The sequence below is a fragment of the Anolis sagrei genome, chromosome 5, assembly GCF_037176765.1.
Source record: "Anolis sagrei isolate rAnoSag1 chromosome 5, rAnoSag1.mat, whole genome shotgun sequence".
Lineage (NCBI taxonomy): Eukaryota > Metazoa > Chordata > Lepidosauria > Squamata > Dactyloidae > Anolis > Anolis sagrei.
The window spans coordinates 124,534,102-124,656,417 of NC_090025.1; the positions used below are offsets into that span (position 1 = coordinate 124,534,102).

Consider the following 122,316-nt stretch of genomic DNA (forward strand, 5'->3'; position numbering starts at 1 on the left):
AACAATCTTTTTCCATCCGTACAACTACTCAGTGTAATCTTGGCCCTAAGAGCTAAGAAATAAACTGATGGTTTAGAACAGGCATGGGCAAACTTCAGCCTTGCAAATGTTTTGGACTTCAACTCTCATTGTGCTTTAGAATGATGATTCTTTCAAAACTATTATACTCTTGGGCTACAAATTAGACCATGGAATGGAGATGTTATCAAGCTTAACATCTTTAAACAAAACATATCAAAAGCCTGTTAAATCTTTTTTTAAAAAAACCCGTTCTTCTACTGCCATCTTGTAACTTTGAGTAGATTATGTTTGCTTTACAGTATTGAGGATTTGAAAGGCAAATGCAAATATATGAGCCTTAAACTTGAACGGACTAATGTTAAATGAGGTACAGGAGGCACAATTGTGCTGTATTTCCACATGCCAAAAAAATAAATGAAAGGACAATAATAAAATGGCTACCTGTACGCAGGCATTTCATCTTGGGCAGTGGTCTGTGTGTTGTTTTTCCACCACAAAAAGTATGTGTGATGCATGTTTCTGGGCCACTTTGCATTTCATGAATACACATAATAATGTATTCAGGTTAGGAGTAATTCTCATGCAGCAGCATGGGACATGTTAGCCCCCTAGTTGTTTTGTTGCAGAATCCACACAACACATATACAAAGTAGGTTGTTACACAAAATTATCACCTGCACTGTTGTATTAAAGAAATCCCCAAGGTTTCAACTACTTATTACATCTTTATACAAATGAATGACTAGACAAGATATATTGATCGCTGCCAGTTTTTGTGTCCCAGGCCTATTAGTACTATAGTTTCCTTTTTATGAAGTTCAGCTGAAGTGTGATGTCTCGGCCATCATATGAAGCATCCTCTGCAGATTTCACTGTAAACACTGCACAATGAATGTGTGTAAATGCCTAAAACAGCCACTAGATGTAATGCTGAGAACTCTGTTGCCACATGTTTCAGGACCCCAACACTGAGCTAAAGGGTTGGGACCCACAGTTTACGAAGCAGATAAGCAAGTCTTGCTCTGATTTCAAAGGGAACTCAGCCCCAATTTAATAACCAATTTTAAATATTGTTGTATTTACATGGACTTCCACTCCCAGGATTCCATCTTACTGAGCCATAACATATGGCAATAGCATAGATACAATATCTGTAGGGATACCAAGGTGCTTGTTTATAAAGTGATTGTCCTTCCAACCCTGCTATGCACCTGCAAAATGTCTGTCTACAGACGTCACGCTCAACTCCTGAAACAATTCCATCATTGTTGCTTCCAAAAATTCCTGCAAAGCTCTTGGGAAGACAGGCGGACAAATGTCAGTGTGCTGGAAGAAGTAAAGACCACCAGCATTGAAGCAATGTACCTACACCATCAACTCCGCTAGACTGGCCACGTTGTCCAAATGTCTGATTACAGTCTCCAAATCAGTTTCTCTCAGCTCAAGACCGGAAAACAAAATGTTAGTGAACAGAAAAAGAGATTTAAAGATGGACTTGAAGCTAACATTAAAAATTGTGGCATATACACTGAGAACTGGGAAGCCCTGGTCCTTAAGCGTTCTAACTGGAGGTCTGCTATGACTAGCTGTGGAATTTGAAGAGGCATGAATGGAGGGTCAAACAGAGAAACGTGCCAAGAGAAAGGCACATCAAACCAACCCTAACCGAGACCATCTTCCACCTGAAAACCAATGCCCTCACCATGGAAGAACATGTGGATCAAGAATAGGGCTCCAAAGTCACCTACATATCCACTGCAAAGACACTTGGAAGGCCATCGTACTCAGACAACAAGGGATTGCCCAAGTAAGTAAGTATATACAAGTGTAAGGGACAACCTCATTTATAAGTAGTTGACAGCTTGGGGCCCAAAATTATCGAGTTGGATATGACCTGTTGATAAATCAAAGGTCATTCCATGGAATAACAATGACAAAGTGTTGCAGTACGTTTAGGGGAGGGGGCATAAAAAAGACACCATCTTTCTTCCCTTTCATCCATCTTTCCTTCCTCAGCCCCCCCCCCCCCCCCCCCCCGGGAATCGAAATCCTGGCTACGGGCCTGGGTTGCAGGTTCAAATCCAGGGAGAGCGTGGATGAGCTTCCTCTAACAGCTCCAGCTCATCATGTGGGGACATGAGAGAAGCCTCCCACAATGATGGTAACACATCAAAACATCCGAGCGTTCCCTGGGCAACATCCTTGCAGACAACCAATTATCTCACACCAGAAGCAACTTGCAGTTTCTCAAGTTGCTCCTGACACGACCAAAACAAAAGTAAACAATGTAATGTGTAAACCTAGCCCTGGGCTTTTCCTGGTAAGACGAAAAGCTCAAGATTGCATTGGTCTTCCTCTGAGGCTCAGAAGAAGTGGGTTTCCATCCTGAGCAGGAACTCGAAGCCATGGCTCTAAAGTTATATAGCGCAAATTATAAACCACTTTTTAAATTTATGACATTTATATGCCGCCCTTCTCACCCCGAAGGGGACTCAGAGCGGCTTACAAGTAATATGTAAATACAATATATTATATTATTACTATAACACAATATTAATATTAAATATTACTATATTGTACTATACCATTATACTGTAATATTAGTAATATTACATGTAATTGTTGTTCATTCGTTTCCGACTCTTTGTGACCTCATGGACCAGCCCACGCCCGAGCTCCCTGTTGGCCGTCACCACTCCCAGCTCCTTCAAGGTCAATCCAGTCACTTCAAGGATGCCATCCATCCATTCTGCTCTTGGTCGGCCCCTCCTCCCTTTTTCCTTCCATTTCCCCGGCATAATTGCCTTCTCTAAGCTTTCCTTTCTCCACATGATGTGGCCAAAGTACTTCATCTTGGCCTCTACTATCCTTCCCTCCAATGAGCAGTCAGGCTTTATTTCCTGAAGTATGGACTGGTTGGATCTTCTGGCAGTCCAAGGCACTCTCAGAACTTTCCTCCAGCACCACAGTAATATAATACACAGTAATAGATACATGTAATATAAAATATATAATTATAATATATAATTATTGGTATTATACTGTATTACCAAGCCACCTTGTCTCTCTCCTGAGGAACCTGTACAAGGACCAAGTAGCAACAGTCAGAACTGACCACGGAACAACAGACTGGTTCAAGATTGGGAAAGGCGTACGGCAAGGCTGCATCCTCTCACCCAACCTTTTTAACTTGTATGCAGAACACATCATGCGATGTGCGGGGCTGGATGAATGCAAAGCTGGGGTGAAAATTGCTGGAAGAAACATTAACAACCTCAGATATGCAGATGACACCACTCTGATGGCCGAAAGCGAGGAGGAGCTGAGGAGCCTTCTAATCAAGGTGAAAGAAGAAAGCGCAAAAGCCGGGTTGCAGCTAAACGTCAAAAAAAACCAAGATTATGGCAACAAGAATGATTGACAACTGGAAAATAGAGGGAGAAACCGTGGAGGCCGTGACAGACTTTGTATTTCTAGGTGCAAAGATTACTGCAGATGCAGACTGTGGCCAGGAAATCAGAAGACGCTTACTTCTTGGGAGGAGAGCAATGTCCAGTCTCGATAAAATAGTGAAGAGTAGAGACATCAGACTGGCAACAAAGATCCGCCTAGTCAAAGCCATGGTATTCCCTGTAGTAACCTACGGATGTGAGAGCTGGACCTTAGGGAAGGCTGAGCGAAGGAAGATCGATGCTTTTGAGCTGTGGTGTTGGAGGAAAGTGCTGAGAGTGCCTTGGACTGCGAGAAGATCCAACCAGTCCATCCTCCAGGAAATAAAGCCCGACTGCTCACTGGAGGGAAAGATACTAGAGGCAAAGTTGAAGTACTTTGGCCACATCATGAGAAGACAGGAAAGCCTAGAGAAGACAATTATGCTGGGGAAAGTGGAAGGCAAAAGGAAGAGGGGCCGACCAAGGGCAAGATGGATGGATGGCATCCTTGAAGTGACTGGACTGACCTTGAAGGAGCTGGGGGTGGTGACGGCCGACAGGGAGCTCTGGCGTGGGCTGGTCCATGAGGTCACGAAGAGTCGGAGACGACTGAATGAATGAACAACAACAACTGTATTACATTATAGTGGACTATTATAAATATCATATGTATATACAATATATTATATTATTAGCACAGTGCAGGAGCCAAGGTGGAACTCTCTTCCTGGCCCCAGCTCTTCACTCTGGTCCCAGAGCAGTAGTTGCTGCTGAGGGGAGGAGCTCCCAACTGATGACACTTCACGCTGGTTTCATCCTCTTTTTTGTTTTGGTCTATGGCTATCCCTTCGGCCTGCCATTGGCTAGTTTCCTGTGCTGAGGTGCAATTACAAAGCGAGCTCGCCAGCGCGAGCTCCGGGGCAAGCCAATCTGAAGAGGCGCGTGCGCAAGTGGGCGGGGCCGCGCGCGAGACGGCGCTCGTTGCTCAGCAGCGCCCCCGCCGGTGGCTCGAGGCCAGATGGCGTCAGCAGCGGTGCTGCGTAGTAACCGACGCTCCCTCAGCCGCTGCTTCTTCTCCGCAGCCGCCTCTTCGCCTCCGCGCGCCAAAATGGAGGCCGCTGCCGCGTCGTCGTCGTCGTCCTCTCCTCCGCCTTCCCCCGTCTGGCTGGGCTCGCTCCGCTTCGACAACCGGGCGCTGCGGGCCCTCCCTGTGGACCCCAGCGAGGAGAACGTGCCCCGCCCGGTGCCGGGAGCGTGCTTCTCGCGGGTGCGGCCCACGCCGCTGGCCAACCCGAGCCTGGTGGCGGCCTCCGCGCCGGCGCTGGCGCTGCTGGGCCTGAGGGAGCCGCGGACGGAGGCGGAGAAGGCCGAGGCGGCGCTGTACTTCAGCGGGAACCGGCTCCCGCCCGGCGCCGAGCCCGCCGCCCACTGCTACTGCGGGCACCAGTTCGGGAGCTTCGCCGGGCAGCTCGGGGACGGCGCCGCCATCTACCTGGGCGAGGTGCTGAACGCGGAGGGAGAGCGCTGGGAGGCGCAGCTCAAGGGAGCCGGCCTCACGCCCTTCTCCCGGTGAGAGAGAAAAAGAAAGCCGCGCCCACACTCTCCTACAGCCACGGGCAAGCTGCGGCCTTCCAGCGGGGTTGGACTTCAACTCCCACCATTCCTAACAGCCTACCTCAGGCCCCTCCCTTCAGTAGAATCAAAGCCGTTGATTGCCGTGGCTCAATACTGTGGGATCCTGGGACTTGTGGTTTCACAAAGTCTTCAGCCTCCCCTGCCAAGCAGCCTAACTACAACTCCCAGGATTCTGTAGGAATTAAAAGTGGGGTCAAACTACACTCGAGTCTCAGTTAACCGGCGTCCATGGGGGTTGGTAGATGCCGGATAAAGGTGGTATGTCAGGGGTCCTCAAACTTTTTAAACAGAGGGCCTGGTCACAGTCCCTCAAACTGTTGCAGGGCTGGATTAGAATTTGAAAAAAACATGAATGAATTCCTATGCACACTGCACATATCTTATTTGTAGTGCAAAAACACTTAAAATTAGCATGAAGAACAATTTTAACAAATATAAACTTATTAGTATTTCAGTGGGAAGTTTGGGCCTGCTTTTGGCTGGTGAGATAGGATTGTTGTTGTTGTGTGCTTTCAAGTTGTTTCAGGCTTAGCTTGACCCTGAGCAAGGGCTGGGTAAATGAATTTGGAGGGTCGTATCTGGCCCCCGGGCCTTAGTTTGAGGACCCCTGTTGTATGTGGTTGCTGGAGCGTTCCTAATAAAAATAATCCCAACTAATTCCATAACCACATACTGTGGAGTACCATACAGCCTGTATTGGCATATTAATAATGAAATATAGTACAAGCACTCCCCAAGTTATGAACAAGATAGGTTCTGTAGGCTTGTTCTTAAGTTGAATTTGTATGTAAGTTGGAACTGGGATATTTTAAAGTGTAACTCCAGCCAAATATATATATACTGGCCCCCAGTGGCGTAGTGGGTTAAAGCGCTGAGCTTGTTGACCGAAAAGTGGCAGGTTTGATTCCGGAGAGTGGTGTGAGCTTCCGCTGTCAGCCCTAGCTTCTGTCAACCTAACAGTTCGAAAACATGCAAATGTGAGTAGATCAGTAGGTACCGCTCTGGCAGGAAGGTAACAGTGCTCCATGCAGTCATGCCGGCCACATGACCTTGGAGGTATCTATGGACAATGCCGGCTCTTCGGCTTCGAAAGGGAGATGAGCACCACACCCCAGAGTCAGACATGACTGGACTTAATGTCAGGGGACAACCTTTACCTATATATATATATATACATACACACACACACACAACACACACACTCACTAGCTTGAGTACCAGGCGGTGCCTGGGTTATTTGTAAAAGGCATTGTTTGTTTTGGGGTGTTGGGTAATATTATTTAGTTAATTAGTAACACTATTAGAAAAAAGACACTCACTGATTTCGTTGTTTATGAATGCTCCCATTAGAAAATACAGAAGGATGTGGGTGAACTACATTTCCTAAAACCATAGGTCAATCCTCCCCAAACTGTGCCATTATTTACAGTTGGCTATATTTGGTCAGTGTGCCAAGTTTGGTCCAGATCTGACGTTAGCTGGATTTGGGTGTCCCTTCAGGAGCCCCCGGTGGCACAGTGGGTTAAAGCACTGAGCTGCTGAGCTTGTTGATCGAAAGGTCGCAGGTTCGATTCTGGGGAGCGGTGTGAGCTTCTGCTGTCAGCCCTAGCTTCTGCCAACCTAGCAGTTCGAAAACATGCAAATGTGAGTAGATCAATAGGTACCGCTCCAGTGGGAAGGTAACGACGCTCCATGCAGTCATGCCGGCCACATGACCTTAGAGGTGTCTATGGAGAACGCTGGCTCTTCGGCTTAGAAATGGAGATGAGCACCACACCCCAGAGTCAGACATGACTGGACTTAATGTCAGGGGACTACCTTTACCTTTACCTCAGGAGGAAAAACAGAACATCTAGAATGAAATTGTCCCTGAATGAAAGCCTTCACTTGGGTGGTGAGCAGTATGGTGTTTGGGGAGGAAATTGACAGGGTTTGGGCTACATGTTCATGGGGCCCACTATAACCTGAAAGATCACCAGAAACCCTACCTCATTGGAGGTAGGGTTTCTGGTGACTCTTCAGCACTGCGGATTAAAGCTGTTTATGGAGGCGGGAGCCTGTCTGTATAAGTGAACATGTCCGCCACATACACATATACACATTTTCACTTTAATTATGTGTATAGTTATACATACATATGTATCTATATATGTAATTACCTTTGGATAGCATAAGAAAAGGCTAATGGCCCTGTGGTGTTTGTTTTGCTTTTATGTGCCCATGTTCAGATTTCCTCTCACTTTCTGTCCCAGTGAGTATTGGATTTGGAAAAATGTGCCTAGTTGCTGAAAAAAGGGTTGGTAAGAAAGCTTCAGTGGAGACACATTTTTCCCCATGATAACTCTTTCAGGCATGAATTTCCTTTCGGGGGGGGGGGGGGGGCGGGGTAGATTTCTCTCACTTTCTGTTTCACTCCCAAACTTAATTATGAGTCGTAAGTCAGATGTTTGTAACTCGAGGACTGCCAGAATTGTAATTAAAAGTGAATTAACACAAAGGCGGATCTAATCCAACATGCTTTTACTATTATAAAAATTGATTTTATTTTCAATTTTTATTTCAAGTATTTATTATTGATTTGGTTTTGTTTTGTTTTGTTTTTGTTTTTTTGTCAAGAGTTATGTTTGTTCCAGTTTCCTGAGAATCTGTTGTATGTTAATTCTGCACGGTAGGTCCCGTGCTTGCTTGACACATCATTGCTGTGTGCCTTCAGGTTGTTGTCAACCACAGGGCTTTCTTGTCATTATATGTTCAGAGAGAGTGCTGGAAACAGAAATCAAGTAATGTAATGACATTCAATCATATCTGTGATTTCTGATATCCATGATATCCCCTGGGAGCCTTAATGTATTTAAATGTAACCCATCAGATAGCAGTAAATTGCTAGTACACCTTGATTTATAACAGTCCTTTTTTTGTGTGTCAGGAGTGACTTGAGAAACTGCAAGTTGCTTCTGGTGTGAGAGAATTGGCTGTGTATTAAGACATTGACCAGGGAAAGCCCAGATGTTTTACCATCCCGTGGGAGGCTTCTCTCATGTACACCTTGATTTATAACAGATGGTAATTTTGGCAGTGCCAATTGTGCATGAGAAACTGGAGCTGACAGACAGGAGCTCACTCCCCAGATTCAGACCGCTGACCTTTCGGTCAGCAGTCCTGTCAGCACAAGGGTTTAACCTATTTTACCGCCGGGGGCACCAACAGTCCTAATTATTCAGTGGGATTTACTTTTGAGAAAAATCTGTATAGGACAGCAGTATAATAGGAAAGAATACTGTTGTTTCACATTTGGATTACTTGGAAATTTTCTTCTTTTTGAAAATATGGGATTTCCGACACAACATTTCATTACAGATCTCTCTTTTCTTTATGAATTTCAGACAAGCAGATGGCCGTAAAGTTCTACGATCAAGCATAAGAGAATTCCTTTGCAGTGAAGCAATGTTTCATCTTGGAATACCCACAACCAGAGCTGGGACATGTGTAACTTCTGATTCAGAAGTTATTCGGGATATTTTTTATGATGGAAATCCAAAGAAAGAAAAATGTACAGTTGTCCTGAGAATAGCCCCAACTTTTATTAGGTAAACATGCTGGTTGGATTTAAATCAAGTATTACTTGTAGCTTATGTAGGTTTTAGATTAGTAGCAGATAATTCTTTAAGCACCTGGAATGTTTGTGTGCTATGATTGTAAATACTTAGCTATGGATCTCTTTGGCTTTCATTTATTGTCAGAGAAAACAGGATATTCATTAGTCTGTAACGGCTTTATTTGCACTAGCTAATTTTTTGGGGGTTCTCCTGAATCAAATCTCAAAACTCAGAAATTGCATTTTATCCTGTGTAAACCTAAAAGTTCAAAGATGCCTTCTGAGTAGAACAATAGTTGGATGTTTGATTCTGGAAAGACCATTAAATTACATGTATAACAAGTATATCTCAATTAACAAAATTAATTTGTTCCCAGACATGGCTTGCTTAACAGAAATGTTGGTACCAGACATGAAAATACATGTAAAGACTAGGGATAGATTCCTATGGAGCAAACAAAAACAACACTCAAATATGTTTCAGCAAGTGAGCAAAAACATTTGAAATTTTAGAGAGACCACTTGATATCTTCTTACAAAATTCATCCTAGAATCCTTGCATTCTTTTAAAAGCTTCTACTTTTTATATGATTCTATTCTGATGGCAAAACAGAATTTGCTAAGATATAGCTCCTTTCATCTCAAGATAGCACTTGCTACGCATGATGAGGGCTGTAGGACATGTACAGTAGAGTCTCGCTTATCTAACGTAAACAGGCTGGCAGAAAGTTGGATATGCAAAAATGTCTGATAATAAGGAGGGCTTAAGGCAAAGCTTATTAAATGTCACATTACGTTATGATTTTACAAATTAAGCACCAAAACATCATGTTTTACAACAAATTGACAGAAAAAGCAGTTCAGTACATGGTAACATTATGTAGTAATTACTGTATTTACGAATTTAGCATCAAAACATCTCAATGTATTGAAACAGCTATGGATCCGGGCGGGAGGCAGACTGCAATGGATAATACAGAATGTTGGATGAGCTGGATCAGATTGGTAAACAGATATGGGAGACTGTATTTTAGAGAAAGAAATTTACAAAACGATTCCTAGCCTCAGCAAATTCTAGGAAATGCATTGGGTCATCATAAGTCAACAGGTGACGTAAGGAACATATACACTATAAATAAATACTTTTATTTTAAACAGGTTTGGATCATTTGAAATTTTTAAACCTGCTGATGAATATACAGGACGCAAAGGCCCCAGTGTCAATAGAAATGACATCCGAATACAAATGCTTGATTATGTAATCAGTACTTTCTATCCAGAGATCCTTGAAGCACACCCGGACAATAAAGTTGAGCGGAATGCTGCTTTTTTCCGTGAGGTAAGACACTTCATATCTGATAATTTACATGTTTCATAGGTTTTACCTTCTTTTTACCCACATTCACATTTGTGATTATGGTTTAAAATGAAGACTCCTCCCAAAGCATGCTGTAGCCCTAGTACTTTAGCAGAGATTTCTATCCTCATTATCCACATTCAAACCTGTTGATATAGGTGCCCTTTGTGTCTCAATTCCTAAACTTTTAACAACAATATTTTTTTGTTTTGTTGTATGCACAGTGGCACAAGTTACTGCTCTATAAGGATTTAAGGGGGGTTTTAGGAATTGTTTTTTAAGTAAACACAAATAGGGTTCATGGTGTGTAATTGTATTTAAGGTTCTCCTGGCCCTATTTTATGCTCAGTAAATGCAGGCAGCAATTGTCCTCATGTAGAAAAAACATTCATTTACCACAATAAATGTTTAATTTGCTAAATGACTCCTTTTCACTATATTTCATTTCTACCTCTGGTCAAAAACTAGTGTGATCTGAAATTGTCTAAGTTTAACAATGTACGAATTTGTTATACAGTTCTTCAGTTCTTAAAAATAGGGTCATCATTGTAATTGACAATTTCGATGTTTAGTGACCAAAACAACAGAGTTCAAAATGCAGTTGACAATACCACCCTGTACAAGGATAATTTCACCAAAAAAAGAGAAATGGTCATTAGGTTTTGAAACTGAGGGAACCATAGAAAAGGCTGTGCATTAATCAATGAATTGTTACAGATGCTCAGTATGCATTTCTGTAACTGTTTATAATAAAGTAATACAGCATGAGTGTCAACATATATATTATAGCTTGAACTCCTTTTTTAAAAAATTAAGATAACACGACGGACAGCAAGGATGGTTGCTGAGTGGCAGTGTGTTGGATTTTGCCATGGTGTGCTCAACACTGATAATATGAGCATAGTTGGAGTCACAATCGACTATGGACCATTTGGATTTATGGACAGGTTAGTGTAGTTCCTTAATTAAAATATATGTATGACTATCTAGACTATACAACAGGCAGGAGCAAACTTTTTTGACATGGGCCACATTGCATTTTAAAATATGAGTCTCTTTTTTGGAGACAAAAAGCAAGCTAATAATAAGAATAAAAATAAGAATGGTGAAAGAAATCACTAAAATATCCTACATTTCATTTTTAAAAAAATTAAATATTTTAATTTTTGTCTGTAAATATTTGATTGTATTATTATTTTTGATCTGTAGTTAGTTGCACTTACCAATACAGGGATTCCATTTAAATCTTAAAACAATTAATTTTCAAATAGTTTCTAAAGTATCAATTTATTGATTATAATATGTTTATTCAGTCATGTAAGCTAAAACCTTGGGCTGAATGTTTCTATTTTCTAGGTATGATCCTGAACATATTTGCAATGGTTCTGATAACACAGGACGCTATGCTTATAACAAACAACCAGAAGTTTGTAAGTGGAATCTAGGCAAACTTGCTGAAGCCTTAGTTCCAGAACTTCCATTGGAGATCAGCATACCCATTCTGGAGGAAGAGTACGATGCGGAATTTGGGAAACATTATTTGCAGATTATGAGAAAGAAGCTAGGATTGATCCAGCTTCAGTTAGCTGAAGATGATAAATTGGTTTCTGACTTCTTAGAAACTATGCAAGTCACAGGTTAGTGTGGATCTATATTCAGAAATGTATTATTAATTTGCATATCCACATAAAATATAATAGTAGAAAATAATGGTACATATATTCAGTATATGTTGTAGAAAGTTGAATAACAAATGGTGTGACTGAATGTAAAGTTCTTAATCTGTTTTACAGGTGCAGATTTTACAAACACTTTCCACTTGCTGAGCTCTTTTCCCGTAGAGTCAGATCCTTTAAAACTAGAAGACTTCTTAGACAAGATTTCAAATCAGTGTTCATCTTTAGAAGAACTTAAAGTTGCTTACAGACCTCAGATGGATCCCAGGTATATTGTTCTGTTGCCAGATACAAAGTAAAAATGCTTTGTTTTCAGGATTTATATTTATGTCCGTTTGTGAGTGGGGAAAAGGTGATGAATTGTCAAGGTATGTTTGGACAGTCTTGAGTTGTGAACAGAGCAATAACAGCTCACTAGTTTGTTTTCTATTCTGATAACAGTGTAATGGGGCTGTTCTAGTAAGACTATCTGTTTTCATATTTTATTAGATGTCTTGGGCTACTTCATTTTAGAGGGGAAAGACAGGATATTTTTATATAAATATAAATACAATGAGATTTTATTTATTTATTTATTTCCTATATTTATACCCTGCCTTTCCCTCCCTCCCCCCCCCCCCCCCGAAGGGGTACTCAAAGGGGGACTTTTTAGCTAGTTCAGTCAGTAGAAAGTGGATAGGATTAAAGTGAATCAGCAAAACATTTTAATAAAGTGGATAGTAATGGATTCCAGTTTTAAAACTTATTGTGCCATTTAAGTTATTACTCACAAGTTAGGATTCAAATTGCCTGTCATTTGGAGATCTATTAGAATAACATCAAAGTTAGCTGCTTGTCGTGGTTAAAATATACAAAGTGCCGTATCTGCTTGCTTCTGTTCAAAATACCTATAGAGGTTAAAAACATCAATGCCATAGAAGTACTGTACAGTATTTCACTGTTCAGTTCAATAACTTGTAACTTTTAATTGATAATACTTAATTGCTATCAATATCATTTCCTTTTTTGTTCCTCTTCCTTTTCTAGGCAACTTTCAATGATGCTGATGTTAGCACAGTCTAACCCACAACTGTTTGCCCTAATCGGAACAAAATCCAATATAAATAAAGAATTGGAACGCATAGAACAGTTTTCTAAGCTGCAGCAGTTAACAGCATCTGAATTACTAAGTAGAAATAAAGGACACTGGAAAGACTGGTTACAGAAATACAAGTGAGTATAACTAATGCATTCTATTTTAGTGGGACTCTTTAAAAAAGTATATTAGTATATCATCTATTCATGAATCTGTTTCATGAAATGCAAGTAATATTTTCATATTTCCTTCTACGACTACACATAAAACCTAATGTTTTATACTGCAGCATTTGTTATGGTCAAATCTTTCTCTTACTAGTCTTATTTGATTGGAAGTGTTTCTCCTCAATGTTTTTCCTTGTAAAGTAGTCTATACTATTCAGTAAGGTAAGTTCTCAAGGATGAAATCTTAGTATTATAGTAGAGATATTTATAGTAGGGTGTACTGAAGATTCTTTAAATCAGGTCTTCCTAATTTTTTTCAACTCACAACCCCTGTTTGTCATAGAAATGTATATAAGTCAAACTTTAACTAATAGTAAACCATAAATGTATTTTAAACCTATTTTGGCAACTTCTCTTCTCCTCAGCACAAATAATTCAAAGGGAAATAAACTCCATAACAGTGTCTTCATGGGCAGATATGTCAGTTGAGGCATTAAGGAAGGGAAGAGTGTGAAGCACAAAATAAGAAGGAAAGCCCCCCTCCTCGTCACCCAAGATGGGAAGGAAATAAAAGATCCCATATATTCTCAAGAGGGGGGGAGAAGCTCTCAAGTCGGGAAGGGAAGAAAACGTCCTCAGACTTCCTAAGATGGGAATGAAAGGAAAAAAGCCCCATGCCCAAGATGAAATGGAAAGGAAGCCCCTCCCAACACCACCCCCCTCCCCAAAAACACACTCACAAGCTAGGAAGGGAGGGATAGGCCACAAGACCCGTAGGAAGGGAAGGGAAGGGAAGGCACAGGCTTTTCTACCTCAGAAGCCTCAAGGCCAGGATCCCCACAAAGTCCTCTTTTTCTCCTTGTCCTCCTCTCCTTTCTTTCTCTAAAGCAAGCATCTTTCATCAGATTAGTATCTGAATGTGTAAATTACTCAGCATTTCTTTAAGTGCTAACAGAATCAATGTCTCAGGATTAGCCACAGGTGTCACTGTAACTGGGCTGTAATAGAGTGCTTAGACTGTTGTATATACGTTTGTAGTAACCCAATGAGTTTTTGATGAGAGTTGAAGTTTCTGGATGAAGATAGGAGAAAGACAGATTGTAGATATTGTAAATATTGTGTGTTACTGAAACTTAAGAAATAAAAGCCTTCCAGATATTTGGCTCCCTAACAGAAGTGAAGAGTCCCTTCTGCTATGCAACAGGGAATTTTATGCTGATTTGAACCCCTGGCAATTAGACTGTCATAATTTTGCTTCTGATTTTGTTTTCAGAGCTCGACTTGAAAAAGAAATGGAACATGTTAGCAGTGTTGATACCTGGCATGCTGAACACGTAAAAATTATGAATTCAAACAATCCAAAATATATTTTAAGAAATTACATTGCTCAAAATGCAATAGAGGCAGCTGAAAATGGTGACTTCATGGAGGTAAGTAGTGCTGTTGGGGTTTATAGTATAAATCCAGTAAATTTATTCAAATAAAGATTGAAGGGTCCGGAGGTCAAATATCAATAAGAAAAGAAACCATCAGTAAAATAAATAAAAGTTCAGTGTTTGCTAGAATGTGTTCTACATCTTCCTTCCCAGGTTGAGAAAGTCTTAAAACGCTTAGAAAAGCCCTATGAAGAATGTTACAGTGAAGTCATGGAGGAAACTGAAGAAGTAGAAGAAGATGTCGCTGCTGCTGCGTCTGTGGCTTGCAGTTCAACCACCCGACGGAGAGTGCCATATAGCAGTAAACCTCCCCTCTGGGCTTCTGAACTTTGTGTTACATGATCATCGTAACAGCCTTGTTGGTATTTTCCACAAAGAGGTCAATCTAGTGGAGAGTGCAGCGAGGCACCACAGAAGTGCTATTAGCTCTTAAACAGACAGTTTGGATATATTCACAGTATCACCTGAGCCATGTTCATTTTATGAGATGACAATCAGCTGATCTGGAGACAGACCAAAGTTTTAATCTTCCCATCATGCACAAAGTGCTTTTATATTTTTACGCACAATGCTCTGCGAATGTCCAAGCAAAGTCTGTGTTTTTGAAGACAAAAATAGAAAACCAGCTGCTGGCTATATTTTTGTCTGAAAATGAATTAATAGTACTTCTTACTCACGTTTATAACACTTTTCTTATGCAGGGATATTTTGATTCTCAGTGAGGATGAATTTAAACACACCATTGCTTATTTGAAGCTATGTTTCATTTAATTATGTAGTTCATTTATTGTGAACTTTCACCTTTATATCATGTTTTTAGATAGGTCAATGGGGAAGCAATAGCAATAATGTGTATTACAACTAGAGAATGTTGGCAATTAGTATAAAATGAGTTTCAAGCTAACTGCTTATTTATTATAAACAGCTTATTTTCAGATGAGCATAAAGATGTATAGGGCCCTGAAAACATATCTCCTGTGCTTGTGGTTCAGGGCTGAATCTATATTTTGGCATTTTTGCATGCTATTCCTGTCACTCGATCAGTAATAGTGATAATATCAAGGGATACCCACTGTTTGTGTCACCAGCTACTTGCTGAACATTTAAAATAACTAAATTTTGCTGTCTTTCCTTTGGTCCAAAAAAGAAAAACAGTCTGTTGCAGTCTGGGGGTGATCAGACATCACTATAAGCCAGAAGTGTGGCTCAGTGTGACCAGGGCAGCTTCTTGATTTGTGCAGCCCACTTGGTTCCTGTCTATGTGGGAACGGCCAAGTAATGCTTATTGTCTAAATCTGGTACTCTGTCATGCTTCTTCCCTGACCGGCCAGTTAAATTGGTAGTAAACCAGAGTTTGGCCATCACAGTAAGCAGACCATAAGCGTGTGTGTTCTTGCTTGCCACAGGAGCATTCAAGCTGTGTACTTGCATAGGCTGCTCATAAACAATGAATGAAACTTTATTTGTAGCCCACTCTATCTCCCCGAAGGGACTCAGGGTGGCTTACAACAAAACACACAATGGCCAACATTCAATGCCAAACAATAATATATAAACAAATAAAAAACCACTCAATAAATTGTAAAACAACTTAAGTAAACAAAATGTAAAACAATACACATAATTACAAACGTATTAAATCCTTAAAATCTCATTAAAATTTCTAAAATTAGACTCAAATTTTTGGAGTGAGGTGATAAACAACATATAAATACAATATATCAACATTAAAACTAATAACACATTTAAAAGCAGACATAAAAATTAACAAGAGCAATAAGATCAATACAATATGGCAATAGCCATTGATCAAAATATATATACAATCAATTTATCCTTCATTGGCAGCAATAAAATGAGAGAAGCATTGGGGCAAAGAAAAACATCCAAGCACCCCCCCCCCCAAGCCACATAAGTCAACGGTAGAATATTCAAGTCAGAAAATGAACCATTTTTATTCCCCCCTCATCACCATCACAGGTAATGCAGGATCTTGGCCAGGGCCAGGTTGGGCTCCTAGAGGATGCTCTGCCCAACCAGGAAGGTCAGCTTATGCGTGTATTGGCAGGGCGCCAGCACACAGATCAGGCCCGGCTAGTTGTAATACATATGACATAGGCGCTGCATGTGGTCTGGCTTCAGGGCACTGCTATCATAAATCATGTTATAATGCGTTGGTGCAACAGTCTCACATTTCATTAACTGTTTCGCAATGAAGAAATCATACCATTGTGGCAGCTCCAGCTCATTCATTCATAAACAATAAGCCATTATGTCCAAACCTAGCCAATTATGGAATATAACGGTGCAATTTAAAATTGTATTTCTCCCAACTGGACTGTTCTGTCAAATTGTGCTTAGCATTTAAACAAGGTCTTGCCCATTCGGATTTTGTACATTCTCATACTTGCACCTTCTGCAGCCAACTATTTCCTATGTTTCATTTGCACTACCTCAAGAAATTTTTCTTCATGCTTTTTTTTCATGTCACGAGCAACTTGAGAAACTTCAAGTCGCCTCTGGTGTGAGAGAATTGGCTGTCTGTAAGGACATTGCCCAGGGGATGCCCAGATGTTTTGATGTTTTACCATCTTTGTAGGAGGCTTCTCTCACGTGGGGAGCCGGAGCTGACAGAGGGAGCTCCTCCGTGCTCCCTGAATTCGAACCTGCAAAAAAAAAAATTGATTAGCATTTTGACACTAGAAAATAGCTTGCATGCATGTATCTCAGTCTGAAATATCATAAACATAATTATTTTCTAGATTGGGAAAAGTGGAATCATCTCATATTCTCCCATCACTGTTCCAAAGAAAGAAGGGAAAATTTGTCCCTTGAAGCTGACTTCTGATTGGTCCTAGTTACCTGGCCAGTTTCTTTTCCTTAAGTAGAGCAGAACTACTTGTCTTTGTCCCTCTACTTTGATCTTAGCCACACCTTTGCTATAGTGTTCTTTTGGATTTTATTCCCCATTTAACAGTCGTATCCTTGGTCCGTTGCCTTGGTTTGGGTGCAAGACAACTGACATTCCTGTCAGGTTAGAAGATAGTCAATAACAAAGCCCCTGAATTAGACTCTACAAACTATAGAGAGAGCTTGCCTGTGACTAAGGTGAAGTTCTCAGGAGGACAGAGTTCACTGGTGATTATGGACCTTGTGTCTGCTACAGTGAAAATAATGCAGTAGGCCACCTCTTAGATAACATCGTTCAATTTACTAGACAAGAGCCCCATGTATTTTGGAACATCAAGATCTCAGAAAGTTTGGTCAAACAGGCCAGGGAGCTCAGTGATAACTCCTTGTCAAATCTACTGAGTTTCACCTCTCCTGGTGTATCTCGCTTGTATCACCTGCCATTTTTGCTACATTTTAATAACATTCCTCTATGTGCATTTATCAACAAGGACTGGAGCAGATTCTGTTTTGATTATCAGAACGACAGCACAATTTGACTGCCAGAGTTCCATAACTTTCACAGCCCCAAGACAACTTGATTTTAGTCACAACAGCAGCCATAATTCAACCCTTGACTTTAGAAGATAGACTAGGTCTTCAACTTTCACAGCTCTTTTTCCATAAATTTCTTCTTCTGTAGTACATCAATTTCCACCTCAGTCTTTGTTTTTAACCTTTCCGCCATCAGAACAGCTTTCAAAACATTGGTGTAGTTCTAGACGGATAAAGATTCCACACCTTCCCATTGTGGTTAGTTTTAAGACCTTGTTTATGATTTGAGACTTCTTTCTGGCAGTGTCTGTGCCTTCTCACTGTAGGTTGTTTCTACAACTAGGTTTTGAAAAGTTGAACAAAGATAAGTGAGCCTGATGGTCATTCAGCTTTCAGCTTCAAGACATTATTTCCCTGTACCATTGGGTGTGGTTGGGTGCCACATGCTTGACATGGATTCTTCCTGTCCTTTCTACAAACCCAAAATATAAATTGACACACAGAGAGATAGATAAATAGATATTCAGTGCATAATTCTTTTCAAATATGTAATAAGAGGTCACTATTTTAATGGGTCAATTCATGGGCTGCTATAGTTGCATTCCTAAGCAATGTTTCTTACAGTACTCTGTTAAACTAAGCAGGATATACCTTTGGGATAACTTATGTTCGTTGATCTGGAAAAACTGGATTTGTGGTGTTGCTTTGACCAGATGTGTCTTTTCTGTTTTAATAATGAATATGTAGATTAGTTGTTTGGAAAGTCAGTGTGGTTGATAATACTCCACCGCACTGATTGCCAGTGAGGCAGATGGTAAGGGGTGCACAGAATTCTGAAAATAAAATAAAAGTTATTTTTTCCATCTGCTTTTCATTATTAACAGTTTTATTTTTAGCAGGCCTCCTGGTTTCTTATATAGAGATTTGAATAAATAGTGCTCAGGGCAAGTGACGTGGATGACATGCCTGTTACCTGACAGCGAACTTAGTTTACTTCTTGTTGATTTTTGGCAGTAAATATACACTGCATGAATGTTTTAAATGAAGCTTTAAGTGTTGCACTTTATTCTGGAGGGGTGTTGCAAATTTTCCTTATTCTGGATAGATTGGGAGACATGGAAACCATCACCTTGTTTGTTAAAAAATAAATTCTTACCATGTTCATATTAAAACATGTCTCTTTTTATATTATGAAATTCAAGGAATAAGCATGTGTACTATGTATGTGTATTTTTTTTCTATCCGAACTGGATAACTTTGAAGATCATAGTAACTATTTCAGGATGCAAAAATTGCTGTCTGTTTCACTTCCAGTTTCTCATTATTTTTTAACTCTACCTTTAATTTCTTCAAGGATATTTACATGGGATGAGCACTTTGTAAAACAGTAACAACAATTTGAGTTTGTAAGCTTTGTTGTTGTTCATTTGTTCAGTCGTCTCCGACTCTTCGTGACCTCGTGGACCAGCCCACGCCAGAGCTCCCTGTCACTTCAAGGATGCCATCCATCCATCTTGCCCTTCTTCCTTTTACCTTCCACTTTCCCCAGCATAATTGTCTTCTCTAGGCTTTGCTGTCTCCTCATGATGTGGCCAAAGTACTTCAACTTTGTCTCTAGTATCTTAGGAAGAATATATATGAGTAGTGACAGCTCATTTCTTAAATTTGTTTGCTAAGATTTCTAGACCATTAATCATGCTCTTAGCTTCGCCCCGAAATCATTTTTCATTTTTCATTTATGTCTTCACATGCTCATTTGTATGATTAGGGTTCTCCCCGTCTTAATATTTTAGTTCTTCATTCCCAATTTTTACTTTCCTTTTGCACATATCGATTGACACTGCCAGCAACCTTCAGTTCCTAAGAGGGATCATAACAGCAAATTGATACCACATCTGTACAAATTGGTGGACTCACTTTTTTCCGTATTTAAATTCTCCAAACTAGACTTATACCTGAACTTCAGCAAAAAGGAAGAAATATTTGAATTATACAAAAGGTGATAACTCTGATGCATTTCAATATCAGGCCAACAGGAGAGCCAGCGTGGTGTCGTGGTTTGAACATTGGACTGTGATTCTGAAGAACAGAGTTTGAATCCTTGCCCAGCCATGGAAACCCACTGGGTGACCTTGAGCAAATTTCAGCCTCAAAGCCTCTTTCCAGGAAAATCACATGATAGGGTTGCCATGAATCAGAAACTGTTTCAAAATATATAATAAAGCTACTCACAGAAGAAATTTTCATACTTTTATTATATTAATATTAATGTTTTATGCAAGAAAACATCTTGGAAAAAATGGGCGAGCTGTTGTACCATAGACCTTCATTTTATTATCCACTCTGCCCTCAGAACAACAATATCTCCACCTAAAGACTACTTGTGGACCAGATGTGGCCTTCCAAGATCATTTACCCGGCCCCCGCTCTAAACTTTGGTCTTACGATTGTCCTAAGTCTGAAATGACTAGAAGGATACAAAAACAATTAATTTCCTGTCGTAGTCACTGCGAATGCATACAAGTGGTATTCTCTGCGCTCGTGCAGCAGCATTCGGAACCCTTTAAGAGCAAAAAAACGACCGTTAGCCCCTGGCCACGCCCACTCTCCCCCCGTATATATAGCCCGTGGGCGGGGCCAGCCGGCAGTTCTCTTGATCCGCGCTAAAAAGCAGCTGGAGAACCCTACACTTCTTGCGAGCTATCTGTGGAGTTAGCTTCCTGAATCATCAGGATGGCGACTAGCTCTTTCAAAAAATGTTCAAAGTGTCCTAATGTCTTGCCGGACAACGACGGACATGACCTTTGCCTCGCCTGTTTGGGCGAGGCGCATCTCTACCAATCGTGTGCTATCTGCCAATCCTTTACTCCTCAGACGAGGAAGAACAGGATTTTACGTTTAAAGGCTGCCTTATATGAGAGAGCCCTGCTCCCATCTTCAGATCCGATTAGGATCGATCCACCTGTTGGTGAGGCAGTAGCGGCTAAAAAGAAGCTCAAGAAAGCAAAAGATAAGATGCTCCAAAATGGCCGCACGGCCATGGGCAAGAAAACGGCCGCTTTGGGGTCGACGGTTGGACCGTCAAGTGCCCATCATGCAGCTATGACCCCTTCGAGATCGAAGGAGAGGAGCGAAGGTCTCCCCCTGGTGGCGGAAAAAACCGCTGCAGCCACGCCGGTACAAGAACGGCGCGAGGGGGACTCGAGGTCATCAGGGGTGACCCCGCCTATGCCTCAACTTGTGCCGAATCAGCCACCTCCTATGGAAGGTTTGGGGGTCTCTGAGCGAGGAGCCTCCGCTGTCCCTCCTGTGAAGGCAATGCAAAGCAAGGGCACTGGATTGCAACTTACCAGTTGTCTGGCCTCTCCTTCCACGTTTCCGAACTCCGTCGACATCGGCGAGGCGGCCTCCTGCAGCCGCCAACCCATTTCTCGCCCTGAAGCTTGCGTCGATGTCGAGAGCGCTGAGAGGGAAGAGCGCGCATGCGCAATCCTTCCTATTGGTGACGAGCGGCTTAGGGAGGCGGGGCGCGTTATTCAGACTCCTCCTCCAGGCGTCGACATCGGAGAGGGAGGAGGCGATTCTGCCTTAGCCCCGCCTCCAGGGGGACGGGCTCAACAGAGAGGAACACAGCCCTCGCTGCCTCCCGAAAGCAGTGAAGGCTTTGAAAGTGTTTCACCAAGGCGTGAGATGAGGAGGGGAAGTAAGCGTCCAAGGCGCTCCCGATCCCCCTCCAGGCAAAGCTCCCGTTCCCGTCGACGGCGCTACCGGTCGGCTTCCAGGGGCGGAGCTAGAAGGCGTGTCCCTTCATCGTCTTCGTCGTCTTCCTCTTCTTCGGCCTCACGTTCCCCGACACCGCCTCCCAGGCATTCAAAGCGTTCAAGGAAGCATAAGCATCACTATTACCCAGTTCCACCTTACTGGGGGAGGCCACCAATGGGATTTTATCCCCATCCAAGCTATTATCACGAGGGTCATTTGCCCCATATGTCCAGGCACGCCCCTGAAGCTGCTGATTATAGATGTAATGCTGTGCAACGCCAAGCGATGGGAGACCCTGGCTGTGGGGTTCACCCCGCTGATGTCCGAGGTCCATCTACATCTGCAGCTGCCCAGATTAGACCTCTCAATTCCCGGAATATCCGAGATGGAGCGAGTCCAGCTACAGCACCATCAGCTAACATAGTTGCTGCAGGGCAACCTGCAGACTATCATGGCTCTGAACTAGCCCTTGCAAGATCAACCTTGCCCTTGAATGATGTTGCCAATGATGAGCCCACTTCCCATCGGGCCCAAGGTGATTCAACCCCTCAAGTTGCTGACTGTATTTCTCAAGCTGAGGGGAATGAACAGGTTCAGGGACATTTGGACAGTTCATCAGAGGACTCCGATGTGCCTGATTTCCTTTGCCAGGGGGACACTGAGGGTGCATCTGCAATGCATGCAACAGAAATAAATAAATTTAATGTGCTAGTGGGAAGGATGATCAAGGCGTTAGATCTCCCCGCCCCAAAGGTGCCGGAACATGTAGACGACCCCATGTTCCCTTCTGATGAACAGGTGTCGTCACCAGCCACTACTCTCCCGATACTACCTTACCTGTTAAAGCTGGCACGAGTGGTAGATATGTCCCCGTCATTGGTACCTGCAATCCCAAAACGACTTGATATGCTATACAAAATAGATGTGTCCTCCAATAAGTGGGTGGTAACCCCTCCGAGGCCCAACACAGTGGTAGCTGAAGTGGCTAAAACAAAACGCCCTAAGAACACCCTTACTACTCCTCCTGACAGGGAGGGAAAGAAGGTGGACACCCTGGGTAAGAAGGCCCACATATCCGCGGGCCTGCTCACGCGTATGGCACATTATGCCACATACCTGAGCGGATATCAAAGTTTTTTATGGACAAAAATTTTACCATATATTGACGCACTCCCTGCAGAGCGCCAACGCTTTCCTAAGGCCATACAGGCTGAGGCGATGATACTGTCTAGAATCCAAAAAGATTTTGCAAAACATCTGGCAGAGATGGCTGGGAATTTGTATGCTACAGCTACGTCTATAAGGCGTCATGCATGGTTACGTTCTGCAAACCTGTCAGAGGAGGGTAGAGCATTAGCTGAAGACCTTCCTTTCCATGAGGAGGGTCTTTTTAACCCCGAGACTGACAGTAGAATTAAGGAAAAGCAGGATGTGAGGCAGGCTGCCAATAAGTTTGGATACACCTGGCAACCATACTCCCAGCAGAAACAACGTTGGCACCCGTACAGTTCTAATTTCCGAAGGAACTCAGGGAATTCTTTTACTGGCCAAAATAGAAACCGTAGTTATTCTTTCAATAGAGGACAGGCGGGTAGACGAAATCCCTACTTTTCTAGGCCAAGATCCCAGAACTGGCCCAACAAGGGGAAGCCTCAGGGGAATCAAAAGAAGCGTCTTTGACGTAGTAGGACAGAATTCCTCCATGCTACCTGATGCGTCTAAAGTTAGCCATGAGGACGCAACGGCTATCGTTAATGTTTCTAGTGTTGCACCCAGGAATTCATCTTTAAGTGCACCTATGTTTGGTGATAGGTTATCACCTTTTTATAATGTTTGGGCAGGTATTACCACCGATAGGTGGGTTTTATCTATAATATCCCAGGGTTATTTCATTGAATTCCTAGATTTACCTCGGGTTGGTTATGTTCGCCGTACACCGTTTTCTCAGCCGCTGTGGGAGGAGGTTCAAACTCTTTTGGGAAAAGGGGCCATTTCTCCCATAGCTGATGATGTTTATTTTCAGTGTTTTTTCTCGCGCTACTTTCTTATTAAAAAGCGCGGTGGTGGCTTGCGGCCCATTTTAGATCTCCGTTTGTTGAATAAACACGTTATTCCAAAGAGGTTTCGCATGATTACTCTTACTACTATCATGCCCCTGTTGTATAGAGGTGCGTGGTTTGCAACAATTGACTTAAAGGATGCGTATTTCCATTTATCCATTGCTAAGCGTCACCGCAGGTACCTTACATTTATGGTGGGTGACAACGCTTACAGTTTTAATGTTTTACCTTTTGGTTTGTCCTCTGCCCCACGGGTCTTCACCAAGTGTATGTCCGTGGTGGCTGCTTACCTGCACACTAGGGGAATTTCTGTCTATCCTTATATAGATGATTGGTTGGTTGTGGCTGACTCCCGTACCCATCTTCAGTCACAACTTTCTGTTATTTTGTCTCTTATACAGTCGCTAGGACTCGTCATCAACGTAGAGAAATCGGCATTGACACCATCTCAACGAATCCAATTTATAGGCGCCCTCTTGGACTCCATGACCGAAAGGGCCTACATTCCAGAGGACCGATGTGCCAATCTCCAGGACCTAGTCAGACAGGCTATCCATGCCCCTTGTCTCACTGCCAAGCACATCCAGGTTTTGTTAGGCCATATGGCGGCTGCGACAGCTGTGATTCCTTATGCCAGGCTTCGTATGCGCCCGCTACAATCCTGGTTCATATCGGTCTACAATCCCATTATGGACAGTCAGACTATCCAACTTACGATTCCCGAGGATGTTCGCAGGTCGCTCCTTTGTTGGGTGGACAAATCCTGGCTATGCAAGGGTTTCCCATTCCATGCCCCCAGGCCAACATGCACTGTTACGACGGATTCCTCCCTTTTGGGATGGGGTGCCCATGTTCTGAACCTTACTGCTCACGGGGAATGGACAGAAGAGGAAAGAAGAGCTCACATAAATCTTCTCGAGCTTCTCGCCGTCGAAAGAGCATTGCAGTCGTTCGAAAGGGTAGTGACGGGTCAAACCATACAGATTCTCACAGACAACACGACTGTGATGTTCTATTTGAACAAGCAGGGGGGCACACACTCTCAACCACTCTTGAGACTCACACTCAAGATCTGGGATTGGTGCTTGGAAAGAGGAATTCACCTTGTAGTAACTCACGTGCCGGGAGAGGAAAACACGTTAGCGGACACACTAAGCAGAAATCCGCTTGCGAACCACGAATGGTCCCTACACCAGGGGGAGGTGGACAGACTCTTTCAGGCATGGGGACGTCCAGAAATAGACTTGTTCGCATCCCGGGCAAACACAAAATGCGCCCTGTTTTGCGCTCGGAGACGCCCCTCCCTAGAGGAGGGTTGCATGGGGGATGCGTTCCTACAAGATTGGTCAAGTCATCTACTGTACGCTTTTCCACCATTCCCCCTACTGCTGAGGGTAGTAGCAAAATTAAGGAGGGAGAACGCGCATTGCATTCTAGTGACCCCATGGTGGCCGAGGCAACCTTGGTTTTCCCCTCTCCTACAAATGTCTCAGAGAATCTTCTTCCGTCTTCCCGAAAGACGGGATCTCCTGTCGACCCAGGGAGGTCAGGTCCTGTATCCGGAGGTCCAGAAACTGAGATTGACCGCTTGGAAAGTTCTTCCGAGCCAGTAATTCCCCTTTCAGCCTTATCTAGCAGTGTCCGGGCTATAATAGAGGCTTCCCATAAAGCCTCAACTAAGAAATCATATATCTATAAATGGTCGAAATTCTGTAGATTTGTGAGATCACAGGGGGAGAATCCATCCACTGCCTCGGTCTCTAAGATACTAGATTTTTTGGTTTCCCTCTCTGATGCTGGGCTATCATATTCGTCGCTGAAGTGCTACCTCGCAGCGATCTCATGGTTTCGGCGGAAGGAGGGTCTTCCGTCCTGTTTTTCTCATCCTTTAGTTAAGATGTTTTTGAGGGGGATAGCTAATGCAAATCCTCCAGTAGCACCAATAGCCCCAGCATGGAACCTCGAATTAGTACTCTCCTACTTAACCAAGCCACCTTTTGAGCCATTAGCAACAGCTCATATTGCTTATCTTTCATGGAAAACGGCTTTTTTAACAGCCATCACCTCAGCTAGACGGGCAAGCGAATTGTGCGCACTGCGGGTAGATCCACCATATTTGAGGATGCATAAGGATAAAGTAGTGCTCAGAACGGATGTGGCCTTCTTACCTAAGGTGTCCTCCTTTTTCCATATGTCCCAGGAAATTATACTTCCCTCGTTTTTCCAAAATCCTACTTTGCCCATGGAACGAAGTTTACATCTCCTGGATGTCAGGAGGTCCATAGCATTTTATATAGATAGAACGGCGTCCCTTAGAAAGACCCCAAGGTTATTTATTAAATACCGAAAGGACATGGAGGGCTTGCCCTTGTCTTCCCAGAGATTCTCCTCCTGGATAATTTCAACTATTAAATTGTGCTACCGTTTAGCAGGAAAAGACTTACCTTTGCAGGTCAAGGGCCATTCTACCAGGGCTGTGTCAACCACAACAGCGTTCATGAAGGGAGTGCCATTGGATGTCATCTGCCGAGCAGCTATATGGACGAACCCGCTGTCGTTTGTGTCCCACTACAAGTTGGATATCGCCTCCAAGAGAGATGCGGAATTTGGCAGAGCGGTGTTGTTTTCGGCGGTGGCATGACTCCCTCCGTCCACGGTCAGTAGCTCGCTATTCTACCACTTGTATGCATTCGCAGTGACTACGACAGGAAATTATAAGTTGCTTACCTGTAACTGTAGTTTCCTGAGTAGTCACCTGCGAATGCATACACACCCACCCATCCTCCCCTCATATGTCATGCCGCACCTTCCAGCTGCTTAGCGGCGGAAGAGAACTGCCGGCTGGCCCCGCCCACGGGCTATATATACGGGGGGAGAGTGGGCGTGGCCAGGGGCTAACGGTCGTTTTTTTGCTCTTAAAGGGTTCCGAATGCTGCTGCACGAGCGCAGAGAATACCACTTGTATGCATTCACAGGTGACTACTCAGGAAACTACAGTTACAGGTAAGCAACTTATAATTAAGCTTGACTAACTCATCAGCCAAAGCAGGCCCAGAATAATAATAACAACAACAACAATACACTTGATTTGTAATAATAATAATCTTTATTTATATTTCGCTTTATCTACCCGGAGAGACTCAGAGAGCAGATTCCAAACAGAAAAGGCAAACATTCAATGCTCAAAAACAACAATACACCCATAATAACGAAATTGACAACCCAATATATAAAAACTAATTATGCCTTAACAACTAAAATAAAAGATGCAACCTGTTGTATCAGATATAAGACAAAATATCAAACATCGAACATAAGCATCAATTTCCCAGTTCTTTGGGGGCAAATAGATTGGTCATTGCTCAAAATGTCTATTGAGCTGGTGGGGCAAACAGCACGAATATGGATGGTAGCTATTCATCAGAGGTATAATAGTAGTATTACCATCTACTCCTCTTCCTCATAAGCCAGTGAGCAAAGGTATGTCTTCAGCTGTTTCTTGAAGATGGGAAGGTGGGGGCCATCTTTAACTCCTTAGGAAGGGAGTTCCAGAGGTGGGGGGCAGCCATGGAGAAGACCCTTTCTCTCATTCCCACCAGTCGTGCTTGGGACTATTCCACTTTATCTCCCCGGAGGGACCCAGAACAGATTACAGTACATATAACGCAAACATTCAATGCCTTTTAACATGAACAGCGACATACAATGCACAGATTGATAGAGGATTTCCCCTTTTATCAATTTTTGGTGTCTAGAGGTGATGCTCAACTTCTGGACATGGGGAGGTGCTGTTCCATTTTTCCATGCTGAAGGAGCCTGCTAGCTGTAGCCTTCGATCTTTTGCGAGCTTGTCTGCATGGGGTGCCCTTTTTATCTTCCCGCCAGAGGCAGTATCTATTGATCTACAGTGGTTCCCAACCTGTGGTTTGTGGACAAGCAGTGATCCGCAAGAATTAAAATATGGTCAGCAGCCTCACCTTTACTACACCATTGCCTCGAAACCAGATGGTAACAAGAGTGACTGGTCTTGTGAAACCCTCTTACAGTGCTGAGACAACATGGATGTCAGAAAAGGAGAGACTGACTACCCACAAAAGATTACTACTACCACATCAGCTCTAGATTATTAAATATGGTTTTCTGTGGTTGAGCAGATGGTGACTACTGAATAGCATATGTTTTGTCTTAGAAACTAGAGCCGATGTGGTCTATCCAATGCAATTTTCTGAATCAGCACTTTAAACCATAACCAAACCTAATCTAAAGTTTACCAAGAACAGATTCATAACCCTTTTGGTACTAATGTTGGAGAAGGGCCCTGGTCAAGAAGTCCCTGGTCAAGTGGTCCCTGGTCAAAAAAAGGTTTGGGAATCATTGATCCACTCACATTGCATGCTTTCGAACTGCTAGGTAGGCAGTCGAGAGCTCATCCTGACTTGTGGCTTGAAGTGTTGACCCTCCAGCAGCAGCCTTTCCTGTAGCTAGTGGCTTTAAACCACAGTGCTACTGCGGCCCCATTGAAATACTGGTAAGTTTATGTGGGTTAAAATTGTTCTTCATTTTAAATAGTGAAATGTTTTTTCATATTTTTACTACAAATAAGATATGTGCAGTGTTCATAGGAATTTATTCATGTTTGTTTTCAAACTATAGTCTGCCCAACAGACTGAGGGACCGTGAATTGGCCCTCTGCTTAAAATGTTTGAGGACCCCTGTTCTAGTCCAATATCTGGTGGTCTACATAATTCGTACCCCTACATTGGAGACCATATTAACTGAGAATAAGTTGCTCCATCTAGATCTAATGTAAAGGGCAAACAGAGAAGATATTTTTATGATTGCTTTAAACCTGGATATATTGCTATTTAGATTTTAAAAATTAAGCACATTTGTTTCTTCAGTCAGTATATGTGATACATATTGATCCTATATTAATAGTGGAAAGATGAATAACTGCACCCTACTAATCCTTCTTGACAATGGTGCACATGAATACGTTGACCACATGTATAAGTCAATGGCCACTTTCTAACCCTATACATTCTAATCCTATACATGGGCATATAAGTAAATCCAATTTAAATACATTGAGTTTACATTTCAGTAGATGTTTATTTGATTACATGTGGTAGACATTTGACTGTGATTCCAGCAAAGTGAAGAGACTTCAAATTTCTATGTTTCAGATCCAAGATGATGGATCTTGATGCAATATAAAGAAATTGCTATTCAAAAAAAAGAACGGACTTTCAAATGCAAAGTGTGATAGAAAACCAGAATTTGCCATTTCAAATGAGAGGGAAGACCTTTGAGGCACACCAACAGCCTTGGCTATGTGGCAGATCCAGATTATCTGGATTCTAATACTTAAGAGTGAAAGAAAAAGCACAAAAGAGGAGTGGCAGTGAATCTCACCAAGCCTCAGATTAAGGAAATGCATAAGTTCCTGGATTTGAGATGGCCACGTTGAAGTCTGGAAACGGCCGTGAGATGTCTGGAAACGGCCGTGAGAATCTCTCATTGGACCTAGAGGTCGAGGGACTCTGATGAGAATGTCTTTGAACCATAGAATAATAGAGTTAGAAGAAACGACATGGGCCATCTAGTCCTACCCTCTGCCATGCAGGAAAAGCACAATCAAAGCAACCCTGACAGATGGCCATCCAGCATCCACCACACTCCAAGAGCTTCCACCACACTCCAACGCAGAGAGTTCCACTGCTGAACAGCTCTCACTGTCAGGAAGTTCTTCCTAATGTTCAGGTGGAATCTCCTCCTGTAATTTGAAACCATTGCTCCGAGTCCTAGTGTCCAGGGCAGCAGAAAACAAGCCTATTCCCTATTCCTTATGACAGCCTTTCAAAGGGTTGGAGACTATTCAAAATGGATTTGTCTTACATAACCTAAAGTCCTAGAATTGGGCCATTTGGGCATGGCAGCTTCAGCTCCTCGGAGACGGCACTCTCCTATGTGTTTGCTGTAGATTAGATCTTCAGGATAAAATCTTCAGTAAATATGAAGTACTTTTCGCAAATAATCAGATGACAAGGATCACCAAGATTTGCTTGAGTTTTTTTTTACACAAACCCCTTGTATAACGTGGCAGAGTCTATAGCACAACGTAATAGAATATGGTTGGTTAGTTGAGAAACTTGCTAAGGGAGGGATTTCCTGACAACCGGGAGTAGAGATTTTAAAGAACCTACTAGCTAGGATGCAATACCAAGAACCTAAGCAGAAAAGCCTAGTGAGAAAGACTGCATTTCGGAAGTGCAAGTACAACTGTTAATAACCCCCCAAGGTAAGCTTTCGGTGGGCGTTGAGGTCCAGGCTCCAAACCGTCTTGATTCTCCCTTACTAGGACAAAAGAGTTGACCATTATTTTAATACTGAAGAACCACTGGGACAAGGTATAAATCATGTTTTCTGCACCGTTTGCTTTTTGCTAAAGTGTTGTACCCTAGAATTAGGTCAGTTGTGTAAACTGCATATTTCTTTGGAGTCAAAGGACCTTTGTACTGCAGTCAGCTGAAGCAGAGTTAATGCAAAACAGAATAAACGTGCTGAAGAAGGAATGCCAATAAATAACACCCAAATACTGTCCTATAGAACAAGGCATAGAGAGATAGTTATATCTGAAATATTCTCAATGTGAAAACATCCATCTCTATACAATAGCTTTGTTCCTCAACCATCAGGCTATACAGTGAACTCTCAACACATTCATCAAATGGAAAGTGATGATTCACACAAAAATAGTAACTTAAAATAGGAACTAAAATGAATAATACATCAGGAAGTTTGGAAATAAAGTGATGGACTTATTCTGGACTATAATTTTGAACGTGCATGATCTTAATTGTTGTTTTAACCATTTATGTTTTATTGCTGGTTTTAATTGTTGTTATTATTTTTAATAATAATATTAATATTATTGGAATCTGCTTGTTTGTTTGGCATCAAATTGTTGCCGGTTTTGAGGCCACCTCGAGTCCCTTCGGGGTGTAAAGAGTGGGGTACAAGTATGGGAAATAAATAAATAAATACTTCAGTGTTACCTATTTTTCTGCAAGCAAGCCTTTGGACAAGAATAAGGGGTACATTACAGTGAATCTGGGGGGATTGTGTGTTTTAAAATGAAATTTAATAGTATTTATTATAGTTTAACTCTATTTTTAACCTAATACAAACAGCACCATTTATTTTATTTTTTTTAGTTTTCTATTTGTTTTGTTTTTTTAAATTGACCTAAGTGTGTGGTTGTTAGCCACTTGAGTCCCCTTGGGGGGAAAAGTGAGATATAAATACAGTTGTTGTTGTTGTTGTTGTTGTTGTTGTTGATGTGGCTTGGATAGGAATTTATGGAGATTGCAAAATATTTTTAGTTGGAAATAAATAGTGTTTTAGGTATAAGGTAAGAGATTGATAGCAAAATGTTAAGAGAGGGTGAATTGTCTGGAGAAGAATGAATATAGGTTGGGGACATAACCATTGAGAATCTGGAATTCTTAAGTAATCAAATATGGCATTAGGTTCTGAAGGAAGGAAGCTTAAAGGAATCTAACATATCTACTCATGTTTAAGTCTAGGGTAGGTCTTTGGACCAAAATTATGGATTGTGATATCACCTGTGGATGAGTTAAGAGTTGTTCCGGAGAGACGGAAAAACACAATGATGCCTTGAGGGCCATCTGCCAACACCTCCAGTTCCCCACCCAGGCATTCAAAAAGGCCAAAAGTCATGCAACGAAGAGAGAATAGAGGGTGTTTTCTTTTAGGTTCTCCTGAGATGAACTACACTCTCACCTTTTGCCATTCTACTCAGAGGAGGGTGTGGTCCTTTTTTAAATAAGATATGGTATTTACAATGATAAGTCGAGCCAATTTTTGGGTTGATTTTTTTGACCTATACATGAGTATATTGGATAAATAATATTAGATATTGTTTCTCCTGTCAAAGAGTTTTCACCACTGGGAGGTATGTGTTGCCTGCTTCGGATTCTGCTGCAGTGTCCCATGGCCAATCCATTTCATTATTATTATTATTATTATTATTATTATTATTATTATTAGTCCTAATAACCTACAATAAACTTTGATTAAAATATTCCTGTGAATGATCACACCATCAATGAGATTAAAGTATGCTAAGTAATGCTAAGAAAGATGAAGATAGTAGGAAAATTGAGATAGATTGACCCAACCCCGAGATCTGAACAGAGCTGCTAAAAACAGGATCTCTTGGAGGGTTCTCATTCATAGAATTGCATGAGTTAGAAACTGAATTGGCAGCACATAGCAACAACCATAACTGTGTGACTTAGTTATTATTTTTGTTATTCTGCCAACCTGACACATACCGATTTAATATGATAAAATTGGTAATTAATGATATTAATGACCAATTTTGCATGAGTTTGGTAGTTAAAATGGTTGGACTTGATTAATACTATAATTTCTAGATAGGGTTACAAAAGAATTGCCTGAAATCCTGGTGAAACATTATCTTACCAGTTGAAGTTGATAATCCTGGTCTAAGTGACCCAATGATTAGACTCAGTCTAAGGTAGCTTCATGTGTTCCTGCAACTAAAAATACCGAGGGCTTCTGTATATATATGTAAACACTTGCCAGGCTGTCCAGTTGTGAAGTTCTGTTGTGTTCTAATCAGTGGTCTAACACTGAGTCCTACAGTGCAATTATATTAGCTTAATTGAGTATTTGTTGGATGGTTGTTAAAATCAAATACAAATTGCAAGTCATGAAGTGTAGTAGTTTGGAGAATGTCTATGCTGTACTGTTCTTGACATTTCAGCTATAAGAATGAACCGGTGTTTCCAGTTCAAGATCATTGCGCTGTGTCTGTGTATCCTGGGTATTCAGCAATGCTTAATAAAGGTAACGAACAAATACACTGATCCTTTAGTTGGAGGACAAAGGCACACATTCCTTTACTGACATGTCACTTACTTGGCTGAGCCCATGCTTTCCTTGGCAGCACTAGTTCTGTAACAAAGCAATAAATGTCAGTTGGAAAAACATTCTTCTATCTCTATCCAAACCACAAGAGATTTAAAGTTTGTTTAAGTTTAGGACACTAAGCTGCTCTCAAGTAAGGAAGATAGCTGTCTCACTATCATTGTGGACACAAGGCTTGGCTTCCAAGATCCTTTGGTTTTGTGCCTTTGACAGGAGAGGGCAAACTATATTAATCATTACCTTTGTAGGATCACACCTAAGACCCCATCGGCACTGCTATATAATGCAGTATAACTGCATTGTGCTGCATGATATGGCAGTGCAGACTCATATAATTTGTTTTAATGCAGTTGAACTACATTCTGAAATGGCATTGTGTGGCAGTGCAGATGGGATCTAAGTTATTTAGCAGACTGTTAAGGGCCCATCCAGACAGTATCTTTATTGTGGTATCTACCATAATAATGGAGGGGCTATCCAGACAACATTCTGGACAGTCCTGAATTAATTCTCTACAAACCAGGAAAACCCTGGTTTGTAGCAAATTAATCAGATAGTGGGTTTATTCCGCGCCTTCTTGAAAGGCACAGGATAAACCCACTATTTCCGATTCTGGAGTGCAGAATACTGCAGTCCAGACAGTATTCCCACAGTTTTCCAGGCTAAATTAGCCCGGAAAACTGTGGAAATTTCAACCTCCTCCCCCAAAGCCCCCCTAAACTGAGTGAAAAAAGAAAAAAACTCACCTGGCCTCTCAGGGATGGCTGCCAGAGTTCTTCTGGTGTGCACAAATAACCCTCCCCCTTTCTCATGGCACGTCATTTGTATGCACCAGGAGAACTCTGGCAACCATCCCTGGGAGGCCAGGTGAGTTCTTTTCTTTTTTCACTCAGTTTAGGGGGGCTTCTGGGGAGGGGGTTTAATCCCCCGATGTTATACTGTGAAGTCCCAGTACAACATCTGGACACCCACTCCAGAAAGCACACTTTCTGGGGTGGGTGTAGATAGCCTCCCAGAAACACCCGTGTTTTTTAAAACTCAGATGCTACTGGGATAAAAGGCTGTCTGGATCCACCCTCAGTTTTTTGTGGAAGTAAAGTGAGCTGGGAGCAGGTTACTGTGTATTAATGGTTTTCAGTTGCTCAAGAACTGCTTAGATAAGGATTTGATTAATTGCTGCTGGGCTGTAAATCATCTAAATAAATTAATCAATACAAATTTATTTACAGGCAGAACCACAGGTACCTGATGAAGGTAAATATATATATTATATCTTTCACTCTGAAGCCTTTTCTAATTAGCACTTGGTCACAGGCTTTTGAAAATTACTAAACGAATACGCCACCTTGTTAGTGAAGAAGACAAAACCAACTGTTGTTTTGATCCTATCATGATTTACTAGAAAATAAAATAAAGCTTGGAAAGGTGGAAGGCAGTAGAAAAAAATAGAAGATAATGTTCTTGAATAATAAACTCAATCAAAGGAGCCACAGCCCTGAGTTGGCAATAATAATAATAATAATAATAATCTATACAAATAAAATTTAATGTTCATTTGTGGGATTAACATAACTCAAAAACCACTGGGCAAATTGACACCAAATTTGGACACAATACAACTATCAGGCCAACGAGTGACCATTACTCATAAAAACACTGAAAAACACAGTGGAAGAGACTTAAAAAGCCAGAAAAGAAAACTTTACAATGCATGCACAAAACCGCATATATATACATATGCACAAATATATACATACACATATACACATATATACACACACAAAACATATATGCACAGACTGGGCCACAGCAACATGTGGCAGGGGATGGCTAGTAATTAATAATAATAATAAACTTTATTTGCATTTGTATTCCCTTCAGGAATCCACCCTGAAGGGACTCAGGGTGGATTCCAACATAACAACGACAAATATTCAATGCCTGCATAAAACACACAATATTGACATAAAATCCCAGAAAACCCCCACATATGAAAGTAACATTAAAACCTAACATCAAATTAAAGCCTAACATCGGTAAATTAAACTCAACCTCATTAAATTAAACTACACGTAGTCAGACAAAATTCTGTAATAACATAAAATCTAAACAAAAAATCCACATTAGTTACAACAGCCAGAAAGGGTTCACCAATGGTGGGTTGGTTATGTAGTCAAATGAGGTCATTGGGCTGGCATGGACCAGGAAAGCCCAAATACAAATAGTTCTCGACCAGAAGCTCAGCAGTGATCTCTCAACCATCTAATCCTCCTCCTCTCCATATGCTAGTCACCTCCAAGGTGACTTGGAGATCTCTCAGTCATTTGCAGAATGAGAGTAAAGCTGTACAGGGAGCAAAATGGGTAAGATGCATTCTCTCAAACCCTCAAAGTTGGCTAGCCTCACCATTGCAAGCGGCCATCATGTTGTTTGTCAAAAAGAGTGGGAAAGAGGAAGTTACAACATTGTCAACTCTTTAATTTGGAGCAGAATGTGACAGGACAAGGCAGTCATATTTAAACTCTGGTTCTGATCTGGTTGACACATAACCAATGTCCAGATCATACTCCCCTTGATCTGTTGCCCAGGTAACAGCTGGAACCTGGTTGCATTTTTTCCATTACAAGAAAAGACCCACCTTAGTAAGCCTCAGAGATTGGGCTGGCATGGACCAGGAAAGCCCAGAGTCCACTGGGAAAAGGATAACCTTTCCAAATTCATCTCTCTCTCCTGCTTCCTTTTTATGTACAGGACAAAAAAATCCCCATGCATGTTCTGTAAGTCATTAATATGGGAGAACACTAACCAAAATGATTAAGCTATCTGTTAGCCAGAGCTCTCCAAACTGTGTTGTGACATTTTAGTGTAGCGTTTCTCAGCCTGGAGGTCGGGTCATGAGGGGAGTGTCAGAGGGGTCGCTAAAAACACCATATTTTCTGTTGGTCATGGGGGCTCTGTGTTGGAAGTTTGGCCCAATTCTATCATTAGTGTGGTTCAGAATGCTCTTTGATTAGAGAGGAACTGTAAATCCCAGCAACTACAATTCCCAAATGTCAAGGTCTATTTTCCCTAAACTCCACCAGTGTTTGCATTTGGGCATATTGAGTATTCATGCCAAGTTTGGTTCAAATCCATCATTGTTTGAGTCCACAGTGCTCTCTGGATGTCGGTGAACTTCCACTCCAAAACTCAAGGTCATTGATCACCAAACCCTTCCCATATTTTCTGTGTGCCAAGTTTGGTTCAATCCCATCAATGGTTGAGTTCATAATGCCCTTTGATCGTAGGTGAACTATAAATCCCAGCAACTACAACTCCCAAATGACAAAATCAAACCCTCCCAACCCAACCAGTATTCATATTTGGGTATTTGTGCCAAATTTAGTCCAGTTCATAAAAATACATCCTGCATATCAGATATTTACATTACGATTCATAGCAGTAGCAAAGTTACAGTTATGAAGTAGCAATGAAAATAATTTTATGGTTGGGGGTCACCACAACATGAGGAACTGTATTAAGGGGTCGAGGCATTAGGAAGGTTGAGAAACACTGCTTTAGTATCAGCTGCAGTGTGTAGGTGAGAAAATATAAATGAAAAGTTTTCATGAGGTATGTTGTATTCCCCATAGATTTTGTTACAGTAGAGTCTCGCGTATTCAACCTTCGCTCATCCAACGTTCTGTATTATCCAATGCAGTCTGCCTCCCGCCTGGATCCACAGCTGTTTCAATACATTGTGATGTTTAGGTGCTAAATTCGTAAATACTGTAATTACTACACAACGTTACCATGTATTGAACTGCTTTTTCTGTCAATTTGTTGTAAAACATGATGTTTTGGTGCTTAATTTGTAAAATCATAATATAATTTGATGTTTAATAGGCTTTTCCTTAATCCCTCATTATCCAACATGTTCACTTATCCAACGTTCTGCTGGCCCGTTTATGTTGGGTAAGCGAGACTCTACTGTATTTTAATTTACATATATGCCCATATGGAACGGTTGAAGATTTGAACAAGAAAACATAGTTTTTGTAATTTTTATTATTCATTGCTTTTATGGTTTTTAAATGTATTGTGATGTTTTTGCTTTTTATTGATGTATATATTTTATATATGGCATCTCATTGTTGCTGACTTGTACGCTGCCCTAAGTCTCCTTCGGGCTGATATGGGCGGGATACAAATGTTGTAAATAACAAATAAATAAATAAACACCAATGGTTTCGAAAGCTCTGTTTTACACTGAATTGTATTCTGAAATTATCTTTACCATTTCTCTTTCTCTAAAGGACATGACTGTACAAAAATATTTGCCGAAGGTTCTTACACCAGCAATGGACCTTCCTTGGTCAAACCAATTAAGTCACTTCCTCCTTTCTTGGTAAGGCAGAGTTTCACAATTACACTTGAAGTTCCTCTTTGGGCTTTCTTATGAACAAGAGGGGAAAACTGTCCTTGGTATGACCATGCAGAGATCTCTGGAAGTTATTCTGGGGAGGATGGTTTTGATAAAGAGAGAGGAAAGGTGCTTATCAAGTTTAGTTCTTCCTAAAAGTTTGTGTATAAGTAGTAGGGGTGTACATCCTCTATTCTGTCCTCACTTATAGGACAACTAATTACTGCAATTTTTCCAGACCTCACTTTCTGTATGAGAATTGGAATTTTTTTAATTGGCTTGTTATGGAACAAAGATCAGAGAGAAAGCTTCACTGGAGACACTTTTTCCCATGATAACACATTCAGGAGTGAATTTCCCTTCCGAGGGGAAGATTTCTCGCACTTCCTGTTGTCTCACCTCTGTTCTTAACTATGAGACATTTGTAAGACGGATGTTTTTAACTCGGGGACTGCCTGTACAATATGTTAGCATATTTTTATCCTACTTCTTGGCCATGAAAACCCACTCGGAGCCTTTGTGCGTGTTGCATGCCCTCAGCCTCCAAAATTCTGTGATCGTCAAAAACGATTTAATAACCAAAAGTATATATGATCCGAATCTGTAAGATAAGGGAAATTAACCATTAGGTTGGGCATAGAATGATATAGAAAAACTGAGAAGAACAACAATATGATGGCTTTTATAGGCCTTCTGTGAGAGTCGAGCAGATGGGGGATGGACTGTGATCCAACGACGCAATGGGAGAGGTGCTGATGGCAACCCTGTGAGTTTTTACAGACCATGGCTTGACTACAAAAATGGATTTGGAGATGTTAACTGTAAGTAAATTCTTCTTCTAGCATTATACTAACCAGGGGCGTGCTAGTTTTGCTATCAAATTATGTTTTTTAAAATTTATTATTTTGTATTAACCACCCAGGGTTTGTATCTCATCTGGAGGGGAGGGCAAGAAAGAGAAACATTAATAGCAGTTTAATGTATATGGGCATAGTCAATAGGAGACTCAAACATGAGAAAAGCGTGATTATTCTTAAGGTAATCTGAACAAGCTTCTGGTGCGTCAGTGAATCCACACTGTTGAATTGATGCAATTTGAAACTACTTTAACTGCCATGATTGAACTCTATGGAATTTTGAGAGTGGTAAAGCACTAGCACTATTAGGCATAGAAAACTAAAATCTTTCCAAATGACAATTACCATGATTAAACTCCATTGAGTCATGGCAGATATAGTGGTGTCAAACTGCAACAATTCTTCCGTGTTAATGCATGACATGAACCTTGTGGGTTGGTAAGTAAAAGTAAAGGTTTCCCCTTGACATCAAGTCTAGTTGTGGTCGACTCTGGAGGGTGGTTCTCATCTCCATTTTTAAGCCAAAGAGCCAGCATTGTGCATAGACACCTCCAAAGCCATGTGGCTGGCAGGACTGCATGGAGCACTCTTACCTTCCCGACAGAGCAGGACCTATTGATCTTACTCATATTTTTATGTTTTCAAACTGCTGGGTTGGAAAAAGCTGGTGCTAACAGTGGGAGATCACCCGGCTCCCCAGATTTGAAGCGCTGAGCTTTCAGTTAGCAAATCCCTTGCGGGTTGGTAAAATGATCTTTAAAAAAGATGAACTTTTTTTCTCATACCTGACTGCACAAAACATCCCCCCACATTCTTCATAAACTCTGCAAAATTTGGAAAATAAGACAGAAAATCTGATTAAATTGCAATTGGAAGTGACATGATCTAAATTCTGCTTGTGTCAGATATATCATTTGGAAAACATCCAAAAAAATTGAATTCCAAACTCTTGAAGAAGCAGGCAGGTCATAGTGTACATACAAAAGTATAGGGAGAATGTGTGAATGTCATGTTTAGTCCTAGTTGTTGTTGTTTCCAATCCATGGTGACCCTATCACCATGGATTGGCCCAGGGTCACCCAGTCAGTTTCCATGACTGAGCAAGGATTCGAACCTTAGTCTCCAGAGTTGTTGTTCAACACTAAAACTACTAAACAATGCCAACTATTAGCTAAGGCCATTTTTTATTCTTTGTTGTGCTAGCCTGGTATTGTCTGTTCTGATCCTGCCTGATATATTTTAAATCAGAAATGCCAGGGATCAAACCCCAGAATAGAGCTGGGAAGCCGAAACCCAGTGGCTCTGAAGAGTGCTGCACCATATCATTGTAGTCAAGATCCATGTATCCAAGTGTATAAAAATCACAGGAGTGTTTATTCCCCATGCCCCAGATGAACATTGGTTGGGGCTTGACTACATCTATGCGCTGACCCACCAGGAAGGTAAAACTTGTCAGCTTCGAGTGGACATGGTTGACTGCCAAAACCAGCAGGGTTATGCCCTCTATGACAACTTCAGCATTGACAGTGAGAAGGACCTTTATCGCCTCCATTTGGGAAAGTATGAAGGAAACAGAGGTAAGAGATTCCTCCGCTAGCTATGCAAAATGTCAGCACTCCAGATTGTTGTGGAAAGTGACAAATAACACATCCCTTTCAGCTATGCAAATATTGATTCAAAGACTTAGATGTGTTAGTCTAGATCTGGATGCATGTTTGAAAGAATTTGGTAGCATAAGCATAAGCTGAGGAGTGAGGTTGGATGGGCCTTAAGAAGCATTGCTGATAACAAAACAGCAGAAGACGACAGGATCCCAGTTGAACTGTTTAAAATCTTGAAAGAGGATGCTGTCAAGGTGATGCATGCCATATGGCAGCAAGTATGGAAAACACAAGAATGGCCATCAGATTGGGGGGAAAAAACAACTTATATCCCCATATCAAAAAAGGGAAATGCTAACGAATGCTCAAACATTCGTACAGTGGCCCTTATTTCAAGTGCCAGTAAGGCAATGCTCAAGATCCTGCAAGGAAGACTCCAGCAATACACGGAGAGCTGCCAGATGTACAAGCTGGGTTTAGAAAAGGTAGAGGAACGAGAGACCAAATTCCCAATATCCACTGGATAATGAGAAAAGGCAGGAAGTTTCAGAAAAAAAAACATTTATTTCTGTTTTATTGACTATTCTAAAGTCTTTGACTGTGTGGGTCAAAGATCTTTTGGAGTTGAAGGGGCTGGGGGTGGCCCTGGCCAACAGGGAGGTCTGGTGTGGGTTGGTCCATGAAGTCATGAAGAGTCTGAAGCAATTGAATGGATAAACAAAGCTTTCATAGAGTTCTGGGTGCAGCTACACCAGTGGTTCCCAAACCTTTTTTTTTTTTTTTTTACAAGGGACCACTTGACCAGGGACCACTCTCCAACTTTAGTACCAAAAGGGTTATGAATCTGTTTTTGGTCAACTTTAGATTTGGTTTTGTTATTTGGGATGCTGATTCAAAAAATTGCATTGGATAGACCTCATCAGCTCTCGTTTCTGATACTGCCCTCTAGCAGTCACCATCTGCTCACCCATAGAAAACCATATTTAATAATTGAGAGCTGATATTGTCTATCCAATGCAACTTTCTGAATCAGAACCCCAAATAACCCCAGGAACAGGTCTAAAAACAAAAACACCAAGGTGCTCCCACTTCCAACTTCCACATGGAATGGCTCCACTCAGAGGGAGGGAAGAGAAGCAGCAGTCAGGAGGCTTGTTGTCACGCCTTTCATAGGTACTCAGACTCTCCTATAAGAGGGTTGCTCTCGCTGCGATGGTGTAGTAACAGTGAGGCCACAGATCATATTTTAGTTCTTGGGGACACTGGTGGTCCAGGGACCACAGGTTGGGAACCACTGATCTATGTTGTGGAATGAATGCAGTTTAGAGTTTAGAGCTATGGAATCCTGGGATTCATAGTTTGGTGAGATGCCAGCACTCTGTGGCAGAGAAAGCTAAAACCTTGTCAAACTACAACTAAAATAATAATAATAGTTATTTTGTGATACGAAACCAACATATATATCTCGTTGCTGTGACATACTGTGTTTTTGTGTCAATAAAATAATAATATACAAAATGTGGGCTTTAACTGCAGAAAAGCCTGCTTGCCTGTGCACCCAGTGATGCTCTGATGCCACTTCACCTGCTCCAGTTTGATCAAGGTGATGCCAAGAGTCTCAAATCCCTTGTCCTTTCCTTTGTTTAGGAGATGCCTTCCGGGCAAATGCATATTCAAAGGAACAAGATGGCTATCCATTCAGTACATACGACAATGACAACGACGGCTGCAACCCATGCATAGGGGGAGACATTGCTTTTAATAACTGCGCAGAAAGCAAAACCTCTGGGTGGTGGTACAGCGACTGCGGCCTGTCGGATCTCAATGGGGATTGGCACAACCAAGCTCAGTGCATAGGCTGGGCATCTGCGGTGTACTGGGAGACATGGAGTAGTTACCGTTCATTATTGTCTACTGAGCTGAAGGTGAAATGCACCTAAAATGGGAGATTCTTCAGCCCAGTGCTTGGAAAGTGTTCTCTATTTAGATTTCCAAATCATCACAAATCTGAAGGAGGAAGGCCATACTATGTGAATAAACATGAAATTAAACATAAAATGGTTGGTAATGCTTTCCAACAAATTGCTATATATCTACTATGCAGTTAATCACTTTTAATTGATATTAAAAAATAAACTTAGATGATGAAGCAAATAAAGTTTTTCAATTTTGTTTACTGAATATTGACTGCTTTTTAGCACAAGTTACTCTCACATCTATTTCCTTCCCCAGCTTCTCCTGACAATTTCTGGAGACAGAAAGGTGCATTCTAATGCAGTCACAATTTTATATGTACTCCCAGTTGCCCAAATAATGGGTTGCTGTGAGTTTTCCAGGCTGTATGGCCATGTTCCAGAAGCATTCTCTCCTGACACTTTCCCACATCTATGGCAGGCATCCTCAGAGGTTGTGAGGTCTGTTGGAAACTAGACAAGTGAGGTTTATATATCTGTGGAATGTCCAGGGTAGGAGAAAGATCTCTAGTCTGCTGGAGGCAGGTGTGAATGTTGCAAATGGCCACCTTGATTAGTATTTAGTAGCCTTACTCTAATAACTACCATGTCAGAGTAACACAAAGAAGCCACTGAAATACACAAGCACGTGGACAATTTCAACAGAAAGGAAGAAACCATGAAAATGAACAAAATTTGGCTACTAGTATTAAAAAACCCTCTAAAATCAGGACAGTAAATAAAGAGCAACACTCAAAAATATGGGAATTCCAGACAAGAATCAATCAGGATCAGCTAACATCTCCCAACAAAGGATTCCCCCAGGCAGCAGCCAGCTGGGATTTGAAGCTGCAAGGCCATTCAATGCTAATCAAGCTGATCAACTGCAGCTTTCACACTTGCCTCCAACAGAAAAGAGTTCTTTCTCCCACCCTGGACAATCCACAGATATATAAACTCCATTTGCCTAGTTTCCAACAAACCTCACAACTTATTAGGATGCCTGAGGAAAACTCACAGCAACCCAGTGATTCCGGCCATGAAAGCCTTCGACAACACATTGCTCAAATAATATTATAACTTGTCTCATAACAGTGAACTAAACCTACAAAAGAGATTTAGAGGAAAAGAAAGAAGGGCGTTTTGGTTTTGCGGTTTATTGCTCACACATTTACAAGAGAGGTTTACACAATTTACACATTAACAAATTTACACTTCTGTATGGACACTGGGCAACATGCTTTCCTGCACCAGGAAGGACAATAGGAACTTCTGTCATGCGATGGAGAAAAACGAAGTATCTTCCTAGATGTAAATGGGATCTTCTGGGGATCCAGTCTCTCTGTCAGTGTTTCTAAAAAAAGAGCTTCCTGTTTTAGAAGCATTATTGAATTTTTCAACAAGCCAAGACCATTAAATAGCAGAATTGAACCATAAAATGCTGAATACATTCTATCATAGGTTTGTGCTGTATTATACAGACTCAGTTATCTTTATAGTAGTTATTAAAGTTGATTCGTAATAGGAAATCTTCCAGGTGAGGCTGGTATCCTCTGTTGACCAACTTGGTTACAACTGCAGGGAGGACAAGGAAAAAGGAAGTTCAGAACATTTACAGTCCAGCTTTCAGTTGGTGCAAAATTAATACCTATTCTGAAATGCAAAATGTATGCAATTCAGCCTACTCCAAGTCTCCTTCTGGAAAAATACAGTGGTCACATGCTTGTCAAAGTACCCTAACTGCTGAACTAACTTTAGCTCTTCTAGTATAATTCCACTTAATTCCACTTAAAGTCTAACATGGGACCTCAGCATTTTTCTGCAAGTCTTTTTGGTATCTAAATGTGTAGGTTTTAAATGAATGTTATTTCACTTGATAAGATCCCAAAATGCTTTGCTTCATCAAATGCTTCATTCAACCAAGTACAGTATTGTTGGGCAAGTGGGCTTATTAACAAAAAACCCTCCTCATAAATGTACAGCAGAGTAACTTAGCAGCAGCAGTGTGACCCAGCACCAGTAGCCACAAGTGCTAAAAAGAACAAAAACACACAGACCAATGTTATCTCTTCCATAGGAGGCTTTCTTTTAACTAAAATAATATGGTTGCACTATTTAAAAGAACTAGGCTTCCATAACACAAATAAACAAATACATAATAGCTTTACACGCATCAGGCTCCACACTGGAGCTTTCTCACACAAGGATTCTCTCACACAGAGGTTTACCTCACACTCTTCAGGATGACACTAGCTTTGGCCCACTAACTCTAATAGGCTTCGGCCTACTCACTCTCCTCAGGAAGACACTAGCTTTGGCCTACTGACTCTAACAGGCTTCGGCCTACGGACTCTTTCAGTACTTGACTCACGGGAGCGGGGTACAGGGAGTATACAATGCCCTTGCTTCGCCAGCTCCACTGGCTGCCTATTAGCTTCTGGGCTTGATTCAAAGTGTTGGTGCTAACCTATAACGCCCTAAATGGTTCCGACCCAGTTTACCTGTCCGAACGTATCTCTTTCTACAAACCACCTAGGATGTTAAGATCATCTGGGGAGGCCCTGCTCTCGGTCCCATCACAGTCGCGTTTGGTGGGGACGAGAGACAGGGCTTTCTCCATGGTGGCCCCTCGGTTGTGGAACTTCCTCCCCAGAGAGGTTAGATCTGCCCCCTCCTTCCTGACCTTCCGGAAGAAACTTAAATCCTGGTTATGGGATCAAGTGTTCACACAATAATTTATTTTAGCCCTAAACGGTTCTGGCCCAACTTATCTATCCAAACGTATCTCGGCCTATCAGCTCACCAGGACCCTAAGATCTTCTGGGGAGGCCCTGCTCTCTATCCCGCCTGCTTCACAGGTGCGGCTGGCGGGGACGAGAGACAGGGCCTTTTCTGTGGTGGCCCCTCGGCTTTGGAACGCCCTTCCCATAGAGGTAAGGTCAGCCCCCTCGCTGATGGTGTTTCGAAAAAGACTAAAGACATGGATGTTCGAACAAGCATTCGGTTAACTCGGTGCAATGAATCTGATGATCAAGGACTGGTAATCACAGACGATGAAATTGGACTGCGTTTTTAGTTAAGAGATGCACTGGTTTGTTATTGGTGGCCCAATACTGTATATTTGTATGTGTTTTTATGCTTTTTATATTGAATACTGTTGATATTGTATTGTTGTAAACCGCGTTGAGTCACCAATGTAGGCTGAGAAACGGCGGTATACAAGCGCAGAAATATATAAATAAATAAATACAAGATTTTATTGGACCGTACTTGGACTGCTTTGGACGAAGATTTTAATTCTGGTGATTTTAATCTGACGAGCGAGTTTTAATGTATATTTATGATTATTTTAATTGTATGGCTGTACTTATTATGTGTTTCACATTATGCTTGGCAGTGAATGTTGCCAGTTTGGAAGCCGTTCTGAGTCCCTCCTCAGAGGTTGAGAAGGATGGGGCATAACTGTTTTAAATAAAAAATAAATATTTTTTGTAATAAAAATACCCAGTTCGTTTTTAATATTTCTGATAAGTATTGCTTTGGTTGGGCAATTAATCTGAAATAATGTAAGTAAACTTCCTAGTCTGCTGTTCAAGGTCAGATTATTTTCTCAAGAGCTGCTCTTGCCAGTAAAGTTCACGCAACGGCAACAACAACAATAGCAGTCAGCCTTAGACATCAGATAACTATGAAAGCACTGTTATGCAAGACTGCCTGGAATGCGAAGTCATGGTTTCAACGCAACAAGTAGATACAGAAAAAAAATACCAGGCTATGGAGACATAATCAAATCATCATGGTGCTTTGCACTATGAAAGAAAAGCATAAACATGTATACTAACTAGTGCCTTTATAATACTATGCAAAGTGCATTTATCTTTCCATTGCATGGCATGTTCTTATCAAGCTCTGGTCTTACCGTCAAATAGGAAGTGGGAATAATATTTGAAGGTGTTATAGGATTGCTGCATCAAGCCAAAGTTGGGGTGAACGGCCATTTGTTTGCTGGTATCAAAACTCCACGACTGAGATATCAGCTGGCTGCGGAACTTTAAAATGAAGCTGAAGATGCTGTGGATGATGTTCATCACAGGAGCCGCCTTTTCTGTCAGCAAGCCCCTGTCAAAAGGGAAACATATTATTACCTGGAAAGTGGGGCTACAAGTCTTTTTCCGTGGCAGCAAATATTTAAATTGTTGTCCCTCCTCACCCACAACGTTGTTGTCTCATTAACTGACACTTCTGAAGTTTGCTGGAATAATTTTGGAATTGAGAAACTCTCATGCTAAAAAAACAACTGCTTGCCTTTTCCTGTCATGTAGGAGAAGGCAAACTTACCCAAAAGTCTATTGCTCTGGGGAAAGTCTAGGAGGTCCAGATATCATTAACATACCTTATGCTACCATTCACACACACACTTACTTATTAAGGTTTTAATTAGCTGAATTCAGAACTATGTAAAACGTGTTTTTCCTGATATTGTTAGTCTGTGTGGTTCCCCATGTTATGGCATAAACAAAGTTGTGAATGATGGATGCTATATTCCAAGAACATCTGGAGGACCACACAATCTTCAGGTTTTGCTTAGTGGGATCTCATTCAACATATCAGTTTCGAAGACATTTCTTTCTACTCTTTCTTTTTCTTCATTTCAGATTTTTTCCATGCATTCCTACTCTTTCTGTCCAAATGTTTACTGTGTATTCCACTCCCATCTAATTCCATTTCTTTCTGCTCTTTATCACCACATTAGCATGTTGGTAGCTAGAAACTAAATCATAACTTAGGTTGCATTTCTTAAACTAGTCACACAAACCAAAGGGTTTACAGCCTCAAAGTGTGTCCATCACAACAAATGCATAGACTAATATTGGAAAAGCATCAAATGAACCCTTTCCAGGCAAATGAAAACAGCAAATTAAGAACTACGATATTCTTTTTCAAATCCCAACAGCACAAAGTAAGTTTCTTCACTTTTCATGCACAACATCTGACATGTATGACCATGTATTTTCAAGCTGCCTGTCAATTTTCCATGAATTTTATAGGGTTTCACAGGTAAGGAATACTTAGAGGTGATTTTTTTCCAGTTCCTTCCTATAAGCTCCTACTGTTAGGCCCAGCTTCTGCCAACCTAGCAGTTCAAAAACATGCAAATGTGAGTAGATCAATAGGTACCGCTTTGGCGGGAAGATAACAGCGCTCCATGCAGTCATGCTGGCCACATGACTTTGGAGGCGTCTACGGACAACACCGGCACTTTGGCATAGAAATGGAAATGAGCACCAAACCCCAGAGTTGGACACGACTAGACTCAATATCATGGGAAAACTTTATCTTTACCTTTTTCCTTCCTTTGAAACATACCTTAAGGTAATTGGTACTTGGTGGCTGTGTTGGTGTTCTCCCCTCCAAGTACAAACCCGTGCTGATCCTGCTTAGCTTTCAAGATCAGATGGGATCTGTGATCTTTAGGGTATCTGACATATCTGTCAATTTTTTGAAAAGTGGGAAGCATCAAGGAATCCAAATGAACTCTTTGCCTCCCTCTGCTGGACACTCCAGTAATGACAATTATATTGGAAGGAGTTTGAAAATGCTTCATACTCCCCGTTCTCTAAACTTCTATCATAGGGCTTCATCACACTAGAGAATGAATCCACTTTAAATCCAGTTGCTGCCTTCTGCAGAATTTTGGGTTTGTAGTTTAGGGAGGAGCCTTTAACAGCCTCGCCAAACTATAAACCCCAGAATTCTGCAGGAGCCAGAAACCGGATTTTAAGTGGATTTATTCAAGTTGATTTAAACACATCTAATTTCTGCCTCTGAAACAATCCTAAGGTGGGATCTATTATCTCCTCACACAATACACATGACACCCACACTGAAATCAGCACCAAAGGCGAAGACAGAGATCCATATTTATTGTAGGCTGGAATCCTCTATGGCAGAGATTCTTAAACCTTTCTACTTGGGACTCCTTGATTAGTTATTACTTAATGTTATTATGTATTAACTAATAACATTAATTAATAACAAACCACATTTGCCAGGCTTACCAAACAGGCTGATTTCCCTTTTTATGATGTACTGACGAAGCATCTTCTGAAGATTCCAGTGTAAACCCTGCACAACAGATTTGGGTAAATGTCGAAGCCACCAGGTGACATTCAGAAATCTTTTATTGTTGCCATTTTTTTCAGGACCCCAATGTTGAGCTAAGGAAACCTCATACGGGGTCAGGACACAGTTTAAGAAATAGTGTTCAATGGCAGTTATAAATGTGTAACTAGAGTCATGGAGTCATGGTGTATTTATGAGCCCAATGTAATCCCTTTTTTTCATGTCAGGAGTGACTTAAGAAACTAAGTCGCTTCTGGTGTGAGAGAATTGGCCATCTGCAAGGACGTTGCCCAGGGGACGCCTGGATGTTTTGATATTTTACCATCCTTGTGGGAGGCTTTTCTCATGTCTCCGCATGGGGAGCTAGAGCTGACAGAGGGAGTTCATCTATGCTCTCCCTGGATTCAAACCTGCGACCTGTTGGTCTTCTGTCCTATCGTCACAATGATTTAACCCATTGCGCCACCAGGGGCTCCAGGGTACTCCCTAAACGTGTACCTATGCAGATACCTTGAAAGTTTCCCCAATCATGACTTCCCAGTGTGAGTTTGGAAGGGACTCCCTTTGATAACAGTGGGAGGCTATAGAGCACATGTGTCAAACTCAAGGCCTGCAGGCTGAATCCAGCCCACATATCATTTTATGTGGCCCTTAGGATGCTGGTGGGGTTCAGAGTGTCACTGAATGTGGGTGAACTACAACTCCCATCATCCTGGGTCAATTCCCCCCCCCCCCAAAAAAACCCAACCCTGCCAGTAGTTTAAGTTGGCCATGTTGAGTAAGCCAAGGATTCACTGAATAGCACATAACTTATACATACGTATCACTAATACAGGATATGTGGCAAATCTTTATAATCCTCTGTATTGCATATAACAATATTCTTACCGGAAGATTGCTTTGTTGAGGTATTCTGCATGTGTTTTGTAAATGTCTTCCAAGTTCCCGACTGAAGACAGTTTGTTTCGAAACTCGCACCAGGTCACGTGCAAGATTTGATTTGCAATATAACCCTGAATCACTTTGACAAAGTGCTGCATTTCATGCTTATAAAGCTGGAGTTGCCGAAATTGAACGGAATTTGATGCATGTTTCACTAGGGCTGAAAGAGAAAGAAAGAAATTACTAGCAGCACAGGAAAAAAAATACTACTACTGAATTTAAGGTCATATTACCACATTAATTTGAAACCACATTAATTTTCCCCAAACAGTTTGTGTAAACTCACATGCACTTGCCTCAGTCCAACCTCATATCAATGTAGTATAAACATCTGCAGGTGGACCTACACTACACAAACAGTGTTCACCTTCTATTATGCTGAGCTGAATGTAACTGAGTTAGATTATTCTCATGGAATACAAATACAAGAGACACCTGGTCAATGCAGACATAACTTGCTTATCTGAACAGGTGGGACTCTAAACTAGATAAATAAAAAAGAATCAGAATTATCTTACCAGTTCGCTTTAAATGGAACCAAACATCCTTAAGTGTCCACACCATATGCTTCAGTTGCAGCAAGAAGGAGAAGATTTTGTTATATTTGTTCATGCAGTTGTCAGTAATGACAATATTTAAGGGCCAGTCCACCTTAAAAAAGAAGAATTGAAATATATGTCAGAAATATTAAAAATTAACTAGGTATTTTTAATTACAAAAATATGAGTCAAGCAGTGAAAGGGTTAAATGGATGCAATGAGTCAGCAAAAGCTGCAGTTCTATATAAGCAGGTGTATTGGTAGTAGGCCTCTGTGTTAGTTTGCCTCAGTGGAAGAAAGGTCTCAGTCTGTGAGAGAAGGCCTCACAGTGTGAGGTAGCCTTAGTCTGTGAGAGAAGCCTCTGTGTGAGTGTCATGAAAATATCATTGCAGATTTGATCAATGTGGATTTAATATTATGTGTGGGAATGAATGGAAGAATGAAAGGATGTATGGCTGGAGCTAATAATTTTGGAAACACCAGTAAAAGACCCAAGCCTGCAATGACTAAATGACTACCTGCTTGCTGGACTGTAATTATTATTATTATTATTATTATTATTATTATTATTATTATTATTATTTACGCCATTTATATGCCACCCTTCTCACCCCGAAGGGGACTCAGAGCGGCTTACAATATATATTTTCATACAATATATTATATTATTAGCATAGTACAATATCAGTATATATTACTATATTGCACTATACCATTATATTGTAATATTATTAGTAATATTACATGTAATGTAAATATATAATTAAATTATATATATATATATATATATAAAAATTATATAAAATTATAATAATATATTATAATTATATATTATATAAAATATATTATATAAAATATATAAAATATATTATATAAAATTATAATTATATAACAATTATAATAAATATATAATTAAAAGTTGCTAATAAAAACTGAAAAGTAAACTGTTATAAGAACTGTGACAATGATTCTTTCAAGTTAAGGAAATGTTTGCAATGTTCCTTATGTTAAGAAGAAAGTCAACACAAGCCTTGTGTTTGTCAACACCAATCAAGAAGAGTCAACATCTGGCCAGGAAACTGAGATGGAGACAGGATGGAAGAAGTCTATCATTAATTTACAACTTTGGGACTACATCAGCAGAATATTCCTATAAAAGACTCAATCTAATTGTGACAGACCTGAGGAATCTGGTTCATCCACCTCTCTGCCCCATGGGAAGGACAGAGATGGTGTATTTGGAGAGTGGCAGATTTGCAAGGGAATAGTCTGGTTACTTTGGGGATTCTTTCTCAAGGGAAGAGGAAGACGTGCACTTTTGGAGTCTTAGATTTTGTCAGGTTCTGCTGTATGAAAAACAGAGATCTGGTCCTTGGTATTGTGCTTAGGGAAAGGATGCATTTTGAAGTTTTGGCATTATGGAAGTTTTGGAACTATGAATTGGCAGACTGCAGGAAAGCAGGGTCTGGCCTAACAGGTGCTTCTCCAAAGAGGGAGAAAAGGATATGGTAATATTTGGATGCATTATGATGAACGCATGTACATGTGTGTGAATGGTGATTGAAAATGTAATTCTCCATTGATTGTTGGTTAGCCATGTAATTGTGAATCCAATGTAGTTGCATAGAATCTGTATGTCTAAAAGTTTTTCTGTATACTCTCTTCACACTGGAAACTGCAATAAAAAGAACTTATGCTTTAAAGGTATTGCAAAGTTATTCATGACATGAGGTATGAGAAGGCCTCGTATGTGAAGCTCCAGTATGAGGATTGAACTTTATTTCTGTCATGGAACCTTGTTCTGTCATGCAACCATATTATTTTGCTATGAAGAGAATTCTTCTATGGAAGAGATAATATTGGTCTGAGTGTTTTTATTTTTTATCACTTTTGACTACTGGTGCTGGGTCACACTGCTGCTAATATGTTACTCTTGCTGTACATTTATGAGGAGGGTCTTTTGTTAATAAGGCCACTTGCCCAACAATATATGTTACTGTTGCATTACTCCTATCATTAGAAAATTCCAGTGGCTTTAAGATAAGGATTCAGAGACTAATGTTTTCTAAAAAAGACACACAATGCTTTAATAAGTAGCAAGAGAAGATGATTGGGATAGATCAGTTCCACTCAATAAAGTTTATCCATGAATTCTCACCTTATATCGTAGTTCTAAACAGTTTAAGGCATCGGGAGCATTAGGTTTGAACATCTCTGGAAGGTATTTCAGGGCAAAAGAAAGATTGGAAGCCAAGTGAGTGTCTCCATGAAGACTGTACTGCAGCGCCTTATTTAATATTGAATTGAGAACTAGTGGGTTTAGAAGTTCACCAGGTGTCTGGCCTGAACCAAGCTAGAATGGGAAAACATGGCATCAGAGACCGAGAATACATTAACACAATAACATTTGCAGAAATACTTGACACTAAATGGCAGATGAAGCAGAATTCTCCTGTGTTTGATGGTACAGGCACAGGGCAACTCTATCATAGCAACCGGAAGCAAGTTGAGAGGAAAAATCTTAAGAAAATACCTTTTCAAAAAGTAAATCACTGAGTGACTGGGCAAACTCTCCGTCTTCCATCAGCAAAAAATGCCTTAAGGCTCCAAAATGCTTCTCAACATTCAGCTCCACAAAGTAGTAGTCGACAATGGCTTTGTTCACCAGGGAAACACTAGGAGCAAATGAAAACATGCACCTTGGAACTTTATACAAATTGAATGGAAAAGTCCACCAATAAACTCCTTGATAAAGGCAAAAAAAATGTATATGACTACAAAGAAGCAAATTCAATCTGAGATAAAGATTGCATTTTGAATCTTAGGCTGGATCTCATTGTCCTATATCCCAGGATCAGATTATCTGCTTTGAACTGGATTACATGAGTCTACACTGCCAGGTAATCTGGGATCAGCAGATAATCTAGGATCAAATCTGGGAATATAGGGCAGTGTAGATCCAGCCTTATTTCATATTATGCTTTAAATCTGACTTTAGTCCCAGCAACCAGAATAGACCCATTGAATCAATGGGAATGTTTGTCTCAGGTATTTCAATATGTGTATGATTTAATAAATGCTTTTATGGCTGTATTTTAACTATGTTTTAATATGTGATATTATAGATGTATTTAACTATGTTTTGCCCCTCCTCGAACCTAAAAAGAAAGGCGGGTAATAAATACATCATTGTTAGCATATTTACTCGATTCTAACGTGCCATTGAATATAATGCACATCTCAGTTTTCAAAACCTTGAAACTAAAAAAAGGATTTGCTGACAAATGTAATGCACAGCAGCAAAAAGTTCACTTTTGTAATTTGACCAAAAAGTTATGTGTTATAGCTGTTGTGCATTTAGAACTCTTTCTTTAAAAAACAAATGTATTAGAATACCTCCAAAGGTATTAGAAATACCTCCAGAGAAGCAAGGAGACTCCACCATGTCCAAAGCATATTTTCCACCATGATTAGCATATTCCATTGCTAAACAGCTTGATTCTCCTCTTTTCTCTCCCCTTTCTTCTCACACCAGAGCTGAAAGAGTAGGCAAGGAGTCTGCATGCCATGTGAAATCCTGTGAACTGTAGCTTAGGGAACCAGAGAGGTCCTGGATCTCACTAGATTGTTCATGTTTTTTCAAACTATAGTTCAGCCTGCAACAGTCCGAGGGACTGTGAACTGGCACTCGGCTTAAACATTTGAGGAGCCCAACTCTAAGGCATCTACTCTAAGGCTTTTTAAAAGCAGGATGCACTAAGGAGGTCAAGCAGAGAGTAATAAGTCCTTCATCAAATAAGCATTGAGATGCATTCTCACTTCTTTAAAATTACTTGCAATTATTTTTCTTTATTATTAAGAAAAATCAACAACAGTTATTACATAGCTCAACAAAAAAAATATTTTTGGTGTTTTGGTTGTAAGGCCTGCTCCTTGGATTATTTAGGGTGCTAATTCGGAAACTGCATTGGACAGCCCATGAGATGTCGCACCGAAGCAGCTTTAAATGTCTCTTTGGCATGAACATGTCCTAGCTTTATGTCAGCTTGGGGGGATGTTGGACTGCCTTCCTGTTTGAGCAAGGAACCCCACAGAATCAATGTCCACGCTGTTGCTTCAAGGAAATGGGAATGATTTATTAACTAATCTTGGGTCTATCTCCACCCACAACACAGTCCATACTTAAAAATGGAAAGGTAACTGATTGTTCCTAAAGTGGCCAGTCATGGATAATTTCTGAGAAGAATAAATGAATGCTTTCTTCTGAGAACAGATGACAGTTGTCCTTGCTCTCTGTCTCTGGTATAGGGGTCTATGAGGCCCCTAATACCCAAGGTGTGAATTAGTTACTGGTTAACTAATTATTGGTTGACAACATTGACTTGAAATGGCTTGTCCAAGCCTGGATCTCACTGGGACCAACTGCAGACATGTCTTCCTTCCAAAATTCCCTGATGGTCTATGATCTAAAAAGGCTCCATTTCCACAGGCAAAGGGACGGACGAAACGGTTGACACAAACCAGGAAGGGTTTTCTTAAACCCCACCCTCATAAAACTAACATAAAAATGGCTACTCTCAAGCTGTGGGTGAATCAGCCTAACAAAAGGAACCGGTACTTATACAATTCCAGCACAGCCAACATCAGCTCTAGTTTCTTAGATACGGTTATCATGGTTCTCTATGGGTGAGCTGGTAATGTGGTATGTGTTCTGTATCCCAAAAACTAGAGCCAACAGAGGAAAACCTGTGCCATTTTTGGAAACAGCGGGGCAAATATATCCAGAAACAAGTTTAACATTTGAGGCACCAAAATGCGTGTTGGTCAGTGTAATTATGTTTTATAAGAAGCATTGCAATTTGTCATTCTAGAATGATTAGTTTGTGGATCAACTTCTTAGGCAAAGCTTTCTTGATAGCAAAAATAACTGAGGAAGAAACACAATTTGAAATGAACAGAAAGATATTTCATTTCAAAAAAGTAATCTAGTCCAGATTGCTGAATCAGTTTGCAGGTGTTGCTTCAAGACTCCATGAACTACTTCAACTGATCACCAATACAGTACTAAGATATGACATATAGTGAATGCTGAGAGCTGACATGGTGCAGTTGTTGAACTACAGCTCTGGCGACCAATGTTCGAATCCTTGCTCAATTATGAAACCCCACTGAACAAATCACACTCTCATCCTCAGTGGTTGGTACAGGCCAACCTTTGAAAAAAATCTTGCCAAGAAAACCTCATCAGGGTCTCCGTAAGTCAAAAGTGTCCTGACAGTATGTCTTGACAGTATGCAACAACAACTAGTGAACTGGTTGATATTCTTCTCTTAAGACACAGAAAATGAAAAGATTTTGAAGTACCATATTACTTACTGAGAAACCAAGGGAGCAGTAACAGACCGTTTCATCAGCACTGGCAGAGACAAGAGCTCACTGAGCTGTACAGCGGTTTCATCAGTTGCTGACTGTGCTGATGGCTCCATGGGGAACGTGAAGGATCGCGGGATGACATGATGCAGGAGATGGGAAACTGGAAGCTCTGCTACATGGGAGCAAAGAAATATCTCCATCGGTTTCCTCTTAAAGTTACTGGTTGCTCTTTTTAAAGAACTTCCAAACAACATCTATCTAAATCAGAGCTTCATAAACTGTGGATCTCAATCCCAAAGCTCAGAGTTGGGATCACAAAAATGTGGTGACAGTAAAAGGTTACTGAATGCCACCCATTTACACAAATCTGTGTGGAGTGTTGACCATGGACTCTGCAGAAAACGCTTCAGCTGTGCTCCATAAAAAGGAAAATCAGCCTGGGTTGCTGTGAGTTTTCTAGGCTGTAAGGCCATGTTCCAGAAGCATTCTCTCCTGATGTTTCACCCACATTTATGGCAGGCATCCTCAGAGGTAGACCCCTTGACCTCTGAGGATATCTGCAATAGATTTGAGCAAAACGTAAGGACAGAATGCTTCTGGAACATGGCCATACAACCCAGAAAACTCACAGCAACCCAGTGATTCCGGCCATGAAAGCCATTGACAAGCTTTGCAAATATTTTACTGTTTACCATCTATATATGGATTGTCCAGAGGCAATTAGATTAATAATGATGGTAACGGAAGTATGCACACAAGTATACTGTACTGTAGGCTTTAGCCAGAAACAGATGGAACAAAACTTTCCACCTTCTTCCCACAATATTTCTACCATAAACTGGTAGTTAAATGTAATTCTATTAATCGATTACAATAGATTAACTCTTTGGATTGATTTTTGGAATGATCTCTATGTAGCTTGGTAATGTAATATGTGCTGCATCCACTTGAGAAGCAGACCACTGCCCTTCCATTTTCTTCTAGACACAGCCACATGTTACTCTAAACACATGGGAACTCCAACTTGGGTAGCATTTAAGTGAGATTGTTTGGACACACTGCCTGAATCCCAGTTATGGAACTGATATCCAGGAAAACTCCTAGGTAGCTATCACAGTGGTTAAAGGGACTCTGGAGTAGATTATAAGACTGGTGGGAGAGGGCATGTGGCTGCCAATGGACTCCACTTCTGCAGTTCCTCAAAGCCCTCCAAGTCTTTAAAAATATTTTCAGTAATGTTTGAATGGAAACTATGCAGAATATGAAAACATGGAAACACACATAGATACCACCCTCACAACCAGCCACTTTCCCTCAAATGCCTCCATTTTCTCTGTAGCTCCTCTCAAAATAATGACAGAAAGTGGTGAGATGTGACTTCTTCTCACTGTTTTGAAAGGCATTGAAGATAAAAGGGAAGTATTTGGGCTTGCTGTGGATCGATGTGGCCCACAGCAGACTATATTGTCATATAATACATTTCAGAATGCAGAGTACCGTATATACTCAAGTATAAACTGAGTTCTTCAGCCCTTTTTTTAGGCTGAAAAAGCCTCCCTCAGTTTATACTCGAATCAAGGTTATTTACTATTTATTCTCTTATTATTTTTATTACATTGATTATTTTTGTCTATTTATTATTATTATTACACTGATTATTTTATCCTATTAATTATTACATTTATTATTTTACTCTATCATCGTTGTTATTAGTTACATTATTTTACTCTATTATTATTATTACATTTATTATTTTACTTTATTATTATTATCACATTTCCATTATTTTACTCTATTATTATTATTATTATTATTATTACTTTTTATTACATTTATTATTTTACTCTCTTTATTATTGGAAGGATACGTAAGCACATTTACATTGAAGAAGTTTAGAATAATGGTTTAATCAGAGTTGGACAGTCTCATCTTAAATTACACTTTTATGTAAATATTAAAAAATTTTAACCTACTTATGCCTCAATTAATGTAATTTTATTTGTTGTTGTTGTTCATTCGTTCAGTCGTCTCCGACTCTTCGTGACCTCATGGACCAGCCTACGCCAGAGCTCCCTGTCGGCCGTCACCACCCCCAGCTCCCTCAAGGTCAGTCCAGTCACTTCAAGGATGCCATCCATCCATCTTGCCCTTGGTCGGCCCCTCTTCCTTTTGCCTTCCACTTTCCCCAGCATCATTGTCTTCTCTAGGCTTTCCTGTCTCCTCATGATGTGGCCAAAGTACTTCAACTTTGTCTCTAGTATCTTTCCCTCCAGTGAGCAGTCGGGCTTTATTTCCTGGAGGATGGACTGGTTGGATCTTCTCGCAGTCCAAGGCACTCTCAGCACTTTCCTCCAGCACCACAGCTCAAAAGCATCGATCTTCCTTCGCTCAGCCTTCCCTAAGGTCCAGCTCTCACATCCGTAGGTTACTACAGGGAATACCATGGCTTTGACTAGGCGGATCTTTGTTGCCAGTTTGAAATTTACCAGTAGCTACTGCATTTCCTTTTTTTTTTTTAATATTATTTTTTTGAATTTTCTCTTTATACAGTGAAAGAGTGGGAACAATTAACTGGATAGAAAGGGTGGGAAAAAACAAGAGGATAGAGTTGTGGGGGGGGGGGGTTCCGGGCGGGGGGAAGAAGGGGGGGGGGAAGGTCTGAAGGAGGGGAAGGGGTGGTGGAGGGTATAGGTCCTCAGACTCCCATTCGGTCTACAGGGAAGTGTCTTCTTTGTTCATTGATTTCTTTTTTCTTTTTCTTTTCTTTTTTTTTAAATAATTATTATTAATGTTATTATTATTGTTTTTCTTCTGAATTCTTTGGTTTACTTTCGGTGTAGCACTTTAAATGAATTATATATCTAGTTTGATTTGTTTTTTGAGATATTCTTCGAAATCTTTGTAGCTACTGCATTTCCCACCCTCGGCTTATACAGAAGTTAATATGTTTTTTTTGTGGTAAAATCAGGTGTCTTGGCTTGTACTCAGGTCGACTTATACTCACATATATACAGTGACTGCTTTGAACTGGATTACACAAATCTATGCTACCATATAACCCAGTTCAATGCAGTTAATCCACATCCACCGCTATAGTATTTTAGACAAACACACATATTATTCCTCTTAAGTGTAACTAACTGTTATATGCTCCTTATGTTCCCCACTTTGAGAATACTCACACATCAAATCATAGTTGTCTTGATATTCTTCCAGACAATACTGATCAGACAACGTTTTCAAATAATCTTCCTCCTTCTTCCACATGGCAACAGCAGCGTTCTCTCCTTCTTGACTTTCAGATGCACTGGCGTTGGAAATGCAAATTTCCTGAGTTATGAGAACCAGTTCTGTTGATTTCTCAGTGTCTTCTCCCTGAAGGAAAAAAAACTACCAAGTATTAATTTACCACCTAGATTTGAAATATTTCAGTATCAGCTTTTATCCACCTAAATTCTAATTGAATAAAAATATGGAGCCTACTCAACAATAGAGCTTAAGATAGAAATTACAAGACAATGGTAGTGGTGGATTATTTTCCCCATCTCAACCCCACTTTTCTGCTTGATAATTTTTATATCACTCTTGGGTATATAGAATAATCAGCATTTGCAAAGCTTGCTGAACAGGCTGAATTTCCTTTTTATGAAACAATTTCTGTAGAGTCCTCTGTAAACTCTTCACATTGTTGCTAACAGATTTGTGTAAATGGTTCAGAAATCTTTTACTTTTGCCCAATTTTTTGCGACCCCAACACTGATTTAAGAGAACCGCATTTGGGGTCAGGACGGACCCAGTTTTAGAAGCAGTGGCTTAGAGCATCATTGTCCACATTCATGCCAAAAATTCCCCCATCACTATTCACTTGCCCAGGAGAGAACTCTTTGCCCAGAAGTGAGGTAGATCATGCAGAGTTGTCAGGATAACCTTTCAGATTTCAAAGTTGGAATGAAGATTGTGCAGCCTGTTATGCTTCTCCACTTTCTGTGTAATTTCTGAATCCACTATTTCCCCAAACCCCGCATTTTGTCCCTTTCATAGTGTACCCCACATTTTAGGGGGGTTTTCTGTGAGCAAACTCTAGGAACTGTTTAAACTGCCATATGTATACAGGCAGAGTTGATAAAAATTACAGTACTTTTCAATGAGTTCCCCATATCCCCTAACCTTGGGGATTTGGGGGAATACAACTCCTAACAGGTACATTTCCAAAACTCTTGTCTATGAATCACTATATTACTTGGTTCCCTTCCTCCAGCCTTACTGAAGCTACCTTAAGCCCGTATTTTGTGTTTTCAGCTAAAAGGCTTGTGACTCAACGAAATTCCACACCTCCACAACTGTCTACTCCCACCTTTCCATCTGGCAGCTCTATTACACTATGACAAAGGGCAAGGATGACACAGCACTGATTTGGATATTCCTTACAAGCTGCTTTTGTCTCACAAGAAAGCTCTCTGAAGAGCCCAAGTTCTTAAAGCTACACACGAGCAGAAGGCATTAATATCCAGTTAGTTTGCAACTAAATCGGTGGTAAAGATGGTGTTGTCGACACATCAAAGTAAAGCGTATCATGGATTTAAAAAATAATTTTCCAGCAATATATATTGCAGGATAGGTATAAATGCAAAATGGATAAATTCAATATTTTTAAAAATAATGATAAAACAAATTGCCATACATAGCACCGTCACCACTACAGTAACACAATATTACTCACTATGACATTACAGAAACATTACTTAGTCCTAATCTTTTTTTAATACTGGTTTTAAACCAATTCATTGGATATGTTGCAATAGCAGATTCCCAGATTAGCTTAGATTTTCTATTTTTGGTTATTTAATATTTAATATTTATTTTACTCAAGTGATATTTGTCTTTACTGTTCTAATGTAGCAAAAATCCTATATAAAGTCATATTATGTATTTTTTGACATTGATATTGAAATCTGAAATATATATAGAAAGTATTTACAGAAACAGAACAGAAATATCCATATAACCTTAACTCATGGTTGATGTTAGGGGAGGCAGTTAGTTCAAACTTCAAATGTTATTGATTCCTCACCTGCAAATTCTGAGGAGGATTTGGTGGTTCTTCGATATCTTCTGTTGTGATTGATATTATTACTTCAAAAGGAAAAGGGGGAAAGGAGAATATTATTTGCCTGTTTATCTATGATGGTAAGAAAGTCACCTAATTGACTAAAATGTTATTTTGATATTTTTAAAAAAATATTTTTATTTGTTTTATCATAATTCAAAACATTTGTTATACATCATTTTTATACTGTAGACACCTAATATTTAATACAGTATGTAATACATTTTTTTCTTTAGCATCTACTGTTATTTTCACACTTATACATATTTTCTATCCCTCACCACTGCACTCCCCTTCCCCTTGAGCCATTTCTTTTATGTATCCTCTGTCCAAAATTTCATTTCCGCTTATGGAGGTAATTTTCTGTTTTTCTTTTTAAATCCTCTTTTAACAAATTTTCTCCATACATCATCAAAATTACTTTGTTTTCGTATCCCTGTTTTAACTTTTAATTTATGTGTCAGGTGATCATTTATTGCCAATTTCCAAACTTCCTTATACCACTCTTCTATTTGTATCTTTATTTCCCTTTTCCAATGTCTTGCTATAAGCAGTCTTGCTACTGTTAATAAAAAATAAATCTTTTTCCTCTTTTTCAACTGTTTATTATATAATGATAATAAAGCAATGCTAGAACTTTTCTATTTTGATATCCATTATATCCTATATCTCTTTAAATACCTTTCTCCAAAAATTACTTACATATTTACATTGCCACCACAAATGTATATATGTACCCATTTCTTGGCATCCTTTTCAAAAAAAAAATTAAATAGTTTTTCTTCACATATGCTATTTTTCATTGCTGCTAGAGACCATTATTTTGATATTTAACATAGAAATTTGCGAACAGGAAACATTTGAAATATACGATAATTTAGATCCCAAACCTTCCACTTTGCAGACCTGAAACTCAGTACTGGAATTTTTCCTCTTAGCCATAAAGAATTTCAGCTATTAAAAATTATGATTTGTATACACTCATCACAAATGGTTTAAGAGTGATATTTGGAAGGGGAAGAAGTCAAAGTACTATTAGGTAATTCCAACCCATACAGAACATAGTTTTAATTCAAGTAAACTGTCTAGGCCAGGGGTCCTCAAACTAAGGGTTACATAACAACAACAACAATCCTATCTCATCAGCCAAAAGCAGGCTCACACTTCCCATTGAAATACTAATAAGTTTATATTTGTTATATTGTAATTATTGTATTGTTTTAAAGTGTTTTTCTGCACTACAAATAAGATATGTTCAGTGTGCATAGGAATTCATTCATTTTTTTTTTCAAATTATAATCCAGCCCTCCAACAGTTTGAGGGACTGTGACCTGGCCCTCTGTTTAAAACGTTTGAGGACCCCTGGTCTAGGCCAATGATTCTCAACCTGTGGGTCCCCAGGTGTTTTGGCCTACAACTCCCAGAAATCCCAGCCAGTTTACCAGCTTTCAGGATTTCTGGGAGTTGAAGACCAAAACACCTGGGAACCCACAGGTTGAGAATCACTGGTCTAGGCCAATATGGTGTAGCACAGGAAACCGATTCAGCCATGGAAACCTTGGATAAGTCACAAACTCCATCTTTAGAGGAAGCAAAAGTAAATCTCCTTTAAACAAATTCTGCCAGGAAAACCCTGTAATAGGTTTGCCTTAAGATTGCTGTTAAGTCTGAAATGACTTGAAGGCATATAACAACTACCCCCATTCACCAAGTATTAAAGCTATTTATTAAAACATTCAGATATGTTTTTAATCTGTCAAAATGTGTTTTGTTGTTACTCACCTTCCTCTTCTTCTCCTAAGCTCCTTTCTTGGTTTTCATCCAGGTTAACTCCCAATACAGAATCAGATGATCTCACTTCTTGCCCTTTATTATTCCCTTTGACAGCAGAAAATGCCCCGTTGTATAAGAATGCCTGTAACGTAGAGCTAGAGGCAGGGCCAGAGACTGTTTTAAGATGAGGTATCGGGTCACTGTCAGTTGAAGGAGTAAATTGGCCGATCTGGATACTTGATTGGGATGCATGGCCAAAGGGGTTCCATCGAGGCTTTGAAACCTCAAGATCCGAAACAAGTTCCCCAGTCCTAAAGTGCGACTCGGAGGCATGACCATGGATATTCCACCGAGGCCGACAGGACACCACCTCAGAAACATTTTCTCCAATTCTGATGTTGGCATCTGACGTGTGTCCGTGGATGTTCCACCGAGGTCTGCTTGGCTCTACGTTAGACACAAACTCGCCAATCTTGATGTTGGCATCTGAAGCATGCCCATGGACACTCCACCTGGGCCTGGAGGGCTCGACATCAGAGGCATATTCTCCAACTTGAATGTGAGCTGCAGACACGTGGCCATGGATATTCCAGCGAGGCCGGCTTGTCTCTTCCTCAGGAGTGTATTCTCCAATTCGAATGTGTGCATCCGAAGAATGGCCATGAGGATTTGAATGCGGCTGGGTTGCTTCTGCATCTGGAACATACTCGCCTATCTTAATGCTTGCATCAGAAGAATGGCCATGGATATTCCAACGAGGCCTCCTGCTTTCAACCTCAAAAACATTTTCCCCAACTCTGACGTGACTTTGCAAACCTGAAGGCCTGAGAACAGTACTGAAGTCATATTCTGGGGCGATTGCTTCTCCTTCTGTGACATCTTTCAGTGCAGAATTTCCTTCAACCACCTGGTCACTCGAGGAAAGATCGGAACTGATGTTTTGCAAAGCTTCTTCTAATAAGCTGCTCTCCTTTGTAGTACAGGGGGCTGAAGGGGTTTCCTCCTGAGACTTTGGTAAAAAATCTTCAAAATCCAGGCCTTGTTCTGACACACTCTTTGAGAGAGGAATTGTTCCCTTTGTACAGAGTACCTGGGTTGCGGTTTCTGTTTCTTCCAACTCAGAAGACTCAGTAGCCTGCGTATTTGCTGGCTGTGCAACGTCTAGTGGTTTATCTGAAGCATCATTTGCCAGCTCAGATCCTGTATTTCTGTCAGTGTCTCTATCATTAGGATAGTCAGGCTCTGCAGGAGTTAACTGAAGTGCAAATAAAGAAAACCATTATTAAAATAACGACATTTTATTGATGTAATATTGTGTTATCTGTATTTTAATAGTGTTATGCTTTATTGTTCTGCTTTAGTCCTGTTGTACCCTGTTGTACCCAAGTACAGGCGGGTGTAATAATAATAATAATAATAATAATAATAATAATAATAATAATATACTGCCAGAATGTCTTTCATTCACAATGTTTAACAATACTATGTTGTAGCATTTTTTAAATAATTTTATATGTTCATGTTTATTTTTTTTTGTTGGCTTATGATAGTATAACTAGTATGCATAACAGTCTATTGCAACTAGAGTAGGCCTCCACTTTCACATTGTTTAGAGGCACAGGACTACTGCAAAAGTGGAAACACTGCATTACACACACACACACACATATATATACACACATATACCTGGGAGGACACATTTCTTTGAATTTCTAGGTTCTCTAGTGTGACTCTATGGTCAATTTCCACCAGAAGCTGACCACAGAGTCATGCTGGAGGTCCTAGAGATTCCTAGACAGACCATATTAATCAAATTCACAAATAACCAAATCCTCAAAAGTTAAGCTCACAAATTTGGAGGACCAATTGTATTAAATTTGGAGGACCAATTGTATTAACATTTGTCATTAGACAATGTATATAAAACAACAAGACCAACCTGAAGAACAGAATCTCCCACTGGCATAAGCCCAGCTGAAGCCTGCTGACTTCGATATTCTGGAATTATATCTACCTTCCTCCTGTATTGTCCATTGGGAAGTTTTTCAAGCATTTCCTAAGGATCAAATAAGGGTCAAAATCTAAACTGTAAACATACTAAGTGTATTTAAGTAACTAAAGACAACTTGCTAGCTCTCGAAAGAAGGAGAAATAGCCACACTACCTCAATACGTTTTTGATCTTCCATCAGAAATTTAAGACGGGCTGTTTCCAGTTTATGTCTTTGAATTTTCCATAAGGCTTTCTTTTCTCTATGAGCTGCTTCTTCTGAGAGTTTGCTATAATGGTCAATTAACTCTTGCCTGTATGAATCAGAAGAATAAACTCACAATGTCAAGTTGCAATAAAGCGGAGGGGGAAAAAATTTAAATTCCTTCACAACTCAAAATGTATCCCACAAACTAAAAGGCAGAGAGCTCACAATTGTGACCTCCCTGCCCTGAGGAAGTCAAATAGTTTATTAACACAACATCTGGACTTTCCTCAGTAATCAGTGTTACCAAAATTTACAATCTTGAAGAAAATTGTGACTTAACTACATTGATCAAATTCAGCAATTGGGTAGCTGCAAACTGTGTTTGTTCTGTCTTCAGGTGGTTTGGAAAAGACCTCCTCTTTTAAATTTAAATGATTCAAATGTAATAGACCATGAATCGGTATGTAAAAAATTGAATTCAAATCGAGCATTCTCTTTTAACAGATTACTCAGAGGATTCTGTGTACTGTGTGTTGCTTCTGTAAGAGTTCTTTTTTTCTTTCTTTCCTTTTATATCCTGCCAAGTTAGGGATCCAAGGCAACATAAATATATTTCATCCAATATATATTTAAAAAGAAGATAGTGTAATGGACATTGCAGGGGTTTTTAACATTTCTGAAATATGCATCTGCTCAAATATGTATGATTAAAAAAACTTTTCGCAATATTCTGTTAGTACAAAGTTTGGGATAAAGTCCAACTATTACACAGACTCCTCCTGGCCAGATTCATTGTCCTTCTCAGAAACTGAAAGAGTTCAAGGAGATATCTGTGGCTATTTGAAAGAGCCCTGCTGAATCAATCAAAGGCCTGCCTGGTATTGTTAACTGAACAGCCAGCTAAACAGCTAAAGAATTCCACAAGCAAAACATGTGACTACAACAGCACTCTAATATGCATTTTTCTTGGCCTCTTGAAAGAAATTCAGCCTCTCATACTGGATGTAACACAGGCATCACAATTAACAGTCATTGATAGTCTTATGATGGTATTCAAAACCTGAATTACAGCCATCCAAGTTGTGACATTCTACATTCCCAAAAATAATTCCCCAAGTCAACTATGAACTGCTATGAATTTCCCATCCTTATAATTTTATAAATATCAGTGATGTTCCTTTGTGTTACAATTAATATGCTTATTGTGCTTTTATTTTCCTTTATATATTATGATTTGTTTTTTTGATTTACTGTTCTGATTTAACTTTTCCTGATTTGGTTGTGTGACTATTATTATTTATATCATTTTCCTTGTTGTGGGGATAGGAGGTGGGATATAAATAAAGTTTTATTGTTGTTGTTATTTGATACACAATGAACTTAGTACACAGCAAACAAGATCACTATGCTGGCTTTTGTATTTGCTCACATATCGGACACTTGTGTGATCAAGTGTCTAGGACCGTATGATGTATTGGAGAATAATGCATGCAGATCCAAATAAGGTGGCCTTTTGTAGCTAACAGATGGTAATTTTGTCAGTGCAAATTGTTTTTAAGTCTAGGCCAAGGTCTTTAGGCACTGCACCCAGTGTGCCAATCCCCACTGGGACCGCCTTTACTTTCAGCTGATGTTATTCTTTCTGCTCCCTTACCTTGCCCTCTTCTCCAAGTCTTCTTCTAAAGCCTTCAATCTTTTCTCCCTTTCTCTGAGCTCTCGGGCATAGCTGAAGTTGTCATCAATCTCTTCTTGTTTCAAAGCATGTCGCCGCTACGTTTAAATTAAAAAGGCTTTGAGATAGCTACCCAAAACAACACACACTGAGGCCTCTATTTTATATCCAAACAAGTTCAATCTCTAAACAATTTAAAAAAAATATTTTGTAGTTACCAGAAGAAAATGTACACTTCACAAAAAAAAAAACAAAAAACCCAATTACCTGTTGATCTTTTTCAAATTGTTCTTTTAATTTCTGAAACTGCTCACGCTTCTTTGCATCCAGGGCCATTTTCTGAGATATTTGTTGATCTAAATACAAATTTCAAATGTTACTGCATTATTAGCAAAACAACACCTAAAAAGATTAGAAAGACAGCTGTAACTTACCAGTAAAGGCTTTTAGAGCTTTGCTGGCCATTTCTCGAGCATGAACAATTAACTCCTGTTTTTCAATTTCCATGCGCAAGTCCTAAGAGGTAGTTACAAATGATTTAATGATATTTTACAACTTTCTCACTGTAACCGTGTGCCTTTAGATGTGTATTTTCATGAGCAAAAAACCCAGCAAAGCAAAGAAACCCATTTAAATGTAAGTAGGAATCTTGCTGGAGCAGTTACACTACTGTAATTTGATGGATGAAATAACACTGAAGCTTGAGTTTTCATTTTCTGATCCTAAGATATGTCAGGCGAGTAAGTATTTAGGATAAAATATTCAGGCTATTATGCTAAAAAAGCCTCTGCTGTCTGACTGAAGATTACATTACAGAAATGCAGGAAGCAGTAATGACACACCGGTCATTGGCATTATACTTTAGATATGATCAGAATTTCCTTACACAAACTTAACTTCCCTAGAAATCCACGTAGAGCACAGAAGTTAAAGAGATAAAGACCTTTAAAACTAGCTTTATGTGATAGTTTAAAGCTCTGCTCTTAGGTCATCATGCAATCTTCCCAGGATGTTTGGTGATAACAGCACCTAGTTTATTTTTTTCCCTTTTTGTTTTCTCCCATTGAAGGATGATGACAACTAAACATGCTATTAAAGAATTAAAGATCTATTTCTTCTACCACAGTGGTTCCCAACCTGTGGTCTGTAGACCACCAGGGATCCCCAAGAACTAAAATATGGTCTGCGGCCTCACCGTTACTACGTTGTTGTAGCGAGAGCGACTGGTCTTGCAAAACCCTCTTATAGTTCTGAGACAATGGGGATGTCGGGAAGGGAGAAGCTGTCTACTCACGAAAGGCTCAACGACAAGCCTCCTGAGTGCTGCTTCTCCTCCTCCCTCCCCCTGAGCGGAGCTGTTCCTTGTGGGGACTGGAAGCAGGGTTGCCTTGGTGTCTTTGTTTTTCGGCCTATTCCTGGAGTTAATTGGGGTATTGATTCAGAAAATTGCATTCGATAGACCACATCAGCTCTAGATTATTAAATATGGTTTTCTGTGGGTGAGCAGATGGTGACTACTGGATGGTATATGTTCTGTATCAGAAACAAAAGCTGATGTGGTCTATCCAATGCAATTTTCTGAATCAGCAACCCAAATAACCAAACCTAATCTAAAGTTGTCCAAAACTGATTCGTTATCCCATTTGGTACTAATGTTGGAGAGTGGTCCCTGATCAAAGTGGTCAAAACAAGGTTGGGAATCAATGTTCTACCAGGCCTACCAAGTCAATTCTAAACTGACATTGGATGGATGATTTTAATGTGTGTTTTACTCTGATGTTTAAGTGTTTTCAATCTATGTAGTTTAGATGATTTCATGTTTTCAGTTATCTATTGCAGTGGTTCTCAACCTGTGGATCCCCAGATGTTTTGGCCTTCAACTCCCAGAAATCCTAATAGCTGGTAAACTGGCTGGGATTTCTGGGATTTGTAGGCCAAAACAGCTGGGGACCCACAGGTTAAGAACCACTGATCTATTGTATTTTAACCCTACACTGTATCCCATCTTAAGCCTTGGGTAGAGTAATTTCCCCTCTTGAGTAGTCAAAAAGGTTTTGATTGCCTTTTACTAGACTTTGAAAAAAAGGCCCCACAGGACTATTGAAAAAATCCAAAACTGTCCCTGTTAGTACAGCATTTGTGTTGGAAGAAAGATGCATTATAACAAATGTATCCAATAAAAATGCTCTATGCAGTTGGTTCTCAATCTGTGGGTCCTCAGCTGTTTTGGCGTACAAGTCCCAGAAATCCCAGCTAGTTTACCAACTGTTAGGATTTCTGGGAGTTGAAGGCCAAAACATCTGGGACTCGTAGGTTGAGAACCACTGTTCTATAGTTTGCCATATATATTGCTGTTAAACATTTGATGATAAAATTAAGAGATGTACCATTTAACACTCAAATATATATTTCAAACAAAAAAAATCCCAAATGAATATATTAAAAAATCCACGATGTGACATCCTAAAGTTGCAAGCCTATATCCACCTACTTGAAAAATATGAGCCACTCTATTTTTTGCTTTCATTTTGAACGGAATACATTTCTGGCTTTTGTATACATCTTGTAATTTATGGAGGGGGTTATTATACATATATGAATTCTCATGATAAGGCAATGCACCTTATCAATGCAAAATTGCTTTTTAAATTCAATTTACCTTTTCTTCCTTGCTGATGGTGCTGTAACGTGCAATTCTTTCCATTCGACCAACATACACTGCACAATCTCTCTCAATCCCTTTTAATTCTTCAAAGGAGAAAATCACAGAAATCCGAGGAACAGGGATATCAGACCAGCATATATAGTGCTGCAAAAGGAGTAGCAATCACAAAAGGGTCAAATTATAATTTTTGTATATCTTGGACTGTAATATGGGGAAAGTCTTGTTCAGTGTTTATGATTTATACATCTACTTATGTCATTTTAAAGCTTTCCACTGTATTTGGTGGAACTGTTATCAAAGTAAATATGTATGTGATTATTATCATAGACACGATATTATATTATGATGCAGCAACTGTAATACCTTCAGAATTTTTTCACTAAATATTCTTTTGGAAGTTGTTCTATGGAAAATGCCATCTCTGGGTTTTCTTTATGATACTATAACCACTGTTGCTGTGTGTCTTCAAATCATTTCAAACTTATGGCAAGCCTAAGGTGAACCTATCATAGGATTTTCTTGGTAAAATTTGTTCAGAGGGGATATGTTTTTGCCTTTCTCTGAGACTGAAAGACTGAGACATGATCATTCAGTGGGTTTTTATGATCAAGCGGGAACTTGTACCCTGTCCTCTAGTCATAGTCCAATGCTCAAACCATTACACTATACTGGGTCAAGATTAACTTGTGGCCCTTCAGATATCTTTAGATTACAATATCCACCATTTGCTATTATTGCTAAAGCTGACCAGAATTGATGAAAGCTGAAATCCAAAGACACCTGGAGAGGAACACGCTCCCAACTTCTGTTCTGAACAATGCCAACTCAATGATTTTAAGGAGCAGGAAGAACTTACCCTGGGACAACACAACTTTAACAAGTTTATGGTTTTCCCACAAACGTAGACATCATTAGCAATGTGTTTCAGGAACACGGGGACGCAATCTTCTACTTCTTTTGAAATCAAAACGTATCCATGGGTCCAGTAACGTTTGTCTAAAGAGCCATAGGGAAAAGGCCAAAAATACCATATTTCATTTGATATTTCATAATAGTCACCACTGTGTAATAGTCGCATCACCATTTTTAGGGATGGCAAAGTAGATGGTTTTGTGTTTCTTGCATAACAGTCACAGAGCTATTTGGGGCTGATTCCCCTTTCCTTTCTAACTATTTTTTCCAAAGGTAAGGCATTTTTTAAAACCTGAAATTGAGGTATCTGGGACTGGGATCTTCCCTCCTTCCTCCAAAGAGCTCCATTTTAGATTTTGTAAATTGCCTTCCCTTCAGAGGAAGAAGGAAGAAAGGGAGAATCAGCCCCAAATGGCTTTGCAATTTTTAAAAAACAAACAAACAAACAAAAATATGAGTTGTTTGTTTGAGGCTGGATCATCTTCCTCTCCCTTCTTTTTCAGGGGCAAGGAAGTTTTTTTTTTTAAAAAAAAAAAAGATCAGAGAGCAGAGAATCAAAGTCAGATTCTATAAAAAGGGGGCTAGAATGAGTATTATGTCACTTTAATATTCTTGAGCATAATTAGATTTTTAACAAATTACTATCCTTTCTCTTCACCCAGATCAGCCAATTTTCTTTACATCTCTTTTCTATTGTAGCAATACCCTGCATTCTCATACAGATGAAACCTGTCATATTTTGTAAGTGGGAAAATGTACTACTTATCTATATCACATCCGTGAATATGACTGCCATGAAAAATATGGCCATGAAAAAGTCACTGGAGCCTGCTAGAATTTGTGACAGTATTAGCAAAATGTCTTGTTTGAATAATTGCTCACCATGTTTTCCTGGCTCTGTGCAAACCCAATATTGGAAGCATTTTTAAAGTTTTCTTTCTTTGTCTTCCTCCTTGTTGTTTAACATTTATTTATATGTTTCTTACTATCTCTTCATATAGCCTTTTTGAGAATATACAGCCCAAAATGCATTGGACATTTTAAATATTTATCAATTGAACACCTTGAGATATATCCCTGATTTATTCTATTTCTTATTGTCTACCATGGGGACTGTCAAAATATATGCAATTAAACATATACAGTAAAGCCAAACAGTTAGAAAATGGTTTCATTCATAAACAGCAAAAAATGAGAGTGAATTCAAATGTCAGATATAAAAGATACCACATTTTCCAAGGAGAAGAATAAAGCAATCCAGGTTATGCATCCCTTATCAGAAATGCTTTGGACTAGAAATGTATTTTGGATTTTTTCAAATTACAGAATACCCGCATGTACAGTACAACCCCCAAATCAGAAAGGGATGTGTTCCAAAAGTCCCAGTAGACACCTCAAACTGAGGATAATAGCAAACCCTACATTTTGGCTATACTTAGAATGAAAACATGCCATAGAATCGCATTGGAGGACCCAGGGAAGCCCACAAACACTTCCAGGGGAGGCTTTTTTAAAAGTGTGTGTAAGTGAAACTGTGATTATATCAAATCTGTGGATAAGAGACTAGTACTGTATGTACCGAATGAGACATCTTGGAGAAGGGACATACATATAAACACAAAATTAAATTGTTTCATATACCTTATATATATAGCCCAAATGTAATTTAATGAAACATATTTAATAATTTTGTAAATGAATCAACATTTGTGGAAACTGACTTATCAGAAAGTGAATGCCACTATCTTAGCCACTCATATTCGTAATTTCAGATTTTGAATTTATTACCAAACCCTCAAGGATAGGGAATACTCAACCTATACAATAGAACCAAGTGGCAAAATGATGATACTTTAAGTATTTGGCCACTATTTTGAAGATCAACAACATCAACCACCTAGCATTACACCAAACAGTGAAAACCTTTTTTCTTATACCAATTTATTCATTTTTCTGCTAGTTTATTTTCTGGACATACAGCAGTGTGCTAATTCAGTCATAGCTACAATTTCCTTTAGTATGGAATGACAGAAGGAAGACTGCTGGTGACTGAGAGCCTAATGCATGAAATATGGCGCAACAGGACCATACTTTTCTGAATGCAGAGCACAACCCCTTAGTTCTCAAAGCAATGCGACAGGAATTAAAAATCCAACCTACCTCTAAAGCCTAGATAATCTTCATTCACCTGAATCATAAATTCACCATATGCATCTCTGAACACACCACTATACACCCAATCATGGATGAACCTAAAACAAAGAACAGTGAACATCACATTTCAAGAACGTATGGCACCTCCCTCTTTAAAGAAAGGTTATTCTTTGCTCAAGAGATAATAAATCATATCAGATCGCTACCACTAAAATGATTATTTCAATAAGGGAACATCTGTAAAGCTCTACGGGTTTCGTGTTCCATACTGCACTTCCCAAAAAAGTATTCAGCATTACAGATTATTCTGAGAGTTTTCTGAAAATGCAACAACAGCTTTTATAAAAACAAAAAGCTTCAGGTCTATAATATTCACTATAACAATAAAACAGTTTAAGATTTAGTTTTATTTCAATAGTCTAGAGCAGGCATGGGCAAATTTTGGCCCTCCAGGTGTTTTGGACTACAATTCCTAACAGCCTGTAGGCTGTTAGGAATTGTGGGAGTTGTAGTCCAAAACACCTGGAGGGCCAAAATTTGCTCATGTCTGGTTTAAAGTGAGGCTACTTCCTTTCTGAGAGCCCAACAGATTCTGCCACCTATGATAAAAATCTATTAGATTTTCAATGCTAGTACGGGAGCACATTAATTAATTCTGAGGCACCCACCTTGTATATGGTTCACAGCTTGTTTTAAGTAGTGACAAAAGAACTGGGTAATGTTCATTGCTGCAGTTATTAAGGGCCTCTTGGTATAGATAGGAAAGAAGCTTCACTCCCTGAAAGAGAGAAAAGTCACTTTATGTAAGGGAAATCGCAACAAAGAGTCAGTTGCTCAGCTGTATCAGATAACTTTATCTTCACTGACAAAAGGCTGTCAAAGCCTACTCCCATGGTTCAGTGCAGCCTGCTTTTGTTGACTTCTAGCGATTCCTGTTTACTAAAAACTCTTGAGAGGCACCAAGCAGAAGATATATTGTAATCAAGACACTAATGATGTTTCTGTTACAGAGAATACTTGCTCATTCAGACTATCTTAGCATAGCATTTTAAATCCTGATCGGCAAATACACATAAGCTGAACCAGCCGTGGCAATCACTTTATTAAATACGAAGGCATTTAGAGTGGAGGTTTCCAAAGCACTTTGAAAGTGTGATTCCTTTTCCTCTATGACTTCAGAAAAGAAGTAAAATCATATACTCACGGTTGGAAAGGATGTGTTATTGCCACCACCGATTCCCGGTGAAGTCACTCCTATGCCACAGAGATCAGCTAAATATCTTAACAGCAGAAAAGATAGAGGGGGCATTATTAGACTGTTTGCTCCAGCATTCTCTCTCACGCACTAGTTAAGAAATACTGGTTTACAGACTTGCTGCATCAATAATAGACTAAACTTGATCTTTTTTGTTGTTGACATTTAGATGGAACATCTTTGACTCCTTTGTGTTTGCAATCAAGCGGATGAGCTTTCAATACTCCTTTTTACTTTATATTTTAATACTGTAACATTACCTTAGCTGGCGTCCTAGTTTCCTGAAGAGAAAGCTGATAGTCAGAAGCGTTAGCGTGGGAAGAGTTGACAGGACACATGCTCGATAATACTGAAGGTACTTCCTTAGCCCACTGGTGAATGCCTGACACAGGGGAGGAAAACTCTATTAAAAACTGCTTACTGCTGAAAATGTGTTAGAGAACAGAGATGTTTGCTGTACTATTCTACTTTCATCTCTTTCAGAAGACACTGGTCCATGCAAATTTTTACACCTCATTTACAGCTATCTCAAATAATAATCTTGTTAAATACAGCTACCATAACTCAGCAGTGCACGTTTTGCATACAAATGGTCTGAGTATAAGTAACACACTACTAAAAAGACCACGTAGAAAATGATGACAAAAACTTGTATGCAAATAGGAGCAGAAAAAAACTTCCCACCGTCTTCAGTAATCATGAGCAATCTACTTGCAGATCACAAGGTAGAGAAGACTGGAGTAAATCCATATTGGGCCTGGTGGACAATCCAACTTGAGCTCAGGCATCTTGTCCATCTTTGATAGATGCACATGGTATGTTCTACCTGCATGGGCATGTGGGTATGTTCTGCCTGCACGCAACTTTTCAACAAGGTTACTATCACTCAACCTAGCCACTGTGAGGAAGTAAGCCTCAGCTACAAAATATGATGGCCGTATCTGCAGAGGACATGTTTTAAAAACCCCTACAAATACCTGAAACTGTTGATCATAGTGAACCCTCTATTTTGATGTTATTGGACTGGAAGAATAGTACAAAATAGAACTGGAGGACCTAGAAAGGCCCACAAACACATCTGGAATGGAATATCTTTTGAAGAAAGTGTAACTGTGGATACTGGATCTGTGAATAACATATCTTCATCTTACATAGGCTAAAGAACGCAACAAAACAGTACAAGTGGAGTAACACAGTCTGTTTGTCAAATAATAATAATAATTAAACTTTGTACCTTGCTACCATCTCCCCAAAGGTACTTGGAGTGGCTCACAAAAAGCACATAATAGTGCAGAACACACAAAATACAACAAGATACATAACATATAAAACAATAACAATGTAGGTTTACAAATCCATAAAATATCATACAACCCTATCGATTCAAAATCCAACAACGCAGCAAGGCTGTGAGTATAAACAGGCTGTTTAACAACTCAAACAAACCAACTATCTGTTTGGACAAATACAGCAATTATCTCTACTTTCTCTTACAATCCTTCTAATCAAATCCCCACTTCCTAAACTAAAACAATCAATTTGGGGAAACAGAATTATACTTTAGACCACCTGCATCCTATTTCCATCCCATTCATGTATTCTAAAAGCTGAAAATACTGCACAATCTTTACCTCATTTCCTATCAAACTTTTTTTGAAATATACCACAGATATTTAAACGCCCAGGTCCCAAATCTAACACTCAACCATTACACCGCACTGGGATTTGTAGAATTATGTATGTATGGCTTTTAGGCAGTTGTGGGGCAATTTTTAATTCAAAGTGGATTGCTGATAAACTCCACTCTGCTCTCCCTCCCCAATTCACATGAAAGATTTTGGGTTATATGCTGAAGTCAATGAGCAGAGTTCACTTTTACTCCCTGCCGTTCCACCATATTTGCTTTAACATGCTAAAGAACTCAACAGAACAGTTCATGAGAAAGAAAAATAATTCCATGGGATGCAATCTGCTTCTTCAAATAGAGGAGTATTAGAAAATCCAACCAAGAGGAATTGGATAACGTAAGAATGTAACAGTTCATTCAACCAGGTCAGTGATATGACTACAGGCTGGGTACCTGAAACACAAGACCTTTCCTATATGAAGAGTCCAGGACTGGTTGGATAGAGAAGCGGCTCAGGCGTGTGTAGTAAGTTCCATATTCAGCAAGTTCCGATAGAAGACTGTGCATGCTTTCAGGTGACGTTCCAGACACATACAGGCCCTGCTTGACCGCAAACCTCTGGGCAGCCTATAAGATTGTAGCAAAGAAGAAAATCACCCACTAAAATGAAAAACACATATAATACTTCCAAAGTATGTACACTAGTCACAATCACTATAATTCTGAACTATTAAAAAAGCAAATGATTCAGTGGGGAAGGAGCTTTCTATAATAGTCTGTAAAAATAAACATTCCACAAAGAGCAAATTATAGCAACATCAAATGACTGAGTAATTTTAAGATGAACATACATACAAGCAAGCATGATGAAAGTTTTAAGGGAAAATAAAGTAAACCCGCATGAAAAGCTTTACATTGATTTTATACCACTAATGAAGTATTCAGTTTCACTTGGTATACACTAATATGTTCTGCAGATAAACCAATATTTCTTTTAATTTTGGAGGATTTGTTTCTATTATTTCCACAATCACTACATGATTTAAAAGCTAATTTATGAGTTTTTCTGTTTACTTAGATCTTCCCAGATCAATTGTATATGTGAACTCTTCAACAGTACACTTGTTTACAAAATTCGGGAACAAGTGCCCTCTCTGGGAAGAGATCTACACTTCTCACATAATTTTTGTCACATCATAAAAGTTTGCACTGCCAGAACATCACAAAATTGTAGTATATATAAATGTTTCTGGATACCTGATTAAATGAAAATGAAGTAGATACCACCCCAATAAGGACATTGAGAACATCCTTAACGATTTCAGATTCTTTCACCAGCACACGTTGAGGGAGCTGAAGCTTGTTACTGCTGAAAAGTTGCAATTCTGCTTCTCGAAGTCTGCAAAATTTGTCAAAGGCTTCTCTACCAGCCTCAGAAAGGTATGGTTCTTCTCTTTTTCCTGGTGGACTGTGTCAGAAAAAACAAAACAAGAGCAATAACCATGGCTATAAAACAACACTAAGGAACTAGGGGTTATAGGCAATATTTTTAACCAGGGACACAATCACACATGACAATTATGTTTTTGTTCTGTTCTCGGACTTCAGAGCTCAACTTAGTTACAAACCTAATACCTGCCATGTTACAAAGGAGATCTGTCCTTTACTGCCTTTACTGTATTTCATCACAGTCACCAGTTTAAATGTCTGGATTTGATTAATATGCTCTCTAGGATGACTCTATGGTCTATTTCTGCTGGAAACTGATCGTGCAGTCACACTGGGGAACACAAAGGTTTCTAGAGACAACACTTCTCTAGCCATTTTTATTCACATTTTTTCTACTCTAATGAGTGTTCTGCAGTCCTAACCCCCATGAAAGTGGAGGGCCTACTATACCTGAGTTTAATTTTTAGATATTGGTCATTTTAACTGTACATTTTTATATAAATTGTTAATTACTCAGAGGTGGCTGACCTATACATAATAAATGAATATTTGGATAAGATGCGTTGAAAACATTCTTCATGACACTATGTAACATGATTTTTGTTCCTGGGTTATAAATGTAATTCCCTAATTGGTTCTATCATAAAAACATGAGGAAAGTTTATTAAACTGCACAAAATTTGATTTTGCGGGACATCCTGCAGCACATTTTGCTATAGTCTTTCAATGAATATCTCATAGATTCTCAACCAATTCAACATAGTTTGTGGCAGCCACAAAAATGTTTCTGGGGTATAACAACTACTTTCAAAGTAAGTACCACAGAATTAAACAGGAAATAACACTTTCAAACCAGGAACAAAAAAATTTGAAATGTTGTTAGTGTATAGCAGATCTTTGAGATTCAAAGATCTGGCATCTACTGATCAAGTGAGCTTCCTGCAAAAACGCATTACAAATGTTTCTGAAGCTTCAAGCTGGAAACGCACCATCCAATCCTTTCCCAGCATCTTCGCTTACTAGGTCCATATGTAAGCACTGCTTCCCAGAGATCAATATCCGGTGTCACACTGGGTTCTGATTGAGAGTCAGGAGTGAGATTGGAGGCTGACTGGAACCCTTCATCTTCTGAGGGATCTATACTTTGGGGAACCTATAAAAATAAATATTCAAATCTATAAAACCAAGTAGCTATGATTCTGTTTTATGGTGTCAGGGTTGTCCAGTCTGTGTCAGGAAGAGAGTCAGCTCTGTAAGTCACCTCCCAGCAAATCTACCTGCCTTTTCAGATACTTAAGATTTTTATCAAAAATATTTTTCACTTTCCCACACTTATTCCACAGCGCACATTGCTCTATTTTCAACAGGTCATTGGCTAACTCTTACACTTGAGATTTTCATCAGTAATTGCTATTATTAGATAAGAAGCAGGAGAACTAAAAGCATACTGGGAACCCACATTCCCTAACACTGACCATGACTAAGGACAATTTCAATCCTTGTCCAGCCCCAGAATGCCTTCTCGGTGGTGGTCTCTCAGCACTGGAACACCCTCCCCAGATAAATTAGGTTAGGCCCCACACTCTAATGTTTTTGGAAAAATTGAAAACATGGCTCTCCAAGTAGGCCTTTAAACATGACTAAAACAGTTAACACATACTCCAGCATTTTATGTGACCAACACTGTATTTTAATCTGCAGTTATTACTGTGTTTTATTGAGTATTTCTATGTAAGCTAGGATGGGGTTTTATGCTGTTTATATATATATAGGTTTTATGTAAATCAACAATGCTATGTATTATATGTATTTTACTGTATTTTTGTATTCTGTTTGCATTAGTATGTGCTTTGTAAGCCACCCCAAGCCCCTTTCGGGAGATGGTGGCAGGATATAAATAAAGTTTTACTGTTATTATTATTTGAGGACTATGTGTGTATGTTGCATATGAAACAAATAAATTTCATATTTAGACCTGGGTCCTATATTCAAGACATCTTTTTATGTATATATATGTAAATATAGGTATTCCAAAATCTGGAAAAAAAATCCAAAATCCAGAACACTTCTGGTCCCAAACATTTTGGAATGCTCAACCTGTGTAATTATCACTCTGTATTTACTGAAGTACTCTAACAGATACATATATAAAAATCCATACAAAAAAATAAGGTAAGTGCTGTGCAAAAGTTACATACCTTAATGGCAAGTCCAGACAAATCGGCACTGTCAGGTACAGGTGGCAGGTCCAGCTTGATGTCCATGTCATACGTTCGACTATGAACAAGAGCGCCAAACAGCGAGACACGGGTTTCTCGCTCAAACCTGTCGCCTACTGGACAATTTTGTGAAAACAGTTCAACAGAAGGAAGGCCTGTGCCAGGCGCTGCCTCCATCATCTGCAGTGTCTTTTGAACGGTATCATTCAAGTGATGTTCTTCATTAGCAACAAATGCCTGCATGTCTGCTTCAAACACACTAACATCATAATAATCGTAGCCTTGGTATTTAACGTTTCTTCCAACATATTTGTTGTTCAGAAAGTAATCCTTTTTCAGTGGTGTACACTGAGGCGGCCCAGTCCCTGCAAGCTGTACCAAAAGATCTAGAACTGAATGGATTTCTGTAAAGGGTAAACAGGTAGATTTTTCCAACTCATCTACAAGCTCCTCCAGTCTTTCGGCTTCTGGGCCCATTCCAGCAACTCTCAAGTTGAAAGACAGCATTAAAATTTTATTTTTCACAGGTAGTTTGGGAGTGTTTGATTGTAATTTCCGGCCCTCCTCCAGGAAAAGGTTAGCAAATAACGCATTATAGGCTATCTTCTTGAGGATTTTGTTTGACCTTCTTTTGCCAGTCTTCCCTCTACCCAAATGGACCTCCTTTGATAAGACTGAAGTATGGGCCTCACATAGGTCACTAAACAGTTTTGTAATGCTCTCCATGGCTGCATCAGTTACTGGAGGTCTACCTGAGGCCATATTAAAGTGGATCTAGCACTAAGAAGTGGATAGGAATCCATTGCAGTTCCTGGGAAAATGAAGAAAATACATATTTAATAATTATCCCTATTGTGTATTTCCATTATTTTTAATACCATATCCTTATGGATTCTATGTAAAGACTTCTTTTTTAAACTGGGAGTTAAGGAATCCCTTTTTTAAACTGGGAGTTAAGGAATCCCTCACAAACATAACAAAGAAAATAGTGGTTATCAAGGAAAAAGCTGTTTACAACTTATAGCTCTATCTGATACGTCTCTCAGATATGTTTATCTGAAAGTAAGACCTAATTAATATTTTAAAAACTCATTTCTGATTCACAGTAATCTGTCACTCAATTATGTTTAGCTTCAAATTATATTCACACTGGCATCCAACAACTCTGAGGTTTTAATCACAAGCTTTTTTCCACCTCTACCAAGCGGAATTGAAATCCAAAACTTTATCAAACAAAGTATGTGTTAAAAATGAGATATCACTTTGCCATGTAAAATGTGCACCACTTGGACATATATCTATAACACTAATATAAAAATGAGTTTTGGCAAGACTAGAAAAATAAATGAATTGTATGATTGCATGCTATTACTGTTAAGTGCCTTCAAGAATCTAACTTATGGCAACCCTATCATAGGGTTTGGTTAGCAATCTTCATTCAGAGGTTTGCCATTGAGAAAAGTTGGAAGAGACCATAAAGGCCATCTAGTTCAAACTCTATCATGTTGGAAAATACAATCAAAGCTTGGCCAACAGATGACCATCTAGTCTCTGCTTTAAAAAACCCCAAAGAAGGAAACTTTCACACACTCCAAAGCAGTGTGTTGTTAGGAAGTTATTCCTAATGTTTAGATGGGATCTCTTATCCTGCAGTATAAATCCACTGCTCCATAGATTCTCCAGAGCAGCAGAAAACAAGCTCACCTTTGACAATATGACATCCTTTCAAATATTTAAACGTGGCTATAATGTCCCTTCTCAGCCTTTTCTCCAAGCAAAACATACCCCAACTCCCTAAACCACACTTCATTGGCTTGGCTTTAAAACCTTTGACAATTTTGGCTGCACTCAAAATGGCCATGTTCCATCTTGTCAATATGCTACTTAAATTATGGTGCCTTCTTAAATTATAGAAATTGGGCACTGTATTCCAGGTAAGGTCTGACCAAATCAGAACAGGGATTCAAACTCTGTTCTCACTGAACTATAGTTCAAAAGTCAAACTAGCACAAACTAGTACAAAAGTCATACGAGTCTCAACCTGTGGGTCCCCAGATGTTTTGACCCTCAACTCCCAGAAATCCTAACAGCTGGTAACCTGGTTGGGATTTCTGGGAGTTGTAGGCCAAAACACCTGGGGATGCACAGGTTGAGAACCACTGAAGTTGTACATCATACTTTTTTCCCTCTAAAGCTGCTTCGCTTGTCTAAACCATTAGCATAAAAAAGATTTGAATCATTTATACAACTGAGCATTTTTAAGCAATTCTCAAGACTGAATCATACAGCACCACTTGCTCCGAGTCAGTCATCATCACAACCATAATCATAATCTTACCATGGTCCATTTAGGGATGGCTTCATCTTGTTCAGGGATGGCTTCATTATGTTCATACTTAAGGACACTTTCCAAGTTGTGAAATTTTAAAATGAAGCCTCCTCAACACAGACACACATAGCTATTTGCCTTGCTTTTGGGGGACAGAAGGCTCTGCATCTCCTTCTAAGGTATTATCTCTGAAAGTACAGAGAGAGAGAGAGGGGGGGGGGGAATGAGAGAGAAAGAGTGAGTTATGTTTTTAATTCAAGAGGTAGCATGATCACCAAAGAGTCATGGATGGAAGGCAAGAAGGGATGAGGGAGACAATGGCATCACTTAGGGTTGGCGTCACCCATTCCTGTAACTCATGGTGCCATCTCCTTAGACCGCCCCCATGGACCAGACTAGATTAAATCTCAGTACTCAGGCAAGAATGTGAGAGCTGTTAAACAGTGGAACTCTCTGCCTCGAAGTGTGGTGGAAGCTCCTTCCCTGGAGGCTTTTAAACAGAGGCTAGATTGCCATCTGTCAAGGGTACTTTGATTGTGCTTTTCCTGCATGGCAGAAGGGGTTGGATTGGATGGCCCATGTGATCTCTTCCAATTTTATGAATCTATGACCTTTGGTATTCGATCAGGTTTGATTCCAGGACCCGCTGTGGCTACCCAAATCCCTGGATGCTCAGTTACCATTATTTACAACGAGATCCAGTCCTGTCTAACGATTGCGAGTTCTACCCTTGGAATATTTGGGTGTATATATGTGTCTTCAAGTGATATGGCAATTTAGGGTGGCTTGAATTTCAGAGTTTTGTTAGGCAAGGAATCCTTAGAAAAGGTTTTGCCAGTCCCTTGCTCTAAAACAGAGCCTACAGCACTGGTATTCATTGGCTGTTTTCCATTTAACTACAACTGACTTCAATTAGCTTCCAAGATCAAATGGGACTCCTGTGCCTTTAGGGTAGAGCTTTCCAAACACTGGTTGCAGTGTATAAGTGTGTTGTACAATAAAAATATTGGGAATGTATCTTATTATCTAACAAATCATATATTTTTAAAACTATAAAGAAAAGGTTTTGATATGTCCCCTTTCATTTATGTGACTGTATCTCTTATAAGGGGTTGGCTTAACCTCTGGTTTGCTAGCAAAACTGAATTGCTGTGTCATGAACTGATGCATGTCTACGAAGTGTGTTACCATCATGAAATGTTTGGAAAGCTCTGCTTTAGGGTCCTTAGGCCTTTAGTGGCATTGTGCCCTTTATATAGATAGATGATAGATGCTCCCTTCTATATCCAATTCAGAACATAAATAAGAAATGATAAAATAAAATGTTTTTTCCCCCCAAAATGGAACGAAACCAGCAGTGGAGAATAACATTTGTTTTTGGATCAAATCACTATATCCAACCTTTTTTTGACAAGGGACCACTCTTCAACATTAGTACCAAAGGGGTTATGAATCCGTTTTTGGTCAACTCTAGATTTGGTTTGGTTATTTGGTGTGCTGATTCAGAAAATTGCATTGGATAGCCCACACCAGCTCTAGTTTCTGATACAGAACATATGCCATCCAGTAGTCACCACCTGCTCGTCCACAGAAAACCATATTTAATAAGCCTCGGCACTGTAAGAGGGTTTTGTGAGACTAGTTGCTCTCGTAACAGTGACGCCGGGGACCGTATTTTAGTTCTTGCAGACCACAGGTTGGGAACCACTGCATTAGAGCAGGGATCCTCAAACTAAGGCCCGAGGGCTGGATACGACCCTCCAAGGTCATTTACCCGACCCTCGCTCAGGGTCAACCTAAGTGTGAAACGACTTGAAAGCACACAACAACAATCCTGTCTCATCAACCAAAAGCAGGCCCATACTTCCCATTGAAATACTAATAGGTTTATATTTGTTTAAATTGTTCATTTTATTTATCGTATTATTTTAAAGTGTTTTTTACTCTACAAATAAGATATGTGCAGTGTGCATAAGAATTCGTTCATGCTTTTTTCAAATTATAATCCGGCCCTCCAACAGTTTGAGGGACTGTGCCCTGGCCCTCTGTTCAAAAAGTTTGAGGACCCCTGCATTAGAGAATCGATCCACTTTAAATCTAGTTGCTGCCTCCTGTAGGGGTTTGTAGTTTAGGGAGAGGCCTTTAAGCCTAGGCCTCACTAAACTACAAGCCTTGGAATTTTGCAGGAGACAGCAACTGGGCTGCCTAGATCAGGCATGGGCTGGCAGGCTGTTGGGAATTGTGGGAGTTGAAGTCCAAACACCTGGAGGGCTGAAGTTTGCTCATGCCTGGGATAGATGCTCTGGTGTGATGAAGTCCTAAGTCTACTTCCCTTTCAATTATATTTGAAAAGTTTTATCCTAGTTTTCCTTTTCTGTGGAAGAAACTATTTATGGAAGCTGTTCTGTTTTTGAGTTTTGCATCACATGGTCCCTGGCAAATCTGGCAATGGAGCCTTTCTATGGTGGCCTCCTGATGCCTTAAGCAAGGGCTTCTTTGGCTTCACCCAGCCCTGTGTTCTTTAGGAAGATCCTTCTTAAATGAATGGCTTTCCTATGGGCTCATCTGCACCTCAGGACGAATGCAGTTTGACACCACTTTAACCGCCAGGGCTCAAATGCTATGGGATCCTGGGAGCCGTAGTTTGCAAGGTCTTGAGCAGAGAAGTCCCAAGGGTGCTGGCGCCTCATTCCCAGGATCCCACAGCATTCAGCCATGATAGGGAGGTCAAGGTTGAGTTCATTCCACAGCCTTGGCTCTCCTCCCTCAAATTAGGCGCGCTTCTGAGGCGCCAACAGGGCTTTCCAACCTTTTCCCACACAGGTTTCTTAAGCCACAGAAGGGTCCCTCACAGAGGCCCCCACAAGCCTGCCTCACGCGGAAATGCCCCCCCCCCTCCTTTTCCCTCCTTCTCCTTCCTTCTCCTCTCCCAATGTGTGGCAACTGAATGCCTACTTACAGCCGGGCGGAGGGAGCCATCTCAAAGCGAGGAGCGGGGGAGGAGCCGCGCAGGCGCAATGGGCACCAGGAGGGGCACGTGACCCAGGAACGCCTCTCACGCCCGGCAGTTCACGTCCACCGCTGTTTTGGACTTCAACTCCCAGAAGCCTTCGCTGCCTCAGCCAGTGACCAGGGACTCTGGGAGATGAAGTCCAAAAAAAGCCTGGAAAAAAAGAATGCCCAGAAACCGGCACTGCAGCCTACTTCAACCAGAGAAGTCCGTATGGTTATACAGAGCTCCTGATGAACCAACCTTGACACAGCATATTATTGAAGAAAACAGAAATGCTGGACCACTCCAACAACGACCATGTCAGGCTATACAGAGAAGCCATTGGAATCCACAAGCATGTGGACAATTTCAACAGAAAGGAGGAAACTGTGAAAATGAACAAAATCTGGCTACCAGTATTATTAAAAACAACCTCTAAAATCATAACAGTAAATAAAGAACACTCAGAACAGGGGAACTCCAGACAAGAAACAATCAGGGACAGCTAATCACCTCCCAACAAAGGATTCCCCCAGACAGTAAGAAGCCATACCCGAAACTGTTAGGCCATTACATGCTAATCAAGGTGGCCAGCTGAAACATTCACACTTACCTGGAACAAATAGGAGTTCTTTCTCCCACCCTGGACATGCCACAGATATATAAACTCCATTTTCCTAGATTCCAATAGACCTCACAACCGCTGAGGATGTCTGCCACAGATGCAGGCGAAATGTCAGGAGAGAATACTTCTGGAACATGGCCATACAGCCCAAAAAACCTCCAACAACCCAACGTCCAGTCTGATTTTTAAAGCCAAGCTGGATTATCTGAGTCCACACTGTCATATATTCCACTTCAGAGAAGATAATGTAGGATTTTATTCAGCTGTGTGGAAGGGGCCTGAGTCCTCAGTGATTGGTCTTATGGATAGAGATGGAAAATTCATTTTTCAATTACATGGTTTTCTGCTCTTTGCAGAACATATTCAGAGGAAGAAAAATTAGACAAACCCCCAAAGTAGATATACTGTATAACCAATATAACATTGGTGATACAGTATATTACCTTTGGGGGTTTGTCATAGAGATAGCCAGATCAACACTGCCATATAAAAACCAGATTGTCTGCTTTGAACTTGATTATCTGTAGACTCATATAATCCAGTTCAAAGAAGATAATGTGAATTTTATCTGGCAGTATAGATGGGGCCTAAGGCCCCATGTCAATCTGCATCCATGCAATAGTGTAGATCAGGCACGGGCAAATTTTTGCCCTCCAGATATTTTGGATTTCAACTTGAGTTATAAGACTCAAAATATCTTCCAAAGTCTGTTCCTTTTACATTCCAGTAAAGCTTCTACTAGTCCAAGACATCAATCACTCAATTGCCTCCCCAAAGTGGGCCCTTTTAGAAGTTTTCCATTTATTTCACCCATTCGTCTCGTCCTGTATTACTTACCAAAATCCAAACCGAAGATCCTATTATGAGTCAATAGCCAGATCTTTTATAATGTTAATTCACTTTATTAATATTCAAGGGATGTTGGTAGCCATACTGAAAAAAAACATTTCAAAGTAGATTCGCGTCTTACGAGTAGAAGCTGATCAATCTCATCATATGATCAAAAGTTAATTGAGTAAAGATAGAAAAGCCTATCTGTGAGATATATACATTCAATCACTAAAATGAAACACATTTCCTTAACTAAAGCTGTTATGTCCATTTATCGACAGTTATCAAAATATACATTCAGAATTTATATTTGAATCAATAAAGGTTCTGAATTTACCATACACATTAACATAATACTTTCAGGAAGACCACTACTGAATTGCTCCAGCACATACACATTTTCTTTGGACTGAGTTACTTTTCTAAAGTTTTAATAACTTTTGGGGGAGGGGGGGGGGGTAAATGAAAAGATTTTATACTTAATATAAGTTGATTTCCTATATATAAATTATATGATGTTATGGTATTGTAAATCAAAAACAAACAATAAAGGACTTATTAAATATTGAAACCCCTTTGTGATTTTTGTCCCATGACATAAAACAGTATGTCATCCACATTTTAGACTTTAGAACAGTAGTTCTCAACCTTCCTAATGCCCCAATGCCTTAATACAGTTCCTCATGTTGTGCTGACCCCCAAACATAACATTACCTTTGTTGCTACTTCATAACTGTAATTTTGCTACTGTTATGAATCATAATGTAAGTATTTGATATGCAGGATGTATTTTCATTCACTGGACCAAATTTAGCACAAATACCCAATACGCCCAAATTTAAATACTGGTGGGGTTGGGGGGGGAATGGATTTTGTCATTTGGGAGTTGCAGTTGCTGGGATTTGTAGGTCACCTACAACTAAAAAGCATTCTGAACTCCACCAATGATGGAATTGAACCAAACTTGGGATGTAGAACTCCCATGACCAACAGAAAATACTGGAAAGGTTTGGTGGGCATTGATTTTGAGCTTTGGAGTTGTAGTTCACCTACATCCAGAAAGCACTGTGGACTCAAACAATGATAGCTCTGGATCAAACTTGGCACGAATACTCAATATGCCCAAATTTGAACAGCAGTGGAGTTTGGAGAAAAGAGACCTTGACATTTGGGAGTTGTAGTTGCTGGGATTTATAGTTCACCTACAATCAAAGAGCATTCTGAACCCCACCAATGATAGGATTGGGCCAAACTTCCCACACAGAACCCCCATGCCTTGAAGGGACTCACTGGTGTGAGCCTCCCAGCCTTGTTTATAGAGCGCAATATAAAATGTATTATCATCATCATCATCATCATCATCATCATCATCATCATCATCATCAATGTAAGTTCCGTACCTTAACTCTTATCAAAAAAAGGAACAATTCTCTCTCTTGGTAAAAGGCAAGAGCTTAGTCAATTTCAGGAGAACCTAAAAGAAGCATTGAGCCCCTCTATTCTCTCTAACACAACCCCACTTCTCGCCTTTTATAATTCATTTGCTGCAAAGTTAACTAAGAATTTATTTCCACTATATGGTCACCAAGCTACTGTAGATACTTGTGTATAAGTCGACCCCAAAGTTGTACTCCTAAAATAGTTAAAATATTCCTCAGAGGTATTGCAAGGAAAGCGGTCTTTTTGGCTTTGTTTATGTATTTCTGCATGGCAAGGGGCTGAACTGGATACTCCTTCTGGTCCCTTCCAATTTTGTAATTATATGAAATACATCTATCTACACACAAATGAACAATATGTGTATATCTAGAAAGAATATGGTTTCCAATGCGCCTTTCATTGTCATTCATGGTGCATAGTTCATTCTTCATTTTTTGGTACTAAGACTCCATTTTCTCATCCTTTATGTAAATTTCATTTTTCAGCACTGGAAACCTTTGCTGCAAGAGAGAAAGGGTGGGAGAATAAATAGGATTAGTTAGATTTTCCAGCACAAAGGGTGCATCTGCACTAGATAATTATTGCAGTTTGACTTTAACTTTTTTATTTTATTTTACAGCATTTATACCCTGTCCTTCTCACCCGGAAGGGGATTCAGAGTGGTTTACAGAATACACTCACACGGGAAACATTCAATGGCAATTATACACTTAACAAGGACAGAACACAAACAGAGGTAAAGGCAGTTTTTCACATCTTATTTCCGGCATCTTGGAGGTTGTACTCGACTCCGTCCATGGGGATGGGGAGGGGCAGTTTGCTGTCACCCCATCTTCCATGCCGAGGAGCTTTCCTTCGTTCAATTGATCGATGTCCTTAAGGGCCCCCTTATATACCTCCCTGCTAAAAGCAGTGCCTATTTACTAACATTTCTGCTTTCAACCTGCTTGGTGGGCAGGTGAGTTAGGGCTAACGGTGGGTGGTCACCCCAATCTGGGATTGAACTGCTGACCTTTCAATCAGTAGGATTTTTCAGCAGCATGGCTGTTTAGCTTGCTGTGCTAAGCCCAGTTCAGCACTGTAAGATCCTGGGAACTGTAGTTTGGTGAGGCACCAGCACTCTTTGGCAGAGAAGGTGAAATACCTTGTAAATCAACAACTAATTTCATGGCATTGAGTCATGGCAGGTAAAGTGGTGTTAGACTGCATTCATTCTACAGTGTAAATACACCCAGTCTCAGAATGATTTTGGTTCTCTTGAGCTATGTTAATTGCAAATTTGAGCAACACCTAACAAAAACAGAAAACATTTCTAGAGGAACAGTATAGCATCCATGCTGTTCTCCTTTTAAATCTCAACTTGTATCTAATTACTTGCCTGAACACTGGAGCATTTTCCATTCCTGCTGAAGCTGTTGTCTTAATTCCGTTATCATTTGCATATTCTCTTTTAAAGCAGGGGTGTATTTTCCCAAAAAAGGTGTAAAGTCTCCCATCAATAGCTTGATTACATCTTGCAATAATTTTGATTCTGAATCCTAAAAATAAACAATCTGAGCTGATTAGCTTCTCAACTAAGTGAGTACATTCTAGATAAAAGAATCAGTTGCCCGAAATAAAATTTTATAGAGCGTTTTTAGTAAATCTTTAATATGTGTGTGTGTATGTGTGTAAACAACTTGTTTGATTACATCTAATATTCAAGAAACTATTTTTATTTCATGGTAGGATTGTAGAAGCTCCTTACCTGGATCAGAACAAAAACCCGAGACTGTGCTAATCCTTGCAGTAAACTGATAAGTAAAGAAATGCCATTTTGGCTGAGGCTCTGGTTTTGTCCAATGACGACAACAGTTAGATCAGGCTGATAGCTATATGCTACCGGAAGAATAAGTCCATTAAGAGCTGAGATGAAGGTGGTTGTCTCAATATCCTTCTAGCAAAATACAAGACATGTTTAATTTTAAAAAGGTGTACAAATTTACAAAATCCAAACAAGCAATTCAATCAACATTTCCCAACCTCTAGATGCTAGATATGCCTTTTCATATCTAGCATGAGGGAGTAGATAGGAAAGGAATTTAAATATGGATTAGACAGATCCAACAGTTAGATCAGTTGTCGGAATTTAAAAACCTTCTAAAAACCCATCTCTTCTGACAGGCCTACCCAGCCAGTTGAAAGCATGCATTTTAAACTCATGTCATGTGTTTTGGTCTCTGTCCTGGGTGATTAATATGTATTTTACATAAATGCTTTTGATCTGTATCTTTTATGGAACTGAATTTTAATGTGCGTTTGTAGAATTTTCATAGTATTTGTGTGTGTTTTAATAGTGTTGTGAGCCATCTTGAGCCATGGGGAGAGGCGAGTAAGAAATAAAATTATTATTATTGTAAAAAACTCTAAATCCGACAATTCTGTGTAATGAAGATTCTAGAATATTAGCAATCCTATTCACAGAAAGCTGGGGCCCATTCACACTACAGAAGTATAGTGTTACTATTCCACATTAACTGCCATGGTTCCATCTTATGGAATTGAAAGATATGATGGGCTCATAAAGTGCATGGATGCAGAAGGAGGAAAGGAGAGTTTGGGTACATTTACACTATAGAATAGCGGTTCTCAATCTTTTTTTTTTTTTGACCAGGGACCACTTTGGCAAGGGACTACTCTCCAACATTAGTACCAAAAGGGTTACGAATCAGTTTTTGGTCAACTGGGGTGCTGATTTGGAAAATTGCATTGGATAGACAGTATTAACTCTAGTTTCGGATACAAACATATGCAATCCAGTAGTTGTCACCTGCTCGCCCACAAAAAATCATATTTAATAATCTAGAGCTGATGTGGTAGTAGTAATCTTTCGTGGATAGTCAGCCTCTCCCCTCCCCACATCCTCATTGCCTCAGCACTATAAAAGGGTTTAGAGAGACCAGTCACTCTTGTTGCCGTGTGGTTTCAAGGCAACGGTTTGGTAATGGTGAGGCCACAGACCATATTTTCATTCTTGTAGACCACTGGTGGTCCACAGACCACAGGTTGGGAACCACTGATATAGAATTAAAGCAGTAATTGACATCACTTCAACTTCCATGACTCAATGCTTTGGAATGATGGGGGTTATAGTTTGTTGAGGGACCAGCACTCTTTGCCAGAGAAAGCTAAAGACCTTGCCAAACTGCAACTCCTATGATTCCATAGCATTGAACCATGGTAGTTAAAGTGGTGTCACGCTGCATTAATTTTACCGTGTAGACAAACCCATAGACAATCAGGTGTGAGCTACTGTTACAACTCCACAGGGCTTTCCACACACATAGCCCCATTCATGAGAGTAACACATGAAAAGGACTACAGCTGTGAATTAATGCAGCGTAACACTCTTGGGAAGTAATTTACGAAACATTTTCTGCTAGAGTTCTTCCAACTAACAGCACCACGCTACACAAGGCAGAAGTATTATCAGTGCATATATTGAGAATCATTTGGGGAAAGTCTTTAAAATGTATACATGAGCACTACATCTGCATTTAGGATGGAAGTCCCAAACCCACCTGGGAGTTCGACATTAGATGTTCCAAACAATAAAAAAGGAAATCTTGCTGAATGTTCAGAAGCTCAGTTCTCATCTAGACTTTGTACTGTCAAGGGACAACATTTGAAGTTGCAAAAAAGACCAGAAAAACATTAAGTTTACCTCCTTCCAGTGGAGAAATATATTATACTTGGTGTTGGATTGTTCCAATTGCTTAGCAGAGATATTAATCAAAAGCACTTTTCTGGAAAAGAATAGCAAAGCATGTAGATTCTATTAGGTGCCAACAGAAATAAATTATACATCATAAAAATATCAAAACCAAAGATGTGGGCATTTGGGAGAAAGGGTTTGGAGAAAATGGGTATAATAAAGCTTTCTTCCAGCAAAAGTACTTCTTTTATTTTCAGAAGTTATATTTAAGCCACTGAAAATAGATATCCAGGTAACAGAAAAAGAGATGTGTAATTCAGATGTAATCATACTGAATAAGTTTTGGAAAATGTGAATCTCCATAACCATTTGGGAAATGGGATTCATAACCTTTTGGAAAACCACTGGTCGCAAACATTTAGCAGAGTTTCAGAAGTGTTCCTTTAGTTCAGTGTTTCTCAACCTGGGGGTCAGGACCCCTAGGAGGTCGTGAAGGAGTGTCAGAGGGGTTGCCAGAGAACATCAGAAAACACAGTATTTTCTGTTGGTCATGGGGGTTCTGTGTGGGAAATTTGGCCCCATTCTATCATTGGCAGGTTCAAAATGCTCTTTGACTGTATGTGAACTATAAATCCCAGTAACTACAACTCCCAAATCTCAAGGTCTATTTTCCCCAAACTCCACCAGTGTTCACATTTGGGCGTATTGAGTATTTGTGCCAAGTTTGATCCAGATCCATCATTGCTTGAGTTTACAGTGCTCTCTGGATGTAGGTGAACTACAATTCCAAAACTCAAGGTCAATGCCCATCAAACCCTTCCAGTATTTTCTGTTGGTCATGGGAGTTCTGTGTACCAAGTTTGGTTCAATTCCATCGTTGGTGGAGTTCAGAATCCTATTTTATTATAGGTGAACTATAAATCCCAGCAACTACTATTCCCCTAATCCCACCAGTATTCAAATTTGGGTATACTAGGTATCTGTGCCAAATTTGGTCCAGTAAATCAAACTATATGTTGCATATCAGATAATTACATTACGATTTATAACAGTAGCAAAATTACAGTTATGAAGTAGAAATGAAAATAATTTTATGGTTGAGGGTTACCAGAACATGAGGAACTGTATCAAGGCGTCGAAGCATTAGAAAGGTTGACAACCACTGCTTTAGTTGCCCCAAAACATCTACTCTCCCTTAAAATATATTTGCCTTTAAATCATGCTCTCAAGAGACAAAAATAAAGAGACTTCTTTAAAAGTAACATAGTTGGTTTACTCACAAACTTCATGTGTTCAGCATATCGGTACTTTGCATATGAATCCAGTTACAATAGAATTTTAAGTAGTTTGTATAGGTAACACAGGGCATCTTTCTTAGAATCAGTAGTCTATAGTCCAAAGGATTTCTCTGTTCAGAGAGTCTAATAGAGTCTCTGTCTAGTCTCTAAGCTTACAGTTCCTAAACTGAAACCAGTTAAATCTGAGGAATTTACTGTTCTTAATGAAGTCTCTACATTGAAAGTCTAATGGCTTCTGTACCACATACTGTACCTACTGAAGTCTAAACTGAACTCTTTCTACATTGAAGTCTAAAGCAAAACAGTTTCTAAAATGGAGTCTGAGTCCTCAACATGCCCAGTTCTGATCACATGTTCTGCAGCCTCTCCCACAACAAAGAGGTACATGTAAACCAATGCATACGTATACCATACAATAAGCAATTATATACATAACAAATAACTAGTGGAAGCTTGAGAAGGTTGCTATTTCCAACAATAAGAACCAAATCCTGTTGATTTAGATTTTGTACATTAAATGTTAAGAAGTTACCCATCAAATAGATCTTAGACCCCTTCTATACTGCCATATAATCCAGATTATCCAGGCAGATAATTCATTGATTGAAAACATTTATATTCCGCCCTTCTCACCCTGAAGGCGACTCAGGGTAAAGCACAACATATACATGGCAAGCATTCCATGCCGGAACATAAGATAACAAAAAATATACATAAACACTAATCCACATTATCTGTTTTTTTATTGGATTATCCAAGTCTACACTGCCATATAATTCAGTTCATTTGGATTTTATATGGCAGTGTCGAAGGGGCGTCACTCTTCAACTGGGACTTCAAGAGTGATCAAGACGCTAGGCTTAGGAATGTGTTTATTCTAGCTCTTCTTAATATCCTTCCAAACCTGACCCCCAATTTGAAGCACCAGATATGTGGTTTCATAGTCTTACATTTAAATGAACTGGGAAGGTGGAAAGGGAAAGACTTACCCATCCTCCAAGTCAATGTTCATATCCATGTCACCAACAAATACACACAGGACCCTACAGAACATGCATCATAAATGCTATAACTTAAAATGCATATTAAAATAAATGTAAGATATAAAATCAGAATTGTATCATGCATTCAAATGTGTTTTTAACACTCTGCTTATCAGTTAACACATAAAAAGTGTCACAGTAGACTGTGCAACTGAATTAACCAAATATATCCACCTAACAATAAAACCAGACAAAAACAAAGATGCCACAAGACACAAGTAATAAACTGCTAATAGACACCAGTAAAATAAGCTCTGCCTTTAAACCCTAGGGACAGGCATCCAGAGATACACCTTGAAATCAAGCAGCACGCTAGTCTACAATATAGATCTGTATCTATGTCGATATCTGTATATCTAGGTCTGCAATATCTAAAGCAAAAGCAAAAACACTCTGCTATGGAATGCTACCTAGCATTGATAATGTGATGCATCTTTCACGTGAAAAATGCCAACTGTAAAATGTATTAGTACTAAAGCAACATCTTGAGGGTCTCTTTACAGCAGTTAATTTAACAACAAATGTTATGCAGCAGACAATTTTATTTTTCACTATGTCTGGTCCCATCTACCTTATTACACATTCACTGAAGATGAATACTCATCATCACAACCACATTTCAAACTTTTGATCCAATCAATGTACAATACTTTTGTGCTCCAGTGCAATCAAAGCTAAATTTACTTGAAAGCGTGCCTTATTAAATTCATTTGGACACAGTCGCTGATACTAGTATAGGATTGTTCCCTTACAGTACAATCCTATACATTTCCACTCAAATGCAAACACAGACTTAAGTGGAAATCCTTTCTTTAAGTAGACTATGGCCCCTTCTACACGGCCATAAAATTCAGATTATCGAAGTAGATAATTCACATTATCTGCTTTGAGCTGGATTATATGAGCCTATAATGCCAGATAATCCAGTTCAAAACTGATAATCTGGATTTTATATATCAGCATAGAAGCATCCCCAGGTTATCAGATCAGATAATCCATGGAATCTGCTTTGAAACAGATTATTTGAGTCTACACTGCCATGTAATCCTGTTCAATGCAGTTCAATGTAGAAGGGGCCCTAGATGATCAAATCAGATAATCCACAGTATCTGCTTTAAAACAGATTATTTAATTCTACACTGCCATATAATCCAGATCAAAGCAGATAATCTGGATTTATATGGCAGTGTAGAAGGGGCCCTAGACTATCAAATCAGATAATCCACAGTATCTGCTTTGACACTGATTATTTAAGTCTACACTGCCATGAAATCCAATTCAATGCAGTTCAATGTAGAATGGGCCCTAGATGATCAAATCAGATAATCCATGATATCTGCTTTGAAATGGATTAGTTGAGTCTACACTGCCATATAAAACAGTCTAGATAACAGTTTAATGCAGATAATCTGGATTTTATATGCCAGTGTAGAAGGGGTCTTTTCATCAAAATAGATTATATCTGTGATTGTCTAGATTACCACTTCTTAAACTGTGGGTTCTGCCCCCAAATGGATTTCCCTTAGCTCATGAAAAATTTGGCAACAGTAAAAGCTTTCTGAATGCCACTCATTTACACAAATCTGTTAGCAACAACATGCAATGTTTATAGTGGATTCTGCAGAAAATGCTTCATCTATACTTCATAAAAAGGAAACATAGCCTGTTTAGCAAGCCTTGCAAATGCTGATTTATTATCAGTAAGTCTTTCATTTTTATACCTATTTAATATACCTATATAGCCAGGGTCGCATAAAAATATCTTGGGCAGAAAGGGGTTGCAAATGGGAAAAGTTTCAGAAGCCCTGATCTAGATAACCATAGATAGACCCTAGAAAATCCATAGGGCTTTCTTAGACAAGAAATACTCAGAAGTAGTTTCTCCAGTTCCTTCCTCTGAAATATAGGACACGTTAACACTGACTACTTAATGCAATGACAATGTTGTGGTTAGATGACTTATGCCACCAACGTACATAACAATAAACATTAAGGGCTTTAAATTGAGATAAGCAAAGTCAGGGAATACTCTGAAATAGAGGCCTTAATACACATCAGCAAGCTTCATATACACCACATTGCATGGAGAAACCAATTAAGGGGCAGGTGCTCTGGTGATCTTCACAGCAGGGAAGTTTAATGGTAAGACACAATCTGATGCCTTATGGGTAATAAGGCATACTTTTGCAACTGTACCCCAAAAGCGTTAGATGAAGAATACACTTACTTTTGTACCTTCAGGTTGCTGCAGTGTTTTAGAGCAATGGCCAAGGACTGCGAAGCTTCAGATGACGTTGCAAGGCCATTGGTCACCTAAAAGATTTTATAATTTGTATTAACCATATGGATATAAGCAAAGGTATTGATGATACGGATCATCATTTGTAGTAATGATAATCCAGATTAATGATAAGGATATAAGTAAAGGCAATAAAAATAGTTATTCTAAAAATGGTCTACTGCATGAATGTCTAGACCAGAGGTTCTCAACCTATGGGTCCCCAGATGTTTTGGTCTTCAACTCCCAGAAATCCCAACACCTGGTAAACTGGCTGGAATTTCTGGGAGTTGTAGGCCAAAACACCTGGGGACCCACAGGCTGAGAATCATTGGTCTAGATAGATTTATTTCAATATTTCTACTGCAAGACCAACATCAAGCCTAGTCATATATCTTTATTGATGAGTATGAGTCTTATCTTTTGTCATTTGTAGAAAGGTAAAAATGATTAGGAAGCCGAGATAGAAATTTAACTACCATCTGAGTGTTGCAATATAGTAGAGAACCTGCTTCACAATTCCACACTGCAACTATTATAACCTTTATATGAGAAAACGTGTTTTGAAGTCTACTATATATACTCATATATATCTCAATCTCATGTATAAATCAAGGGCAGGTTTCGGGGCCAATATTATGGTATTGTGATATGATCCCCTTCTCTTGGTGTGCATAGGAGAGAAATATCAGAAACTGAAATTGCCCATTTTTTTTTGTTTGTCTTTGATGCAAAAGTCGACACAGATCAGAAAGGGAACAGAACAAAAAGGTCCTAAAACAATATTGGAATTTTGGAAAAGGGCGGCTTTATTGTCCTGTTGATCCGTTAGTGGCAGAGTCAAGAAGGTCCATGAGATTGGTGGCCATATTGTCTATTAGTGACTTGGTTTGGGAATTTATTATGTGCGTTTCATTCTTTTTTGACGAGTTACACTGTTCCATGGACAGGCCAACCCCGGTTTTCTGATTTTGATGAAAATTTCTAGTTATACATGAGTATATACAATATGTGTTTTATAGCTGATATACACTGTTTTCTATTAGCTCTATTAGTCTTGGGGATTTTACCATGAACTCAAGCTCATGTATTGTTCTTTGATTCTTGGATTACTCAAGTTGATGTTTTATTCCTTGTTGCAACGATGCCACCACTTTGTAACAACACTACCACTTTGTAAAGACGACACCAGAAGCAGTAGGGCCGTCACTGATTTATCAGGGTCTCCTACTATTTGTAATGGATTTATAAAATTGATAACACAGCTAATAGCTTATAATATTTTGTTGGGCTTTCTTTAATGTGTAGCGCGGCTTATTTTTCTTCAAACTGAGTTTCTTTCCTTAACAGTTCACTTCAGGTACCAGCTTATTTTTTCCCTGTGTTATTTCTGTTGCAGTAAAGATGCTTGCTGGGTTTCTCTCCCTCTTTTTGCTCATACACTAACTACTAATCTAAAGAAGTCAACTTGACCTATCTAAACCACAGAGGCTAAAAGCCTAAACCTTCCTAGTTCTCAACACAGTAGAACCAGCCTTTCCCTGTAGTTCTTTAACTACAGACTGCTTCCCTGATTCTCAACACTGTAGAACCAACCAGCCTTTCCTGCAGTTCTCAGACAACAGACTGACCATTTTAAAATGCCTGCCCTGCCAAGTGGCAGCTGGCTCCGTCCCTTTTTCCATGGCAACCCAGCTCAGAGTGAGCTGAGCTGGCTACCATCCCCCCCCCCCCCCCCCAGTTATGCTATTTTAAATACCCTTTTAAACACCTATCTATAATTACATATAACTGTAGGTTAAAATTCACATTTCATCACACTTGTCTTTTGGATTATTCAAGCTCATGATTTTACCCTGCTCCTTGGATTTATGTTCATGCTTTAATCTTTGCATAGGAGATTTATCTCTGCCTTTTGGGACTCTTTTTATCTTACCTATTTGGATTTTTTACTCTTTTACAGTGTGTGCTTTTCAATAAACTGTTTATTCCTACGTTTGGCTTCCTGGTGAGCGCTTGAGCAAGGTGAACCCTAGCTGAGGTGCAACAGGTTTATTAGTTGCTTGAAAACTGGGTTGGAGCTTTGAACATCATGATTCTATCCTGTCAAGGATGTTGTAACAGCAGTCATACAGTATATATAGTCTTAATATTTCTGAACAGTTTTATTGTATTTATATGTTTATTTTGTTGATGTTTGATGTGCTGTATATTATATGCTTTTATTTGTAATGTGGCACTGAAGTGACCCATCTGTAAGCCACTCTGAGTCCCCTTCGGGGTAAGAAGAGTGGGGTATAATGTAGGAAATAAATAATACCAGGAAGATACTGGACTACATGAACTTGGAGATCCTTCGAAAGCTTAAGTCTCTGTGATTTCCCATAGACAAACAGGCATGAAACAAACATTTTAGGCTTCTGTAATTTCCCTAAGGCAAGCAAGGAGGATGTACAAATCTGCTTACTTGAAATACATGTTTTACACTTGAGCTCTAGATGTTTAACACATTTAAGAAAAAAAGTAATTTTTCATTTTTGAGAAAATTGCTCTGATATGTGCAGCGTGAACTTACCTTATCTTTCTGTAGCTGTTTAGAATGTGCACACAATAGTATTATTATTAGCATTTAAAGGATTTATATCTCACCATTCTATTGTGGAAAAACATCCAGTGGGCATTTTTCTACAAGAGAATGCAAAACATTCTGCATTCTATTACATTCACAATCGCATTTCGGCTTAACAAAGCAGAAAAAGTGTAATAATTACTAGCCTTAACAACGATCAGAAAGCATGGGGTGTATAGTTATTACAGCTGACATTACCTCCTTTTTAATTATTTTTTCCAGAACAGCCAACATCTTCAAGATCTTGTCCTCTTTCAGAAGTTTAGAATCAAATACGCTGTAAAACATATTTTTGAATGCTTGTTACAAATTGGAAAAATTGGAAAACGGCAAATGCTAATCAACATATAGGTTTCAATCTGATCCCAATTAACTTTTTTTTTCCTAGTCATGATCTCTTGAGGAACTCCTAGTGCCTTCTTATAGGATTCTAGGGTTCCAGGAAACCTTGACTGAGAAATCCTGGCTGAAAAATTCAAAGCAAATGGACTAATTAAAAAAGACTTGACAGTTGGTGGTGGTGGTGCTGTAATCCAGACTACTGCAGACAGATGCAACTATTTGGTTGTCATATAAGGTAAGGTAAAGGTTTCCCCTTGACATTAAGTTAGTTGTGTCTGACTCAGGGGAGTGGTGCTCATCTCCAATTCTAAGCCTAAGAGCTGGCATTGTCTGTAGACGCCTCCAAGGTCATGTGCCCGGCATGACTGCACGGAACGCCATTATCTTCCTGCTGAAGTGGTACCTATTGATCTACTCACATTTGCATGTTTTTGAACTGCTAGGTTGGCAAAAGTTGGGCCTAACAACAGCTCACTCCTTCCCCATATTCGAACTGCTGACCTTCCAAACAGCAAGTTCTGCAGCTCATCGGTTTACCCTGCTGTGCCACCATGATACTTGTCTTATAAAGGAAGCAAAAAGAAATGACCTGGTAATTTATTTATTTATTTCCTACATTTGTACCCCACCCTTCTCACCCTCGAGGGGGGAATCCGGGCAGCTTCACATCAAGTACCATTTGATGCCAACAAGAAACCAAATGTTCAACCATAATTATGAAAACACTGGGTGTTTTTTTTCTCTCCAACTCATTCTCTTTTGGCATCAGAATCCTCAAATAAATGAAGGGTCCAGAAAGGGTGACTATGGAAGCATGTTATGGATGAATGGGTCTATATTCCTCATTTATATTTCTTCTGCTCATTAACTTCAACATACATGCATTTTCTGTATGACTCATAATTATTGGCCTTTGCTCACAATTATTAAAATAATTGGGTTGCTGTGAGTTTTCCGGGCTCTCTGGCCATGTTCCAGAAACATTCTCTCCTGATGTTTCTCCCACATCTATGGCAGGCATTTTCAGAGGCTGTGAGGTATATGGGAAGCTAAACTAAACAAGGAATCAGCCAGGTCTTGAAGCTACAAGGCTTTGCAATGCTAATCAAGGTGATTAATTGCAACATTCACACTTGCCTCCAACAAACAAGAGTTCTTTCTCCCACCCTGGACCTTCAACAGATATAGAAATCTCCCTTGTCTAGTTTCCAATATACCTCACAACTTCTGAGGATTCCTGCCACAGATGTGGGCGAAACATCAGGAGAGAATGCTTCTGGAACTTGGCCATATGGCCCAGAAAACTCACAGCAACCTAGTGATTCTGGCCATGAAAGCCTTTGACAACACATTAAAATAATTATTTTACCTTTAAAATGGGACTTGTCCACTAACCCATTGTACTGTATGAAATAATGATGGGAATTATTTGCAGAGGGATGTTAGGCTGTTGCATTAAAAAATATCTTACACTGTAACCTGATAATCTTTTGCAATCTGAGTTTGCCATAATAAAATATGTAAGTGAGCCTGACCCACTTAGGAAACCTTGAGGGATGTTTGTATGTCTATGTGCACTAATGCTGACATTGAGTGATGGAGCATGATGTCAAGGGTAGAACCTACAATTCATTTCAATTTAACGAGCCCTTATTTGCTTATTTTGTCATTGCAATCTGTAGTATGTACTTAATATCAAATGCTCAAGCAAAAATATGGTTTACCTGCTTATGGTCTGTAGCTCCTTTGCATCTGTTCCCTTCTCGAGCTGAACAGACGGTGGTAGCAAATGTGAATCACTTTCATCAAGAGCTACTGCTATTCTGAGAGATTTCAAGGACGCAATGTTTTTCATATGTAGGTCCAAAAATCTATTCGTTTTAATGACCTCATCTTTCTTTGCCTCTTGCGGAGTTTGTGCTGATTCTGCTTTCCCTGTCACGTCGGATCTGGTACTGAGGTCTTGCAATGGAGTTGTGCCTGAGAAATAACAAGTGTTTGAAAAAACCATAAGCAGATTTCTTCTTAACAGATGAGTCTATGTTGTAAGACTGTGTATTGTAACATACCCAAAACTACCAGATGTCTTCCAAGTCTGAACAGATTTCTGAAACTCACACTTTAACTCCAAATTATTACTTTATATCAGGGATGGACAACTTTTGAGAGTGGAGTTGCCAAAGTATTCCTTTCAACCTCCTAGAGATCACTCACTGTCACTGAAATTCATTGCCATAGCAGCATCAAACCACAGCCCCAATCCAAATATAATCACTTCTAATTTAAAATGAGGTATGTAAGTCACAAAAAATATAATGTGCAGATGTGATAAATGTGAATTTGATATGTGTGGGTATGAATGGAGTTGAATGAAAGATGAATGAATGAGAGTTAATAATTTTGGAGCCACCATTCTGAATATTGAGGCCTGCAATGACTAAATCATTAACTGCCTGCTTGGTGGACTGTAATTAAATTACTGAAAAGTAAACTGTCATAAGAACTGTGACAATGATAAGATAAATGTTTGTTGTTGTTCATTCGTTCAGTCGTCTCCGACTCTTCGTGACCTCATGGACCAGCCCACGCCAGAGCTCCCTGTCGGCAATCACCACCCCCAGCTCCTTCAAGGTCAGTCCAGTCACTTCAAGGATGCCATCCATCCATCTTGCCCTTGGTCGGCCCCTCTTCCTTTTGCCTTTCACTGTGGAAGTGGAAGGCAAAAAGATAAATGTTTACATCTGTTTATATCTGTCAACATTTGTTGACCAGAAACTGGATTAACCAAAGTTGATATATATTTTTCTCTTCTTTTCCTTTTTTTTTAATGTATATGTATAATCTAATAAAATTTCTTTTAAAAAAAGAACTGTGGCAATGATAAGATAAATGTTTACATCTGTTTATATCTGTCAACATTTACTGACCAGAAACTGGATTAACTCTATTGGCCAGCTTCCAATCTCCCCTTTTTGGTCAAAGTTCTGGAACGTGTGGTGACTTTGCAACTTCAGGTATTCGTGGAATCTGTAACCGGCCTTGAGTTGCCTTAGGGCTGAGAAAGGCAGGCTATAAATGCCGTAAATAAATAGATAAATAAATAAAGGAAATTATCTCTGTTTACATTAATCAAAGACAACACTCTTTCAAGTCAAACCCAGAACACAATAATTCGTTACCTGAAGACAAACATCTATGTCAGAAGGTGAATACTCAAGATAATTTCAAATAGGACAATTATTTGTTACATCAGCAGAATTTTCCTATAAAAGATTCAATCTAATAATTCTCAAATGTGACAGACCAGAGGAGTCTGGCTCACCCATTATGCTCTGCTCCATGGGAAGGTCAGAGATGGTGTATGGAGAGTGTCAGATCTGCTATGGGAAAGCAGGATTCTGTACACTTTGGGCTTCTTTCTCAAGGGAAGAGGAAGGAGTGTGCTTTGGAGTCATGACACATTTGCAGGGAGTTAGGTACTGCTGTATGGAAAACAGGGATCTGCTCCAGTGGATATGGAAGTTGTATTGTATTCAATACATTCATGTTATCAATTGCACTGCATTTGAAAAGAAATAAACTAATCTGCCATTACCTTCATGCAGCAAACATTTCCAGTATGGCTTGTGTGCAGCTCTCACATTATGGATTGATTCTAGTGCACTGCACAAAAGACAGAAAATAGGAAAGAAATTATCTGTAAACACCCATTCAAAAATAAGTAACTATCCAATTCCTATATTATTATTTTTCAATTGACTGAGCATCAACATCTGCACCAGCTACTTACAAAGATACAAAACATAAAAAGAGATTTATTGTTTATTTAATAGATAGTTAGTCACACTTTAAAACAGTTTTCCTTCAATAAGCTCTTGCAACCCTCCAGGGAGACAAATCAGGCTGGGTGATGATTTCAACCCCTTCCACACAGCTATATAAAATCCATATTGAACTGGATTATATGGCAGTGTGGACTCAGATAATCCAGTTCAAAGCAGTGGATTTGAACCACTGACCTTTTGGCCAACAAGTTCCACAGCTCAGCAGTTTCACCCACTGCCCAACCATGGCCCTTTGGGACTACCTAACCACAAGATTAATTCTTCATCTAGAATCAATGGGGTGCAGAATGCTTTAATCTGAGTTTCATATGCACTTGCATGTATATGATCCTTTTCATATGCACGCAAGTGTGCACATGCACAGACATGCAGACATATACCTTAAGCATGGTGCCATTTCTCCAGATAAACAGGGCAACGGATCTCCAAGCAGAGTTTTTATAGTCATGCAAACTGATTCAGAGAGTGACCTCAGATGATATCCACCCTAGATACGAAGAAATGGATGTGAGGCACATTGGGACAAATCGGATACATAAATAAATACAAAGAAGATACTGCAGTATCACAATTTTGTCGTTAGTGTAATCCAAACAGATGGTCATGTATGCAATGGTCTCAAAAGATGGTTTGAAAGCATCTGATACAAACACTTTACTGTGTTTAAATAATGCCAGGTTAGGAGATTACCTGGAAATCCCAAAGTATGCACCCCTGAGTTCCATGACAGAAGAAAGGTGTGATCTGAATGTTGGTTTTATCATATCAGCATGATCATGATCATCATCACTATTATTCTCATCATCTGAAATTTTATCATTAATGAGAGTTATGGGTTGATGACACTGGCTAACACACATTTTGGTGCCTCAAATGTTAACTCTGTTTCTAGGTAGGTTTGATTTGCTAATTTCAAACATGGGTCCAGTTTTCCTTTATAAGCTTTAGTTTTTGAGATACAGAACACATGCCATATCCCACTCTTCATCTGCTTGGTCAGGGAAAACCGCAATAACCATATCTAAGGAACTAATGTAGTCTCTCTAATGAAGTTTTCTGAATCTGCATCCCAAATAACCCCAGGAACAGGCCTAAAAACCAAAACACCAATATTTTGCTTGGCTGGGCTGTGCTATCAATCATGTTTGTGCAATACTTTGCTCATAGTCTACACCTTTAGTATGAGAATAACCATTGGGCATGTTCGCTGGGAGTTTTATGAATAGAAGGTCCAAAACATCTGAAAGGATAAATGTTTCCTATCTTTTTGCTAAAATGCATTGGAAATCTCTGTCACTGTTTCTTCACCAAGAAAGAAAAGTGAGAGTCAAAGATCTCAATATTTCCATGTAAATGTTGACAATTCCAGGGGGGAAAATGGCAAAGATGACTGGGTATGTTCAAACACACTTATGCCTAATGTAAACCATCAAGGATCTTGAAGTAAAAACTTGCTTCCTGTTCTAAATGCAAGAGAAGGGAATCTAATTTTAAAAGGCTGTAAGGTTCCTAAATCATGGAGGATAATTCCCAAGTCTCCCTTTTGAACATGCAGGGCTAGCACTAAAGGGAAATCCTCCCAACTCATTTGACTAATTTGCAAAAGTCCTGCCTCCCAATTGAATGGAAGGAGATGGGCCTCTGTAAATGATCTCCACTGGGAGAAACTTACTAGCCAATATGACTGGCCTTTAGCACAGCAGGTTAATCACCAGCTGCAATAAATTTTGCCAATTGAAAGGTTGGCAGTTCAAAGCCTGGTTTGGGAGTGAGCGCCCAACCTTCAGCCCACCTCACTGCCCACCTAGTAGATTGAAAACAGCTGTGAGTAGATAAATAGGTACCACTTAGCAGGGAAGTATTTTAATGGCCCCATAAGGACATACTACAAAATGCTGGCAATTCTATCAAAAGGAGGAAGTCTGTGAACAGGGCTCTTCAGCCCCACCCCCAATTGCTGGAATCAAGCACAAACTCCAAGACACCGAAAGATGGGAAAAGCCGATATACCTCTATCTGGGTTGTTGTCTGTCTTGTCAGTGAATAACCGCATTGAATGTTTGCTGTATATGTGTTCTGTGATCCGCTCTAAGTCCCCTTTGGGGTGAGAAGGGCAGAATATAAATACTGTAAATAAATAAAATCTTCTGTTTTGATTGCATTCACACGTCATATAAAACTGAGGATAGATGGAAAGACAGTTGAACAAACAGACAGATTGAGGAGATGCCTGCCTCTTGTGATGTCTGGCTGCCAATCCACAGGTTGTTTAAGTGGAATATAGTGTTTGAAATATGCATAGCAAAAGTCTGGGAATTCTATTCTAAACATTATTTACATCTTACCTCTAGAACCAGACACAATTTCCCTTTTGCCAAATGCATTAGGAAATGAGTCAGGTGGGCAAAACATTCAGGTGTAGCACACATCTCACCCTAGAAAATGATGAAACAAAGAAATAAATACTTCAAACGTGAAACGTCTCTGTCCGATCTTATACAAATGTTCATTTTAAAATGAAAATCAGGGAGAACTATATTTAGAGGTGGATTACAAGAACGACTTACCTCTGGATCCCCAATTCCAGAGTCGTAACCAGCAGAGACCAAAACAAGCTCTGGATCAAACTATGATTTAAAAAAAAAAAGAATTCAAAACAATGCTTTCAATGCATTACACTCTGTAACATAATTTTTGTTCCTGGGTTATAAATGTCATTTTCTTATTGGTTCTATAATTTAAAAAACATGGACAAAATGTATTAAACTGCAAAAACTTTTTGCAGGACATCCTGCTGCACATTTTGGTATAGTTTTTCAATGAATAACTCATAGAGTTTCAACCGATTCAACATAGTTTGTGGCAGCCACAAAAAATGACGTTTCTGGAGTATAACAACTACTTTTAAAGTAAATACCGCACAATTAAACAGGAATTAACACTTCCAAAGCAGGAACTTTGTTATATGCAGTTATTAGTTCTATGCAGTTAACTGCGGTGTACTCTGATGAAGCTAGAGACATTTTCCAGTAATGTGTTACAATTTTAACATTTGGACATGCTTCACTGGCACATGATTATTAAACTGGACTAAGCAATCTCAAATGTCTTTTGTTCTCAGTACTATAGAGTACATTACAAAATCACATCAGCTCATTGCTCCATCATACACATTACCATCTACTCTGATTAGTAGCATCTAGCCCAGGGGTTCTCAAAACTTTTTAAACAGAGGGCCAGGTCATAGTCCCAAAATTGTTGGAGGGCCGGATTATAATTTTAAAAAAACATGAATGAATTCCTATGCACACTGCACATATCTTATTTGTAGTACAAAAAACACTTAAAAACAATACACTAATTAAAATGAAGAACAATTTTAACAAATATACACTTATTAGTATTACAGTAGGATGTGTGGACCTGCTTTTGGCTGATGAGATAGGATTGTTGTTGTTGTTGTTGTTGTGTGCTTTCAAGTAGTTTCAGGCTTAGGTTTACCCTTAGTGCCTACTCCTGTCCTCTTTTCATCTTGGGAGAAAAACTATGGGGAAGTGATGATATAAAGCAATGATAGATAGCCAAACAAGGTCTGGGGACTGTAACTACACTGCTTTTAGGATCCCCTAGAGTCTCCATTTAAAAAAAGCAACCAATAAACATCTGGTTTCAAGAAGGGGACTATTAAGGCACAACAAGAAAAAGAGGAAACTTGAAATGATCTGAGTGAACCTCTGGGGTGCTGTTTCACCCTGTACATTACTTTAACTAACATAGTTCAATGCTATAAGAGTTGTAGTTTTGCCATGGTCTTCCACCTTCTCTACCAATGAGTGCTGGTGTCTCATCAAACTACAAATTCCATAGAATTGAGCTATGGCAGTGAAAGTAGTGTAATAATAATATAGTAATTATAATAGTGCCAATATTATTAAATAGTACTCACATACAAATGTGAGTAGATCAATAGGTACCACTTCTGCAGGCGGTAACGGTGCTCCATGCAGTCATGCCAGCCACATGACCCTGGAGGTGTCTACGGACAACGCCGGCTCTTCAGCTTAGAAATGGAGATGAGCACCACCCCCTCAGAGTCAGACACGACTAGACTTAATGTCAGGGGATAATAGCAACACTTTATTTATATTCTGCCCTCTCTTCTGAAGGGGACTCAGGGAAGATTAAGGGTACTTAGGGCGGATAAACTGCATGTAAAACTGCATAATAATAATAATAATAATAATAATAATAATAATAATGTGCAGGTACAGCTGTACCAGGAGCTCCAATTTTGTTTGCTTTGCATTTAATGTTTGTTGCAGTCCTAAGTTTCAGGGATTCTGCAGATAGGTGGCTTCTTTTGGCTGCAATCATAGGGCAAGCCACCTGTCAATTATAGTTAGGTTCCCTGGTCCCGCCCCCTTTTTGGGTTTTTGGAGGGAATAGGAGCCTTTTTGGGTTCAGTCCACACAGAGCCTTTCGCACAGGACATAATACCAAGAGCTCCTGTAGAAAGCTTCATCTTCTACAGCTTGGCCAGGGAGAAAAGGCCCCACAGATTGGCTGATGATTTTATAGCCTTACAGCTCCTTTGCTGAAGGACTTCAGCCAGCCATCACTGAAACCTGAACTCCTCTTTTCCCCTGGAAGTCTACAAAGCTCTGCTTGGTAAGGGTCGCTTGCGGAAGCCAGACGCAGTTGGTACCGGGTGCAGGGGCTCCACGCCAACAGAGGCAAGTACAGACTGCCCAGGTTAGAAGTTAAGGATTTCCCCATTAGTTAATTACATTTAAGAAGATAGTGCCTGTTCCCAGTGAACAAGATTGCAAGAGACAATAGACTGTTAAGAAAGCTTGAAAGTACCTGTTTGTTTTCATTAATAAAGAACATTGTTGAACCTTTAAGCAATCTAAAGACTCTGTTTGGGGGAATCCAAGGGCCTTTAATCTGAGGCAGCCCTGACGTCCCGTTGGGCACACAGAATTTATGTCCTGTCTACAGTCTTATGCACAGGCCCAGCGTGCGACAGCACAAATAATAATAATAATAATAATCTTTATAAACTTTATTTATACCCCACCACCATCTCTCCAATGGGGACTCAGGGCGGCTTACATGAGGCCAAGCCTAATCAACAAATTACAGCAAAATAAAACAAAATGCAACAAACAACATCATAATCATACAATGTACAGCCATCAACATTTACTAGGTCTGGGCCAACAGGACCCCCATGAAAAACAAAAAATAAAGAATTTGCTTTTTTTAACCTAAGAGAACACCTCTCTAGTAATTTCCAAGTCTTCCATCATGATTCTATGGTCAGTGTTTGCCGGACGTTGGCCACAGAATTGCATTGAAGGACCTAGAGGACCTAAAGGTGTTCTCTCTAGAAATCTATATATCCTCCAACATGAACTGACCATAAGAGTCACGCTGGAAAACCAAGAGATCCCCAGAGAGAACATTTTAAAGACAAATCCATTAATAATCAAATCTGCAAAAGTCAAAACCACAAATGTGGAGGCGGTTGTAGAAGCACTTCTAGAACGGAGATGCAATATTTTATTTAAGATATTCCGATTGAGGTTAGGGATCTTGGCATTGCATGCAATTTCTGTCCCTGTTTTGAGCAGAAAGGGAAAGAATTGTGACAGTCTTAAACATTATCCCTTTTCTCTCTCTCTCCCTTCCATACACATAGCTCACTCCTCAACATTTAGCCCAGGGACCTCCCCCAAGGTTAAACCTCGTCTGACGCCTCTACTAAGAGAATGAGCTTCCAATTCTACACGTCCCTCATGTTATTAACACCTCAAAGTCTCTATTTGTTCTCCTCAGTTATACATTTGTTTATTTCCCTAGTCGATACACCAGTTGGTCTTTTCTTATCTGACAGCTTTCATCGCCCATGCAGACGGCTTTTTCTAAAAGCAGCAGCATAACCTTTAAAAATAATTACCTTGGTTGAATATTATTTCTGAAGATGACAGTAGAAGGGATGTGCTTCGGTGGGTACAAGACGCATTTTACTCATTTTCTTAAAAATCAGAATGAAAAATTACCTCAAAAACCAATGGGAGCAATACATGAAGGAAGACTGCAACATAATCCGCATTTCTCATTCCAACCTACAAAACCAACCAAGAAAACACAATAAAGATTGAAAGTGTTAAGTGGTCTTGGAATGCCATGAAGATATATGGAAAAACGGGTTAAAGCAGGGAAGCAGGGAAGAGCTGTGGCCCTATAATTACCAGCAGGATCAAATATGAAATGCATACAGTAAGACCCCTGTAACCACAGAATTCAATGGAAAAATGGTCTTTCTAGGAATTTTCTAGGTCTTCCAGGTGACTTTGTGGTGTTTCTCCATAAGTTACCATATAGGATACCTGTGTCTAGCACAATGTTGTCGTAGGCTAGGACCAGAAGGCAGCTGATTTGAAACAATACTCCTGACTTCACAATCGTGGGAAAAAAGTATGGATCATCAATGTTGCAATCCCAGGTGACAGCACAATTGATGAGAAGAAACTGGAAAAGCTCACACAGTATTAGGATTTAAAGCTAGAACTGAAAAGACTCTGGCACAAGCCAGTCAAGGTGGTCCCAGTGGTGATTGGCACACTGGGTGCAGTGCCTAAAGACCTTGGCCTGCACTTAAAAACAATTGGCACTGACAAAATTACCATCTGTCAGCTGCAAAAGGCCCCCGTATTTGGATCTGCACACATTGTTCACCGAGACATCACACAATCCTAGACACTTGGAAAGTGTCCAATGTGTGATCGAATACAAAACCCAGCATCGTGATCTTGTTTGCTGTGTAATAATCTTGTTGTGTATCAAATAATAACAATATTATTATTAATAATATTTTTATTATCCATCTCTCCTTGCATTTTGGGTTACAAAATAGTTAAAAGAAAGAGATAAAATATTACCAAAATACAAGATGCACAGAGGAAAATGGAGGTCAAAAAATTCAGGTTTATGGTGTTTGGTCATATCTCTGGTTCCAGGTAACTGTGGTCCGGGCAAGAATGTATTCCCCACAGAGTACAGTAGGAGTCTTACTGTACTCTGAAACAAAATGCACATATTTAATGTTCCAACATCCACATATTTAATGCATATTTAATGCCCATATTTAATGTTCCAACACACAAGGAGAAGAAGGATAATGTTTTCATTACATTACCCATGCCATTAAGAGAGTAGGATCTTAGTTATGCACTGAATGTGTGCTATGGCTCCTTTCCTTTTCCCTTCCCTTCCCCTGTTGGTTTTTCTTTCTTTCTTTCTTTCTTTCTTTCTTTCTTTCTTTCTTTTATTCTTGCACTCAATTGATGATTGTTAGAATTCATTGCATTTGCATTATTATGTTATGAGAGTATGTGACATTCACCTTATTCCAAGGTACATTTATGTTGAATCCCTTCCCTTTTCCTTGTCCAACGGCATCATAATCCGATTCTTTGAGAGAAGGCCAGAACTGCTGGTGTTCAAATCGATGCCAGGAAAAATAAAGAACACTGGCAACAAGAAAAAGCAAAAAATGGTTAGCGATATTAATATAGAGCATCTGGAGTTGCTCTACACTGCCTGACTGTCATGTCTAAAGAATTGGAAGCACCACACACTAAGAACATGTGCAAAATCAAGAATTACTGGTTGATCGTCATTACGCCAAGTAAGTAAACCACTTTCAACGCTGGGTCCGCAAATTTACCTGGAACGAAAACAGCTGAGGCAAGATCCAAATGAACTTATTTTAAAGTCCCATTTTCTATCCAATGGCTTGCACTTAGCCCAAACAGAAAAGAAGTTTGCTTGTTTAATCATGGAATAAGCCAGAAATTCTTCAAACAATGACAAGGTAAAAATAAACAGGGGAAGGAAACCATTGGGACTTCACTCGTGGTGGTTTTCTACCTCTAAGGAAGACTCTTTCATTGGAGTACAATTTGGGACTACAATTATACAACTTTATAGAACCTAATAGTTTTTACAAATATAACACTGCAGAGAATTATTGAACTCAATGTTTTTTTCCTAAGAAAGGAGTAGTTAGCTTCATACAGGGAAAGATGGATCTTGAAAGAAGTTCATTTAGTTATTTACTGTATTTATACCATGCTTTTCCCCGCAGCTCACATATATAGGCAACTATTCGATACCATGTAGACATACGTACATAATAAAACAGGTATATACATTAAACCAGTCATTAAAAGCATATCAAACCTTAAAACACTTATTAAAATCATGTTATCCAAAATCATAATCCATGGCCATTCCAAATTGTCATTGCACTATTCCATATTCTCTAGTGGGTTACTGACCGAACAATTGATCCCACATCGACGTCTTTAGCCTTTTCCTAAAGGTCAGGAGGAAGGGGGCTGATCTGATTTCATTAGGGAGGGAGTTTCAAAGCCAAGGGGCCACCACTGAGAAGCCCCTGTCTCTCATCCCCATCAATCGCACCTGCAAAGGAGGTGGGACCGAGAGCAGAGCCTTCCCAGACAATCTTAACCTCCTAGCTGGCTCATAGAGGGAGGTAAGTTCAGACAGGTAAGCTGGGCCGGAACCATTTAGGGTTTATAGGCTAAAGCCAGCAATTTGAATTGTGCTTGGTAGCAGACTGGCAGTCAGTGGAGCCAATGTAACAGAGGAGTTGTGTGCTCCCTGTACCCCGCTCAAGTGAGAAATCTGACTGCTATCCATTGGACTACTTGAAATTTCTGAACAGTCTTCAAAGGCAACCCCACATAAAGCCTGTTGCAGTAGTCTATTCTTGGTGTAACCATAGCGTGGACCAAGTTACTTTTCTGTGCCTTACACTTTAAAGCTGGATGTGTGTACAAGAAGGCTGTTGTGCAAAGAGGCAGTGGATACCTCCTTCTGCAGTGATTAAGAAAGAATATGCACTCATCTATTCATACTATCAGCACTTTACCAACAGGACATACAGTAATTGCTGATGGCATATGGAGTATTTATTGAACATAGAGCATACAAATTAGTAATACAACATATGTATATACACAGACTGATAACTAGATAGAGAAGTAGATAGACGTAGAGATACATTTTCTAGTATTAAGATGATCGTCTGTGTTTAATAATTTTCATTTCGATGAAACCACCTGGTGAAATATTGTTAGCACTTGCTGATTTGTTTTAAAGGTAATGTTATAACTCATTTCCAAAAATATGAGTGTTTTGAAAAAAGAAATAGTGAAAGTTGCCCCAAATATACAAAATTGAAGAACTGACAAACCTTGGATCTTCATCAAATATATACTGAATTCCTTGGCCATGATGTACATCCCAGTCAACAATAAGAATCCTGCATGGACCAAAAATAACAATATTAACTAGAAGAGCAAGAAACATTGAAGTAAGAAGGAAATCAATAAAACAGCAAATATATACTCAACCGCTCAAGACCGTATTTCCTTTGGGCATATTTTGCAGCAATAGCAACATTGTTGAATATGCAGAACCCATTGGCTGCATTTCTCTGGCTGTGGTGACCTGGAGGCCTGCAAATCAACATAATATAGTTATTAAGCCATTCACTGACTTGGAGGATACCAAGGTGTTTTGTTAAGAAGTGCCTTCCACGTTGTTTACCTTACTAAAGCCATCCCGTTACACGTTCTTCCCGACATCACGGCATCCACCAGTTCCAGTGTGGCTCCGGCAGCCAATTTGGCACAGCGGTACGTAGTCTAAAGAACAACAAATGTCATGACTCATTTTTAACTGCAGTTTCTGAAAAGAATAAACCTTTGGAAGCACATAAACAGAACTTGCAACAAAATACTGCTTTGTAGTGCTACTATTATGATGCCAGGACCCTAATCCATTCAGTTCCCAGGCCAACTCAGGCTCAAGGATCTGTCAAAATGAAACATAGTCACAGGTGCAGCAAAACAAGGGCTTATTGATTAAATGCAGATATCCAACAGCATGCAACAATAAAACTCATGGCAAAGTTAAAGTTAGCTCATGTCCCTCACTGAATGAACCTTTTTCTTTTTGGTCACAGCTACCGTCTGTTGAATTCTCCCCAATAAAAAAAAAATGTTGGCCACTAATTGATCCATTTCCCAGGCTGGAATATTATTTATTTATTTATTTGCAGTATTTATATTCCCTCCCTTCTCACCCCGCAGGGGACTCAGGGCGATTACAATGTACACATATATGGCAAACATTCAATGCCAAGACACACAACATAGACAGACAGTAAGAGGCTATTTAACTTTTCTGGCCATCAGGGGAGCTGTTGCTTTCATCATCCATCTGCAACACTGATGAAGTATTTCCGCATTCCCCGCATGCTTTTCGCTGGAGTCTTTTTATGGCCTTGTAATACAGTTGGTGAAAACATCGAGTTGAGACCAGTTACCTAACCTCTTCTAATCTTTAAAGGTCGTGTCAGTTTTATCAAGCCCCTTCTACACTGCCCAATAAAATCCAGATTATCTGCTTTGAACTTGATTATATGGCAGTGTAGACTGAGATAATCCAGTTCAAATTAGATAATGTGGATTTTCTGCTTTGACAACCTGGATTATCTGGCAGTGTAGAAGGGGCCTTGGGGTCATTACCAGGAGAGTATCCAGGAGTTTCCATGAAAGACGGAAACAGCTGTAGTCAATGGGCACATCGAGGAGCCTTTGCACACTTTGTTGTCTCCCATATCAGATAGTTTAAGAGGCACTGGATTAGAAAGCTCCCAGTTTTGGCTTGAATAGATACTATGCCATTACCACTGTGAATTGTCAGTCCTTGGTGGATTTTTTCTCTCCTAAAATGATCTTTTGCTGACTTCTGCAAACATTGGAGTTCCCCAAAGTTTTTTGGAGTGGGCACAGATAAATACTGTTTAAGCTTCCTAAGAACTGGTACCCAGGGCCCTTCCACACAGCCACATAACCCAGAATATCAAGGCAGAGAATCCCACAATAGCTGCTTTGGACTGGGTTATCTGAGGCTACACAGCCATATATTCCAGTTCAAAGCAGAACATGTGGGATTTTATTCAGTTGTGTGGAAGGGTCAATTCAGATCGCTATACTAATATATGGAAGCTCTGAAGAGTTAGGACTGCAGTTCCTGACAGCTGCAGTCTAATAGAGCAACTTTTTCCCAAGTTCTGGTATGTATGACAGTAAGTTTCCAGGGTTTAGGCTTCCTTTCTATCTTGCCTTAACTTCCCATACGTATAAGACAAAGAGATGTATAGATGTATGTATGTGTGTGTGTGTGTGTATATATATATATATATATATATATATATATATATATATATCCACACACACACACACACAACTTTCAAAATTTCATTATAAATGACTTCTAATAGGTTCTGTCATAAAAATCACCAATAATGAAATAATGAAATTTTGAAAGTTTTGTTAGAGTTCTGAAATTTTCACCACCAGAACTTTAGCAACACTGTAGAAGCAAAGCACCAGAGCCCCCTAGTTTTCACCACCAGAACTTTAGTTTTGTAAGTACTTTATAACCATTTAGAACCATGGATTGCACATGCCTAGTATATATATGTGTGTGTGTATGTGAAGGGATAATGATTGTTCTTGCGTACTGGATGGAAGTAAACAGCATCAAAATCAGTGGAGATTTTCTGGAGTTCTTCTTTCTTCATTTTCTCAGTGCTTTTTACAATTTCCAAGTAGTCTGAACTGGAAAGAGAAAGGAAAGCTTCAGATTGTGGACAAAACATAGTTACTCCTCAATCTACACATATAACCAGTTTATGGGCAGGTTGACAATACTAGGCTTTTACTATGAGCTCAAGTGAGGACTGGCTCAGAACTGCGCCTATACGGAAAAGTGAATTGCATTTTGCGGTGGCAAAATTATGTCATTGTAATTCTAAGTTGAGACAAATCTATTCTCGGTGCTCAAACAGTGAGAAGTTCTGGCAAGGATATTTTGGATCATTTTTAGATGATTAGAAGAGAAAAGGAATATTACCCACCACAGTTAGTGACAATTAATGATAAATGCAGCCACAATGGTATTTCACCATATGAGAAACACTGCTTCAGTCAATACAAAGAGATTTGCTTTCATTATCTTTTCTCTGTCAGCATCTGAGAAGATTGGCATTTCGACAAATTGTTGAAATATTGCTGGGAGATATTTCTGACAGCAGCATCTGATACCTCTAATGGTTTGGGAACTAAAACATAGAAGGGGAAAAATTGCTAGGGCTCCAAGGTTGTTTGTCAAAATCATAACAGGACTTGATATGATGAACTATTCAGTTATGAGGTATCAACTACAACAGAAACATTATTGTGTGTCTTGGCTTTTCTGGTGTCTAGTTTACTCATATTTTTTATTAGCATATACATATATTTTATGTTTTTTCCCATGATCTGCATTCTTACTGATGTGCAGATCCCCGACAAGGGTCAAATGCAACAATTAGTTTAAATGTCAAGATCATTTCAAATAACAAGATATTTAAAATTTAGGGGCTGCGGTGGCATAGCGGGTTAAACTGCTAAGTTGCAGAACTTTGTGACTGGAAGGTCAGTGGTTCAAATCCACGGGACGGGGTGAGCTTCCATTGTTAGCCCCAGCTTCTGCCAAACTAGCAGTCCAAAAATATGCAAATGTGAGTAGATCAATAGCTTTCGCTTTGGCAGGAAGGTAATGGCACTCCATGCAGTCATGTTGGCCAAATGACCTAGGAGGTGTCTATGGACAACGCCGACTCTTTGGCTTAGAAATGGAGATTAGAACCATCCCCCAGAGTCGGACACAACTAGACTTAATGTCAAGGGGAAACCTTTACCTTAATAAGTTAATAATCACTTTGTTTCATCTAAGCCATGAAATGGCAAACCACCTCAGCAAGAACTATGATTTCAACTTTGTGTCTGAAAACAATCTTTCAACAAACATCAAGTTCTAAAAATTGGTTTCCAATTTGGATATCAATCCCAGTCGTACTTTCAGCCATGACAGCTAAAAGTGACAATGTATGTCCAGTATTATCAACAATATATGATCTGATTTTAAATGACTTTATAGATTGTGTTCCACCAAGGCATTCAGTATGGCACACATATGTTACACTTCCTATCAATCCTTAGAACAAGAGTAATGATAAGGAATATAAAGCTATGAGAGAACTGGCCTAAATCCTCCCATGAATTATGCAGCTGAACTAGGAAACTGAAGAAAACATGTGAACCATAGCTTTTTGTCTCATTAGCCAATTTGGTGCTATAGTCATCACACCATATCCATGGATTTCGCATAAACAGATTTCTAAATCCACGGATTCAAACATCCATCACCTGATTTAAAAAAAAATCCAGTAAGCAAGTCTTTATTTTGCCATTTTGTATATGGGGCATTATTTTACTATGCTATTGTATATAATGGGACTTGAGCGCCCATGGATCTTGGTATCCATAGTGGATCCAGGAAATAAACCACAGTGGATACTAAAGGCCACACTGTACTTTGCTGCTTTGAGTTCCCTTTGGGGAGATAAAGCAGGGTATGAATAATAATAATAATAATAATAATAATAATAATAATAACAGTTCCAAAACCCACTGAAAAAAAATTAAGTTTGAAGTTAGGCTAATCTGTGTTGGCCTTGAGTTATTCCTCGTACCTTTCCCACTAACCTGATCCCAAGGAAGCTCTTCCCATCTTCCACTTTGGGGCTTCATTAATGTTCCACAATAGGCAGGGATTTCATTGCCCATGGAAGAGCAATAGGTCTTGGTTTGGGTTCTTTCATTATATGAACAAACTATATGAGTAAATTTCAAGAAAAAGATCTAGAAGTGAAAGCCCTTTCTATTATTTCTCAGAGACTGAGATGGAAATACATTATATATTAGTGCAGACCTGTGAACCAGCATGATTTCATCTTCAGTGGCTTCTCTGACAGGTATAGATGTGCATCTTTCGATCAGATTATAACCCTGAAGGTGCTCATAGCAAGAAGAGAGTCTCTCAGGCACTTCAATCTCACATATTGGACTAAAAAAACAAACAAACATATATTTTCTTTTTGCAGCAAAGGTATAAGAGAGCCATCTGTATCACTGCTGAGAAAAAAGGAACACGCTTCTTTTGGGTTTTTTCCCTAGACTGAGAAATTTAAGTCTCTTCTCAGACCTAACACTTACCACAGTTGATATTTTTGAACAGTTCATATCTGGCCAAATAAGTGTGCCCAACAGTACACATTAATTTTTAGTATGGAAATAACAGGGGACATGTGGAGGAAGGACTGTTTGCTGATAGATAAAAAAAAAACAAGAGCAAGGGCAAAGCAAGGGATCTCTGACTCAAGATACTAGATAAGTGCAATGATTAAGAATTCAGTCCTGAGGAGCAAGCTGGATAGAGCATGTTACTGTATTTCTCTTTCATGGACACTGTTATTAAACTTCCGAGTCGCAGCCAGTTGCACACCTATCTGCTGGAGATTGGAGTTGAGTGCTTTTTTTCTCAGCAGTGATTCTGAAAATCGATACCACATCCAGGAAATGTTTGAAGGTAAGTTCAAAGTCCAAATTTCATTCTGGGTGAATGTTCATACTCTCTAAGTTGAGCCATTCATTGTTTATTAAAGCAGGGGAGGGCAACTGCAGATCTATAGACGTATTTGGACTCCAGTTCTAATAAAGGTTCCCCATGGGAGGTGCAATCCATCAAGACACCTTTCCAGTTGAAAGACATGTAATAATGCTGCAAAACATAGGTTATTTGGCAGAAAAGCAGATTACACATCATCACCATCATCGTTATTATTACTATTATCTAGTTTATTTTTATTCCATCTTTTTCCTGATATAGCAGTGTTTCTCAACCTTCCGAATGCCGCAACCCCTTAATACAGTTCCTCATGGTGAGCCTCAGCCATAAAATTATTTTTGTTGCTATTTCATAACTGTAATTTTTCTACTGTTATGAATCGTAATGTAAATATCTGATATGCCCAAATTTGATGTTGTTATTTGAGAGTTGTAGCTGCTGGGAATTTATAGTTCACCTACAATCAAAGAGCATTCTGAACTCCACCAACGATGAAACTGAACCAAACTTGGCACACGGAACTCCCATGACCAACAAAAAATACTGGAAGGGTTTGGTGGGTACTGACCTTGAGATTTGGAGTTGTAGTTCACCTACCTCCAGAGAGCACTGTAGACTCAACTTTGCACGAATATTCAATATGTTCAAATGTGAACACTAGTGGAGTTTGAGGGAAAGAGATCTTGACATTTGGGAGTTGTAGTTGCTGGGATTTATAGTTCACCTACAATCAAAGAGGATTCTGAACCACACCAACGATAGAATTGGGCCAAACTTCCCACACAGAACCCCCATGACCAACAGAAAATATTATTTTCTGATGGTCTTTGGCGACCCTTCTGACACACCCTGGTGACCCTCCCCCCCTCCCCCAGGGTCCTGATCCCCAGGTTGAGAAACACTGTGATATGGGAAACTCAAGTCAGCCATGCAATTTCCTTTCCATTTAAAGCAATGTTCATTGCAGTTTAAAACATAGCTAGAAATTAACTTACTCATCCCACATTAGCTTATGGTTTCTCATTTCATCGTCATATATGAGTGCTGTTCCAGCAGCCATGGCTCCTATTAAAACAAACAAAACATTTGCACATGTTTAAGGCAAAAAATTGAAGAAAAGCTAACACTGTTTTCACAATGGAAGTGCTTTATTATTCTCTTTGGGAAGTCTAAGGCAAGAGTAATAGTCACATTGCTCTGGTTAAGACATAATAAAAGGTAAAGCTTGTCCCCTGACATTAAGTCCAGTCATGTCTGACTCTGGGATGTGGTGCTCATCTCCATTTCTAAGCCGAAGAACTGGTGTTGTCCATAGACACCTCCAAGGTCATGTGGCCGGCATGACTGCATGGAGCTTCCTAAGACATAATACTAAACAATATTTCAGTACCAAGTACTTTTACTGCCCAGGGATGAGGAACGGCAAAGTGATGCTTCTTGCTCTATGAGAGGGCAAAGGATTTTGTGGCACTTTAAATTAAAGAATGAGAATAAACACATTTTTTTCTTTTTGCCCAAATGAAACAGTTGTGCAAAACTGCAAATATTGATTGTTTTGTCGCATGGACCTGTACAGACTAGAGGTCAATAGGGTGGCTGCATCTTTTTAACCAACCAATCTTTGGCTGGTTTCTTGTTCTTATCATCATAGGTGTAAGTCAGATCACACCTGTGTATGTCCTTTACCTAAGTCGGGAGGTGTGTGTTTTCCTTCAGGATAAGCACAGCTTTTGCTTTGATCCTTTTTCTGTATCCCTGGAGCTGGAACTGACACAGCTTCACCTGTTGCTGAGATTATCTACGCTACCTCAGAGTGGGCTTCTTAATCTTCATTAGCAGTTGAAGGTACCTCTGTTTTACTCTTTTGAGATTTAACAGCAGATTGTTTAGATCCTTTCATTACTTCTGCTACAGAGGAATTTTTTAGTAGCCCTGGTTGTATTGGTTTCTTTGGTGTTGGAATGCTGTAAGGAGGAGGACCCAGCACCACTTCAAAGACATTATTGGAATAAGGGATGGTCTTTTCTACATTCTCCCAAAAGTATGGATCATAGTTAGCATATAAAATAGTTCCACCTACTCCTCCACCAACAAAGAACACACTGGCACCAATAATTTTGCCTGAAGAGACACCAGATTCTCCAGATGTTGAATATCCACAATATGGACATAAAGGACGGAGTGAATTTTTACCACACAGGCAATTTTGAACCATGGTGCTCCTCACACACTGACAGGCCCGCAGCATGGTCTCTCCTTGGCTGATGAAAGGAAGGAGAGGAGTGCGACCCTCAGCTCCTCACAGGACGCCAGCACACCGCCTTCTCCACCTGTATATGTCTTTTTTTTAATCAATGTGGAGTTTGGTATTCTTTTTCTGTCTGCCAACCCAACCCTGATGGTCATCATTCAGGATTTTCTGGACCTCCCCCCCGCCAACCCGGTCCTTCCATGCTATGGAAGGACAGAAACCAGGAAAGTACCTGGTTCATTGTCCAGTCAATCCCAAAATGTATTATAATCACTACTGCATCCTCGGAGGACCCCCAGCAGGGTGAAAGTACGATAGCTGGGACCCAGTGCTGGTAGCACTATGCTGGTTGCGTAACGCGGCTGTGAATTAGAGAAGGGAACACGTGCACGCGAAACAGCACGTGCACGAGAGACCAGGCGCTGTGAAAGACTCAGCTGCGACAGTCGACAAAGTAGTCCGGTAGAAAGGGGGAAGGGAAGCAGGCAAGCATAGCAGTATAGGTAATCCGGAGATCCTATGCAAACATGTTCAAAAACGTAGTTGGATTGGAAGGAAGGATAAAAAGGAGGGGAGAAATACGAGCAGTGGTGAAAAATGAATTAAATCTGGCTACTGTTACATTACTTCACTGTTATCCTGTCCCACCTGCATTACATTACTTCACTGGTATCCTCCCGCAGCTGCATCTCTCACTCAGTGCGCTGTCTCGCGAGAGCTGCGTTGCGCAACCAGCACTGGGTCCCAGCTATCATACTTTAACCTCCAGCAGAATATGTAACTACTTAGCACCTAGTAATAAATAAAAATTGAGCATTCCTTATCCGGAATTCTAAAAATGGAAATAATCCAAAATTCTCCACATGTCTGGCTGAGGTAGTGACATCTTTGCTTTCTGAGGGTTCAGTGAACACAGACTTTGATTCATCCACAAAAAATGATTTAAACTGTTGTATAAAAGGACCTTTTGGCAACGTGTAGAACGTGCATGTAAAATATAAATTTAGTTTCATGTTTGGACTTGTGCCCCATCTCCAAGGTATCTCAAATATGCAAATATAGGAATTTCCGAAATCCAAAATATTTCTGGCCTCCAGGATTTTGGGAAAGGGGTATTCAACCTGCACCAGCCAGTCTAAAGAGTTAATCTCACCTACTGCATTGGCAGTTATGTTCAAGCACAAAGGACCACTGAGCATGTGCAGAGTGCCACTGCCCACTCCCCAACTAAAGAAACCAGGATCTGGACTGGAGCAATTGGAATTGTCATTGCATGTTTTCTAGCGATGCATTTACATTGTAGCATTAATGCAGTTTGACACCATTTTAATTGCCATATCTCAATGCTATGGAATCATGGGATTTGTAGTTTGCTGAGCAGTCTTGGGCAGAGAATGATAAATACCTTGCAAGACCACAACTCCCAGGATCTCATAGCATTGCACCAAGGCAGCTAAAGTGGTGTCAAACCGCATTAATTTCTACAGTGCAGATGCACCCAAATAGCTAGTATATTCCTTCACATTTTAGATGTTTCATTCCAAATAATAACAATTCCAACCTACCTCTGACGCTGTTCTCTGGTCCCAACCAAAGTGATGCAAATGACTAATTAAAAGTACGTGGGGTGCAATTCTGGATGGAAGGGGAAAATCAAAACACAACTTCCCACAGACTCAAAGTGCTCAAAGGCGGGAAGTAATGCCTGCAATTCCTGATTGGCTCAGGGAAAGCACCATCCGCCCAATCGGAATCCGCGACGCAAAGAAGGCGGCGCGGGAAAGTGTCGAAAAGGCTTCAATCGGCTACAGAAAGAAAAGGTTCTCCTGTTCCGCGTCGATTTGCATATTTTAATCTGATTGGTCCAGAGGGTTGAGGGCTCCGCCTATTGAACTGCAAGAAAGCAAAGGCGTGTTTTTCTCAGCCACCCATAGAAGCTGATTTTGGAGTATTGCAGAATTCTAAGGAAGGGATGCTCAGCCTGCATTTACTTGTTGAAGGGACCCTATCATACTACACTTTTATAGCGCTATTGTTCCACTTTAGCTGCCATGGCAACATCATATGGAATCCTGGTATTTGTACTTTTTGAATTGGGACTTTTTGAATTCTCAACCAGAGAGCTCTTGAGCCTCACTAAACAGAAACCCTAGACTCCCACAGAAGGATGCCCTGGCAATTAAAGTGGAATCATAGTGCTATAACTGCATTGTGTAATAGTGACCCATTTAAGGTGGAATCAGGTGTCAAACAGGGATGTGTTATTGTCCCAACCTTATTTTCCATCTTCATTGCTATGATACTTCATCTTGTTGATGGGAAGCTTCACACCGGAGTGGAAATCATCTATTGGACAGATGGCAAGCTATTTAACCTCAGCAGACTGAAAGCCAAAGCCAAAGTCACAACAACATATGTTATAGAACTTCAATATGCCAATGATAATGTGTTCTGTGCACATTCAGAAGACCTACAAGCCACTCTAAACACTTTTACAGAAGCTCAGCTTCTCACTGAAGCTTCTCATTGAGAAAATTGAAGTGCTCGTCCCAAAAGACAGGAGAAGAATTCAAAACAATCTTAACAGAAAACTAACAAAATGAAGTTCAACAGTGACAAATGCAAGATACTCCACTTAGGCAGAAAAAAATGAAATGCAAAGATATAGAATGGGGGGCAATGCCTGGCTCGAGAGCAGTACGTGTAAAAAAGATCTTGGAGTCCTCGTGGACAACAAGTTAAACATGAGCCAACAATATGATGTGGCTGCAAAAAAAGCCAATGGGATTTTGGCCTGCATCAATAGGAGTATAGTGTCTAGATCCAGTAATGCTACCCCTCTATTCTGCCTTGGTCAGACCACACTTGGAATCCTTTGTCCAATTCTAGGCACCACAATTGAAGGGAGATGTTGACAAGCTGGAATGTGTCCAGAGGAGGGTGACTAAAATGATCAAGGGTCTGGAGAACAAGCCCTATGAGGAGCGGCTTAAAGAGCTGGGCATGTTTAGCCTGATGAAGAGAAGGCTGAGAGGAGACATGATGAGGGCCATGTATAAGTATGTGAGAGGAAGTCATAGGGTGGAGGGAGCAAGCTTGTTTTCTGCTACCCTGGAGACTAGGACGTGGAACAATGGCTTCAAACTACAAGAAAGGAGATTCAACCTGAACATTAGGAAGAACTTCCTGACTGTGAGAGCTGTTCAGCTGTGGAACTCTCTTCCCCAGGGTGTGGTGGAGGCTCCTTCTTTGGAGGCTTTTAAACAGAGGCTAGATGGCCAACTGTCGGGGTTACTTTGATTTCAATTTTCCTGCTTCTTGGCAGGGGGTTGGGCTGGATGGTCTATTAGGTCTCTTCCAACTCTATGATTCTAACAGCAAATCCCTCTCCAATGCCAGAAATACAGCTTAAAGGTTAATGTTAGAAAATGTCGACCATTTCCGCTACCTTGGGAGCCACCACTCCACAAAAATCAACATTGACACTGAAATACAACACTGCATGACTCTGCAAGTGCAGCATTTTTTTCCAAATGAAGTAGAGTGTTTGAGGATCAGGACATTCGTAGAGATACTAAGGTGCTTGTTTATAAAAAATTTGTCCTCCCAACCCTATAATATGCCTGTGAAACATGGACTGTCTATAGACGTCACACTCAACTCCTGGAATGATTCCATAAGCGTTGCCTCCAAAAAAATTCCTTCAAATCTCTTGGGAAGACAAGCGTGCTGGAAGAAGCAAAGACCACCAGGATTGAAGTGATGGTCTTCTGCCATCAATTCCGCTGGACTGGTCACATTGTCTGAATTCCCAATCACCATTTCCCAAAGCAGTTATTATACTCCGAACTCAAGAACGGAAAATGAAATGTTGGTGGACAGGAAAAGAGATTTAAAGATGGGTTTAAAGCCAACCTTAAAAACTGTGGCATAGACACCGAAAACTGGAAAGCCCTGGCCCTTGAGAGTTTTAGCTGGAGGTCAACTGTGACCAGCAGTGCTGCAGAATTCAAAGAGGCACGAATGGAGGGCAAAAGAAAGAAATGTGCCAAGAGGAAGATGTGTCAAGCCAACCCTGACCAGGACCGCCTTCCACATGGAAACTGATGCCCTCACTGTGGAAGAACATGTGGATCAAGAATAGGGCTCCACAGTCACTTACGTATCCACCGCCAAAACACTACGCTTGGAAGGCCATCATACTTGGACAACAAGTATGATGTAAGTAAGTAACATCCATGGATTCAGCCATCCACTGCTTTAAAATATTGGTTAAAATTTCCAAAAGCAAACATTGATTTTGCCATTATAAACAAGGGACACCATTTTACTATTCTGTTATATGTAATGGAAGTTGAGATCCATAAATATACAGCTCCGGCCCAGCTTACTTGTCCGAACGTATCTCCCTCTACGTTCCACCTTGTAATTTAAGATCTACTGGGGAGGCCCTGCTCTCGGTCCCACCGGCTTCGCAAACATGTCTGGTGGGGATGAGGGACAGGGCCTTCTCAATGGTGGCCCCCCGCTTGTGGAATTCGCTCCCCAGCAAGATTAGATAGGTGTCCTCCCTCCTTTCTTTTAGGAAAAAACTAAAATTGTGGTTTTGGAGCCAGGCCTTTGGCTAGTGCGCACAGCAGCAC

General features: G+C 39.8%; 5 protein-coding genes and 1 pseudogene across 6 annotated transcripts; 3 read left to right on the forward strand and 3 right to left on the reverse strand.

Annotated features, from left to right (window-relative positions):
• The first annotated feature begins 4,432 nt into the window (after positions 1–4,432).
• SELENOO (selenoprotein O) lies at positions 4,433–19,009 on the forward strand. Its single transcript, XM_060777783.2, has 9 exons — positions 4,433–5,021; positions 8,471–8,674; positions 9,841–10,021; positions 10,856–10,986; positions 11,396–11,676; positions 11,833–11,983; positions 12,742–12,927; positions 14,231–14,387; positions 14,547–19,009. Exons 1-9 carry the CDS (start codon positions 4,471–4,473, stop codon positions 14,742–14,744), a joined length of 2,040 nt encoding a protein of 679 aa, XP_060633766.2. The 5' UTR covers positions 4,433–4,470; the 3' UTR covers positions 14,745–19,009.
• Positions 19,010–20,330: 1,321 nt separating this feature from the next.
• On the forward strand, positions 20,331–26,658 carry LOC137097186 (serine/arginine repetitive matrix protein 1-like). Its single transcript, XM_067469035.1, has 2 exons — positions 20,331–26,315; positions 26,581–26,658. The coding sequence occupies exon 1, from the start codon at positions 20,571–20,573 to the stop codon at positions 23,277–23,279; it is 2,709 nt and encodes a 902-aa protein (XP_067325136.1). The 5' UTR covers positions 20,331–20,570; the 3' UTR covers positions 23,280–26,315; positions 26,581–26,658.
• Positions 26,659–29,584: 2,926 nt separating this feature from the next.
• LOC132777185 (fibrinogen-like protein 1) lies at positions 29,585–41,670 on the forward strand. Its single transcript, XM_067469036.1, has 7 exons — positions 29,585–30,069; positions 32,475–32,557; positions 33,868–33,892; positions 36,934–37,025; positions 37,729–37,861; positions 39,289–39,474; positions 41,146–41,670. The coding sequence occupies exons 2-7, from the start codon at positions 32,483–32,485 to the stop codon at positions 41,436–41,438; spliced, it is 804 nt and encodes a 267-aa protein (XP_067325137.1). The 5' UTR covers positions 29,585–30,069; positions 32,475–32,482; the 3' UTR covers positions 41,439–41,670.
• A 917-nt stretch (positions 41,671–42,587) lies between these two features.
• TUBGCP6 (tubulin gamma complex component 6) lies at positions 42,588–82,818 on the reverse strand. Its single transcript, XM_060777781.2, has 27 exons — positions 82,746–82,818; positions 79,796–79,974; positions 77,437–78,268; positions 76,228–76,391; positions 75,047–75,257; positions 74,243–74,416; positions 72,423–72,544; positions 72,112–72,187; positions 71,576–71,685; positions 70,914–71,005; positions 68,698–68,837; positions 67,836–67,985; positions 65,611–65,692; positions 65,444–65,532; positions 65,159–65,274; positions 63,472–63,610; positions 63,247–63,363; positions 61,317–62,562; positions 59,499–59,560; positions 57,610–57,802; positions 54,431–54,599; positions 51,588–51,729; positions 51,213–51,407; positions 49,034–49,166; positions 48,462–48,675; positions 45,370–45,569; positions 42,588–43,025 (listed from the first exon to the last, which is right to left on the reverse strand). The coding sequence occupies exons 3-27, from the start codon at positions 78,217–78,219 to the stop codon at positions 42,934–42,936; spliced, it is 5,211 nt and encodes a 1,736-aa protein (XP_060633764.2). The 5' UTR covers positions 78,220–78,268; positions 79,796–79,974; positions 82,746–82,818; the 3' UTR covers positions 42,588–42,933.
• Positions 82,819–85,437: 2,619 nt separating this feature from the next.
• On the reverse strand, positions 85,438–119,376 carry HDAC10 (histone deacetylase 10). 2 transcript variants are annotated; one of them, XM_060777780.2, is made up of 21 exons: positions 119,239–119,376; positions 116,418–116,487; positions 114,727–114,861; positions 112,433–112,529; positions 110,449–110,546; positions 110,253–110,357; positions 110,093–110,161; positions 108,215–108,341; positions 106,869–106,934; positions 103,371–103,430; positions 103,149–103,238; positions 101,184–101,290; positions 100,554–100,621; positions 98,683–98,938; positions 96,815–96,893; positions 93,937–94,022; positions 91,656–91,709; positions 89,378–89,459; positions 87,422–87,607; positions 87,053–87,212; positions 85,438–86,174 (listed from the first exon to the last, which is right to left on the reverse strand). In XM_060777780.2, the coding sequence occupies exons 2-21, from the start codon at positions 116,480–116,482 to the stop codon at positions 86,149–86,151; spliced, it is 2,016 nt and encodes a 671-aa protein (XP_060633763.2). In that variant the 5' UTR covers positions 116,483–116,487; positions 119,239–119,376; the 3' UTR covers positions 85,438–86,148. The 2 variants fall into 2 exon arrangements, with proteins under 2 accessions (XP_060633763.2, XP_067325138.1); XM_067469037.1 differs by having other exon boundaries at positions 87,422–87,610.
• On the reverse strand, positions 117,086–117,670 carry LOC132777184 (MICOS complex subunit MIC60 pseudogene; annotated as a pseudogene).
• Positions 119,377–122,316: the final 2,940 nt, after the last annotated feature.

Coding starts and splice junctions, on each gene's coding strand:
- TUBGCP6 (XM_060777781.2), bottom strand. CDS start 78,219: ATGGCCTCAGGTAGACCTCCAGTAACTGATGCAGCCATGGAGAGCATT. Junction 49,167..51,212: donor GTTTAGAACTACGATATAAG/GTGAGAATTCAT, acceptor TTCTTTTTTAAG/GTGGACTGGCCCTTAAATAT. Junction 43,026..45,369: donor TTCCCACTTCCTATTTGACG/GTAAGACCAGAG, acceptor TCCTCCCTGCAG/TTGTAACCAAGTTGGTCAAC.
- LOC132777185 (XM_067469036.1), top strand. CDS start 32,483: ATGAACCGGTGTTTCCAGTTCAAGATCATTGCGCTGTGTCTGTGTATC. Junction 37,026..37,728: donor AGTCACTTCCTCCTTTCTTG/GTAAGGCAGAGT, acceptor TGGCTTTTATAG/GCCTTCTGTGAGAGTCGAGC. Junction 37,862..39,288: donor TGGATTTGGAGATGTTAACT/GTAAGTAAATTC, acceptor CCCATGCCCCAG/ATGAACATTGGTTGGGGCTT.
- LOC137097186 (XM_067469035.1), top strand. CDS start 20,571: ATGGCGACTAGCTCTTTCAAAAAATGTTCAAAGTGTCCTAATGTCTTG.
- HDAC10 (XM_067469037.1), bottom strand. CDS start 116,482: ATGGCTGCTGGAACAGCACTCATATATGACGATGAAATGAGAAACCAT. Junction 100,622..101,183: donor GAAATGGCACCATGCTTAAG/GTATATGTCTGC, acceptor TCTTTTGTGCAG/TGCACTAGAATCAATCCATA. Junction 89,460..91,655: donor AACATTGACTTGGAGGATGG/GTAAGTCTTTCC, acceptor ATTCTTTTCCAG/AAAAGTGCTTTTGATTAATA.